Source organism: Cryptomeria japonica, chromosome 7, assembly GCF_030272615.1.
Source record: "Cryptomeria japonica chromosome 7, Sugi_1.0, whole genome shotgun sequence".
Classification (NCBI taxonomy): Eukaryota; Viridiplantae; Streptophyta; class Pinopsida; order Cupressales; family Cupressaceae; genus Cryptomeria; species Cryptomeria japonica.
This window is the reverse complement of record NC_081411.1, coordinates 333,567,764-333,711,942: the sequence shown is the minus strand read 5'-3', so window position 1 is coordinate 333,711,942 and position 144,179 is coordinate 333,567,764. Positions and strand designations below refer to the sequence as shown.

Here is a 144,179-nt window from a genome sequence, read left to right as displayed (position 1 = left end):
CCTCATCCACCAAGTAAAGGACATTGATCAAAGGTTTTGTCACCTAACGATATGTATGAAAATGAGATCCTAGCCCAAGAATGTAAAATAAGATCTTAAATCTCCATGACATATCATTGGAAACATAAATAAGTTTAGCTACATTTCTAATAGGAGAGTTGAACCCTATAGTTTATGGTTCCTTTATTTCAATGGAATTGATATTGTGAAGTGTGTGTGAATGAATTAGGTTAAACAATAGCAAAATGAAGACTTCAACAATAATAGTGAAATACAAAATTGAAAACCAACATAGTAAGCTAGATTTAGAATGAGATAGATGAAGGAACTTGTAGGTGAAATTTGAAGCCAAAAGTGTCAGACATGGTTGGAGGGCACCCTAGTCTTGAGGGTGTCCAAATAGACATAAAGGAGTATAAATGCAGTCAAGAGGTCCTCTAGGCTTGTTTCATGAAATTCTATCCAAAAATACCTGGACACGATTTGAGAACACCTTGGTCCAAAGGTTTTTGTCTATCTGAAATCTACAATGATCTATCTTAGTCTTCTCTGCACTTTTGTATCCTTCTTTGTTGTTGGATCTAAACTTGTACACAAAAAAATGAGGAAAAAAGGTTGTGTTATATAGGGTCTTATCTAAATCAAACCTCGTGTTGGTGTTCCCACCTCTACAACAACTATGATTAATGAAAAGAGAGCTTATCATCAAGGAGGGCAGAGGCTAAATCATAATTGAAATGTTGAGTTGACATGGTTATATCTTAGGATTTGAAATTGTGGTGATGCAATGCTCTTTAAACAAGTCCTTCGAGTATTAATGCAGTAGCATGATAAATATAACATAATCAATCCCCCAATCATAATTGAATGTATGTTACTATAGCTTGTTGCTCAATGTGCTTAGATCTAAAATGTTTGGATACTCTTAGAATAATTTATAATTGCAACTTGACCTTATGAATGATATAAGATGTGTTCTATATAGGGTTCACAAGGTATTTTTGAGTTTAAGTTGACATAAAATGGCCAATTACAAAAATAGAGACCAAACTTCAAATTGTGAAGGTCAACACTAGCAATAACTATAATTTTGAGGAATTTTGGTGGGACAAGTGTACTGGGTGTCATGGTCCCACCAAAATAGAGCCTCCAAAAGAGATTCATGAGTGTCAAGGTTTGTGATGTTAAATAAAGTCCTAATTTGAGTATTTGATGATAGTTAAATTGAGGGATTAATAATTAGATTATAGGGTAGGATAGGGCCCAAATATGATTACATTGATCCAAGAAAGAGCACGCTAAAGTAGGGGCCCAAATAGAGTCCAGAATCGTAAAGGGATATACTTTACTACACTACACCTAAAGAAGAAATAAATAAATAATTACAAAATCAACCAAAAATAGCAAATAGATAATTTTGTATAAAGTAAATATGTTTGTATTTGTTACAATTTACCTTAATTAACTATACATATTTTATGAATAAGTCATCAACAAAGAATCCTATAGTCTTATGACCTTTATTTTATTAGAATATGGAGACTCCGTCTAGACATTAAAAACAATCATTTATGTGAGAGAAACAATTATGGATAAAATATTTTACAAAGTGAGAAAGTGGCTTGTAGATCATGTCACTCCCGATTGCACAATCTCCTTTCCATTTGTGTGTTTTCTCATCAAATAAATAACCCAAGTATGGTTGTAGATGACTTTGGTAACTTTTTTATTATCTTCAACCATACTTTTGATCCATCAATCTTCTCAATATCCTCCAACATCAAGTATAGTTAGTGTGCAACATACAAAGTCTAGAAAAAAGTATGATGCCTTTCCATAATAAGTCTCCACATAGAAACATTATTATTTTTTTGTTTGGAATAATTTGGAAAACATTTTCAAAATCAACTCTTGGATAACCTCATTTAGTATATTACATAAAGTCAACATTTTCACTTCATGCTAGGCACCTATGAACTTCAAGAACACTAATGTGCTATTAGAAGCCACCTAAAAATTTAAGGAGAGCCTTATTCCACTCATTTGTCAATGTTAGGTCCCGGAGACAACTGAGAGGGGGGGGGGGGGGGGGTGAATCAATTGTCCAATAAATTAAACCAAAATTAACTTAACCAAAACTTAATGCTTAATGTTGGTAACCAAAAATTTATGTCGGTAGATAGTTTTATCAGTTAATTGCAATACCTGTAAAGATTAATGCATGAAACAGAAATACAATAACATCCACAACACATAACACAAATATTTGTACTTGGAAACCCTGTAAGGGGAAAAACCATGGTGGGAAACCTTACCCACAATTAGATGATACTACTGCAGATAATATGTGTGTACAATATGGAGTTTGCACATGCAGAAAGTCCAGCTACCTAGAGCTCACTGCTCAAACACAAAATGAGAGTCACACTAATTACAATTGGATGGTTAAATCCAATGATAATGTACTGCTCAATATAGCATCTTCATATGCTGGATTCAATACCGGTTAAGCTCTGATTATCTTCTCAAAACCTTCCTTCAATCTTCAAATGATGTATGCATGTATAGCTCTGCTTATTTTCGCATATACCTTGTTACAATCCGTTTTTCCAATCCTATATCGATCTCACAAATGAGATCTTACATTTATACCATAACCTAAGACCAATTGAGTAGGTCGGCTCAGTAAAGATATTATAATAAAATCAATTACAAATAAATCAATATGTGATGCATCATGTCGGCTCAATGCATTTACAATAATAACAAATCATCTCCATAACGTGTTGTGTTGATCTAGAATAGATATGCTTGCCGGTGCATAACCTGGACCTATTTGCCAGTAACAACAAATATGCAAACTTGAATAGATCAATAACCAAATCGCCAAAACCAAGTGATCAAATAATGTCTTTGACATAACCAAGTAGTCTCCAAGTCATTCCAAGTGCTGGTGAATAATATAACCTGCCGGTGAACCAAATACCGGTGACTGTGCATAAGTCACTGACATGCCATGGACAAAACCAAAGATCTCCAAGTGCTGATAAGTGTTGACAAGTGTTAATAAGTGTTGACATCAATGACAAAACCATATCAACATATCAAAATACCAACAATCTCCCCCTTTGGCATTGATGGCGACACAAGATGGAAAAGCCATCAAAGTGCCAAAACAGAAATACCAAAACCAAAAACCAACAATCTCCCAAAGAGATCATTAACCAGAAATCAAAATACATAATATCTCTCCCCTAGGAATAATCTCTCCCAAAAGATGATGTGTTTTTCCATAATATCTCTCCCCCTTTGACATCAAATGCCAAAGCAAAACAAAACCAAATACAAATACCAACATTACAAAATACCAACTACTCCCCCTGAGAAGTAGCTCTCCTCATCAAAGCTGAAATAAAAGATTTCTCTGTTAATTATGTCAGTTGATGACAAACATCAACTGTCTAAGTCTCTACCGATGGGGGTAGAACTCCAAGTTGCTTTCTGAGATATTAAAAAATCTTCTTAGGCAAAGGCTTAGTAAAAATATCCGCAATCTACTCTTTAGTATTCACTTAAACTAATTTCACTTCTTTTGCTTCAACATTCTCTTTCAGAAAATTAAATTTGATAGAAACATGTTTAGTCTTTGAGTGAAATACCAGATTCTTTGATATATCAATTGCTGCCATATTATCACAATAAATAGTTATAGGTTCCTTGCATTTTACCTTTATGTCCTTCAACATTTGTTTAATCCATAATACATGTGTGCAATTAGTTGTTGTTGCAACATATTTTGATTTCGTTGTTGATAGTGATGTACAACTCTGTTTCTTGCTCAACCAAGAGATTAGTCTGCTACCAAGAAAAAATGCTCCGTCGGTGGTGTTTTTTCTGTCATCTACATCTCCTGCCCAATTTGCATCTGGGTATGCACATAAATCAAAATTTTCATCTCTAAGATACCATAAACCAAGATTTGTAGTTCCTTGTAGGTACCGAAAAATCCTTTTTACTGTTGATTCATGATTTTCTTTAGGATTACTCTGAAATCTTGAAACAATACATACTACATTCATAATATCAGGTCTTGTTTGTGTCAAATACAGTAAACCTTCAATCATAGATTTGTATCTAGTCGGATTAACAGGTGTTGATTCATCCTTCAAAGATAGTTTATCAGTTGTAGTCATAGGTGTGCTTACTAGTTTAGAGTTTTCCATGCCAAATTTCTTTAGTAATTCCTTCAATTATTTAGATTGACATAGGAATATACCTTTATCAGTCTGTGAAATCTACAATCCTAAAAAGAATTTTATCTCCCCAATCATAGACATTTCAAATTCTTGTTGCATTTTATTAGAAAAATCTTTACACAATCCATATTCTCCTCCAAAGATTATATCATCAACAAAAACTTCAATAACCAAGATGTCATCATTAGTCACTTTGTAGTATAGATTGTTGTCTGCATTACCTTTAGTGTATCCAAGCTTCAAAAGATATTTGTCCAATCTAGCATACCAAGCTCTAGGAGCTTGCTTTAGTCCATATAAAGCTTTCCTTAACTTGCAAACCATATCTTTGTCATCTGTCAAAGAAAATCCATTAGGTTGTTCAATATAAACTTCTTCTTCAAGATCTCCATTCAGAAATGCACATTTAACATCCATTTGATATACTTTATAGTTCTTGTGTGCTGCAAAACCCAATAAAAGTCTGACTGCCTCAATTCTAGCTATCGGTGCAAAGGTTTCATTGTAATCAATTCCTTTTTTCTGTGAGTATCCCCTACACACTAATCTTGCTTTGTTTTTGATTGCGTTGCCATCTTCATTAAGTTTATTTCTGAATACCCATTTAGTTCCAATTACATTTTTGTCTTTAGGCCAGGGAACTAATGACCAAGTGTTATTCCTTTCAATTTATTCCAATTCATCTTCCATAGCTTTAATCCAATATTTATCTTCACATGCCTCATTAATAGTTGTAGGTTCAATTTGAGAAATAAGACATACCTCTTCATTTCTCAATCTTCATCTAGTCATAACTCCTTGAAATTTGTTTCCAATTATCGGATCTTTAGAGTGGTTCAATCTTACATACCGGAGTGTTTTTACTTGTTGTTCTTCAGTGTCTGTTGAATCCTCAGATGATGCTAGTGTAATTGGATCAACATTTTGTACCGGTGTACTCATAGTAGGTTCATTTGTGATTATCTCTATTGCCGGTTCAAAGTCCATGTACCTTGAGTTTCCTTTAAAATGTTCATCAATCTTCACATTTGCACTTTCAACAATTTTCTGCAATCTCTTGTTAAAACATCTATATGCCTTGTTTTTAGATGAATAACCAAGAAATATTCCTTCATCACTTCTAGGATCAAATTTGCCAATATACTCATCTCTTCTAATGTAGCATTTACTTCCAAATATTCTGAAATATTTAAGAGGAGTATTACCAAACCATAGTTCATGAGGGGTCTCACCAGTTTCACTTTTGATGTGAACTCTGTTGAATGTATAAACTGCTGTATTGACTGCTTCTCTCCAATATATATGAGGTAGATTTGCTTCTGATATCATACTTCTGGCTGCATCCAAAATAGTTATGTTTTTCCTTTCCACAACTCCATTCTGTTGCGGTGTCCGAGGTGCTGATAACTATCTTCTGATTCCATTCACTTCACAGAATGTATTAAATTCCTTAGATATGAATTCACCTCCTTGATTTGATCTCAAACATTTGATTTTCTTGCTGGTTTCATTCTCTACCATCACCTTGAATAGTTTGAATTTCCCAAAAGCTTCTTATTTCTCCCTGAGAAAAGTAACCCAACACATTCTAGAATAGTCATCAATGATTAGCATAGAATACCTATCTCCTTGTAAACTTCTAGTTCTTGCTGGACCACATAAATCAGTATGAATTAAATCAAGAACATTGTTAGATTTCTCTGGAATACTCTTGAAAGTTGCTCTAACTTTCTTTCCAAATTGGCGTTCCTTACATACTGGATTGTGAGGTTTAACAATCTTAGGTAAATCTCTTACTGGCTTAGTTGTACTGATTTTCACAATGCAATATAAATTTATATGACAAAGTCTCTTATGCCATAACCAACTTTCATCAATATGAGCAATCAAACATGATTTCTCATAGTTATTCAAGTGAAAGATATTACATCTAGTCTGATTACCAGTTGCAATTTCTAAACCAGTTCTGTTTAAGATTTTGCATTTACCATTCTTGAACTATAACTGAAATCCTTTCTCAACTGATTGACCAACACTCAAAAGATTATGCTTCAAACCTTCAACATAGTAAACATTATCAATATTGTGCTTACCTTCAAAAGATATGGTTCCTTTTCCTTTGATCAAACAAGCTTTATCATCTCCAAATCTCACTAGACCTCCATTGTAATCCTGAAAGGTTAAGAATTTACTCTTATCACTAGTCATGTGATGTGAACATCCAGAATCAATAATCTATTCATCCTTATCTTCAATTTTAGCTGCCAGGGCTTTCTCTATCGGTTGAACAATAGGTGTCGGTTGATCTTTTGTTATAGCAACAAAATCCCATCCATTGTTTGTCGGTTCCTCATCAGAATCATCAGTGACTCCTTCATCAGCATAATAACAAGATTTGTCTCTATTCTTCTTAAACTTGTATTTATGATAATCAGGGTTAGGCTTATATGTTCTTTTAGCTTCTTCTCTTAATCTTGCATGTCTATCAGGACACCTAGAAGCCATATGACCAATCTTATTGTAGTTGAAAGATTTAAAGGGTGCTTTACCTTCATACTTACTACCAACTGGACCTTTAGGCATTTTCCTTGCAAATAGTGCTTCAAGTTCTTCCAATTCTTCATTCTCCTTTCTGACTTCTTCAAGTTCTCTTGCATAAAAGGCTTTCCAATTAGATTTATCAGATGATGATGATGATGATGATGATGTTGCAGATGATGATGATGCCTTGAAAGCTAGATTTGCTTTAATAGTAGCAACAAGACCAAATTCCTCAAGTTCAAAAGTTGAAAGTTTTCCAACCAAAATGTCTTTAGATACTGATGCATTAGGCATTGTTCTCAATTCATTTATAGTAGTAACTTTCATTTTATATGCTGGTGGAAAAGCTCTTAAAACTTTAGAAACAATCTCATCTTCACTTAAGGTTCCTCCACAACATTGTATACCCAAAACAATTTCATTTACTCTTTCCATAAAAGCATAAATTATTTCATCTTCTTCCATTTTCAGATTTTCATACCTGACCCGGAAGCATTCAAGTTTTGCAATTTTAACTGTGGAATCTCCTTCATTCAATGTTTCCAATTTGTCCCAAATAGCTTTAGCAGTAGATCTGTCTGATAATCCCGTGATTTGCTGATCTGATAATGCGCTCGAAAGTGCTTCTCTTGCTTTGCAATCATTTTCCTCATCTTTAGCCAAGTTTGGTGGATTAGGTTGACGTTGAGTAGGAGCATTATAACCATTCTTTGTAACATCCCATATGTCCTTTCCAATGCAATTCAAATGTGTCTCCATCCTAGTCTTCCATATGCCATAGTTAGTTCCATCAAGTTTAGGATTGTCCTTCCTGAAATAGTTAGAAGACATTGGATCTCCTCAAGCTGTTAAACTTCTGCAAAAAGAGGACTAGGCTCTAATACCAATTGTTAGGTCCCGAAGACAACTAAGAGGGGGTGATGAATTAGTTGTCCAATAAATTCAAACCAAAATTAACTTAACCAAAACTTAATGCTTAATGCCGGTAAACCAAACTTTATGCCGGTAGACAGTTTTATCAGTTAATTGTAGTACCAGTAAAGATTAATGCATGAAATAGAAAGACAATAACATCCACAACACATAACACAAATATTTGTACGTGGAAACCCTATAAGGAGAAAAGCCATGGTGGGAAACCTATAGTACCCCTCCTCGATCAACCTCTTTTGTATGTTTTGAGTTACTTCGGCGACTGTTCTGTGGAACTATGCGATGTTATTTCATGCTTTATCTGGATTTATGGTGTATGATTTTATGCAGTATCTCAGTGCTTATGAATAATGTTATTTTATGGATCTTTATCATGGACTGACACTTTTCCCTTATATTGCGATGCGTTATTTATATGTTGCGTGTTTGCAAGTGTATTGGGATGCGAGGGGATGATTTTCCTTCACTCACTCTGGTGAGACAAGGAATGTCATGATTCTCTTTCATTGGTGTGCATGTCATGTTTGTATATGTATATATATTGGTCTATATGCACGTGTGGTTGTTTGGTGCAGGACATTGCAGGTACTAGTACCAGGTAGGTACAGGGTATTGATTACACCTAGTTTCGCAGGTCTAAGCATGCCTTATATATCCAATGGGAGTGGAGGAGATAGTTGTTGTACCCTATCTTGACTGTAGTTACACTCGTGTGAGTGTTGTCAGTTGGTTGTGTTTCCCCGTCTAGCTGTTATGCGAGTCATGGTGCCTTGGTTTGGTCATTTGGGAGTCGTCATTTGATCTTTCTTGGTTTTGTGTGTTTCCGTTTATTTAAATGGTTATTTAATTTAAATGGATGATGCTATCTTGTGTTGGCGTAATTAGTTGATTATTATGCTCTATGATTATTGATTTATTTAAATTAATGATTGCTAGATTAAATGGTTAAATGGCTTAATATATTGTGTAATGTGGCATTGATATTTTGTGAAATAAATAAATTGCCTAGCCATTTAAAAAGGTTAAATGCTTATGTTGAAGAAATTATTTATGGAAAAAGAAATAAATAAAAGTTTTCCTTTGTATCTTTCCATTTGGCCTTTTAATTTAATCATTTGAAAGAATTATTATTTTTGGGAAAGAAATAAATCTGATTGCCTTTTTAGTTTTAAAATATTTAAATCTGATTGGATGAAATAACTTTAACCTAGAAGCATAGGTTAAAAAGATATTTTGGGTATCCATTCGGGGGATTCACGACAAGGGAAGAAGAGAAATTTTGCAAGAAGAAAATATTTCTGGAAAACTTCTTGGAGGAGCTAGAGATTCGAACTGGTTGCAAGACTGGATTTTCTTCAGCTCTTGCTTGCTAATTGCTTCAAGGTTGGAGGTTCCCTTCTTGTTTTGAATTTTGTTTTTGAAATTTTCAGTTTGCTTCCTGTGTATGGGAATTTATACAATCTTCTTATAGATGCTTGTGGAATGGTTGGAATGGAAGAAATAGTGTTTATTATTGTTGGTTTTGTGAAATCTTCATCATATGTTTGCATTTAGGAAGGAAATGGTTCATACCTCTATCTGTTGTGTGTTTGATCTTGAAAATCAACTTCTTGATTTACCTCTTCTTTGGAAAGAAAGAATTTTAGATTGGGTTGCTGGTTGCATCCTTGTTTTCTTACTGTCAAGAATTTGCTAGTCATTCTTTCCAGTGTGTTTATTTCACCATTTACCTTGTTGGTAACTTTTCCTTGAAATTTTGGAAATTGGCACTGTATGTGTGTGCCCGTGAAATAATTGTGGAAATGGAATGTTAATTGTGGTTATTGATTTTGTGATCTTTTGGCTTTAGAATGCCTTGGAGGCATGTGCTTTTGGTTTGTTCGTGGACTTTACCTCTCCCATGATGGGTTTGTCTCATCATGTGAGTCGGTAGTGTCTGCTACCCACTGGTAGCAGAACTACCGGTCGACAGCACCGCTATGCAGTAGCAGCACTACCGATCGGTAGTGCTGTTACCAGTTGGTAGCAGCACTACCAGTCGGTAGTGGCCGTTACTAGCGGTAGCGGCACTACCGGTCGGTAGTGGCCATTACTAGCGGTAGTGGCACTACCGGTCAGTAGGGCTGTTACCAGTGGTAGTGGCACTACCGGTAGGTAGTGTCTGTTGCCACGACAACAGCACTACTGCGGGTTGGCTTTTGCACCACTTGACCATGTGCCTTACCGATGCAAACTGGTATCCTATGGAGGCGTATTTGGTACCTTTGAGCAAGAGATATATGTTGGCTTCGTTGTCTTAACCATGTAGTGTCTTTGCCTTATGGTTAGCCAAGAGTCAGTATGTCCTTGTTTGACCACTTGTTTCTGATAGTGGTGTTATGGTTGTCTGCTTCACCATAGGGTCCTCGGGGAGTGACCATGTTTGTGTAGTGTCCTTTGAGAGAGTGGCTTTCGCTTGGGGGTTGCACCCAAAGTGGTAGGCATTACGACACAACGAAAGTCAGATAATAACTTGTAATCTAATGAATTGATGAGGTGGGTAAAATCATAATATTAATAAAGATAATTGTACCTCGTGCATAGGTGAGTGCTAGTACAGGGCTCATAATGTTGCGAGAAGGCTTGGAATGACAAACCAACCACCTTGTCTTCACAAAAGGCTAGTAGGGTCCACATGAGACTTAGTTGGAACTGGAGGTTCAGGAGAGGTTACTAGGACAGTGAGCCGAGACCTATGGAGGCTGTACCATGGTATCGATCTTAAGCTATGCGATGACACTCTCTCATTTGGTGCACTTGTGTGTTTGTGATGTTGAGTCACCCGGATCTTTGTGGGGTCTTTTGTGGTATCATGGAGTCATATTGTTTTGTCGACTATGTCATGCTTATGCTTATTTGAGGGTCCTCAACTATCTCCTAGCACGGTGGGGTGATTCCATTTGGGAATTACATGGTCGGGTGGTAGTGCCACTTCCCATCAGATGTTTGGATTTGTGCCTTCATGCGAGGATTGGCTTCGCAGGTGTTCCTGTGGTTCGTGACTCATGCTTCATCTCTTGTTTGAAGATTATTGTTATTTGTAGACCCTTGGGGTCATTGTAATATTGATCTTATGTAACATTGTAACTGGATGAGATCTATCCTTATATGTTTATTGAGAAGCTATGTAATCCTATGTTGGGATGTTTTTATAATTTTTCTTGATGTTGTTAGTAAATGCTTATTGAAGTGGAAATTATATTGTATCCTTTCAATCTTTCTATGATGAATCTTTATTTGCTTATGGCTTCCTGTGATCATTGACTTAATGATGCATATGTGGATTTTTTATTTTGTGGAATTTATTTTTGAAGTTAATTCTTCGATGGTAACCCTTAAGGAATTCTGGTGTAAGTCTTCCGCTTGTGTTATCGTGCATGTTGTGTAAATGCACTTATGATGTTTATACTTTAAAAAAAAAATTGTTTCACCCTTGTTGTGGGTTTTCCCTTGGGGTTCTTGGTGGGGCATTACAAAACCTTACCCACAATCAGATGATACCACTGCAGATAGTATGTGTGTACAATATAGAGTCTGCACATGCAGAAAGGCCAGCTGCCTAGAGCTCACTGCTCAAACACAAAATGGGAGTCACACTGACTACAATTGGATGGTTAAATCCAATGATAATGTACTGCTCAATATAGCATCTTCATATGTTGGATTTAGTACTGGTTAAGCTCTGATTATCTTCTCAAAACCTTCCTTCAATCTTCAAATGATGTCTGCATGTATAGCTCTGCTTATTTTCGCATATACCTTGTTAGAATCCTATATCGATCTCACAAATGAGATCTTACATTTATACCATAACCTAAGACCAATTGAGTAGGTTAGCTCACTAAAGATATTACAATAAAATCAATTACAAATAAATCAATATGCGATGCATCATGTCGGCTCAATGCATTTATAATAATAACAAATCATCTCCATAACGTGTCGTGCTGATCTGGAATAGATATGCTTGCTAGTGCATAACCTGGACCTATTTGCCGATAACAAGAAATATGCAAACCCGAATAGATCAATAACCAAATCGCCAAAACCAAGTGATCAAATAATGTATTGGACATAACCAAGTAGTCTCCAAGTCATTCCAGGTGCTGGTGAACAATATAACCTGCCGGTGAACCAAATACCGGTGACTGTGCATAAGTCACTGACATGCTGATGGACAAAACCAAAGATCTCCAAGTGTTGAGAAGTGTTGACATCAATGACAAAACCATATCAACATATCAAAATACCAACAATCAATCCATCTAATATGTTGTTGCTACCCTTTTTTTGTCATACATTTTATTATTCATCAAAGGCAATTCATGTATTTTTCCCGACTTCCTCTAGCAATGGCCTACTCATATCTCTAGCCATTGGAGTCTTAAACCCATTATTGGAAATTGTTAATGCATTCACCAACCCTTCCAATAGAGTTTGTTTTCCATATTGAATGGTAACTTATTCTAGTACAAATTTTTTATCTTTACCATCTTAGCCTCATGGCATTTTACCTTATTCCAAGTGGTACCTTCAAGTGAAGGTTGTGCTCATAGAGCACTGTGTGGAATAAAAAAATTGGTGTTTATGAATAAGTAAGACTAGAATAATTAAAGCCTTTGGGAGTCTCTAAATAGATGGAATCAAATGATCAATTCTCAAGGTAAGAAAGGAACCTATAGATAAATTTGTATTGATATTCATCATTTCTTTCATTGTCTTCTACTTTTATTTTTATTTTTAACTAATTTTATAATTGACAAACTTGAGAAATACATTTCCCTCGTAATATTTTCAAGCACATTAGGGCACACCTTCACATAATGTTTAGGTATTTTAGCAAGGTGGTATTTTAATTTATTAATTTCCTTTATCTTAAGAAGTTGACATTTAATATAATGGACTTGGTCCTTGATAGCACTTGATGTTTCATACTCTCGTAGGGTCTTTCTTACTACTCATTTGTGTTCAACTTGAGATTTTAATATACAAGAAAATAGTAGGGGTTTGAAACAACAATAGACAAAGCAATAAAAAATTATAAGAAAAAATAAAATGTAAATACAATACAAAAATGTTAGGAAATGACGGTGGGAGGGGAAATGAACAATATTTTTCTAAATTTCTCAACTTTTCTAATTTCCAAATTAAAAAGTAAACAAATATATAGATAGATACCAGTTTAAATATTTGAAAGTGCCTTAAAATCTCCTTTCAACCCCGTCTCTTAGTGTATTTTTGTCATGTAGATGTTGAAGATGTCCTTGGTTGAGTGAGATAACAATAGAATGCCAAAAAAATTGAAATGCTAAAAATCACTTGGGTTTTATTATAACTTGTCACTGTGTGCATGTAAAATTCATCTTATTCAAATATCAATTAGAATCAAAGGGAAATCACAAATCCCTATCTAATCAAAGAATTCTAACAAAATAACAATGAAATAACACAATAACATCAAAATAGGGTTTAAAAATCAAATCAATTAAAAACTCCCTATTTTGTGGCTACGTATAACTTCCATTGCTCTTCTCTTCTCTGTGGTATGATGGCTCTCAAATATTGCGTTGGTAACCTGCAAGTGACACAAAGATTCAAAGTTCGTGATTCATAGAGTAATTTGTCCAAGATTGAGGAGGAGGAGGAGGAGGATTGAAAATGGAGATTGAATGCTCAATTTATAGTTTTTTGGATGAGATTGATTGAAAGGTGGAACATATTGATCAAGAGGTGGAGCTCAGGTAAGCTCACATGAAAATTGATAGTTGAAGTGCTGATTTAGAGGTGAAACATAATAGATTGAACAGATTAATTGAGTCAACTGATTGAGAAAAAGCTAACTAAAAGAAGAAAAAGAATGATTGGAAGAAATAAAGAAGATGACAAAGAGAAATTTATTTAGAAAAAACTAACTAGAAGATGGAAATAGAGATTGGAGAGATAATTGATTTAATTAATTAATTGATTGAATTAATTAATTTAGCATGTGCTTGCACTTTGACTTAGATTTTCAATTTAATCTTTGCATGAGATTTTAGTTCAAATATTGAATTTATTTTAAATTCAATTTAGTATTTGAATATATTTAGAACTTGACTTTGATTTTCAATTTGGTTTTTGAAATCATGCACATGTAATTGAATTTAGAAGAAATTAGAAGAAATAATTAAATGAAATTAGAATTTGGGGATTTGGAAATGGAAGAATTAATTAGTTAATTAAATAATTTAAAGAAACTATTTAATTATGTAGAAATGGAATTTAATTAAATAATAAAGATTATTTAAATTAAAAGAATTAAATCACAATTAATTAAATAATTATTTAATTAATATTTAGAAAAGGGTTGAATGATTAGATGATCAGAGATAGAAATTAAGAATAGAATTATTTAAATAATAAAGATTATTTAAATTGGAGAATTAACCATAATTAATTAAATAATAAATATTTAATTAATATTTAGAAAATGGTTAAAATGATCAAATGATGATAGAATAAGAAATAGAATAATTAGTAAGATGATAAGGAAATATGAAATTAGAAGAATATGGTTAATTAATTTAATTAAATAATTAAAGAATTATTTAACTAATTAGAGGAATAATTAGTACATGATCACTGATACATTTTTAGGTGTCTACAGTCACCAAGTGAGTATGTGAAAGAAACTCAATTTTTAGTAGAAAACTTAGCCTAGTCCTAACAAAATCTCACTGAGTACTTTTCTTGAACCACCCCTAACTTAGCTTGTGAGTCCAAGTCAACTTGATGTCACAAGTTTAAAAACTTGAGAGTCATGACAAGTTAGCTAAGTACGTGGAAATTTTCCTATTATGATATCCACTCTTTATTCCATTTTAACAAATCTACACTTGGTGGTCCTTCATTTCATGCAATATTTCCTCAATCTTCATGTATTTTTGACAAAATTCAAACAATCATTACATCTGTTTTAGTTTGATATTCTAATTACCCTTTGTTCTTGTTTAGTGATTATTTAGAACCTTTAGGTTCATATTTGTTTGAAGTGAAGGAAACTGCTACAATATGGAATATTAAATAAACTTACATATCTAAAAAATATATTATAGAACATCAATGGAGATTGAACTAATTATATGAAACATCAATAAAAAAATCAGAAATACTCAATACACATAACACACATATTTATGTGGAGAAAACCATTTAGGGTAAAAAATTCCACCAGAAAAAAGGACAAGTTTATATTATGTACAAAGAGATTACAATACATTCAACGTCCTCCAATCCTACATCTAATATGATAGCATCTATGTATTTGTTATTTTTTTATTATGTCTCCATCTTAATCCCTCAATATATAGACTCATGTAGGCCCAAATACAATCATGAAGCATCGCCATGAATCAAAACAAGGCTTCAAAATACCATGGTAAAAATTATATGACTTTTACATGGTAAACATAATCTCTTACGTGACTCTTACACCCTTGTACAATTTGTTACAAAAATACCTAAAAAGAGGAGATATTCTTACATGTGTCATAAAGTATCAATATCTTATGCAAAGATTCTCTTTTGTGTGTCATAAATAATCCATCAACATGACTCTCATGTCCAAGATGATCTCCCCTATTTTTAGCCTTTATAGTTGTCATAACATATGCCATAACATCCTTAAAAATAGGCTTTCCATGTTATGCCACTAAATGTAGATCTTTTACAGCTAATAAATTATATTTTTTAAGACATTAATGTGTAGCAAAAGTGCCAACTCAAAAATATAACGTCTCTATTTGATGAAGTACAAATATTTAATAATATCGATACAAAATATCTACAAGAAAATGCAAAATAATAATAATTATCTAACTTAGAAATTTCCAAGGTTGGGACACCCTAATTCACAACAATATCTTTTGTGGAATATAATCCAATAGTTGGTAATTACCTCGAGCCCTTGACTCTTAATTGAAACATGTTGAATATTCATGCAATTTTGATTCATGCTTTTAATATAAATGACGTGTAAAAATAATCATGTCATTATAAAAATTCTCAACAAAAAATTTAGAACCCAACCATTTAAGTATTGATAATAATAGTTATAATTTATATAACTTTAATGACTCTATTGGTATTATTAAGAAGGCCAAAATAATAATACTATTTTACAATCATAAAAAAATGTAATAATATTAATTTTGATAATGTCAATTTATTGGCATCGATCACCCTCTATTATCATTGACCAATTACTATTTATGTCATCCTCCCAATTTTAAATGATCTTTCCATACAACATATCATTATAATAATACTATTATCGTAATACTAACAACATTATTACATCATCATATCGGTCACTGCAGTTATTTGATAATATTTTTCTAGTTTCAAATACATATAAATATAATTATTTAATAGTCAAATACATATAAATATAATTATTTAATAGACAAAGTTTTGGGTTATGACATTGAAATAAAAAAAATTATTTCGTCTAAAACCAATTTATATACAAATCTTGCTTCATATCCAATACACATTGATTCAAAGTTACATAATGAGACTATTAATTACTTCTCAACTTGTCTTGCAAGATGGTCTATATATTTATATAATTATCAAACACTTATAAATAAATTACACAAAATGCAAGATCCCAGAACATATCTATATAGAATGCAACTATTTTATATGTATTAATGCAAATGACAAAGAGGTTGGGCTATGACAAGACACATTTTTGTATTTGTTGGCTATTCAAATGACTAGGCATACAAATATAAGTGTGGTCCTTGAAAAGAGGAAAAAGTGATTACATTTCAATTAGACATCAAATGGTCATTTTTACTCTATCTTGTTTCATGATTAAAATCCTATTCATGAACACTTTGATCTACTCTTCTACATGAGAAATAGTAATGAAATTGGCCTTTGCTTTTCCTTACAAAGAGAAAATATTCAAGAAAATAATAGCAAGGGATTTCTTCACAAAACCAAGCAAGATATACGTGTGCAGGAAAAATTGAACCTATAAAGGTTAAGAAAAAAACACTTTGGCTTAACCAATAGGGAAATATAAAAGAAAAATAAAAAAACATAATTTATAAGAATTTTAAAAGAAAAAACACTAACAAAAAAAAATAGAATATCCAAAAACTCAATTTGTCACATATGTAAAAAAATCATTGAAGAAATACAAATTACTTAAGTAAGAAATATAAAAGGAGGAATATCATTAGAAGCTTGACTCTTCATGATGGTGTTGTTCTTACTAAGGAAATTGATATCGTTGATGTTGTTGTCTCCTTATTTAAGGAAACCTTGGTTGATTCTAACCAAGATATGACTAGGCTGCAAGAAGTGATTGATGGGGTCCTTTAGGTGCTAAATGACCAAGGTATTGTAGATTTTGGGAAGTTTTATCTATCTGGAAGAAGTTAAAGCCACTGTTTTCTCTGTGGGTGCCTATAAAGCTCCAAGGCCAACTAGTTTTCTTTGCTCTTTTTTCTAAGATTTTTAGGTGATGATCTTTGATGGTATCTATATGGCTGCTAGGGATTTTTTTTCAAAATTGGTAAGCTCTTAGGCTATTTGAATTACATCCGTATTGTCTTTATCCATAAGAAGGTTGAAGCTTCTACTATGAAGGATTATATTCCTACTAGATTATATAATGCTATCTATAGGATATTTTCTAAGCTGATTGTTAACAAAATTAAACCTGTTTTCCATAGGCTAATCTCTTCTAATAAAAAAGGGTTTGTTCAAGGTGGACAAATATTGGATGTTGTTGAGTCCACTCATGAATATATCAAACCTCTGGAGAATAATAAAAAACTAAGAATGGTGCTTAATTTGGACATATATAAAGCTTATGGTAGGTTTCTTGGTCCCTTTTGATGTCTATTATGCAAAAGTTTACATTTAAAGGAATATTATTGTATCTTAAAAAGCTCGTGTTACTACTCCTAAAAGTTTTATTCTTGTTAATGGAGTTCCTATAGGATTCTTCTCTTGTGCTAGAGGCCTAAGACAAGGGGACCGCTTGTCTCCCTATTTATTTATAATTGTTGTTGAAGTTCTAGGCAAAAATCTTCAAAATTTATTAAATGTTAGAATTATAAAAGGTCTAATGCTTCTTCTTCTTCTTTTCTTCCATCCTATCATACTATCCTTTTTGGATCTACTTCTATGGTGCAAACTACTCATCAAAAATATATCCTAGATGATTATGCTAAGCTGTTAAGTTAGTATATGAATTACAACAAAAGTATGCTATACTTATTTAATATAGAAGACTCTCTTAAAGGGAGAATGATGAGGATCATTGGTTGTCAAATTCTTGTTCTTATTTCTACTTATTTGAGGCTTCCTTTATCTATTAAAAAAATTTCAAATAATTTCTAGAACAACATAGTGGAAAGGGTTAAAAAAAACTACTGCGCAATGGAAAGAGAGGTTGTTGAGTCAAGCAGGTAAACTTCAACTTTTAAAAGCCTTTTTACAAAACATCCTTGAATCTATTATATTTCTTTGTTAATAATCCTAGATTTCATGTCTACTATGATTGAATATCTATAAAAAATTCCTTTGGACTAGTTTAGAGGAAAAAACTAGGATTAGTTTGGAAAAGATTCATAAATCTAAGAAGCAAGAAGGCCTTGGTATTAGGAGACCTCAAATATAATTAATAAGTCCCTTTCAGAGAAAATTGGTTGGAACTTTTTAGAAAGTAATAAGAATTGGTATCTTATTCTTAAAGTTAAATATTTAAATAATAGAGATCAAGGCTGATTTTTATCCTCCTTTGATTTACCTCAAGGTTTGGTTGCTTAGAATAATTTGCTTAAAATTAGAAATGCACTAAGAAAAGGTACCTTTTGGAGAGTGGGAGATAGAAAAAAGGTCAATTTTTAGAATGATACCTAGATAGATGGACCCCCTTTGTCCTTGCTTCAAAATCTTAATTAATTTAAAGTGCTTCTCATAAGATTGAATGGGGAAAGCTATATTGATTGGAATGTAGAGAAGCCTAAGTGGAAGGATTTTTGGAGGTAGATTGGAGGAGGAACTGTTTTGAGGGGAGGAAGACATCAAGGACAATGTGATGGTATTCAACATATAATGTAGATAATTGGAGAATTTATGTTTTGTTTGTTGGAAAAAAATAATGAATGCATTTGGACCAAGCGTAGTGCAGGTTTATTCTCTATTAGTTCTAGTTATTCTATGGTGGCTTATCAAAATGACATTTCTTCTTTTGATTGGAGCCAAGTCTGCAATAATAGGTTGATGCCTAAGTTTAATTGCTTTTGGTGGGTAGTTGTTCATAATATGAACGTTTCCATTGACAATTTTAATAAAAGAGGCTTCTAGCTTAACAATTGGTGTACTTTGTGTTCTAATGATGAATAAACATTTGATCATCTATTTGTTTTATTGTGCCTATACTAGAGATGTTTGGTCTAGAGTTTTACAAAATCTTAAAATTGATTAGTTCCTCAAACTCTCAAATAATTTGTTGATAGTTGGAATAAGACTTCCCCCCTTCTTACCCTATGATATTGGAAAATTGGAAGCAAATCTCCCCCTTTTATGGCTCGGGGTTTATGGAAAGAAAGAAATAATATAATTCTTAGAAATCAAGCTAGAAGCAACAATGAGCTCTTCACAAGTATACAAAATAATATTCAAGATAATATTAATGTTAGGATCTTTGGTTTCACTAAGAAGCCTTCTTCATATATTGAACTAATAATAAAACAAATTTGGAGGGTAATTACTAAGGTTAACTAGGTTAAAAATCTTTTAAGAAAGAGTGTTAAATGGAATCCTCTAGATAGAAGATGGGTGAAGTTGAGTTTTGATGGTTTCTCCAAGGGTAACCTTGGTCTTGCTACAATGGTGGTTGTGATCAAGGATGATAAAAGGATATGCTAATAATTTAGAAAGGGGATCCAACAATGAAACTAAAGCTACATTTGTTTGGTGGGGTTTAAAAAGGTTGAAGGAGATGGAATTCCATTGATTTGAAGTTCCCTTAGAAGATAAGGAGCATGATGAAAGATTATAGATTGACGCTAAGGAGCTTTTACCAATTCAACATTGAGCATGTTTACCGAGAAGGTAATTCAAGAACTGATGTTATTTATAACCTTAGTCTTAAATGCTAGGTCTTGAATTATTAGTTTTTTTCAGATCTCCCATGAAATTTGAAGGATGTTTTTCAAATGAAATATTTAAATCTCATGTTCCTACATGGGATGGTGTTAATTAAGACCTTGCCATGGGAGCTGGGTGAGGTGGGACTTCTTATGGAGTGGTATTCAAATTGATAGGGATGATGTTGATAGTTTTCTAAAGATGGATTATAAGGCTTTCATTAGTTATCACAATAAGGTGGCCCATGTGATTTATGATGCTGAAAGATTTAAGAGAGTAAGATTTAATGAATTTAAAAGATATGATCTCCTTTCAAAGTTGTTATGGTTAGATCATGATAGATTTTTTCCCCTTTGTGTGAATTGCGTTATCAAGTTGCCTGACTATCAGTACTAAAAATACTTTAGGGAAATACATTTTTATGCATTGTGTTAAAAAGATTAATGGGGTGTGTAGTAATGATTTTCATGGTACCAAAAGGTGAGACGATAGTGCCAAGTGGGTAAAGATTGTTAGACTTGTGTGAATATTGCCATTGATGTCAAACCAATTATCTAGTTTGGTTTGGATGGTATATGCGGATGTTAGGATGTTAAATATATGCGCATAGTTGGTATGTGCGGATGATGTTATATGCAGTTTTGGTATTGTTGGGATACGATGCAGTAAGGTATAGATGATCTACTGGAGTCACTTCCGGAAGATCTTCATCTCTGGAATCTCGAGTTATGTTTACATTGGTCCCGGTACTAGTTGTGTGTTCCAGTATTAGTTATTTTAGTTATGCCAATTGTATCTTTTATGTCTCATAGTTTGGTATACGTGGTATGCATGGCATTCGTATTTTGGAGTTTGGTGTTGTTGTGCATGGAGTTTTTATGTTTATGGGTCAGTATCTATGAGTCTAATTGACCCATGTTCTATTCCGGTAATTATGGTATATGCATCGGTGAATGAATTGTGTAAAGGAAGTGTGTAGAGATCTTGTGGAGGCCAACTTGGTTATTATGCTTTTGATTAAGGCTTTATTGGATAACTTGTTGTGCTTGACTGATATATTATCCCGATGTGTAATATTTCTTGTATATATAAAAAGTATGGATAGAAGATGATAGATGTGTGCTATGAAATAGAGTGTGAAGTGTGAGGTGTGGACAACAAAGTGGTTGGAGCAGAATCATTGTGTAGAGCAGTGTTACAGTAATCCTTAACCAGATCTGCTACAGGCGTTTGTGGATAGTGGTATAGAGATCTTTCATTGGATCTGTTGTAGGTTTTGTGAGTTGTGATCTAAGCTTAATCTGTAACTAATTTCATGCATTTGGAGATGCAACTTTCTTTAGTTCATTTGTACTTGTTGCAGTGATCATTTTGGCTATAAGTCACTTTTGTAATCTTGTTGTGAGTATTCCAGCAGTGAGTTGTTTTTGTAACTTGGCAATGAGCCACCCATTTTGTAAACACCATATAACTAGTTATATTATCTTGAGAGCTAACACTCTTTGTGTTTTTTCCCATTTGGATTTTCCATGTATAAAATCCAGTGTTCCATTTGTGGTCATGTTTTCATGTTTATTTTGCATTTATTATTTCATGTTGATGTGCTTAATTGAGAAATTTGATATATCAATAAAAGGTTAAGAAGCTGAGAGAAAGTTTTAGAATATGTGGGAATGTTGATTCACCCCCCCCTCTCAGTATCTTGGTCCTTTCAACCAATCCAACAAAGACAAGAAATTATTGTATCAATTATTTTAATAGAAGGTGGTAGTATTTTAAAAGGGTTCCTGTTAGTTATATATCTACCAGTTTAAATTTGGTAATAGGGAAGGAGATAGCATAAGAAATCAATTGAGAATCTATTACTATTTTATATTAGGTAAAATTTTAGCAAGAATAAAAATATGGGAGGACCAAGGAAGTGTTTTGATCCCATCTCTTGTGAAGTTTTGTGATAGAATATGGAATTGTGGGATATTTTAGACAAAGCCAGTTGTAATTATTTCTTCATTTCTATGAAAGGTTTAAATTATTGGAATTGTGATCAAATTTTGACTCTTGGGAACATGGAGAAGTGATTATTGGGGGGGGTGTGAATTTGCATGCCACTTTTGAGTTGATTGCTCAAGTGAAGGGCTCAAATGTGAAGGTCTCAAAGTCTAGATGAGAAGTAATGGAAGATACTAGAGGTTTATTGAAGCTTTTTTGAAGGAGAGAGAGAAAAGAAGTTCCACAATGGTTACAATTAGGAATACCTACTTGCACCATGCGCCTTAGTAAGTCTTCATGTGATGAAATATTTTACACTAGAAGGAAGGTTTAAGACTATCTATATTAGACATGGTAATAATATAAATCTACCATGTCATTTGATCTTCTCTCATGAGAAATGCATCGATGATGAGGCCAGTCCCCCTCTCCATTAGGGTCTTATCATGACCCTATACAAATATAATCTCACATCAGCCCCTTAAACTAACCTTGTTCGTACGAAAATAAATGTTAATATTAAACTCATTGAAAGTAAAAATTCAACAAATAATTCTTATAAAATTCTCAAAGGGATCCCTGGTATGAAGGGTAAGTCTTTAGTTTTGGCTAAGAAAGTGAAAAAATTAAAGATGGGGGCCCTGGTATTAGAGATTGCAACCCTATCCTTTCAAAGGATCTTTTGGTCATTACCCATAGGAAAAGGAAATTCCATACTTTTGGTAACCTCAACAGTAGAAAAAAGAAGAAAATTGATGATAATTTTAGTCCTTTTACTTTAGGTATGGGGGAGAGGACCATTGACATTTTTTTATGCCAAAGGAGAGATAAAAGTTAAAAATAAGTTAGGTTGGAGCACTTCTAAGTTTGTTGAGGGTATAAGGTCCACCAAATTGGCTAATGCCTCTTTTGTTGTTAAAAAAAGTGATAAAAGGTAAGGACATTGTGATAGATGAGGGTGATGAAGACACCAGAGATGAGGGGTTTCTCCCTCAAAAAGATAAGGTGGTGCCTAGGAATTACTCCCAAGATGAAGGTGAGTGAGTTTGCAAGATGTTTTTTAGGAAGAACAAGGGATGAAAGGTGGTTGTTTTAGTAAAGAGAAAGAAGGTGAGAAACAAGAGAACAATAAAGATAACAAGGAGGAATATGGAGAGGAAGAAAGTGAGGAAGAGGATGAGGACGATCATGATAGGAGAGACGAGTATGATTTAGTGACTTTTTTACTAGTGAGGAAGCATATATTCAAGAAAAGGGTGAAAAAGAATAAATTATTGACACATTCAAGGACTCTCTCTGTGTTGCTCATGTTCAGTTGGTAGACTTACAGGTGAAATTGAAGGAAATGGAGACTAAGATGTTAATTTATAATTGTAATGGAAAAATGAAAAGAACGCAGTCAACTTTGGGAAGAATTATCTCTATGATTGAGGGCATAGTGCAAAAGGCGATTAGGGGAATTGTGTCTATTCACTCCAAAATAAAAATATATAAATAAATTGCAAGGGAGAGAAAAGGTCTCTTAGAGGATCAATGAAACAAAAAAGAATGGTAAGAAAGTGCAGGTTAATGAAGATTGGGAGGAGTCGCTTGACTCCCTGATCAATGAATTAAACCTCATTAATAGTTTCAGGCTCTTGGTGCTTCTTATTTTTGCTATTTTTGTTTGTTTTTTCTTTACTTTCTCTATTCTCATGGGCTTGTTTACTTGGTTTTGGTGTGTATGCCTCCTATGGAACTTATAATTTTGATGTTTAAGTTAGTTTTGTTTTGAACTCATGGGATCAAAGCACTTTCCCCATTTATCTAATTAAAAATTAGATCGCATCCAAATGATCACTTAACATTAAAATATACAACAATCCTCTCACACTATGAAGAAATACTTATTTCTCTCTAAATCTTATTTACATAGATTTAGTAATTGGGACATGAAAGATCACAAATATGCTTGTTTGACTCTATAATCAATTTGTATGTGATATTAACATTTTACAAACAATATTATCACACTTTATTAATGAGACATTAACAATTACTATTTCTCTTACGAGATAATTTGAGCATGCAAATATATGCAAGAAAGTGTATGGGAATATATTATTATTAAATATTTGAATAAATTATGCTATAAAAAGGTATAAGATGCAAAATATTCAATTAAATAAATGTTAACAACAAAGTCTTCAAATTGATTATGAATATGACACACATATTGATGAATACTAAGAGGGGGGGGGGGGGTTGTGTGAATTAGTATACCAAAAAATACTGTACTTAAACACTTTAACAGTCTAGCAATAAACCTGTAAAACAGTTTAACAAACAAATCGGTTAACACACATGCAAACCAAATAGGAAATAAGGCATTTACCCATAGAAGCACAATCACCATAACACAAGAGATTTAGACATGGAAACCCAAATGCGAAAAACCACGGTGAGATGAAACTCACAAGTAACTATCTGCAGAATAGTAACCAGACCGGTTAAGGTCAGATTGGTTAAGGTCATACAATGTTCTTTACCAGAACAGATCTTGTTAGGAATCTCAATCTCTATTAGGAGATAAGTCCGATTAAAGACTACCTTGTGAGAGGATTTCAGATCCACAGATGTGAACCACCTTGTTAGAGGATTTACAAAGGCTTTTCTGGGCCTACCTGGTTAAGGGTTTCTGACTTGTCAAAGATGTGAGTAATTAACAAGTGAATGATCTAGTAAATGGCACAGTCTACTTGATTAGATCCATTGTAGCTCATAGCTAACGCTCTTCAGCATTACTTTAGTCTTCAGTAAACCCACACTTTGTTGGAGTACACAGACTTGATCTTTTCAGTTAAGATCATACATACAAGAGCTTCAACGACCACCCAAAACCTAATAGCTACACTCATACATACACATGTAAAACCTAGACATGATGTCCTTAAAAGGAATATGATTTCATGTCGGTCCAATAGGATTACATTGCAAGTTCCTAGGTTCATTGTATCTAGACACATTTGGTAACATGACACAAAATCACTATTAAAGTGTCGGTGAATGGTAACTCATCACAAAGATATGCCGGTTGGTAACTCATCACAAAGTATTACTGGTTTATACAACTTTTCCGGTTACCGATTGGTAACTAAGAGTAATACCGGTTCAAACAGATTTCCGATTGACAAAAATTGAAGACTGGGAAAAAGATAAATGCCACTTCTGGCTCCTTTGCTCTGCTCCGCTTGAGATCCTTAAACCACTTGATCTCTCTATGCCACTTGGGTCTTTATACCGCTTGAGATCGGTAAACACTTTCTGCTTCTGCATAACATCAATAGTCTAAAGACTCCAACATGATACTAGTTTGGAACAATTACCAGTTGAGCATAATTCATAGCAAGTGTGTGTCCATCAATGACAATCACAACATAATCATCAAAATGCCAACAATCTCCCTCTTTGGCATTGATGGCAACACTTAGGAAAATTTTTGACATCTAAGTGTTTTACAACAAAATTACGCCATAATCAAGATTACTCCCCCTAAGCATTTACACTATCCCTTTTGCAGAAAATACAATATATACTACTTCCTTACTGAGATAAACATGAAAGTATACATAGCATGCATCAAAATACAGAGTACTACTCCCCATCAAAATTTTAAAAAATAGAATACTACTCCCCCTTTGCCAACAATGACAAAGTACAACTGAAAAACCCTTGTTCCATTAGCATTAATAACTGATTTAAAGAGTTTATGACAATAAAGAGTGAAACTTGTCAAAAATTGATTTAAAGTCCTAAATAAATGTCTTCATGGATAAAGACCATGATTCAAGCAATGAGGTAGCAACCTCATTCTCCGTTTGCATCTGATAGACTTGCTCTTCCATGACATCCAAGGTACTCATCTCTTGAGTGACTGTTAGGGCATCCAGATTTAGATAGCATTTCTGAAGAATTTGCAGTCTTGGTAGTAGGACCAGTTGTAGTTCCTGCAAATTACGTGTCTGGTTGCTTATCTCTGTCTATATTCTTGCAGACTGGAGTTGAATCCGGTGAGCGGTTTGTCCATATGTGGAGAAGGAATCATATGGCATCTTCAAGGTGCTTATAAATGACTGCATATCAGATTGTAGTTTAGCTTTCTGAGCAATCACATCATCACATAATAGATGAGGTTGACATATCTTACTTAGCAATAATTTACCCTCATCCATTGCATCTCTAATGTCCTTCTGTGCCTTCTGTAGATCAGACTGGAGCTCTGTTAACTTTTTCACTAAGGAAGTGTCCAGAGCCTTTTGATGCTCCTTCTTAGCATTTACTTCTACAACCTCTTCCAGGCTTTGCACTTGGTCTTCTACAACTGTGCATAGGAGCTTTAATTGTGCAAGAGAGGAATCGGTACTGGGGAGGTTGGTATCGGGTATCAAACCGGTAAGAGTGTCCACCGCAGCTTGGATCACATCTTGCTCTTTCTTTCTCCTTATTGCTTCTAGGCGTTCTTGGACGACCTTAATGCTCTACAACAACTCTGATTCGTTTGCAGACTGGAGGTCAATGGGACTGGTAATGTCAACCAGTTTGGCTTGACTACCGGTTGCCTTTGGGGTCTCCATCTGAGTGCTCTATGCCGCTCCCTCTTTCTCTTTAGCTCTTTTCTTGTCCTCTTTTGCCTTCTTTTTCTCCTCTTCTTTTCACTTCTCTTCTTCTTCATCATTCTTCTTTTTCTCCTCTTCCTGCTTCTTTTTCTCTTGCTCCTTTCTCTTCTCCTCTTCCTTTTTCTTCTCCTCTTCCTTTCTCTTCTCCTCTTCCTTTTTCTTTTCTTCCTCTTTTCTCTCCTCTTCCATTTTTTTCTTCTCTTCTTCCTTTTGCTTCTTTTCCATTTCTGCCTGTTTTCTATTTTCTTCCTCCTATTTCTTCTTCTCTTTCTCTGCCCGTTTTCTCTTGTCTTCCTCCTGTTTCTCTTGACTTTCTATTTCTGTTGGTGCATCCAGAGTAACATTTTCACCATTTAAGGCATCAACATCAATCATATCCAATTGAGTAGTGACCGGTTCTCCTTCACTGTCATAGACTTCATCTGGTTGAGTGATTTCCGGTTCTTGCTCAGCTTTCCTATTGGCTTCAGCCACTTGACGTAATCTTAAAGTTGATTGAGCAAGGGAGTGGGTATCTTTGACCACTTCCGAAACTTTTCCTTCCAACAACAGGAGTCTTCTTCTTCTCATGAAGAAGAGGCCCTTATATCTCTCTACCACTTCATATAGTTCTGTTTTGGGCACGTTAGGAAAGTATTGTGCAAATACTTCCTCTCTTATTTCTTGTTCCTTTTCTATGGCAATGTGCCACTTGTTATCTAAAGAATTATACAAAGAATCAGGTGTCTCAGATTTAATTTTTGATGGCCACCGGTCATTAATACATAAATAATTGATAACTTCCTGTTCAACTTCCTTCTTTTCATCATCATTAAAATCATCAAAGCACTCTTTCAAATCACCAAGTACTTTTCTTCTAATATTCTTAATTGTTCTTTGACAATGTGTCAAAGGTTTGTAAGAGGAAATATCAATATTTACCAGTGCAGATGTTGTCGGTTCACTCTTTGTCTTTTTCCTCGTTTGTCTGGTCTTCTTAGGCTGTTCTTCAGAGACAATGTCCTCTGAGTCTGGTGTATTTCTTTTTGTCTTCCGCTTCCTCTCAAAGACTTTGGCGGGTGCCGCTTCCGGTTTCTTCTTTGCTGGTGACCGCTTGGTCACTTTGGGACTTGCTATGATAATCGGTACCGATGATGAAGACACTGCCTTTCCCTTCTTTACTGAGGGTTCTTCAACCGATGTAACCCTTTCCAAGTAGGTGTCGGTTCTCTTTGCCTTTGGATCAAGGGGTGAGGCGATTAGGGTAGAGGCATACCCATCTAGCATGTCATACATTACCTCATATCCCATAGGTTCCACTTCTTCCTGTCTAGGCTCAACCGCCTCCATTATGCACTCATCAACTCCGATGGTGAAGCAGATGTCCTCCTCATACTTCTTGACAATATCACTGGATATTCTTACCCTTTGGTTCATTTTGCAACTGAACTCATCAAAGTATTTGTTCAGCACTTCCAGATAACCGGTTCCTACCACTTGTAGGCTTTCCTTGATTTGCTTTGTCATGGGTTGGTCAGCAGACCACTGAATATCACCTACTCCTGGAAAATAGCCTTGGAAGTATAAGAACAACCCAACCAATAGTTGTCCAAACTTAAATCTCAAGGCATTGTCCTGTTTGATTGACTTGAGGTTCAACATAAGTTGTCTTTGCATACAAGTGCATAGATCAAATGATGCATCTTCCTTGATCATCCTATGGGTGACATTTACTGCTGCAGCAGAGATAGTTGATTCTACTGGCATGGAACATTTGGTATCCTATCACCATACACGCATATTTGACCAGATCATCCTTGATGGAATTGACAGTCATTCCCTGTGAATCGCTCACTGAACCGGTGAGCTTAGTCATTTCTGTCTTGCTAATCTTCCTTAGGGCTGGCACTTCACCGACGTTGCAGAAACCAGTGATGGCATGAATTGCTTCTGGTGTAATATCATGCATCTACTCTAAGTACATTTTATCACCGTGTACTCTGCTTAGAATAATGCAGATGTGATCATTTGAAAAATTCTTCAAGGAAATAGACAACATTGTGAAGTTTCTTCTTTTCCAGAATGTTGAATTCTGGTTTAATCTTTTTGTCCTTCCCACAGAACAAACTCAACTGAGAATGGATCATCAAAGATCCTAGATCTTCAATCTTACAGTCAATGTAATCGGAAATGCCTTCCTCCACTATAACACCAGCGGGTATTTGAGATAGGGCATTGTATTTTGCCTTCCGTTGAATAAAGTCTACAGAATCATCAGGTGCACTAGAACTAGCATGTGATGCGGAAGCCATGATAAACAGAGAATTGTGAAAAATACCTTTGTAAGTCAAAATTTAGGGCACACAATTTAAACTTCGCTACACACTCCTTTGGTTGCTGAAATACCGCTTTGTGTTCTATACTTCACCAACAAATGTTTGCTTCTGATTCTTCTTCAGGATTTTGATAAATTCTTTGAATCACAATCCAAATCACTTTCCTTCACTCTGTGCTTGAAAACTTCTTCACTCGTGAACTGATAAGTGAAAAATGACTTTGAAAAAATTCTTTTAAATAAGTTCTTCACCTACCACAATAAATGCTCCACTATTAGGGCGTAAACCCTAATTTGCCTTTTACCGTTTTCGATCTTCTGCTAACAGACAAGTATCACATACTAGTTGATGTCTTTTACCGGTGTAAACCGGGGGTACGAGATATTTTACCGTTTGCTCCCCCTAAGCTTTTCTGATGCTTAGTTTGTCGGTTCAACGACTTCCACACTAGGTGCAGAAACTGATTCTTCTTGAATCACTTCTTCTGGCTTCTTCTTCCAAGTTTTCTTCATATCTGCTTGAACAATTTCAACATCAATCCTTCCTTCCATAGTGATCGGTATATCATCTGATATACTCTTTCTTGTTCTACAGAACCTTGCTGTATGATCCAATTTGTTGCAATGATAGCAAACCATTCCAGGTGCTCTCCAAGGTCCATTATTCATGTTTTCATTCTTCCTTCTGCATGTTGCAGCAGTGTGACCATGACCATGACAAATCACATAGATTGCTCTCCATCTGGTTGCCGCTTGATAGCCACCGCTGAAGAAGTTGAGGAAATACAACTTCAGAGATCCCAAGAACACCTGCATGCAAATACCTATCACAAGAGAAGAATGGAGGCACATAAAGCAAAAAAACATAAATGCTCTAAAGAAGAAAATTATCATTTAGAAAGGGAATCAATTGAATTAACAAGCACAATACAATCCTTATAAAAGGATAATAGCAACCCTAAAGAAACCCTAAAGGGATAATGTGTATTTAATAATTAGAATAATTATTAAATACCTACAATATTTATTAAATGCCAAAGTTTAGCTTAAGCATAGAGTTTAATAGACTAATTGTAGTCACATAAATCTGTCCACTTAATTAAATGAATACTTAGTATTTATTTGATTATTTAACCATCAATTAATAATTAATTAAATTAATATTTAATTAATTCATTTTAACCCTCTTCTCCTATTAATTAAATAAATTATTCAATTTATTTGATTTAATTCACTTAACCAAATTCAGACCATTAATTAAATAAATAAATCATATTTATTTAATTAAATATTTTCTCACATTTAAATAAATTAATATTTATTTAAATCCCCCAAAATCCCACCTCTCACATTTAAATAAATTAACATTTATTTAAATCACCTTTATCCTCTACCCACTTGCATTTTCCTACAAAAGCAAGTTGCACAATTATTTTAAATAAATAATTTATTTAAATCACCTTTATCCTCCACCCACTTGTATTTTCCTACAAAAGCAAGTTGCACAACTATTTTAAGTAAATTATTTATTTAAAATCCTATTTATCCTCACCCACTTGAAACCTTTAATGGTTTCCCTTAAAGTATTCAAACTTGATGGCTTTAAAGTCTTCAAACTTGATGGCTTCCTTCTATAGTCTTCTTAAGACTTTAATGGTTTTCCTTAAAGTCTTCAAGCCTTTAATGGTTTCCCTCAAAGTCTTCAAGCATTTTAATGCTTTATCTTCATTTTTCTCATTTAAATAAATTAATATTTATTTGAATATTTATCCAAATGCAAATTACACCATTTAATTGAAATAAATGATTTTATTTTAATTGAAAATACCAAAATTTCTCCCACTTGTATTTTCCTACAAAATCCACTTGCATGCCTAAACCCCTTCTAGAATTTTCTAATCACTTCTAAATAACCTAACCCCTTCTCTAAACTTTGTCACATTCCTAAGCAAAAGGGAAGTCACTTCTCAAACCCTCAAAGTCTTTGATAACCATTAAAGGCTTTCAACCTTCAACCACTAAATGGCTCAAAGTCTTTGATAACCATTGAAGGCTTTCAACCTTCAACCACTTAATCCCCAAAGTCTCCAATAACCATTAATGGTTACCTCAAACCCTCCCACATGGTTAAAACATTTGTTTTGACTCAACCTCTACCCAACCCAAAGGTCTCATCAGGCCATTAATGCTTTGACCATGATTATCTCTTAAACATTTGCACAAAGGTTTATCCTTGGATTAACTCTTAATCCAATGGGTAATCTTAATTTGGACTTGACCCTTAGCCTCTAGATAACCATGAGGTCTTCTCAGGCCTTTAATGCCTCCAACCTCTTCTCTCAACCCAATCCTATGTTGACACTTGTCACCATTTTATTGGTGCCAATTGTGCACATGGATCCCCAACTTTCAAACTTGGCCCTTGATTAAATCATTCAATTTAACCCTTCATTTCCCCATTTCTTCTATAAATAGAACCCTTCTCCTCAAGCAAAAGGAAGCATTTAGAGTATTGTTGTTATACTGGCATTAGCATAGAGCTTTTTCATAGCATCACTATCTACTCTTGCATAGTATTTGCTTATCATATTCAACCATCTTGAATCTCCATATGGCATCCATGGCTAGTGCTAAAAGCTGAGAGCTACACTCATTTGGGACTTGGAAAGGAGAGGAACAAGGGAGGAGAAACTATGAGCATCTTGATTAGCTATTTTATTCTATGTTTATATGCTTTCTATTTCATGCTTAATATCTCTCTTGATATGCCTGTTTAGGATAATCTTTTGTTGCTAACACTAACGTTTGTTTCTTGTGCTCTTGTGTGTGTTGCCATCAAACAGATTTTCTAATCCTTTTTGCAGAGCATCACTAATAATTAAATAAATAATTATTAGCTAATACAAGATAACTCTAACACCCCCCCTTAAGATGAACTTAGGGAGTGGCTAAAAAACTAAATGCATGAAGCAAAAAATGCAACTACATGATGAAGGCAAATTTGGGTCCCGACAACAAGGCCTGATGAGGTACCCAATCACAACCAAATCTCTATGAACTAGAGAAATAGAGAAAACCATGTGGGAAAAAACTCTACTCCAAAAAGAGATGGAAAAGCAAGAAGAACACCACTGAAGCAGGAAATAGCTGCAAACATTGTTGAAGAGTAACTGCTGATCTGAAGAACCTCCACTGAAATAGAACATGACTAGGTAAAGAAGACTGTAATTTGCAAGAGTGCCCTCAAATGACACTACTCGAATCAGATGGTAAACAAAGGCAAACAATTGAACTCGAAGATACAGATGGCATGAGACACCAAAGCCTGAAGAGCTGATCAATCGAACCAAGGAAGCATTAGAACTAACAAGACAAACCTCCCCATAATGCTGAAAAAGGAGAGGGACAGGTACACAGAAAAGAACGGCCAACAAGAACTACATGACGAAAAACCAGGAACATCGAAGGTGCAGAGAAAGTACATGGTGTCGTGGAAGGAACACTCACTTGACACACATCATGAGGCGAATATCATAGAAGGAACACTCACTAGACAACGGTAGATGGCAAACAAGGCAAACATCAACCCCCCCATAACACTTTATAAGTAGTGCATGTACAATAAGGCACAAGAGGTGCAAGATTCCATGTAAACAATGCATGATGACACTTTATCTCAATGCGTTTGCATAAATGCAAGCTACAATGATAAGAAGACTGGAAATAGAAATGAGAACCAAAATAGAGACATCCTACTCATGATGTGTGTCAAGTGAGTGTTCCTTCCACAACACCATGTACTTTCTCTGCACCTTCGATGTTCCTGGTTCTTCATCATGCAGTTCTTATTAGTCATTCTTTTCCATGTACTCGTCCCTCTCCCTTTTCAGCATTATGGGGAGGTTTGTCTTGTTGGTTCTAATGCTTCCTTGGTTCGATTGATCAACTCTTCAGGCTTTGGTGTCTCATGCCATTTGTATCTTCAAGTTCGGTTGTTTGCCTTTGTTTGCCATCTGATTCGAGTAGTGTCATTTGAGGGCACTCATGCAGATTACAATCTTCTTTACGTGGTCATGTTCTATTTCAGTGGAGGTTCTTCAGATTCGAGTAGTGTCATTTGAGGGCTCGAAACTAGCTTTCCAATGCCTATTTGTTTTCGAAAAAACGACTCCGTATGCCCAAGATATGACCAAAGGAAAAAACCCCTCTTTCAGGGCATAAAAAAGGTGTTAAATTTTTTTTATTTTATTTTTTATTTTTTGACGAAAATTTTCTGACGCATTTGGAGGTACAGCCGTATGGATTTTTGTGCCTTGTAAAGCGTGCTAAAGAAAAAATCATGGCCCAGATGCACTTGTGACCGAAATAAGTCAAATTATATATCAAAATGATTGGAAACACCCTTTGGAAGCCAACAGTGAGGTCTGTTTTGGCCCAAACTGCTTTGATTTTTTTTAATGATTTTTTTGATAAATTTCTCAAAATTCGTGCAAAAAAAAAGGCAAAAAACAAAGAAAAAATTTCAGAACCCAAATTTGTCAAAATTTGACAAATTTTATATGGAAATGGGAGTTTTGGGGCGTTCTAAGCTCAACAATGAGGTTCGTTTGAGCCCAAAATAATCAGAAACAAAACAACTTCCCCAGATCCAATAAAATTCTGAAAAAACTTGAAACCCTCCTCCAAAAAATCTTCTGAAAAATTAGAAACAAGCAGCAGTAGATGTAGGTTCTGATACCATGAAGAAGTTTAGGAAATACAACTTCAGAGATCCCAAGAACACCTACATGCAAATACCTGTCACAAGAGAAGAATGGAGGCACATAAAGCAAAAAAGAATTAATGCTCTGAAGAAGAAAATTATCATTCAGAAAGGGAATCAATTGAATTAACAAGTACAATACAATCCTTATAAAAGGATAATAGCAACCCTATAGAAACCCTAAAGGAATAATGTGTATTTAATAATTAGAATAATTATTAAATACCTACAATATTTATTAAATGCCCAAGTTTAGCTTAAGCGTAGAGTTTAATAGACTAATAATTAAATAAATAATTATTAGCTAATACAAGATAACTCTAATAACCGCTACCTGACTGATGACTATAGGTATTAAACCGGTTTGGGTTCCGTTTCTTAGAGGATTCAGAAAAAACTCCTTGACTCCTTTGAGGATACCTTTCGGTATTGTGCATGACAGACCTGCATTCAAATGCTCTATGCCCAAACTTGTTGCATGCATAACAATTTCCATTGAATCTATTGGGTCTAGGCTTATCGTTTAGAAAATAAGGAAAATTATTGTAAGCCTTACTTCTACATACATTAACAGCGTGTCCTTCCCTGAGACAATTAAAGCAAACAGGTTTGAACTTTTGCTTACCTTTATCCTTTGATGCCGATTGTTTCTTCAATGCTCCATCTTTTGTTCCAGAAGTCTCACCTTCCTCATAATTAGAGAAACCAAGTCCATTGGTATTCTGTACTAGTTTAGCCGATTCAAGATTCTATTCTAGCTTGACAGTGCTCTTATTGAATTTGGCAAGTATTTCCTTTGACTTAGTGAGTTCTTTGGAAATAACAGTATTGGATTCCTTCAAGGTTGCATTCTCAGAAATAGCCATGTTTAGTTAACCTTGGATTCCTTCCTTTTCCATTTTATTTTCAAGAAGATGAGCAGTAAGTGCACTGATTTCTTGCTTTAGCTTGGAGATCTCATAATCTTTGTCTTTTACCAGATCTTCAGCTTTCCTTCAGTTCTCAAGCTCTTGACACATTCTGATGTTTAGTCCTTCAAGTTCCCTTCTTAGGTTGGCATTGGACTCATTTAGTTTTTCAACTTCTTGAATTAGGGCTTCCATGTCTGCTTCATCAGAAGAACTGTTTTCAGTTAGCTCCATCAATTTTTCAGCATGCTCTCTTCTTTTTGCCTGAGAGGCCTTATATTTGACCTTAAGTTCATCACAGGCTTTCTCAGTCTGAGTGAGCTGATGAGTAAGTTCCCTCACAGTGTATTCCCCCATATCTCTTTCCAAGTGGTTAGACTTATAGAAAGGCTGGCTCTGATACCAATTGATGAATACTAAGAGGGGGGGTGAATTAGTATACCAAAAAATACTATACTTAAACACTTTAACAGTCTAGCGGTAAACCGGTAAAACAGTTTAACAAACAAACCGGTTAACACACATGCAAACCAAATAGAAAATAAGGCATTCACCCATAGAAGCACAACCACCATAACATAAGATATTTAGACGTGGAAACCCAAATGGGAAAAACCACGGTGAGATGAAACTCACAAGTAACTATCTGCAGAATAGTAACTAGACTAGTTAAGGTCAGATCGGTTAAGATCATACAATGTTCTTTACCAGAACAGATCCTGTTAGGAATCTCAATCTCTATTAGGAGATAAGTCCGATTAAAGACTACCTTGTGAGAGGATTTCAGATCCACAGATGTGAACCACCTTGTTAGAGGATTTACAAAGGCTTTTCTGGGCCTACCCAATTAAGGGTTTCTGACTTGTCAAAGATGTGAGTAATCAACAAGTGAATGATCTAGCAAATGGCACAGTCTACTTGATTAGATCCATTTTAGCTCATAGCTAATGCTCTTCAGCATTACTTTAGTCTTCAGTAAATCCACACTTTGTTGCAGTACACAGACTTGATCTTTTCAGTTAAGATCGTACATACAAGAGCTTCAACAACCATCCAAAACCTAACAGCTACACTCATACATACACATGCAAAACCCTAGACATGATGTCCTTAAAAAGAATCTGATTTCATGTCAGTCCAATAGGATTACATTGCAAGTTCCTAGGTTCATTGTATCTAGACACATTTGGTAACACGACACAAAATCATCATCAAAGTGTTGATGGATGGTAACTCATCACAAAGATATACCGGTTGGTAACTCATCACAAAGTATTACCAATTTATACAACTTTTCCGGTTACCGGTTGGTAACTAAGAGTAATACCAGTTCAAACAGATTTTCGATTGACAAAAATTGAAGATTGGGAAAAAGATAATTGCCGCTTTTGGCTCCTTTGCTCCGCTCCGCTTGAGATCCTTAAACTGCTTGATCTCTCTATGCCGCTTGGGTCTTTATACCGCTTGAGATCGGTAAACACTTTCTGCATAACATCAATAGTCTAAAGACTCCAACATGATACTGGTTTGGAACAACTACCGGTTGAGCATAATTCATAGCAAGTGTGTGTCCATCAATGACAATCACAACATAATCATAAAAATGCCAACACATATCGAATGAAGTGGATAGTGATGTAGGAAATGAAATTCCTAGTGAGAATTTGATACATGGCTTCATTGATATATACATAATAGGCTAGATCTAGTGACCTCATAACATTGTAAGAAAAGAAGTCCTCAAAGATAAATAGAAGGGGTTTTTTAAGTCCATGCTCTGATACCATGATGAAGTTTACAACACAAGCCTGCAAGACCAAACAATAAACAAATAACACCTTCCACAAACAAGAGTAGCAAGAATGAAATGCTATATTCCTCAAAAGAAATTATTACATAATGAATGCGACAATGCATAAAGAATGTCTATAAAAGCATAAAGATCTAACCCTAGATGCAAACTGTGAGGCCTCACCTCGACTCAGTTTGACTTTCAGTGGATTTTATATTTTAGACTACTATGGATACTTTGTTTTGATGCATTTTTGAGATTTAGAACTTTTATGTTTTCAGGATATTGGATAACATTGCTATGAATCGATGTTTTACTTACATGCTTTATGAGATAGAACACTACATGATTATTAGATAGAATGATATTGCAATGATAGATGTCGTTAATGAATTTGCAGGACCTTACTTTGAATATAGAACTATGATGTATGTTTAGTTTATGTGAATTGGGATGAAAATTGCTTATGTGAATTGGCTTGACAAAAGATGTATTCAATCTGTGCAGATGAAAATTGTATGCAAGTAATGATGTGCATTGTTATATTATTGAATTATATTTTATATGAATATTTGAGAGTACTAATGTGTACATTGAGATGCACAGGAAATTTACCATGTGACCATGGAAAATTACGGAGAATCAAACCTAGACTTATGTATGTTCGTAAAGCCAGGGTTTGTCTACTTGGAGAGACAACACCCCGTTTGTGTTGTATTTTATTCGTATCAGTATATGCTGCATGGGTGTTTTGTGTTATTTAAATTTATTGTGTAAAAACCTCAAGAGACAATTTCGTGTTTATTTTTGTAAAAGTATTTTTTTAGTGTCACTTGACACATGTGAGGTTTTAAATTTTAATATTTTATCTTGTCTCTTGATGGGAAAGTGTTAATTATTATTATTTTTAAATAAAATAATGTGTTGTCAAAAAGATATTTTGAGAATATAATATTTGGTGTGGTCAACTTATGTTTGACCCGAAAATAAACTTCAGAGGGGTTTAAAATGGGTTAAATGAACACCTAGGGGTAGTTTATTAGGGTTTCCTGAAGCCCATAAGGTATACCTAGGGGTTAGGGGTAATTTTAGGCAAGTTTCTACTTTATTATGATCTTTTTAACGCTTTAAAAATTGGCTTTTTTGAGTTGAGCGAAAATTGAAAATTGAAGTGAAATCAAATCCAGATTTTCCCTCTTGGAAGGAAAGTCTTTTTGCATTTTTGCTTTCTTTCTTCTTTTTTTGATTTTTTTTTAGAATCCTGTGAGAACTCAGAGAGTGAGCTTCTTAAGGAAGATTTTTGGGAATAGCTGGTTAATGACCCACTCTCCATATTTGGAGACAGAAGAAAACTTGGAAGAAAAATAATGTTATGGGTTAAAGAAATTGATTAAGGAAAATAAAGAATTGTGGATTGGGCAGCTCTTCTTCAGATATCATTATAACCTTTGGGCAGATTAAGGTTGGTTTCATTTTTACTTTTAATGACTTGATTTTGTTTATTTCTGGAAGTTGTTGAATAAGAAAGTCTGTATTCTTGAAAACGAATTTTTGAAAATCTTTTGGTTTTGTTTTATGAATGAATGTGTTTTGGGAGTTTTCTCAAGATCTCTCTTTCTCTTGGGAGAGAAGAGGATCTTGAGGGTGGTAGCAGTGACAGCCCTCGAGTGAGAGACTCTCTTTAGAGAGCGATCACAAGGGATCTTTGTGTGACCCTTGCTGCATGGCCTGTTTGTGCAATGGGGGTCATAAGGAGGGTTATAAGGCTAGAATGCCTTTGGGGGGCATAAGGAATTATGGGGTTGAGATTTTGATATGTTATTTGTGCCATGAGGTGGCTTCTTGTTATTACATACTTGCAGATTCTCCTCAGGGTATTTGGTCCACTACCACCCTTTGAAATTATTCACCACCAGAGTGTGGTGCTGTGAAAGCCAGGTTGGGAATGTGTCTGGAATATTTGTATGCTTTGTGTTTCTTTGTGTTTGTCTGTTTGTACCCGTCTAGGAATTGGTTCTCCGAGCTCGGGGGTGGCTACCAGTTAGCCTAGGCTGGGAGGTGAGCACTCCGTGGTCAGTTTTGTGTTTTCTATTATGCAGGAAATTCAGAAGAAAGAGGATAGGATTCATGAAAGATATTCAGAAGATTGTATTTGAAGATATTTGAATTCAGTTGCAGATGTATGTTTAAAGTTGTTGTAAATGAATGCCTCAAATTCAAGAGAAAGGAGAAGCAAGTTGAAATTTGTAATAGTAGACTTGAAATCTTTATGTTATGACTGTTCAGAGAAATCATTCTGTAAATTTGGTAGAACATTTTAGAGATGTATAAAAAGGAGAAAAGCTTGTTATTTCTACTTCTGGTTTATAAAGAAAAAGGGTTTAAAATTGTGTTGCATGCAAAAGCTTCTTGTATCATGGAAAGAAATAAAAGATTTGTTTTTTTTTATTTTGACTTTAATTATATTTCACTTGTGGCAAATAAAAGATTATTGTTGTTGAAAGATTTCTATGTATTTTTTTTTATAAAAAAAAAGAGTTGTTTTAAGTGAATATTCTATTTTAAAAAAAAAAGAATATATAAATGGATTTCTTTATTTCCAGAAAAAAGTAAAATGTAGCTTTATAAAATACTTTAAATCGTATTTGTTTTTGTTAAACATTGATTTTAGAAGCTTGTCTTATAGATGCATTTAAATTAATAAATATATATATATATATATATATATATATATATATATATATATATATATATATATATATATATAATAATTAAATTCTTGATTTAACTTAAGGTAATCTTTTCCTTTATTTTATTAGCTTAGAATTTTGCATGTAAATAATTCTCTTTTAAAATATATATAGATTTTATTTAGAATTTAAATTTATCTTTTATCTATGCTTTTTAATTTACGAATATACACATATATATATATACTTATATATAAATATATGTATATATATATATATTTATATATATATATATATAAATATAAATATATATATATACTTATATTATTAAATGTTATTGTAATTTTTAAAAAAAAAAAATTTAAAAAAAATAAGATGGGAACCCCGCGGGCTCCACTGTGTGTACACACAGTGGACGACCGCGCGGCGCCCACTGTGTGCACACACAGTGGAGCCGCTTGCGGCTCCCACTGTGTGGGCACACAGTGGACGGCCACGGCCGCCACTGTGTGGCCACACAGTGGTGCCGCCAGCGGCGCCCACTGTGTGGGCACACAGTGGTGCCGCGACGCCCACTGTGCGCTCACACAGTGGCGCGCGCGCGGCCCAGCATGCCAATAAACCCCCGCGACCTGCTAAAAAAAAGATGGATTCTTGGCCGCCTAGGGCTTCGGCCCAGCTAAGATGTGTAACAGTTAAAAGAAAAATATAATAATTTATAGGGTTTAAAACCCTAACCGAGTGGAGGTTAGGGCAGTTAATTAAAATCATTATTAAAATAATTACCAGTTTAGTAATATACATATATATATGTTTCCATAAATACATATGGAAATTATATATATATGTATGTAAATGTATGAATTTGAGCATTTTTGTATAAGTAATTAAATTTTAAATATATAAATATATGCATAATCAATTATGTATATATGTATATATTTAATTAATCCCGATTTTAACTTTGGTTATATTACAAAGAGAAATATAAAAGAATTAAAAAGACTATAAAGTCATATTGGAGGATAAATTAAAATATCTCTCCTAATACTTTTAGTATGAATAATTTAATAAAACTATTGATTAAATATCTTTTGGAGATAGAATTTAAACCAGTAGGTTTTTCCGCAATTAGATTGTAACAGATTGTCGATGCTTCGTTCGTTCTAGAATGAGCTCGAATTTATTAATGAAATTTTCGTTAACGCTTGTCGCAAGAGTGTGCTTGTTAATTAAATTAGTATCTTTTAAAAAAAAAAATTTGTTCCGTTTTTGCCCTAAATTTTGGGCATGACATTTTGGTATCAGAGCAAGGTTTCCACACTAGGAGCCTTACTCACTTACGTTTCGCCTTAAATATATTTAAAATTATTTTGTTAAATGGAATTTTGAAATTAAATAAATTTAATTCTAAAAGAAATAAATTTATTGTTTTGTCTTATTTCCTCTTAGGATGCCTCCGTTGACGCGACAAGCTCGCCAGCGCGGACGGGGTCCTAGACGTGAGCGCCTAGCTCGCGATGAGGAAGAGAGGGAGGCATCGGTTCCAGAGGAGAACCCAGGAGCACCTCCCGAACAGCCAAATGAACCTAACCGTGACCTTCTAGCAGCCATTCAGAATCTTATTGGCATTGTTCAGGAAAGGATTCCTGCAGAGAACCCTCCGGTTAGGAGTCATGACTCTGGGAGTCATAGATCTGTTGATAGAGAACGGAGCAGGAGCCCAGCTCCGATTCCTGTAGTGAGCCAGGGTGGTAATGAGCCAGAGTCAGTGCATATGCCAGGACCACTTCCTGCGGTGGAACCAGTCTATTTTGAGAGAGGTCGTCGAGATCCAGGGGATCTCATCAGGGAGGTCATGCGCCTCCAACCACCATCCTTCGGAGGTTCTACAGATGGAGTAGAGGCCGAGGCATGACTTCTGAGTCTTGAGAGGTGCTTTGCGTTGCGTTCTTATGAGAGCAACTTGAAAGCACGTGTTGCAGTTCATCTTCTGAGAGGGACAGCCTCCACCTGGTGGAGACAGGAAGAGTACAAATGCGGATTAGTACCCGATACACTCACTTGGGAGATATTCACCGAGAGGTTCCGTGAGAGGTACCTATCAGAGCACTTCAGGCAGCGTCATATAGACGAATTTCATGATCTCCAACAAAAAGGCTTGTCAGTAACCCAGTATGAGAGTAAATTCTTTGAGTTGTTGCCATATGTAGATTATCTAAAGGATGAGAAACTTCTTGTAAACCGCTTCATTAGGGGATTGAATGCCGGTATAGCCGGGCCTGTTAGGATGTCCGCTCCAGAGAGCCTTCGGGTTGCTGTAGAGAAGACACTGATTGCCGAGGAAATTCAGGTTAGACCACAGGATAATAGGGATCGGTATCAGAACCGAAATCCCGCACCACAGACTTATGGATTTCAAAAACCACATTGGAAGGGGAACAACCGAAATTCTCAGGGGTTCTCCAAACCCCCTCCTCCACAACAGACACCACAGAACCAGAGGCAGAAGCCTCCACAGTATCCGCAGGGCTCCAAGCCCAAGCAGTGGCAGACTCAGGGACAGAAACGTGATCAGAGAGCACAGGGGCAGTACACACAGCCGGCGGGGACTCAGCAGCCCTCCAAGGGTGGGTACAGCGGATCCAGTAGGACAGGAGGTCAGGGTTTTTCTAGGCCTCAGGGTGCCCAGTTCCAGGCACGGGGTGCTTGCTTTACTTGTGGAGCCATGGGGCACTTGGCGAGGGATTGCCCTCAGGGACAGGTAGCAAGGAGTCAGCGGATGGCCGCTTCAGAGCCGACAGTTGGTGATATGGGCAGGTCCCATAGAGTATTCGCAGCGGTTGACAACCGCCAGGCCGATCATCAGGCCACGGTTATCGAATCTTCAGGTATAATCAGAGGTAACAATGTATCTATTTTGTTTGATTCAGGAGCTACTGACTCCTTTATATCTCCATTGGTTGTGGAGCGTTGCGGGCTAGTGGCAACTAGGCAGGGTGTCAGTTGGGAAGTGGAATTAGCTTCGGGGGCTAGAGTGTCAGTGGAATCAGAAGTTAGGGCATGTCAGTTGCAGATTGGCAAGACCACCACTGTAGTAGACCTTAGAGTGACTCCACTTGGATCTTATGGAATCGTACTTGGCATGGATTGGCTTTATGCCCACAGAGCCAAGATGGATTGCCGTCTGAAAAAGATCGAGTGTGAGGATGATCATGGTTCGCCCATAGTTATCACCGAGATTCAGAGGCCCGTGTCTCTTCGGATGATCTCCGCAATGCAGCTCAAGCGGAGCATGCGGAAGGGATGTCAGCTTTTTGCTATCACTATCAGTGACAGAGGAGAAGAGGAGGAAAAGGAAACATCACTCGATGACCATCCTATCCTTCAGGGATACTCAGATGTATTTCCTTCAGAGTTACCGGGAATGCCTCCCCGCAGAGAGATTGATTTTCATATAGACCTAGTACCAGGAGCCGAGCCAGTTTCCAGAGCACCTTATAGAATGACCACAAATGAGCTTAATGAACTTAAAATTCAGCTTGAGGAACTTCTTGAGAAGGGTCATATCCGTCCTAGCGTATCCCCGTGGGGTGCACCAGTTATCTTCGTTAAGAAGAAGGATGGATCTCTCCGATTGTGTATGGATTATCGGCAGCTAAATAAAGTAACCATCAAGAACCGATATCCTTTGCCTAGAATTGATGATTTATTTGACCAGCTTCAGGGTGCCAAAGTCTTTTCCAAAATAGATCTGAAGTCAGGATACCATCAGTTGAGAATAGTGGAAAGTGATATCCACAAGACCGCTTTTCGCACTAGATATGGTCACTATGAGTTTACCGTAGTCCCCTTTGGACTTACGAATGCCCCAGCAGTTTTTATGAGTCTCATGAATGGGGTGTTCCGTACCTTTCTGGACCGTTTTGTTATTGTGTTCCTCGATGATATATTGATATATTCTCGGAATGAGAAGGAGCATGAGGAGCACCTGAAACAGGTATTGCAGTGTTTGCGAGATAACCAGTTGTTTGGCAGCCTATCGAAGTGTGCTTTCTTTCGATCTGAGGTCAGGTACCTTGGACATGTTATTTCCGGTGATGGGATCTCAGTGGACCCATCAAAGATTAGGGCTATTATGGATTGGCCAGCGCCTACCAGTGTGACAGAGGTCAGGAGTTTCATGGGTTTAGCAGGATATTACCGACGTTTTGTCGAAGGTTTCTCCAGAGTCGCACACCCTATTACCTCTCTTCAGCGTAAAGGGAAGAAATTTGAGTGGACAGAGAAGTGCGAGAAGGCCTTTCAGGAACTCAAGAAGGCACTTACTAGCGCTCCTATCCTTGTTGTACCAGATCCTTCAGCTGATTTCATGGTTTGTACCGATGCTTCCTTAGAGGGTTTAGGGGCAGTTCTTATGCAAGGTGGTAGGGCCATAGCTTTCGAGTCTAGGAAACTTAAGACTCATGAACTTAATTATCCCACTCACGACCTTGAGCTCGCAGCAGTAGTGCATGCACTTGTGAGGTGGAGACACTTCCTTTTAGGACATCACTTTGAGTTGCATTCAGATCACCAGAGTCTTCAGTATATCTTCACTCAGCCGAACCTTAATGCACGTCAGAGGAGATGGATGGAGTTTTTGTGCGAATATGATTTTGACGTTCACTACATCAAGGGTAAGGAAAATGTAGTTGCAGATGCCCTGAGTAGGAGACGTCATGAGGTTTGCACCATATCCATGGGCACAGACTTGAGGGACCGCATACTTCGGCATTTGTCAGAGGATGGATGGTGTGCAGAGGTTTGTCAAGTGTTACGTTCTCAGGTCACACTAGAAGGGAAATATGTGGATTATTCCTTGGAGTCCGATGGACTATTACGCCATAGAGGGCGCATTTATGTACCTTCCTCCGGAGGGTTGCGAGAGTTCATTGTCTCGGAAGCTCATAGAGCTCCTTATGCAGCGCATCCCGGGGTTAAGAAGTTGCATGCAGACTTGAGGCAATTGTATCATTGGCCGGGAATGCGGCAGCTCATTGCCGAGATAGTAGCTCGGTGTCTCGAGTGTCAGAGGGTAAAGACAGAGCACCGCCATCCAGGTGGGTTGCTTCAGTCTCATGCTATACCAGAGTGGAAGTGGGATACTATATCCATGGATTTCATCATTGGTCTCCCCATGTCTTCTCGTCGCCATGATGCTATCTTGGTGACAGTTGACAAGTTGACCAAAGTAGCTCACTTTTCACCAGTCCGTACTACATTCACAGCTCCTGCAGTAGCACAGGTGTTCTTGCGAGACATTGTTAGACTTCATGGCGTACCCCGCAAGATTATTTCTGACAGGGATTCTCTTTTCACTTCTACCTTTTGGAAGTCATTACAGGCAGCTATGGGCACAAAGCTCAATTTCAGTACAGCTTATCACCCGGAGACAGATGGTCAGACAGAGAGAGTCAATCAGGTGTTAGAGGATATGCTTCGTATGTACGTCATGGATCATCAGACCCGGTGGGAGGAGTATCTTCCCTTAGTGGAGTTTGCCTATAACAATGGGCATCACACTTCTTTGGGAATGCCACCCTACCAGGCATTATACGGCAGGCCTTGCAGGACACCCTTGAGTTGGGATCGCATAGAGGATAGAGTTGCCATTGGTCCTGAGTTAGTTCGAGATATGGAACAGCAGGTGGATTTGATTAGGCAGCGTCTCAGAGAGGCTCAGGATAGACAGAAGAAGTATGCCGATGCAAAGAGGATTGACCGTAGTTACTTGGTTGGAGACAGAGTTTTCTTGAGAGTGCGACCGCATAAGAGTCCGATCCGCTACGGAAAGGGTTCTAAGCTCGCACCTCGCTTTGTAGGACCTTTTGAGATTCTGGAGAGGATAGGCCCAGTTGCCTACCGTTTAGCTTTGCCACCTAGCCTGTCACGCATCCACGATGTGTTTCATGTTTCAGTTTTGAGAAAATATATCTATGATGAGTCTCATATTTTAGATTGGGATGCCTTGCAGGTGGAGTCGGACGGGCAGCTAGCTTTGGAGCCCATTCGCATTTTGGCACGCCGGACATTGGCCCTTCGAGGTCGAGAGCTGGACCAGGTTAGGGTCCAGTGGGATTGTTATGATGAGGTTACGGCTTCATGGGAGGACGCAACACGTATGAGATCAGAGTACCCTCACCTCTTTGATGAACTCCAGGAGGAAGTTCATGCCTAGAGGGGGAGGATGTGAGGCCTCACCTCGACTCAGTTTGACTTTCAGTGGATTTTATATTTTAGACTACTATGGATACTTTGTTTTGATGCATTTTTGAGATTTAGAACTTTTATGTTTTCAGGATATTGGATAACATTGCTATGAATCGATGTTTTACTTACATGCTTTATGAGATAGAACACTACATGATTATTAGATAGAATGATATTGCAATGATAGATGTCGTTAATGAATTTGCAGGACCTTACTTTGAATATAGAACTATGATGTATGTTTAGTTTATGTGAATTGGGATGAAAATTGCTTATGTGAATTGGCTTGACAAAAGATGTATTCAATCTGTGCAGATGAAAATTGTATGCAAGTAATGATGTGCATTGTTATATTATTGAATTATATTTTATATGAATATTTGAGAGTACTAATGTGTACATTGAGATGCGCAGGAAATTTACCATGTGACCATGGAAAATTACGGAGAATCAAACCTAGACTTATGTATGTTCGTAAAGCCAGGGTTTGTCTACTTGGAGAGACAACACCCCGTTTGTGTTGTATTTTATTCGTATCAGTATATGCTGCATGGGTGTTTTGTGTTATTTAAATTTATTGTGTAAAAACCTCAAGAGACAATTTCGTGTTTATTTTTGTAAAAGTATTTTTTTAGTGTCACTTGACACATGTGAGGTTTTAAATTTTAATATTTTATCTTGTCTCTTGATGGGAAAGTGTTAATTATTATTATTTTTAAATAAAATAATGTGTTGTCAAAAAGATATTTTGAGAATATAATATTTGGTGTGGTCAACTTATGTTTGACCCGAAAATAAACTTCAGAGGGGTTTAAAATGGGTTAAATGAACACCTAGGGGTAGTTTATTAGGGTTTCCTGAAGCCCATAAGGTATACCTAGGGGTTAGGGGTAATTTTAGGCAAGTTTCTACTTTATTATGATCTTTTTAACGCTTTAAAAATTGGCTTTTTTGAGTTGAGCGAAAATTGAAAATTGAAGTGAAATCAAATCCAGATTTTCCCTCTTGGAAGGAAAGTCTTTTTGCATTTTTGCTTTCTTTCTTCTTTTTTTGATTTTTTTTTAGAATCCTGTGAGAACTCAGAGAGTGAGCTTCTTAAGGAAGATTTTTGGGAATAGCTGGTTAATGACCCACTCTCCATATTTGGAGACAGAAGAAAACTTGGAAGAAAAATAATGTTATGGGTTAAAGAAATTGATTAAGGAAAATAAAGAATTGTGGATTGGGCAGCTCTTCTTCAGATATCATTATAACCTTTGGGCAGATTAAGGTTGGTTTCATTTTTACTTTTAATGACTTGATTTTGTTTATTTCTGGAAGTTGTTGAATAAGAAAGTCTGTATTCTTGAAAACGAATTTTTGAAAATCTTTTGGTTTTGTTTTATGAATGAATGTGTTTTGGGAGTTTTCTCAAGATCTCTCTTTCTCTTGGGAGAGAAGAGGATCTTGAGGGTGGTAGCAGTGACAGCCCTCGAGTGAGAGACTCTCTTTAGAGAGCGATCACAAGGGATCTTTGTGTGACCCTTGCTGCATGGCCTGTTTGTGCAATGGGGGTCATAAGGAGGGTTATAAGGCTAGAATGCCTTTGGGGGGCATAAGGAATTATGGGGTTGAGATTTTGATATGTTATTTGTGCCATGAGGTGGCTTCTTGTTATTACATACTTGCAGATTCTCCTCAGGGTATTTGGTCCACTACCACCCTTTGAAATTATTCACCACCAGAGTGTGGTGCTGTGAAAGCCAGGTTGGGAATGTGTCTGGAATATTTGTATGCTTTGTGTTTCTTTGTGTTTGCCTGTTTGTACCCGTCTAGGAATTGGTTCTCCGAGCTCGGGGGTGGCTACCAGTTAGCCTAGGCTGGGAGGTGAGCACTCCGTGGTCAGTTTTGTGTTTTCTATTATGCAGGAAATTCAGAAGAAAGAGGATAGGATTCATGAAAGATATTCAGAAGATTGTATTTGAAGATATTTGAATTCAGTTGCAGATGTATGTTTAAAGTTGTTGTAAATGAATGCCTCAAATTCAAGAGAAAGGAGAAGCAAGTTGAAATTTGTAATAGTAGACTTGAAATCTTTATGTTATGACTGTTCAGAGAAATCATTCTGTAAATTTGGTAGAACATTTTAGAGATGTATAAAAAGGAGAAAAGCTTGTTATTTCTACTTCTGGTTTATAAAGAAAAAGGGTTTAAAATTGTGTTGCATGCAAAAGCTTCTTGTATCATGGAAAGAAATAAAAGATTTGTTTTTTTTTTATTTTGACTTTAATTATATTTCACTTGTGGCAAATAAAAGATTATTGTTGTTGAAAGATTTCTATGTATTTTTTTTTATAAAAAAAAAGAGTTGTTTTAAGTGAATATTCTATTTTAAAAAAAAAAGAATATATAAATGGATTTCTTTATTTCCAGAAAAAAGTAAAATGTAGCTTTATAAAATACTTTAAATCGTATTTGTTTTTGTTAAACATTGATTTTAGAAGCTTGTCTTATAGATGCATTTAAATTAATAAAAATATATATATATATATATATATATATATATAATAATTAAATTCTTGATTTAACTTAAGGTAATCTTTTCCTTTATTTTATTAGCTTAGAATTTTGCATGTAAATAATTCTCTTTTAAAATATATATAGATTTTATTTAGAATTTAAATTTATCTTTTATCTATGCTTTTTAATTTACGAATATACACATATATATATATACTTATATATAAATATATGTATATATATATATATTTATATATATATATATATATATATATATATAAATATAAATATATATATATACTTATATTATTAAATGTTATTGTAATTTAAAAAAAAAAAAATTTTAAAAAAAATAAGATGGGAACCCCGCGGGCTCCACTGTGTGTACACACAGTGGACGACCGCGCGGCGCCCACTGTGTGCACACACAGTGGAGCCGCTTGCGGCTCCCACTGTGTGGGCACACAGTGGACGGCCACGGCCGCCACTGTGTGGGCACACAGTGGTGCCGCGACGCCCACTGTGCGCTCACACAGTGGCGCGCGCGCGGCCCAGCATGCCAATAAACCCCCGCGACCTGCTAAAAAAAAGATGGATTCTTGGCCGCCTAGGGCTTCGGCCCAGCTAAGATGTGTAACAGTTAAAAGAAAAATATAATAATTTATAGGGTTTAAAACCCTAACCGAGTGGAGGTTAGGGCAGTTAATTAAAATCATTATTAAAATAATTACCAGTTTAGTAATATACATATATATATGTTTCCATAAATACATATGGAAATTATATATATATGTATGTAAATGTATGAATTTGAGCATTTTTGTATAAGTAATTAAATTTTAAATATATAAATATATGCATAATCAATTATGTATATATGTATATATTTAATTAATCCCGATTTTAACTTTGGTTATATTACAAAGAGAAATATAAAAGAATTAAAAAGACTATAAAGTCATATTGGAGGATAAATTAAAATATCTCTCCTAATACTTTTAGTATGAATAATTTAATAAAACTATTGATTAAATATCTTTTGGAGATAGAATTTAAACCAGTAGGTTTTTCCGCAATTAGATTGTAACAGATTGTCGATGCTTCGTTCGTTCTAGAATGAGCTCGAATTTATTAATGAAATTTTCGTTAACGCTTGTCGCAAGAGTGTGCTTGTTAATTAAATTAGTATCTTTTAAAAAAAAAAATTTGTTCCGTTTTTGCCCTAAATTTTGGGCATGACACAAACCCTAAAAAAATATTAAATTAGCTAGCAACAAGTGTCACAATCATAATGAATGGGACAACTTAAAGTATTATTAGCCTAATCTAATAAAAGGTTAAAAGCACCTAAGTTTAGCTTAAGTTAATAATGTAATAAGGACCTAATTATAATTATTTAGATAATGTCCTTATTAGTCTAACATTAGATGAAATTGGTTTCTAGAAGTTAACTTGCAACAAAGGGAGAACCCTAGTTTGCTTAAGCATAGCCATGCTTGGGGTTCTTGGGTGAGTCAACAAGTTTTTGGGTTTAGGCTTACTTTAGAATATAATTAATCTCCCAGCATAGGTTTTTTTTCCAAAATATATAAGAAAATTCCAACCAATAATTATAGTTGTGGCCATCACAATAAGCTATACTAACATAATTATTAAAACATGTTATATTTCAATTTTTTAACCAAATACTAGAATGTAGTGGGACAAATATAGATGTTGACAATAAAATAGGTTATAACAATAAGAACAAAATATATATAAATTTTGAGAGAAGGAAATCCATATAAAAAAATGTATTTAAGAAATATAATTATTGATATAACAATAGGTTATAGCAATAGGAACATGGATTTTGTAAATTTTGAGAGAATGTGAAAATCAAGTGAGAAATGCATTGAGAGAAGTAGTGGAGAAAAAAATATTTCCTCTATATACTTGTCTTTTTAGATTCCAAGAGAATTTTGTCCTTAGGTAAATACAACTCCCATAATTTTGCGTTATTTTGACATGCATTGTATTTTAAAGTGCCATGGGGGGTTGTTTAGTGCCTTTTGTTTTGCCATCACACCTTTGTCTTGTGAGTGTCCTTCCACGACAACATTGAATACTAGTGATTCTTATCCCATTCTTGTCTACTTTGGTTGCCTACCCTTTTCCAGTTGCAAATACTTTCTAGTGAGCATTCAAATGCTTGTTCTCCTTCATGCATTACTTGGTGACACACAGTTTCAGTGGACCTATCATGCCTCTCCTTTGTCAATATTATGGGGGGTTTCTACCATTGTTGCTAATACTTTGTTGATTTCATGAGTTCCTATTTACTAGCTGGATGCAATGGCTATATTTTGGTGAGATGGAGCTTTTACTATTTAGACACTCTTGCATTCCAATTTCATAGAGGTGAATTATCCTCAATTGATAAGTTTTTTAAAGATTATTGTCTTTAGACTATTATCATGTATATCTTTGATTGTCAAATGTGTGCCTTTTGTTTACCATTTGATCATTGTTCATGTAGTGTCATTAGGGGCACTCATGTTGATTGTTGTCTTCTTGGTCCTGATCAACATTCTTCAGACTATTGTTACATGTATTTTCAACTAGTAGTTTACTTTTACATAGTCGAGTAGTGTCGTTGGGGTCACTCATGTAGATTCATGTGTTATTTGCATCTTCAACTTACAAATGTTTGCCTATGTTTGCCATGTGATTGTTCAAGTAGTGTCATTTGGAGCATTCATTCAGATTATTGTCTGTTGAGGAGGTTCTTCATTCAACACTACAACAATATTTTTTTTAATAGTTGTCTATAGCTTCTTCATGCTTGAGAGGATGTTATTCACATTCCTATTCCTTTTGGGACATTGATTTGGAGGTTGCTTAGTCCTTCATTTCTTTTTCTCTACTTTGGAGAGGATTCCTTTTCTTTTTTTGTGAGATATTTTTCATTTGTAATTGCACTTTTCCTTCAAATCACAACCTTATTCTTTGTCATTTCTCTCCCCCTTGTTGGCACTTTCTTCCTTGTCTCTTCACTTGTTGATCAACCTCTATTGGCTACTATTCTCCCCTTTCTTCCTTGTTTGATTATTCATGCACCTAAATTGGTGCCTCCTCTTAAACCTTCCTCTTTGCATGATACCTTAGATCTCACCCAAAATTTGGGCATTCAAACTTATCTACCTTGTGCCACACATGCCAGTTCTATATTTAATGTCAACTACATGCCCTTGTCATTTTGGATCACCTTAGAATCTCACAAGATCATACCTCTACCTATCATAATGCCCTATCTGCCTAAATCTCCCTTGAACCATGCATGCTCCTTCCACTACATTCAACCAAGATTATCATTAATACCAATGGGGTAATATCAACCCCTTGACAACTTCTTCCAACTTGTTTGATGCTTGCACACCATCCTTTCACAATAAATGCACACATTTAAGGATAGCGATGCTTATGTGTAGCATGCTATTATCAATAAAACCTCACCCAACAATTACTTATTGTCACTCATCTAGTTGTAGCTTGTTTTTGGTTGCTAAGAATCCGCTCTTCCATCCTTTGTCGTTGTGAATCCTTCCTTCCATGAATTCATGTCATCACAACTACAATCATTTTTCCACTAAATCATGGTTTCCAAATGTCCATTCAAATCTTCTTCCCAACCAATGAGCAATGTGGCTCTTTCTTTCATCACCTTTTGTTACTCAACCACCTCCACACGTCTTACCATGCTCTTCCTCAATCCCCTTTGTTGACCTCTACATCCATGCAACCAAAAACATTCTCTATAACACTTACATACTCCACTCTCATCCACACAATCAACTAATCACCTTGCTAGGCCTCTTCTCATTTGACAACTTTTCTACTTTGCTAGCAACCACCATATGTTCCACTAGTATGGTATGGACTTTCTTTTTTAGTATTGCAACTTGTCACTCACAACATAAGCATCCCTATCAATGCTCCTTTTGCTAAACTTACAATTGTAACATTACCACCTCATAACCTCATATTGCTAAAAGTGCACCTTTTCCCAAGCACCTCATTCTGTTTGCTACAAGTGGTCATCTTTCCAAGGGCAACCTTTAGTTGTGAGTATCTCTCCATTTGTAGCTCCCTATTGTTGCAAGTGAGGGAATGCTCACTCCCCTTTTGTTGCAAGTTCTATGACTACAATTAGCCATCTTTATTGCAAGTGTCTTTACAGTATGATCCCCCTTCGCTAGTGGTTGCATGTAAACAAACTCCTCTAATCAACCCATTCAACGCCTTCGATCCCAAAATGCATTTGCACCATATTCTAACAAAAATATATTTAAACACTCACCAATATTACATCCACTAACTCCACCCATTTATTTATTTTATAAAATAATATCTAAACATTACCTATTTCATCATAAAAAATAAAAAATAAAAGAATAATAAAAAAACAACTACTGTCCCTCCCCGGGCAGGCTTCATGCCCTCTTGGGCTGTAGTGCTCGCGACCTCCATTAAAAAAAAACAAAAAACAACAACTGTCCAAATAATTTCCTATTAATTCAGCCGTTCAAATTTTGACCCAATAAATTGCATTAGATTACACACCTCCTGGGTGATAAGCTACAAGCGGCTGATAATTTGCATTCCATTGAGGTGAGGCTTTGCACTTGGCAATCGTATGTGATGTACATGGAACATTGCAGGGCGTCTCTTCTTCAATTCCATCACAAACCAACGAGCAAAGCATATCCCAATGCGAATTCGTGTAGATTTGTTAGCAAGAACGAAATTAAACAAACTTCCAAAGTAATGAAGATGGGACTGGCTGTGGCCTTGGCGTGGCAATTGGGATGTGGAACTACTATTGCCTCTCAGCTTGAAAAAGACCCAGTTCAACCCTTTACTATATATGGCAGCATTTCGTAGGTACTCTTTACTGTTTCATATTATATATTCATGTCATGTATGATTTTATTGTTTCAGAGTTATTATATTAGCATTAACCCTTATGATGGCAGCAAAAAGTACTGTATAGAGCAGCTGGTTGACGGAAAGGTGATTGGCAGGAAGAAGGGTCTCACTGCCAATGTTTGGTATTTACACATTTCTCCAAGTTCTTTTACTGTTAATTGTTATGCTAAAGCTTCTGCCTAAATTTCGGACGAATTTGCATAAAGTTATTTTTCTCATCACATGATTTAACTCCTGTAAAGCTTTATAGAAAATGCATTGTTTTGGTAGATACGGAAAATTGTTTACCATTATAGGAATACAAAATTAACAGCAGAAAACAAAACAGGAAGAAACAGCTGAATGATTCGCTGCACACATTTATAAATTAACAGATAGATAAGTTCCTATAATCATGTTACCTACGTTGACAGCTAAGTGGAGCTGTTCAACAGTAACGGAGTCTTGTGACAGCAAAATAAGATTAACATGCAGGTTGACTGCTCTTTATTGACATGTAGACAAAACACAAATAATTCAGTTATGAGATATATTCCTTTAGCACTGCCCCTTAATGAAGAAGGGAATGGTAGAGTCCTAACAAATTTCTACATAGTACAAACTGGGAATTAAACTGATTAGCAACATAAAACAAAACAATATAAAACATATTATGGAGAAGCTCTTATTTGAAAATAGTTCTTAGACCAGTAAGACTTCTTCAAGCTGCTACCCAATTACAGATATAATCACCTAGCTATCATCTAAGTTTGCAACATCGTTGGATACCATTTGCACATGATCACCTAGCTATCATCTAAGTTTGCAACATCGTTGGATACCATTTGCACATGAAGTGTCTCATCACCCTTGTAAAGGTATAATGTTGAACTTCATTATTTCAGATCCCTATCTGAACTATTGGACACCAATCCTCACATGTATGCCTCATAACCACAATGAGGTATAGTTTCTTTGATCCACAGACACCTCAGACTATTGAGCATCTAACTATTCTATACTGCATCCTTCCTTGTCTTCAAAGTGTTGGGCTTTTCAAAATAGAACAAATGCCTCATCTTCAATGAAGCCGTCATGACTACCGATATCTGGTGGATCTTCAACAATAGCTATATTTACAATTATTCAACTTTTCTTTTGAGATTGCCATTAGAAAATAAAATAAAAACTTTTAACAGTCACTTGGCATTTTATGCTTACACTTGATGTAGCAAGCCTCACCCAAACTAGAATGCTGTTCACACAAGGCTTACAGAAACTGCAATCGTTGGGCAAATCGGCCAAACCCGGCAACTTAACAGATTCATAACACTTTAACAGTCACAACTCTTCTCTTTGATTCACAACTTCTCTTTGCAAGCGCTTTACCTTTACTTTCTTTTCTCGCTCTCAGGTCTGATCATCTTCAAAAGCTTCTATCTTCTACCATGTTAAATCTCTTCTTCCTCAATATTGTTTGCAACCTTCTGTGTTGCTATTATTTCCGACACAGCATCTGCCCAGTCAAATTTGAGATCTACAGCAGCTTCTTTGGCAGTGGCTCCTTCATTTGGTGACGACTCCCTATGATCCATATCATTGGCAAACAATCCTGCTTGGAGACTACTGATGACTCACTCTCACACTATTCAAACACAGAATACTGAAACAGAGGCGAAACATAATTGTTTAAATAGAAGAATGAAGGAGCATGATTTGGATTGGCTCTGATACCAAATAAAAAACTAAGAACAGAAAACAGCACAGGAAGAAACAACTGAATTATTTGCTGCACACATTTATTCATTAACAGATATACATATTTATAGATACAAAAACTTTAATTAATTCCCATAATCATGTTACTTGCGTTGACAACTAAGTGGAGTTGTTCAACAGTAATGGAGTCTTGTGACAGCAAACTAAGATTAACATACAGGTCTACTGCTCTATCTTGACATTTACACAACACACAAATAGTTCAGTTATGGAATATATTCTCTAACGGTAGGCTAGTGAAAAGAAAATGTTTAGAATGAATCTAATTGCAGAGAATAAATGATTTTGATTTTGATTTTGATGTAACATGTCCTGGAGCTCACACACTAACCCAAACTTACATGGACACAAATTTCGAAGCTCAGCTGCTGGGGAATTCTCTAGCAGGGGATATATGCACACGTTGCAAGAGGTCAGGAGATCCCATTAACTAGGGCATTACACCTCATTATAGGTTTAATTGTCTCAGCCTTGCAATAAGTACAAGTCCAAGTCCCCAAACTGTTTACAGGACAAGAGGGCTTGCCTACCTAATTGATGGTTGGCTCTAAACTAATCTTAGATGCTGTCATGCATTCGCTTGCAGCTAAGTACCTCTGAATACTGCATCCATTATACAACATTAAACATCTCTGGATAATCTTTAACTTCTTGGGAGAAGTTCCTCATCATCTTATATCAAGATGACTCTGTGATTATGAAAACAATTACTGCCCATCCAATAGCATATGGATCCAGCCTACACCATCATCAAATTTTCAGATAAATATTACAATAATATAGAGACAGCCAATGCTCCTGTGGGTGCATGCTCCTAATTTAAACAAAGAAGAGTAAGGCCCACTCTATTCTTCAACTGCAGAGATGTTTGGCTATGTTTAAATAGTGAGCTCTGCTTCATGCCTTACGTTCATGAAATTTTGGTTCATGCACATCTGTAGTGAGTTTTTATCAGCTCTTTTGGTGGGGGAGTCTTAATCAAGTTCAATACATCAACTGTAAGGGTCTGCTGGATGATGTAAGGCCATAGAGACCGCTGGATGTGGCCTCACCTTTGGCTTGTGGTTCTCTTATCAACACTGGTTAACAAGTAGGTTTATTAGTCCAATGGGCCATGCAAGATACTTTCGTTTTAACTAATATAAACAAATCTCTCTGTATAAACACTCTTCTTTTCCATTTCTTTCAGATATGTATTTCGAGTGTAATTATTAAATTCATTAAAGCTGGCATATACAATATCCATGCATAATAATGCTGATGAACATAAGAGAAATGTATGCATTCAATTTCATGACTAAAAGGACAAAACATTGACCTGCTCAGTCCATCAATCTCACAAGGATAGGAGATTGTAGAACAAAATAATGTCCACTTTAAAATATTGAAGAATTAGACCTCAAGTTTGAAACCTAATCCAGCTGCCCTCTTGATATTATTTCACATGCATTTTGGTTTTCACTCAAGCCAGATTTATTTGCAACAATTTTCGAACAATAATATCTCTTACTCTAAAGGTTTCAAAATGCATTCCTTAGAAATTTATCTCATTCCAAAGCTTGAAACCATAGTTGCATCATCAAATTTTAGAGGTTCTCTCTTACGTTAAGCTTAAGATAAAATCAAACACATGAAGATGTCTAATCATCCACAAAATCATTGCTCATTGTATTGAATTTTTAGCATTGAGCTCAAATAACTATATTGAATCACACATATACAAGACATGGCTATTGTCCGAAGAAACTGATTTAAGTCTTTGGTGTCCCCAAAGCACTATAAGGAAATCCTATAGAGTCTTCTTTGTCAATTGTGCATATTCATAGCCATATAAGACAATTATTTGATGCGGTCATTAAGCATAGGTTCTTCTATAGTCTTTACTGACATTTAACGCAGATGCTAGATTCAATCTAACACAAGCAAATAGAAATCTTGTATAATATGTATAACTTAAATTGGGATTGAGATCTATACATAATTCTTGAAAGGTTGACTGCTTGAAAATGCAATAGAAACTAAACAGTTGGTTGCATGCATGTGTGAAAATTATTGGCTTCTGGTTCTAATCTATACAATTTAATGTTATGGAGTCATCCAGAAAAGTTACTAATTTTGGAAAGCTACTTGAGGGATAGCAATATCTTTGAGAACCATATGTCTTCTTACATGACATCAATATTGAATTGTTTAATTAATTGTCATCTTGTTTTCTAGGAAAGAGAATTCAATACTATTCTATGATTGTACCCAGAATCAACATTTGCATAATATCATTTCTTCCCCATAGAGTAACATTAATGAAGCGTTGAAATGCTCATAACACTTTCCCATGACATTTGCTAAAGGTAAAAGGAAATTTCAAGCGATATGAAGAATTCTGCATTATAGACAAAATTGTAGAAACTAGAAAGCAATATTAATAAATTTATATAGAGAATTTATGTTTTTTTTCCAAAAATAACATAATGTGATGCTTGAAGCAAGCGCACATCTTTGAGAGAATGAAAGAAATCTTCTATCAATTACTCAGAAATAACATCACATTGAATCAAGGAGGAAGAAGCAATGGCAGTGTCAAGAACAAGGAGATCCTTGTGACATATGTGAAAGCTAGCTCAAACATTCACCCCAGAAGGTAAATATAAGGACTAGTCCATCTCTTCTGGATGCAAATATAAATGCATGTAGGATAAATGAACAGAACTCCTTATTAGATGGTCCAAAACTCAAGTTTACAAGCCAACTTCAAGAAGAAATTATCATGTATTTACAGGCACAAATATGATCCTTAGATAGCCATCTTTCAAAGAGAATTTGAAGGATTAGATCTTCTATAAATGGAAAACTTATTTGTTGCAGTTGAATGATCACATTTTCTCTTTTTAAAATCAAATTAATGGCAGATTTATAATAACGTAGCTGCATCTGTTCAGGGCACTGTTAGATATTTTTCATCGATATGCAGAATGATTCCTCTTTGTGAGATCCTTGGGAGTGTAACTAACACCTATGTCTAAATTTGGGTTTGACATTTTTTGTCAATAAGTTGTACTTATATATTTACTCTCAAACAGTGATGGCATTAGTTGGATGCTTCCCTTGAGAAGTTTTGTGATCGGATGAATTTTTTTATAATTTCATATATAATTAGGGATCAATGTTTGAGCTCCTATCTTGATGGCCTTTGATGAGCTCTTTTGTTTCTTCCTTGGCCCTTGTTACTTCCAATGATTTTACTTCTATATTGATGGCTTTCATTTGATATCCTCTAGCCGTACTCTTCTTGTTTAGTATGGTTTGTATGTTAGCAAAAAAGTTCATGTTGACATAGTTTTTGATCTTATGCTTGGCAAAAGTATGCCACTTTCAGTTTTAACATAGTTGAAAGAAATTATTTGAGATATACATAAGAGTGATGAATCTCAATCATAGATACAAGACTTACCTAGACTCATCTAGGCTTAGCAAGTCTAGGCATACTCAAACGAGCCCTACGGAGTCATGACCTAGTACTCAATAGGTTGACTTGGCGAGTCTTATTGGGAAGACTTGGCCTAGTTAGGATGGATTAGAAAAGAAAAGAACAACAATTGAAAATACAAAAGTGTGAAAGTCAAGCATTTTTTTAAGGGTTTGGAAGACTTTTGGAGGTTGGTTAAATACAATAATGAAAAATGGCATGTGCCATGAAGGTTTGTTGGTCTCAAAGGCTTTAATTCGGGCTTGTTGGTGGGGAGTCTACCCCACAACCTTGCCTTGTATCGTGGTATCTGTTGTGATGTTTTCACACATTGCCCCATTGCAAATGGGGATCCCTACTTTTTTTGCTCGTAGCATAGTTCTTTTGCTTAGTCATCTAGCTTGGTAGTAGTTTCGGTGTCTTTAACCTCTTTCTTGTGAGGGGATGCAATGCCTTGTCGTCAAGATGTGATCAAGTCAGGCAATCTAGTAGCAGTTAGGTCCTCCTCTAGACTAGTTTGGAGTCTTCTTAGCTCTAAGTGCTCAAGTGATAGGTGAGAGTCAAGGTAGTCTTTGGGTGATGCTTCACATTGCAACCTCTAGGTCAGGTCAGAGATGAGTCTTAAGTGTGATGAGCAGTCAAGTGAGCAAGTGGACATCCTTAGGTTGTGTTGGTTGAAAATTTTGTAAACTGGGGAAGTTCACAAAATTGTGGTTTCAGCCACAGTATGCGAGATTAAATCTCTCCTAATTATAGGGAAGGCTCCCCCTTTTGCTTATTGCTCTTTCTCTACTTGAACTAAATGCTAACTATGAATTCTAATTTAAACTTGGGTGGTACATCATCTTGTTCTTTCTTTTAGAACAAATGCTATTCTTTTCTCTTTTTTCAGAAAAGAAATTACAATTTGGACTGGTAACGATTAATACAACTTTGAAGTCACTACAAAATAACTTAAAGTAATGCTAATGAATAATACAAATAACAAGAAGCAAAGTTTCCATGAAAGAGAAAAGTCTTTCGTTGCTTCCCTAAGACGAGAAAATAGTACTTAAGCACAAAGTCTTCAAAATACTATAATCCTATCAACCTTTGATAAATAACTGTTGTAACCCAACGTACTTTTCAAGATAACAAGACAAAGCCCAAAGTCTTCGTATTGATATCTAATTACAATTTTTACATTCTTTTCTTGAAATAACAAGATGAAGCTCAAAGTCTTCAAATAACTATCTCTTATACTAATTACTAATTCTATTTCACAAATGCTGAAATGTAACACAATTTATAAGACAAAATTTGTTCTACTCTTTAATAATATTTCTCCACAATGCTTTTACTTGATCAAAACAAGTGTTTATAACAAGAATGATGTAAGAACACTCTCACCATACACCACAATGTATTCAACACAAATTCTAAATGCCAAAGATGTCTTCTTATTTGAACAAATTTGCAAAATAACAATAGGAACTCAAAGTTTCACTTTGCTCTTCACTTCAATAGAGTTTTGTTGCATAAGATTAAAGATTCAAATTACAATGAGCACCCTCATATATATAGGACAGGGGCAATGAGCTAATCTAGGAAAGCTACAACAAACTATGACCAATTAAAAAATGAGTCCTACTTGACTTAGAAATTGTGCATATTCTAGATGCAAAAACATGAATACAAAATGACACTTGAAGTGTCGAATTGTAATTGCAAAAATGCACCTACAACTTTAGAGATATAAAAACTAGTAAGTGTCACCAAACACTCCATTATGATCTTGCTTCATGAATTCCTCAAACTTTTGAAGAGCAAGCGTCATTTGTTCTTCATCAGGTCCTAGAGTATGGCTTGTGACAACTTTGTTTTTGATTTTCGTCAAGGAATGTGCAAGTGCGTGCTGATACCTTTTCAATGATTTCCTTTCCTTTGTCATTACATTCCTTTTGGGCCTTTCGCATATCTTTGATAAGAACTTCTAGAGTGTTCATTTGATGTTCTAATGCTTCCCTTCGTTCAATATACATGTCCCTTGAAGGGAGCACTCCATTATCAACCAAAACATCTAATTGAAAATCTTCTAACTTCAACCATGAGTCAAAGTCCTTCTCTTGTGTTTCCAATTCCTGAGAGTAGATCCAATGTTTTATCTACCTCAGACTTGACCCCCTCTAGGTTGATTAATGCAACTGTAGGACATAGAAGATGTGTTCCTTGGCTCAAAATCCTGTCCATCCATTCACCCATTGATCTTCCTCGTGAAGTGACTAGCTCAACCTGCTTGATGACTTGTTCATCAACTGATGAAGTAATTGGTTCAATTACCTCTAAGGACTTTGTTATCTTGATCAACACATTGGTGAGTTGTTCCACCCGTTTCTTCAATTTGTCTTTCTTGATCTTTTCCTCATTATACCTAGCCACAAGGTTATCAAAAGATGTTTGAGCATCTTCAATAGTTCCTTCATGAGTTTGCTTACCCAATTCAATCCTGTTGATAATATAATCTGTGGGCTGGATCTTGTCAATATCTGTATATGGAGGAGGCACTACCAGTTCTACATACTTGTTCTTTGATTTATCCACCTTCACCCTAGACAAGGTTCTAGCCTTCTTTGTAACCTTGGGTTTGATAGGAACTAACTGGCTGAAGTCAAAGTCATCTAGGGAGATGGCTTGCTTCTTTCTCTTGGGGGTATTGGAGACTAACCAGGGTGGTAAAGGTGTATCATCTTCTACTCCTTTGGTCAATGCTTGAGATGAAAGTTCTTGATTTTGTATATTTGTGGTCACGATAGGAGGAGTGGAAGTTATTATTGTAGGTGGGTTCTCAATAACCAAAACTTTAGGCGCAAGCTTAGTTTCTGAGATGAATTTATCAAAATCTTCTAACATAGAAGAGGAGACTTTAGACAAATTTGGAAGAAACACATTCTCAATATTGTCTTGTGGGTTATCTAAAGCTGACTCACTGGTTGTTGTGGAAGGAATGGTATGAATCACTACACCAGGAGCATCAAATGCATAGGAAATGGTAGAACCAAAAGGAATAGGATTAGAAACTGATACTAGAGGAGTAGTTGTACTTGGAGTATCATGAGATGTAGGAGGGATGATTTCTTGTGTCTTTTCACAATTGGGAAGTACTAGGAATTTCTGGTAACCCTTCCTCATCATACTCCTCTTCTTGTTCCTTTTCTAATTCTTCCTCATCTTCTTGTTGTATCTCCTCCTAGAACAATTCTTCTTTAGCTTCCACCTCCATCTAAGTATCTTGAGCCGATGAATCCTCTTGACTCTTATCCCTACCCTTTCCAATAGTGAATTTGAACTTAAGAGCCTTTGGAGTTGCTAAATCGTGCCTGTTCTTAGTTCTCAACTCATAAGTTTTTCCCACTGGTCTCGCAATATCATCCTGTTGGAACCAAAAATTTTGGTGGAATTAAAGTTTTTCCTTAGGACTTTCAAAATAGTCATTTTTCTTGACCCTTACCATCAATCAAATCCTTATATTCCAACAGCCTTAAAAACATTCCCTACATTGATGACAAATTTCTTGAATCCATGACACTTGTTTGAGAAGAATGGTTTATTTACTTGTTAGATGGAGTTATTATTAGTGCAAGTCCACCAATGAAAGACATAACAAATATGCTATATGTGGGGTAAAATGGGCTCCCACAAGGGTAGAGCCCAACATATAGCCATGAGGGGACTATGAACAACTAGAAAAATGAAGTAATTTCCCTGAGCAAAGATTATTGGCTTAGAATATCCACTATCATGCACTTTGGTTCCCATAGACCTTAGTAGTACTGCCTAGACATACCTAAAGTTGTCAAAATACAAGCAACTTGAATAGAATATCAGCTCAGCATTTCATTTTAGCAAAAAGCCTCAAAACAAGTAAATCGACAAGTCCCAACTAAGTCATGCCGATCAGATTAGTATTCTTCAAATTGGCATTATAGGCACCTATCGGGAAGACACTGTCTTGTTACACCGATAAGTGACCCTATTGTGAAAAGAAGACTTGCATTGTCATCGGAAGGAGACATACTGATAACAAATGGACAAACTGCATCGGTGTGATAACTATCATCGGAACAAGCATGAAATGATCAAACCGATGTCATATGTTACGCCGATACACATCCATGGACAAAAGACCATTGGGAAGAGTCTGGCTGATGAGTTTGACATCGACAAGAGTCATGAAGTCGGAATGAGATCCCAAAGGTCAGCCAGACGCTAGAGGTCATTCCGATGGTACTGCGTGAAGACATATCAGGTTGACTCACCTCGATATAAATAATTAGATGAGCTAAGTAGATCGGCGAGATCGATGCTATCGAGATGAAACCATGTAAGATAGATCTATTAAGTAGGTCACCTGACTGAGGAGGAAGTTAAATACATCGGCAAGAGGTCTGTTTGTCAGCCCGAAAAGGTAAAATGGAAGATTACGTTTGTCGGCCAGACTTATTCAAATCGGGAAGAAATATTTGGAGCCAGCTCGACTTGAGAAGTCATATCGATAAGAAAGAATAATGAAGGGCTTGATGATTATATCGGTAAGAAAATAGTCTTCAGCCAGAAGTTTCCTCATCGACGACATATAATTCAAAATCTTGGCGACACGCAAGCATATAATGTCTCACCGAAAAAGGAAATTGTCCCATCGAGTAGTTTGATTTTCAAAACTCACTAAGGCATTAATCGTTGTAGATGACATTAATGCTGCACGAAAGAAGAGCTTTGTAAAATTTATTGCGGACATCTCAACTTGAAGCATACTAGCAATCTATCACAGGCAGTCAAGGTGGAAGAGCGAGCTGGAACACGAGCCGGAACACTCGGGCAGTGACAAGTAAGCAATTGTGGTTTTTCTTTTGTGAATTCTGTGAAATCCGTTCCAATTTGCATTCTGTCATGGATAGCCCTACAAAATCCAAAGGGAAGAGACAAAAAGGGGAAACGAGTAAAACACAGAGTAAGAAGCAAAAAACACAGAAAAAAAGGCCTCCAAAACAGTCAGAGGTTGTTGAATTAGAGGATGTAGTTGAAAAATGAAAATTGTGCCAAGACTTAATTGACCAATTCCTGAGTTCAGGTTTAAAAGCTAGAAGGTCAGTCAAATTGGACCCTAGTGCTAGTAAGTTTGAAGATAAATGTTAGGATGTAGGGGATATATGGACAAACATTAGAGGTTATGAATTGTTTCTCTTCCACTACCAAAGGAGAACCAGATATAAACCCATATGTAACCCCTGGAGAATGAACTTAGGAAAAATAGTTGTTCCAAATGTATTTGTGAACGTGGATTTGGTCAAGCTTTTGGCTAAATACTATAACCCAGACCTCAAAGGAGTATGTGACTTACAAGGAAAACCATTTGTACATCTATCTAAGGAAGCTATAGAAAAGGTCTTTGGGTTTGAGGATGTATGTGATTCTTAAATTGTGTATGAGGATTTAAACAAAGAGTATTGGAGACTGTTGTGAGGTATTCACACATCGCCCCATTGCAAATAGGGACCCCCACTTTTCGCTTTTTAGGTTTAGCCCTTTTTGCTCAGTCCTAGGTTGTCTTAGGGTCTTAGCTATTCATCTTTGCATTAAAAGGATAAGATTTCTTGACTGGCCAAAGAATTCATCAACTCAGGTGGAAAGGAATTGAATGAGAAGTCTTCCCTAGGGTCACTTTTGAAAATTAATTTGACATGGACATTGAAATGACTCAAGAATTGGAAGTTTAGATGAATAAAGTATAGCCAGGGGTGAATGTCCTCCCAAAGGTCCTAGAGCAAACTTGAGTCCTGTCCTCCCTAGGGTCTTGGAGTAAAATTCATGCCTTGTCCTTCCAAGGGACATAGAGCGAAATCCTTTCAACAAGTCATGCAAAGGTCATTGAGTGAATTTTCTAGCTAATTCATGTCCTTGCTAAGGTCTTAGAACGGAAATTCCATTAAGGTGATGTACCTCATCAAGGTCCAAGAGTGAACTTTGTCTTTGAGTCTCGTCCTCCCAAAGGTCATAGAGCGAAGTGCACTTTGGGTCTTGTCCTTACAAAGGACATGGAGTGAAATCTTCATCAAGGGCTCGGGGCAAGCTTCTTCACTAAATCGTGAATCTTGCACTTGGAACGAATACCTCTTTAGACCTTGTCCTTGGAATGTGCCTTGAAGCGATCCGTTTTTAAGGCCTGTCCTTAGAAGGGACATAGATTGAATTATCTTTTGAACCCTGTCCTTCCAAAGGACATTGGGCAAAATTGTTTATGGTCTTGTCCTTGCTGAAGGTCTAGGGCGATTTGCATGCCTTTTCCTTAATGATGGTAGAGCGAACTTTATTTAGAATCATACCCTGTCGTTAGGCCGATCATTGAGCGAACTTGATCTTGTCCTTAGAGAGGACTTAGAGCTAATTCATATCTCGAACCCATCATTAGGCTGGTCAGCAAGCAAACTTGATCAATTATAGGGCTTGTCCTTGGAAAGGACATGGAGCGATCTGCTTGTCCTGACTTTGATTCCCCAAGTGACATGAAGCAAATTAATGAGCATGCATTACAAAGATCAGCAAATGAATTCTGATTTAGATCCTGTCCCTGGGAAGGACAGTGAGAAAATTTCCATTTTGATCCTATCCTTAGCAAGGACAAAGGGCGAATTTCATTTTAGGAGTCTTGTCCTCTCAAAGGACAGTGAGCGAACTTTGGTATAGGTCCTGTCCTTGGGAAGGACAAGGAGCGAGTTTTATCAAGGTATGTACCTCACACACCTTCTAGAGCGAATTCCATAATGCATGTACCTTGTAGCCTTCCCAGAGCGAATTGCTTCAATTACGTACCTTGCAAGAGTCTAAGAACGAATTTCAAAGGTGTACCTTGCAAGAGTTTTAGAGCGAATTCTGTATTATAGGAGTACCTTGTCCAAGTCCTAGAGCAAACCTTACTAAGGTATGTACCATGCTCAACGGCTATAGCGAATTTCATCAAATAGGGTACCTTGCTTAAGGATGAGAGCGAATTTCTCCAAGACATACACCTTGCCTCCCTCTCCCAAGCGAACTTCTCTAATACAAATGCTTGGCGCCAAAACCTATTCAAAATTTCAAATTCCAAGGAAGAGAAGTTCAAGGTAAGAAGTCGGCTATCATAGAGAAGCTATTTGTTATTTATTATTTTATTTTTACCAAGTCGGCCTATTACTTCAAAGACATGTCTCTTACTCTAAATCGCATATAAAGGGAAGGTCAAATCAATCATTCCAAGCATCAATTCAAACATTTTTCTCTCCATCAGTGGCAGGTCAGCGAATTACTCCAAGCAGGATAAAGAATTTCATCAGCATATAGGCGAGATTCATTATTGAGGATGCAGGTCTGATGTCTTGAGAAGGTGAATTTATTATTCGAGTATTGAAAAAAAGCGAATTTGCTCAGTTAGCCTATCAACCAGTGAATTCATCTTTAGACAACCTAGATTTGCTCAAGGACATTCAAATTACCCAGTGAACTTATTGATTGCATTTTGATAGAAATTGTGCAAAATCAGAGATTATGTCAAAATTAAGAGATTATATAAGCTATATATCATATGAGTTTGATACTATACTTGCTTTGTTTTGCAGATATAAAAGGGAAGATCATGCAACCACCATAAGGCAAGAGACACAAGCAAGGATGGAGGGACGACTTGACCATGACAAACACTTCCTATCATCACTATGCAGGACCAAGGACAAGATACAAGGAGACCGCTTCAAGAAGCTTCATCAACATCAAGAACACCTCAAGTTCATGAAGAAGACTCAAAGTGTTACTAAGTTGAAAAACTTCAAGTGTTCAACAACTGCAAGCAATAAGGCGGGTTATCTTCAAGTTTTCATTGTATCACATTGACATGGAGAGATCATAAGATGGCAAAGGAGAGATCATACAATCACTCCAAGGCAAGCAAGCAAGGATGGAAGAAAGACTTAGCTACATCAATACTTCCTATCACCACTACTTTGAGCGAGCTAGATAATGTTGAGTATCAAGAGATCTCTCTCAACATCTCTTCATGGTGACAAGTTAACTCTACAAGTGCAAGTTGAAGCGACATCCTAGTTGTCATCCCAGTCACTATCTCCACCAATCAGTGAGGTCCACATCGACGCGTCTTGATTCAATGAACCTAATTCATACATGGATGCACAAACTCCGAGGCACCTACCCCTGATATCTATTGGTCCACACTTTCTGAATGTAATTTTCTCATTGGCTAAGGAGAATTTGTTGTAACAAACCCTAATTAGGGTTTTCATTTAAAATCTTGGCCATTGATGAAGAATCAATCCTGGTCGTTCATTGTAAATGAGCTCTCTATATAAAGCTCAAGCTCTTCATTTGTAAAGGTTAATAGTTAATAGTTAATAGTTGGAGAATAGCTAATAGTTTGGAGAGAATAGAATAGCAATTAGAATAGAAGTAGATTAAGAGAGGGAAGAATTGTTGGCATGACTTGTAAATGAGATACTCTTTTCATTGAAGTTATGGTGAAATTTGTTATTTCAACAAGCCTCATGGTTCTACTTCTCAATTTATTTCATGTTGATTAGATTGAATGGAAGAAGTTGTTAAATGTATTCATGTGGAATCCGCTTAGTCCATACCACTAGCCTCTTACTGATTGTGAGCGTGCCTTGTGTGGTCAACTGGAATAACATGTACTTAACCTCGAATCGTCCTATACTCATTGTTTATGCATTAACTTAAATGGTGATCAATGTTTGGCGGTATTGGTTCGAACATCTTTGAAACGTCCTTAGAAGATTGCACTGGGCTTGTGTCGAATTGTTCAAGTTGATGGTGAGACCTAGCTTGGTAGGATTCCACCTATTCATTTATCTATCTTCTTACATTCTTAGGATTAGAATAGACTCTCTCAAACCCTACCTCTTGTGCCCTTTTTTATCTTCCAATTGAGTAGATAGGACCTAAGTTCCAACAAATCAAGCATTCAGTCATTCGAATGTAAGTCCCCTTGTGATTCCAGTATAATCACATCAAACCACTGAGCTTATCCACACGTAGTGACCCTACATATTTGAACCTTGGAATCTTTTTTGGGTGATCCTTAAGCCTAATCTTTAGCATCCAAAAGATTTTGTTCAAGAGAGGATAAGATACTTATGGTATTTTATTCTGTGTTCGCATGTGCTTAAAAAACACATCAGCAGAGACTAGATACCACTTACAAGGGGTGGAGATTGCCACTATACAAACTTAAGATAGATGAAAATCCAGTACCTCTAGAAGATGGTGATGGACCGCCATTTAATGTAAATTTGTTTGCAAATTATTTTCAGTATACATACTACTCTGTAGGACAAGTGCTAGGGGTTGAGGTCCTTGAGTTTATGACAATTGAGCCAATGGTGGTCGTTGCAGATGTCTAGAACCATAACCCAAGAAAATTTAATTATGCAGCTCTAGTTCACCGACTAATCGACCTAGCCCTCATGGAAACCAAAAAGACCCATTCCACACTGTATCTTAAGCATTATTCAATCCTTATGCACATGGTTTTGTACTATGGATATGAAAAGGGCATATGGCTAGATGAGCTTAAAATAATGCAGCTTGATCAGGGGGGTGAGTCTTTACCGGTCCAATTATGGACATCTATTTGGGACAGCAGGTTTGCTGGGCCAAACCATGCTTACTTTGAAGAATACTTTGTAAAAATTAGTTTCAAGATGTTTAATTACCCTCGTGACAATTCATTGTTAGAAGAGATTAAAAGGTTCTTGAGGACAAAGGATTTTGGTGGCCATGAGACAGTAGAGCATAATTGGGGAGATTGGTACTGCTACTCAGATGCCACCATTATCAAAGTCTACGGGTTTGAAGATACCCCTTTCATACTACCAAAAGCTGTTCCTGACAGAATTGCTTATCTTGAAATAGTAAGGCAATTAGATTTCTTCAATGTCATGCATTTAAGATCTTATGAGAAGCAATCTTTTATGCCAGCTACTTTATGTTTTGGTGACTTTTAGTACTTGCCAAGGAGGGATATGATCAGATCCTAGGCAAACTAATGCATTATGATATGAACAGAGCAACATCTAGAATAGGGTTTGATCCAGAGGGATTTATTGACTGTTTTAAGAGGATGCAAAAGCTCAATGGATATATCCACAAACCTTACCCTGAGGAAGATGTGATCAGGAACTTAGATGAGATGGATGCAATCTGGGCCATAGAAAGTTATAATATGGACATTGAGGAAAAACTAAAAGAACTACAGTGCACACAATTTCTCTCCTCTGCAAGTGAGGACTCATCTGATGAAGAGGATCCACATCCTTAGCCCAATAGAATTTCAATGACCAGAATTGAGGCTTATTAGCCCATGACAAGGGAACAAGGAGTTGAGGAACCTGCCAAGGAGGATGTTAGACGGCTGGCTTGTAATTTGTTTATTTTTGATGACCAGTTCATCAAGACCCCCGAATTTAAATCCTTCTTATGCAAAATGAAAGGAAAAGATTTAAGAGACACAGTTGATGCTGTTTCAAACAACAATGAGGGACAATTGCTTGGAATTTTTAAGATGGACATTGTGTGGGAGATGGAGATAATGACTCCTGAAAAGGGAAGAAAACTTTTAGAGGATACAGGCGTTCTAATCTTCCCCGGGTGGGACTTCAAATTAGCATTGGTTTTTGACAGTTTCCTTCATGATAGTAATGCTAAACATAAGTTAAGCCTTGGAGGTGTTACACAAGTTTTTATGGGATCAGGGTTCAATCCTAATGAAAATTTACTCTTACTTTGGGCACTCTATCTGCCCAACAAAAGGCCCATGATTGTTGATACAGACAAGGCATTTGGGCATGTTATGACCTTCAAGGTGGGTGAAGTAGACCATGTGATCACAACAGACTTGGGCAACAATGTGGCCAAACTAAATAAGGCTCAGATTTAGCTGCTGGTGAAGGAAAACAATGCATATAAACTCGTGAACAACAAACTTGTTAAGGAAACTGAATCTCTCAAGGATATAATAAACACTACTAGCCAAACACCCATGCTCATTCAAGGAGAGAGTTCCCAACCAAAAGATAAATCTCATAAGTTAAAAATGGAAAACCAGCAATTGCAGAACCGGTTGGCCAATATAAAGTTTGATGTTATGTCTATACTCATCTAGAAAAGGTTTACCACTATGATGACATGGATGGATAATTGCTGGACTACTTGTTCTAAGAACCAGTTTGCCATTATAGAGCATGAGAGGTTGGGAGGACGACTAAAGGAGAAGCTTGATGAGATTCAAAGAAGGAGCAACCCAGATGCCATTGCTATGCGAGACATTGAAGGCTTGATAAAAGATCATAATAAGTATGCACAAGATCTAGTTGATGAAGCGGGGTTTTTTATCTTTGACGAGGGGAAAGGTATACCGTCTTTGCTGACCGAGGACAAGAAATTAAAGGATCAAATCACATGGATCCAAGACTGCCAGAAGTACCTGCAAGATGCTTTGAAAGCAGCTAAAAAAGGAGATCCTGATGCAGTTAGCGGCCATATGGAGGCAATGATCCTTGCAGAAAACGTGGCAAAGAGTTCAGTGCAAGACTGTGATACCTATTTGAGCACAAAATATAGCGAGCATTTGACAAAAGTGCATTTGTGCTTAATTAGGTCTTAGGGATCTTTAGTTAGAAAGTTAGTTTCATGTTCTTCTAAAAAATCCAAGAGATTCTTTGAAGGGGTTTGACCCCTCACTTGTAATGTAATCATTTTCAAGAGGAGAGAGAGAATATATTTTTTCTCTGCAACTTTCGTTTTTCAATTCATGATCCAGTGTTTTTTCAATTCAATTGTACTAAAGAAGATCTTATGTTTTAGATATCAGTTCTCTTGAGATATTCATTTCCAGTAGGTGAATGCTATTTTAAACTTCCTTATGAAAAAATTATTCATTGTTATAGCAGTTTGACAAACAAGATTCATTTGAGACCTTCTTATCCTTATGAGTCTTGTCTTACTGGGCTTTTTAAGTAGAAGTTAAACTCGGTTAGACTGATTGCTGGAGTAGTATTGGAAGTTGGAATAGTTGACAGATCCATTCCAGTAGTGGATTTAAAAATTGTCTCACATGGTTTATACGTGAGATTCTAGAAAGTGGTCACTCTGTAGCCCAAAAAGTGGAAGGCGTTGATCATCTATCAAGTTACAATTAATCTTATTCAAAACTTTTACATTTTCAGTTTTCAGTTAGGAGATATAAGTAGGAGATAAGAGTAAGGGGTAGAATAGAGACAAGTAGAAGTAAACAATTAGTGATCAGATCATTCTATTTTAGAAATTTATGCTGTTCTAAGATAGAAGACATAACCGGATAGAAGTGATTAATCTGCTATAAAAGGCATCAACTTGAAGGTTCAGTTGGTGAGTAGGTACACCCGCCTGGGTCCTACAGCACCTGAAGTGTAGGGGAAGCTAACCATATTTTGGTTACTCCTGTTAGTTGGCCAAATCAATTGGGAAATTCGAAGATAGGATTTGGCATAACCTTAGAACTTTCCAATCTGTTGATTTCGGAACCAACACATCCATTGATCTAGTTTGGAAAGACTTCAATTGAATTCCTTTCTGTGTCAACCAGACATTGGTATTGGCAAGAGTATTTTGGAATTTGGTCCTTATTGAAGTATTTTCCTTCTGAGACCACTGGATGAGGGGTAAGGGTGAACCTGCAATCTTATTCTTTTCATACATTGGATCTAGAACACTTCTATCATCCTCAAGATCCTTAGGGATATCAGCTAGATTCAGGTTCTCAATTTTCTCCACAGTAAGACGACAATTGCCAACCTTTCTGATATCCTCTTCTGTCTTGGAATCAATCCAGATATCCTCTATACGGTGAACATGAGTATAGCTCTTCTTTAGCTTGTTCTTCATACCTCTGTAGTCAAAATGTTTACTAGCCTAGAAGAACCTCATGGTAACCCTTCTCATTTCTTCATCCATGGCTCTGACCTTGTAAATGGAATTGATTGAATATCTTCCAATGGTGAGGGAGAACTTGAACCCAGGCTTTTGTGAACCTGACTGACGTTCATGCACTACAACCATCTAATGAGCCAACTCCATGAGCACAATTTTATCTGATGGGTACCTAGGAAGCATGAAGGGTTCATCATCATAGCATCCTGTTCTAAGATAGGTGAAAGTGGGAAATTGTAGAAACATCCACCCATATTGGTTCACCATATTTTAGGCTTCATATGACACCCTCTTCTTTTGAAGTTCCTTATCAAACATGCACATGTAGTGACAAAAAAAAGCATCATTCACTCTCCTAAAATGATGTAAACTGTTCTTCAGAGTCAATTGAGAGTAGTATTGGTATACAAGAATTTGACTCCTGGGACCTTGGTAAGTTGCTCACACAAAGCATCACTTATTTGTTTACCCCAAAAGATCTTGTTTTGCTAGATGATATGGATATATTGATACATCCATTCATGATAAGTATCTGAAACAAGGAGCCCTTTCACCCTACTAAGAAGAGTAATCAAATCATTTACCTCTTGAATGAAGTCACTCCGATGAATAGTCTTAGGCCATCTTGCAATAGTAGGCCTTGGAGTCTTCAACCAATTATCATTGACATTTCTTTTGCACTTATCTGAATTGTTATCATAGTATGTTTGTGTTGTCTGCATGCCAATATTGGCATATTGATCAATGCTTGGACATTTGAAGATGGTGTCAAAGAAATCCTCATCCAACTTAATTAGATTTTTCTTCCCCTTTGCATCCTTGATAAATCTACTTACTAGATCATACCTGTTAGCTAATGTTAACACAAACTCATGATTCTATGTTGACATTGGGAAAGCCGCAACCAAGTGAATGCCACTGTTAATGGTTGCCTCCATTTTGTAGTACTCAGGGGGCTCTTTTACTCTCTTTAGGAATTCTTCAAGATCTATGTGTCCTATCTTTGTATCCCTAATATTGTCAATATTAGATGATATAGATGAAGACAGGAAGACTGAATAAGGGTCTTGTTTCTTGAACTTCATAACTCTTTTGCTTGGTGATGGCTTTGTCATTTGATTGTGATTGCGACTGCAACCTTTGAAAAAGATCACCACCATGTTCAACTCATCAAAATCACCTTATTAGGCTTTCAAAAACCCTAACTTATTGATAGAACCAAAATGCTTTAGAGTGTAAATCGGGTTTGAAACCCCGATTTACATGTGTGCACTAGGAACATATCGGGTTTACAAACCCGATTTACACCTAACATAGGTGTGGTTTAAAGAAGTGCATTTCAGACTTATAAGTATGATTTGCATTCTGAAAGAAATACAAGTCATATGTGTGTAAGTCGGGCTTGTAAACCCGATTTACATATATGAAGGATCATAGAAAACAAAGTGGTGAAGATCGGGTTTACAAACCCGATATGCACCACAAAGGAAATAACAAAACGGTTTAGGTTTTGGTGTATAATGGGGTCGTAAACCCGACCTACACCATTTTAGAAGGACTTGGTGCAGGTCGGGGTTATGACCCCAACATACACCAAATACAACAGTGAATGTGTATAGCCGCTGGTGTAGGGTGGGGTCGTAACCCCGCCACAGTGGAAGGACTTGGTGTAGGCTGGGGTCGTAGCCCCGCCTTGCACTAGGCAACAACGATTCTTTAAATGTTTTACCATATGTAGGAACCCTGACCCCGACATATACCATTTGGTAAGATTTGGGTGTATGTCGGGGTTACGGCCCCGACATCCACCAAATGATAAGATTTGTAGATTAATCTATGGAAAATGCATATATATGGTGTATGTTGGGGAAACAACCCCGCCATACAATATAACAAACACAATTCGTTGTATGACGGGATTGCATCCCCGAATTACACCAAAGAAGTGTTTCAAAATGAAAACAATGTTCGACCCTTTGAAGCCCGAACATTCGAGTAAGAAAATGGAGGAAAATAAACCCAAAAGAAAGCAAGGTATTAAGAAATCTTACCTGAATAGGAAGATCAAAGAACGACTTCAGCCCTTCAAGCTTTGACAAAAACTCCAGGCGCTTAGGAACAAAACAAAGATTAAAATAACCAAAAAGAAGATTAAAAGAAAGAAGTCAAAATGATTTCAAAGACTTCTACCATTAAATGATCTGAAATGTGCGACATAAATGCGTATTTCGGGTTTGTAAACCCAAAATACACCAAAATGTGTATTTCAGGTTTACAACCCCGAAATACATATTTTGGATGCATTTAAACCAGACAAGTGCAATATTGGACCTATACTTTGACTTTGTACCAAAAGACTAAGGGAAATGCAATATCAGACTTAAACTCCGATTTTGCACTATCTTAGAAAAAAGACTTAAAAAGACAACCTGAGTTAATTCTTTGAATTGACACCAAAAACTAGGATCAAGAAACAACTACATGATCCCAAAAGATTAACGAGGTGAACAATTGCCTCGAAAAATGAACTTAGAGAGTTGAAGTACAAATTCGAACAAAAATTCCTAGGGTTATCCAGTTTTTACTTCATAGTCAAAAACAGGGATAATAGGTTGGAGCATGGAAGCGAGGAATGATTAAGGTGAGATTTATCCTTTACTTGCTAAAATCCCCGACCAAGGAAGAATCTTTCCTTTACTTGCTAAAATCCCCGACCAAGGAAGATTTTTTCCCTTGCTAAAATCCCTGACCAAGAAAGAATTTCCCCTTACTTGCTAAAATCCCCGACCAAGGAAGAATCTTTCCCTTACTTTCCAAAATCCACGACCTTGAGCAAGATTTATCCCTCACTTGCTCAAATCTACGACCAAGGAGGAGTTTTTCCTTGGGTTTCTCAAATCCACGACCAAGGTGAGAAGTGAGTGCGACTAGCAAGGAGACCTAAAAACACATTAAGCAAATGTTGATGAACAAGTTGGCCTCCTTGAGATGTGAACCATCGAGGGTTAGGGTGCCTATAAAGAGGATGGATGATCATTATATTTGATCATCCCAAATGAGTTTGAATTCAGGAGCAGAGCAGTTGTAAGGTAATTTGATCAAGGACAGTGAATTCAATCAAAAAGTAAAGCGAATTCATCGAAGGCAAGGCGAATTTAAGGCAAGAGAGTTGCAGATCCAACACCAACCACAACGAATTTATCCAACATAGGTGAAGGCAGCAAACAAAGGCAAATTGTTATCAAAATCAGGCTCAGTCTTAAGGAAGGCGAGTTACAAGGTAGATCACAAATAAATTCACATCATTTTACAATCAGACTTGACCTGAAACTATGCATTTGCAAATCTGAAACTTCATTTTCCTAGCAAAAGTTGCATTTCCAGATTTGGAAAGGGGTTTGTAGACTTGTTTAATGTAGTATTAATGCTGTTTTCATTTTATATCACAAGTCTCTTGATTTGTAGTGTTGTGTTCTTTCTCAGGATTCACAAGCAATGATGGTAAATGAAGGAGCTTCACTACTTGAGGGAGAGGTCAGGCTGTCCTAGGAAAGCGGATGGATGATTCATCAACAACATGCAAAGGACTTGACAACCTCAATGTGGCCACTACAACATAAATAATCCTGGCAATAAGAAGAGTCCCAAGGATTAAAGATATTACAACCATGCAAGAGAGAATGCATCTCAAAATCAGGCCACACGAAGTCTCAACACCAACCTGAAGGTGGATATGAAGAAGACAACATGGTGGAGGTGGATTGCATTTATCCTTCAAAGAAGAAAGATCTGCTCATCATCAAGGCACTCAAGATATACAAGAGGTGGTCGCAAGAATCAAGTCATACAAGGAGGATCAAGCATTCACAATGAGGAGGAAGTTGGACAACCTTATTTTTCCTCAGGAAATCCAAGAATTATTGCTAGTACAATAGGAGAGTAATCCAAGACGAAGGTTTCAAGTGAAGGGATTCAAGATCAAGGATAGGTGAAGGTGATCAAATTGAATAAGATGATGCAATTTGGGAATATCTCCCACCATCATCACCTCAAGCACTTGGAAATGTTGAGTATCAGAAATGTTGAGTATCAAGTGATATTGCTTGAATCGCAAACTCTTCCTTGTGATGAGTTACAAGGAGTAAGTTGAGGTGGTGCCTAGTCATCTTCAACCCAATCGCATCATTCCAAGTGAAAGCGTCTCGATTCAATGCACTTGACTCATCCAACGAGGAGGATAACTACCACATATGGAGGCACAAAGCTCGATGTACCTAACCTCATCATTCATTGGTCAACATTCAAAGAAGGACATGTGTCCTAAAAGAAATGTAATTTTATCATTGGTCAAGCATTAAATGTTATGTAATGTTTGTAACAAACCCTAATTAGTGTTCTAACTTTCAATCTTGGCCATTGACTTGGATTTGATCTAGGCCATTCATTTGTAATGAGCTCTCTATATAAGGCTTTCTCTCCTCATTTGTAAAGGTTAATAGATATTAGATAGCAGCCAAATCATTAGAAGTTATTGTAGAGCAGGAGAAGGCAGAAATTGTTGCCAAGCATGTAAATTAACATACTTTTCATTGAATTTATGGTGAATGGTAGTGGTTCATACTATTTATGCTTGGATGATTTTTAATTACAGTGCATAGTTAGCCTAATCATTCAAATGTGCTAAGTTCAATTGTGGATATGTTTATTCAAGTTGCGCCAGTGTATTGGGTATTTGGATGAACTTTCATGATATGAAAGCCTTTCATTTCCCTTGGAAGATTTCATTGGTTTTGTGTAGTTGGTGGCAACATGCAAAACAAAGCTTAGTTTAAGGAATGTGTCCATCCAAACATGATCTATTGCTATCATTGATCTTAGGAGTAGATTCGATTTCTCTAAACCCTCAATCCCTTTTGTCTTTTTTTTTTCAAATCAATTGAATTTCCATGTTCCAATTGTATTCAAGCAAGAGTTCAAGTACAAACATAAGTCCCCCTTGTGATTTTAGCAATATCACATCAAACGATTGAGAACCTTGGAGTCACCTTAAATGATCACTTAGTTCAACATTTGAGGAGATTTTTGTTCAAGAGAGGATACAATACCTTGGTATTTTATTTAGTGTATGAAGTGCATAAAAAACACATCAATAGTAGGGAGCACACTAGGGGCACTAACCCTAGGACTTTCAAGGGGTTTTGCCCCTTGACCTCTCTGGAGCTGGGGACATTACCCCAAAACCCCTATTCTAGTTTTAAAATGCAAAGAATACAAATAATTTTGGGTCATGTTGGATGGAAAAACAGCATTTTTTTTTATTCTTTCAGCTTTTGCCTAGTTAAATCCCAAGTAATTGAATTACATTTATACATTTGGTTTGTTGAGTCAATCCTTATCCTAATCAATGCACCTATGGCTATAGCAACATTTGTAGACTTGTTTGAGTTACAAGTGCATGACTCTAGATAGAGATAGCAATGCTCTTGATGAATGACATATTGTGATTTTTTTGATACCATAGATAACATAATCCACAAGTTTTGTGCACCTAAAATACTTAAAAATATTTCTATAATTAAACACGTTTCCTTTAGCAAAAAATTGCTTTTATACACATATGGTTGATGTATACTTGTGTATGTGAACAAAGTAGTTTTTAATTGATTAGTTTATTGTGTCTTTAAAGTTAAATAATTGAAGGGTGCATAAGAAATGTTTCAAATATTTTAAAATGTCTATATTTTGTGATTAATTCAATTCACTGATTCTTGGCGGAGTTGAAGCATTGAATCCAACTCTAGGTAAAAAAAATAGTTAGCCATGTTTGAGTCTTGTAAAATTGATCTCAATAATTGAGTTTTTAAATGAAGTGAGAATTTGTTTTTGTTCATATTATGTCAGTTTTAGAGGTGTACATAAAGGTTTCAGTTTTGCATATTATACAAGGCTTAGTTTGCATTGGCCTTTTGAAGGATGCTTGAATCCTTTCTACTAGTGTCTATTGGAGTAAATAGTTCAATCACCTAGTAATTGATTAATCATCAATTAATTACTTAGGTCCCCTTTTTCTTTAAGGTTTCAGTTTTGCATATTATACAAGGCTTAGTTTGCATTGGCCTTTTGAAGGACGCCTGAATCTTTTCTGCTAGTGTCTATTGGAGTAAATAGGTCAATCACCTAGTAATTGACTAATCATCAATTAATTACTTAGGTCCCCTTTTTCTTTATATACTTAAGCTAAACTTAGGAGTTCTTTCCCTATTATTAGATTGAACTTATTATAAATCATGTTGTCTCATTGCATAAGATGAAGACACTTGTCATATTCTAATCTAATCCTCACCTAGGGTTTCATCTAGCATTTTCTTTTTGCTTTTATAGTCATTCGTTGATCATTATTGTAAACCAATCCATTCTCAATTCAATATAGAAAGAATACAAGATGCTTCATTGGATCAACTCAATTCTCATGGTTGTGTAGAAAATCAATTGCTTTGGTCTCTCTTTGTGATAGGTGTTTGGTTGTGTTGTTACCTAATTCACACATCGCCCCATCGTAGATGGGGACCCCCTGTTTTTGCTTTTTAGGTTTTTGTCTTAGCTTTGCATTTTCGTGAATCTTCATTTTGAGAGAGTTTAAGAGTTAGAGTTTTGAGGTCATCTCAAGTCAAATTGAGAAATCTTGCTCAAAATTGCATTTGAGTGTTGCCAAAGTGCTTAGAAGGTCTGAAGGATGAGGATCGCAATTGCTTTGGGTCATTTCTGACAACTTGCCATTTTTAGAAATTTCTGCTTTTTTGCTTTTTTCTTCTTTTTTGAAAGTGGCATATATGGGTTTTGTTCCTCGGGTTATTTTATTACTACCCATTTTGTCGAAATTTGAAAATCTTGTCTCTAGATATAAAATGCAAGGCTTTGAAATTTTTGCTTTTTTATGAGATTAGGGTTTTGTTCTTTAGGTCATTTTAATCTTGCCCATGTGTTCAGATTCGAGAAATTTTGCTTCTAAGTGTAAAAAGCAAGAGTTTTAATTTTTTTTTTGGAATTAGGGTTTTGATCTCCATGTCAACTTATTACTACCCATGTTCTCAGATTTCGAAAATGAGGTCTCCAAGTGCAAAAAGAAAAATGGAAATTCAAATTAGGGTTTCTTTTCCAGATGAACCAGCATGGTATCAACATGGCATGAACATTGTTGATCAAGTATGGAGAAAGAATTCGGATATGGTGCATTGAAAGTTTCGCCTAAGTTGGAGAAGTAAAAATGGTAGATGCTTAGACAAGTTCGGTCAAGCTCAAAGTCAGACAAGTGGAAAGGCAGATGGTCAATCAAATTTGCCCAAGAATGTCAAGTATGGAAGATGTTTGGGCATGCTCGAGGTTCACCTAGGAATAATGAAGTTGTCCAGCACTTGCTAAACTCCTACCTCCAGTTACCTAACTCATGGTGAGGGTCAAGCAAACTCCTACCTTTGGTTATGGTCAAGCAAATGAAGTTGGCATCATGTCTTCCAAGTCCACCCTACATTGGCACATGGAATGGAAAGTCTGCCCTACAAGTGTGTGGCATAAGCAAGCTAAACTCCGCCTAAGGCATGAGCAAAGATGGAAGGATACCTCCAAAGTTCGCCTTGGCATAGAAAGATCCAAGTCCGCCCATGAGCAAGTGGCAAAGGGTTAGCAAAGTCTGCCAAGGCTAAGAAAGAATGACTAAGGCAATGTAGGGTCCACCTAGGTAAAATTGAAGTTGTCATTAGCAAGTATTAAGTTTGCCTAGGAAGCCTTCCAAGTTGGCAATAATGTGTTGATGACATGGCACTTTAAAACTCACTTGACAAAGAGAAGGATGGCAAAGTTGACAAGTTGGCAATAAAGCAATGACATGGCATGGGGTCCGCTTGAAGTTTTGAAGTGGAAATATTACATGGCAATAAAATAAATAAAGATATTTCCCAAGTTCGCCTTCTAGAAGCAAGTGACATGTTTGAGAAACTTTCTAAATTTGCAAGGATTGAATGGATTTCTATTAAAACAAAGTAAAAGAGTTTGAAATTTCAAGAGAAAAGCAATAAAACAATAAAATAAATTAAGCTTTCCTTCACATTCTAGAAGCTCTTTAAGTTCGCACTCTATGAGAAGGCAAGGAGATAAAAGAAAGCAGATAAGGCTTTCTATAATTTGCATGATAGAAGCTTCTAAAAACCAACAAGAACTCTTCTAAGTTCGAATTCCTTAAGGATAGAATAAAACAATAAAACTTGCCCAAAATTAAAAGCTTCTAGAAACCTCCTAAGAAGCTATAAGACAAGGTTTTAATTCTTTATCTGCCAAGCAAAGAGTTCGAATTTCTCAAGGATGGAATAAAGCACAAAGCTTCTAGAAATTGCCCATCATCTGTAAAACCTGGTTGTGCTTCATTGAAACTTCTTTATTGCCAAGTAAAGTTCCTATGCTATGAGAAGAGCATAAGCCTATGTCTAAAATTCACTAAGGATGATCAAAGCAAGCAGCTTCAAGCATGAGAGAACTTGATTTCAGACAGAATCTGCCATGAAGATAAAAAGCAAAGCATTCCAAGGGTTTTGAAGGAGCAATTGAGAAGTTTGACATATCCAAAATCTTCCAAATTTGCCACTGGCAGCAGATTGAAGGTTTGCTGATAAAACAATAGAGCATCTTCATATCTTGAATTCACCTTGGAAAGGAGAAATTATTCAAATCTGCACATGTTTTGACAGTCTCCTAAATGATCTTCCAAAGCATGATATGAACTTATTCAAAAGCATGAAAATTTCATCCAAGACATGACACATTCTCATCCAAGTTCGCCCAGGGTTGGATAATAAAGCATCACATGAAGTTTAAGAAAACCTTGACAGAAGACATGACAGGAAGCAAGACGAATTGTCTGATCATCACTAGAATTCACTATGAACAGCAAGCACAATGACAAGGCAATTTCTCCTTTTCAAGTTCACCTTGGAAAGGAGTAATTATTCAACTTGGAAAGGAGAAATTATTCAAATCTGCACATGTTTTGACAGTCTCCTAAATGATCTTCCAAAGCATGATACAAACTTATCCAAAAGCATGAAAATTTCATCCAAGACATGACACATTCTCATCCAAGTTCACCTAGGGTTGGGTAATAAAGCATCACACAAAGATAAAGAAAACCTTGACATAAGACATGACAGGAAGCAAGATGAATTGTGTGATCATCACTAGAATTCACTAGGAACAGCAAGCACAATGACAAGGCAATTTAAAAAAAAAAAACATGCCCATCATGACCCAAAAGACATATGACTGTCCAAACCCTACTAAACTCCGATCTACAGTCAGTTAGATGGCATGAGTTAATCAAACTCCTGCCTAGGGTTTTAAAAGGATAACATATTGAAAGCATGAACTGAAATCTGTCCAAAGATGTGGAAAGTCCACCCTTCCATATCCAAGGAAGAAAATCATCCAAAATTTGCTGAGGAATAAAACATGTTCAAGGTCTTGTCCAATTGAATCAAGCACAAATTAAAAAATTGTCCAAGGAGATGTGAATTTTGCCTTGCCAAGAGGAAAGTCTTCAAGCACGCCAAACAATCCAAAACATGACACAAGAAGGAATTTGTCAAAGACATGTGACTGTTCGAACTTTCCACCAACATGAAACATGTCCATGATCAAAGGAATGCTTAAAACCCTTCCAAGAAAACAAGATCAATAACAGATGGGAAAACAAATTGTTTGATCATATATCCAAATTTGCCAAAGACAAGAAGACATGTAACTGTCCAAACTTTCCATTTGCCATGAAGCATGCCAAGACACCAAGACTGAAACAAATTTGTTCTAAAACTCAAACCCTAAGGCATGAAGAAATTGTCCAAACCCTTGCAAGATTGATCAAACCTTTGACACGAATTGATTGTTCAGGGCATAAATGGAATATATTAAGATGCCTAATCAGCCACCTAAATGTGATCCATTAAATGGGAAGACAATCAAGCTGGCACGCCATAAGGAAAGACAAAATTTATTCACATGAAATCAAGCACACAAGTTGGAAAATAAATGTCACAAGAAAAATTAAAATCAGTTTCCAAAATAAAAAGTTATTTTCATGAAATAATTATTAACACTTAGAAAATTGTTGAGAAATTCAAGATTTTTAGAAGGTTCTAGAAGATTCTTTAGCTAAGAAGGAATTTTGAAAGAAAATAAAACTTTCCATTTTGGAAAGACTTAAAACAAAAAAAAACACAAAAAAACAATAAAAGATTATAAAAAAAATAAAATAAAATAAATTCTAAGTTAAAGAATCTTAAACTCTATATATTCTCAATCAATTCATTTTCACTATTCAGATTGAGAATTCAGAGAGCAATTGAGAAGAAGTTTTCTCTCAAATCTTTGATTTCCAAGAAAATTTCAAGAAGTAAAAATTTCTAAGTGTTAGAAGCCAAGCAATCAAGTACTTTCTTTGATTTTAAGACCGATTTTCAGAATTAGAGGTAAATTTCAGTCATAAAGAGGATTCAAAAACTCAATTTGACTGAATTTCTTTCTCCTTCTGTCTTATTTTCCTCAATCTCTTGGCCAAACCTTCACTTTCAATCCACTTTTACCCAAAATCTTAACCATTTATCAAGCTGAAAGTGAAATTTTAGGAAAAAGGATTAAAAATCAGAATTAAAATCTGAAAATAATATTAAGTTTTCATGTGTTTCGCAGGAAACACTATTCTGGAAGCATCAATGAAGTTTGCCAGCAAAGGGAAGCAGATGGAATTCAAGATCAAGTCTAAATGGAAGAATGTCACAGATACTGACCTTGGACATGTTGACCTTGAAGAGTTCAAGAAGAGAATGTATGGTCTTGACAAACATCTACCAACACCCATAGCCTGGCGGATGATGAGGAATGACATCGTCCAGGAAACAGGATTTCCTCTGGCCAGGCAGTGCCCTGAACTTATGGTTGAGTGTGGTAGACACTACAATGCACAATCGAGAAATAATTGCACCTGATGGAAGGGTTTTAGCCAACCTTTCAGAGTTGTCCATCCAAGAAACATTTGGAATTCCAAAATATAATAAGACCACCTACAAGACAAAATATGATACTAAGAAGATCTATGATGCTCAGTCTGAGCTTTGTGCAACCAATGTAAACAAATCATGGTTGGAGAAAAAGAGAGCCCAAGGGAAAGTATCTAAGGTCCTACGCCCATACTTCAAGGAGGAGTATGGTGATATTATCCTGTTGCTGAATAGGCTAATGGGCAGCCCTAAAGGTGCACCATTCGAAACATGGATGTATTTCTTCATGGACGAGATCACATCAGGAGTTAGGATGTTTAATTGCTCCCACATAATCAGCAATAACCTCCATGAGCAGCTGATAAATTTGGAGAAGACCAAATCATTCTACATGAGTTCTTACATAGTTTATCTACTAGCTGCAACCTATAGATATTTGGGACTAATTTGTAGAGGCATAGTTGGCAATGGAGAGAATGCATTCAGATCCTATGATTGTTACCCACATCTGCAACTTAAGGAAAAGAGCTACCGAGTATATGATGCATTCCTGATGTACATTATAAGGACATTGCAAGGAGGGACTCACCAGAGGCTATCTCCCGAGGCTAAAAGTTTGATCAGCAGATATGGATCCTGGTTTATCCAGTATCCAAAGTTTACATACATAAGAGTCCAAGGCTTTGAAGGACGTCCTTATAAACTTCCAGTATACCCAACTAACAAGATAGTTCTGCTTGAAGTTCTCAGGCAACTTGAGACATATCAGAACTTCAAAAGAATAAGGCAGAAGGCAGCTATATCCTTCCCATTCTTCATCGGAAACATGGAAGAATCTTGTCCGACAGCTCAGGTAGTTGAAAGTGCTAGGCTAGAGATGCAGTGGTATCCTTTCACATTCTATCGGTCTCAAACAAATTATGATCCTCATAACAACATCAGATCAGAAAATGGAGAAAGATACAAACACAGGGTAGACACAGAAGATTTTTGGGCCAATGCAATAGATGAGTTTGATATTAGGAATGGGATGTGTTCTAGGTTGCCAGTAAGCCCAATCAGGATGACTGGACCATTCATTGTGCCATATCAGCTGGAAGATAATGGAGAGCATACTCAACTTGGTTTTGATGAACATGCACCCCTTCCTCCTATCAAGTGGTTAGAGCCGAAGCATGCAAACTTAACCACCCTAATGTGGCCAATTATGAAATATTCCAGGTGGTGGGTCGAACAACAGTGTCACAAATTGAAATGGAGAAATGTAGCCTTGACCTATGGTCTGATGGGAGAAGCAGAAGGATACTCCTCAAATGAAGAAGCAACTCAGAGTGTCAGTGCTAAAAGAAAAGGGAAAGCAACTATGAATGAAGAGCTTGCTTAAAAGAAGCAAAGGGTGGAACCATCTTGTTCTGCCACATCTAAGAATGAAAGATATATATTAACTATTAATGAGTCATTGGCAAAGATTGACATTCCTTCTTCAATTCATGAGGAGAATGCAGAATCAGTCCATGAGGAAAATGAACAGCCACCATCTCCTACTGGCACAAAGATTCTAGAATCATAAAAGGAAATGGAAGAGGGAGAATTTCAAGAAGGGATGATTTCTGCCCTTCGAGGTATTGGACGTGAAAAAGACAATCAGGAGCTGGAAGGCATTGACTAGCCCACTGTTCCTGATTGGTTGAAAGCAAGATTGAAACTAAAGACACCAACAATAGAGGATCCAGAAAAGGATGACATGACAGATTTCCTGGCCAGACTAGAAAAAGTTGCAGTGAAGAAACCAGCTAAAAGATTCTTTACCATCTAAAGCGATGAGACAGGCAACCGTATAGTGCAGATAGCCGTGCCTAAGGTGAACAAAGCAAAGGGAGACATTGCTCCTCATGAGTATGAAATTAATACCTTTGACTTAGGCCCAAGCACAAAGACCCAAGTAAAAGAGGACTTAGACAATTTAGTTGCTTCCATGAAGGCAAAGCCGGATGAAGAGACACAAAAGAAGAATGAATATAAGAGAGGAAGTTGAGCGCCTGAAAAAATATATTCGGCAGTTGACTACTAAGCCACTTGATCAAGCCAATCCAGAGGTTCTCCCAGTTTTGGATTCACAACATGTAGTCAAAAGTTTTGAGGAAGATGCAGTAACAGCCAAAGAAACTAGAAATTGGATAGAAAGTATAAGAGAAGAAGCAGTCAAGTTTATAGAAGAAATTTCATCAACATATGATCAAACTTCTTCTTTGCTTTCCGGGATTGAGAACATGGCAGAAATGTGAGCTGACTTCCTGGATGTCCAGGATAGAATCATTCCATGCCTTAGAGAACTGAAAGGAATCTCATCTCAAGAGTTGGTTGATCAGAAGATAATTGAAGCAGGGGCTGCCTATGACTTCAGCAGTTGGCACTGGACACTGGTTGCACATAATGAGGTCTTGGAAAAGGTGAAAGTTGATTCTGATAGAATAGAAGGACAGATAAGGGCAATTCAGGACAAAATCTTCCTTGTAGTTGTAGAAATGATTGGGAAGGAGATTATTAGGGAGAGCGATATGCAGTTGGAGAATTTGAGGATCGGAGTTCAGGACATCTTCTTTGCCATCACAGGACCAGTCTTGAAGAATAATTTGGCTAAGGCATCAAACCTCATATTCATCAAAGATGCCTTTCAAAAGCAAGAATTAGACCGGGAGATCACCTTTGCTCTGTGTGCAGATGACTTGGAAGGATTAGAGTTTAGGATCAACATGTTGCCACATGTCACCATGGAGGAAGTGGACCAAATTGTGTCCAAATTCATTGAATATCAGAAGAAGGGCATACAATCCTAAAAAATAGCATCTTGCGCCACTTGTCTCTTTTGAAGTTGATCTTTGATATTATTTTTGGAAACTCTATCTAGGGTTAGGTTGTCTAGATCTCAGCTATTGATCTTAGATTGATCTCGACCGTTTATTTTGCTTTCAAAAACTGCATATAAAATCGCTTTCTCATTTCATCTCAGTGTGGAGAGATTTATGAAATTGTTGCACAAAGCTATTTGAGTAATAAAAGTTCATTATCAGTATTGTCTTGAAATCTTTCTATTGCTAAATGGTTGCATGGTTGCATATTCCCTTCAACACTTGGATTAAATTTGTTTAAGTTATTTGCTTTGAAGTTATTAGATGAATGATAGATTTGATAGTATAGGTTGGTGAGATTTTGCTCATACTTTCTTTGAATGGATGATTTCCTTTCAATGTGTAAAGTTAGCTTGAGCTTTTAATGTGGATGTTTAACTTCTACTTGGAATAATATTGTTCAATTGCTGGTATTATTTTTAAGTGTGAAAATCATAAGCACAATCCTAGAAGATTGCACGTACTTTGTGTAGTTGTCCCAAGTGTGGCGAAACAGAGTATTGTTATTAGTTTCACCTAGTCTATACCGTCTCTTGAGTTCCTAGAATTAGGTAGAATTCCTAAACCCTATCCTCTTTTATTCTTTTTTTGAAATCCTAAATCAAAAAATTTGAAAACATAGAGCATAAATTGTTAAATCTGCCTAAGTTCAACTTGAGTGATATCAGTTATCAAGCATAAGTCCCCCTTGAGATTTTCAGCACACACTATTTTGAGAGGCTATCCCACTAAAGTCACTTGTTCACACATATAGACCTTGGAGTCGCCTTGTGATCTTTCTCGCAATCTTGGCACGAGTAGTGATTTTGTGTGATGTCCTCGAAAAATTAATGTCTTCTGGTGGAATAAAGTAAACTTTAATTATTTTATATTAGTTTTCCAATGAACTAATATATTATAATTATTAAGTTGAGCTATTTAGCTAATTTTACTTTTTCAATAAAGTTTATTATTTAAATACTAGTTTTCTAAATAAACTATTATTTAATAATTCATTGTGGGAGTTAGTTGGTTTTCCTATGGGAATATTTTTTGCGATGGCTTGGTTTTAAATAAGTCACCGCAAGCAGATATAGGCATGCTTGATTACAGAGGTTTCAGATGAATTGGTAATTAATTTATCCGCGTGAGAAATTGAAGTATCATTACTTGGCCTTTCGTCAAAATCAAAATTTGAACCATTGGTCTATAGCCGTTGAAGGAGAATATCACAATGTAGGTTCATTCCTATTTCAAATTCCGGAGCGATGGCTTGGTTTGAAGTATAATTTCTCTGGCATATGCGTAGAACCGGTTGCGTTGAATGTTATATTGACTTCTATTCCTTCGGAAGCAAAAGGCTCGCATGATTCTTAAGTCCTTACCGCATTTGACATTCTTTCCGTGTTGACACCGTATGATGCGAACGTGACCAAATAAGACCGCCGTGGAGTTTGTGAACAATGTGTTGTGCTAAAAAATGATAATATTCCAGACGTAGATATTATTGGTTCATTTCCGGCGTTTTCCATGCTGAGTTCGTGGACCAGTTCGCATTAATTAAACTGTACAATGTGAATTCGTATTCTATAGCAGCGTATGTCATTCCATTCCCTGGTGGAATAGTATTATATAGCGCACACTATTCTTTGGTATTTCTGTGACAACACAGTAGAAGGAAGAATCGTAATTGTTACTATTTCCCTGGCAATCCGATTGCAAGCACGGTGATGGAAATTCATTCAATGGTTCGAGACAAACAGATTACTTTCCAGGTGCATCGTTGTTCGTTCCCCTTTATTCTTAAGTTGCAAATGTAACACAGAATTTCATTCATACCTAGCATTTGAAAATAAAAAGCAGAGTATGTGTTCTTTGTGGATTCCTGTAGAGATGTTTCAGATATCCCTGAAAGTGTTGCATATAAATAGTTGAGAATTAATTAATGTCATTGAAGCATTGAACATTAGTAAGAATCTGGAGTTTCAACAAAGTTTCCGTTGTCATACTTTGAACTTGTCTATGGTTAAAAATTGCAAATAGACTGTAACTTGTGGACTTGGGCTTGAGATATTAGTATTACTCCAGAACTGTGTATTAATGTTTCCTGTTCAACAATATACCAACAATGATTGCGTGCATTAAACAATTCTTGATATGTTTCTGAGGCATTCAAACAAATATAAGTTGAAGAATTTTACATTTTGTTTAGGAGAGGATAGAGTATCCTAGTGGTATTTTATTCTAAGTGTTCGGTAGATGATAAAACGTCCACCAACAAGTTGTAGTTGATTCAGAGGAGTTGTGGGGTTCACTAACAACTCCATGGTATAAGAGGACCAAATCTGTGACCACCTATCCAAATTATGAGAGATCCATCCTTGAGGGAAAAATCAGCTCATCCTGGAGTGAAATGGGCATAACTTTTAGATCCAAAGTGGCCAAAAACCTTAGCAATCAACCCGTCCAAGTAAATAATTACTTTTCAATTCATCAAATTTGGAGTAGTTGCAATTTTTTTTAATGGAACATACTTCAAGATAGGGGAATCTATACGACTGTATAGATCCATACAAGCCGTACAACCTGTTGGAAATGTTGTCATTGATGTCAAAGGAATTTGCTGATTCATGGAGATTGATGAACATATCATGCAATGGAGATTGATGAACATATTGGATTACTATGCTTACATTATGCCTCAATACAGTGATGATGCAGTGATTATGAATACATATATTACAGCTAAAAGTATAATATACATCTACAGCAGATGGTAACATAGATGCTGATATATACATCTACAGTGTATATATATAGAGAGAGAGAGCCTGTATGACAGAGTATTAATCTTTATACATAAAGTCAGCATATATAGGTTACATTAATGATCCAGACATATATATATATATATATATATATATATATATATATATATATAGGTGTGTCATAGTAAAGACAGACTCAGATATATATATATATATATATATATATATATATATAGGTGTGTCATAGTAAAGACAGACTCAGATATACATACTCTTAAGGCAGCAGCATATATGCAGAGACAGCAAATATATATATATAGAGACAATAGTATAGTCTCAGAAAAGAGTACAGTCTCAAATAAGCATTGAATCGAATGAGTTATTGTAATCGCACAAATCAGAAAGCACATCATAAACTCATAAGTAGGATATAGTTGAGTGATTGCTTTACCAAAAGGCAGAGATATTATTTAGAAAGTCAAAAACAAGTCAGCAAACATGACCCAGTCAGCAATTAGTTTGGACAAAATGTGTAACATGCTAATTTTTTTGAAAGAGATAACCATTCAAATAATCTAACTGTTGCAAAAATAGCTGTTAACATAAGCAAAAGAAAGATGGATATATATATATTTTTTTTATAAATTCAAAACAGGAACATGAATAACGATAACTGAAGATTAAGTACATTGAACTAAAAATTAAGCATACATGAATATTTAAGAACTAATTAACTTGCATGAAATGAAAGAGAGATAGGGTTTAGAGAGTACTTTTCAACTAAAGCTAAATTCTGAACTTCAAACTCTGTCATGATACTGGTGGAGAGGGAAAGTATCATTTGGGCACTTTTCCGCCCAACCACGAACTATCTAGCCCCCTATGCCATATCCTTCTGGACTGGTCGGCCCTTTGCAAGGAGGTAAAGGAATACGAGAACTCAATGCCATCTGAGACTTGGTGTTAGGACCTACACACTTAGTCAGTCATACACTAAGGGTGACTCCCTACTAGTATGATGCTCTGACTAAGGGTGTATCTGGTGCTAAAGATCATACTAGTGCATGCATTACACAACACCACCTTGGCCAAGGTTTTACACTGTAAGCACAATTTTTCGCATTGTCAATGATCTCACCCTTCTCGGCAAAAGTCTGGGTTAAGGAGTTCAGCTGAACTCGAAAGTAAGTCTAAGGACCATCTTGGGGTTAGTGTTCAATAGTTATAGTATAAGTATTTCAAGTGTTATCAACCATTTCTTCCTCGCACCACTACTATGTTTTCAACATGTTTCAACTGAACCTCTGGCTTAGGAAATAGGGGCATAGGAGTCGCCAATTGTACGTTCAAATCCTAAGTATGGATTTTAACCTGCCGGACATGTCTCTGCTGTTCGGTCACTTGAGAGTAACCTCCCGATGACGATGCTACTGCATCATGTACAATCACGCTCTTCCACCCACTGCCTTCTTGGGATAGGGTACGGATAAATTTCCTAACATTAGAGGTTGATCTTAATAAAATAAGATTATCTAAGTGCTGACTTATCCTCTTAGTTTAGGAAATTCTGGAAGCTTGGTTAGAGGTCAAAATCTTCTTTATGTTGACTCAGAAAAGAACTCTCTTCCTTGGAATGATACAAATCTGCACCGTTATGTCGGTAAATACTTACTAGTGTATGCCAAGATACATATACACGGGCACGTGAGTACAATTACCTTTGCGTATATGACAAGTATTACCAGTTATTAACACACTGGTACAAACTTGCTAGTATATGCCCAAGTATGGTACATACGTGTACCTGTATCCGCACCTTTGCAAACACAATGAGTATTCTAGGTTTCTAAGGTTTAAGGCTAGTTTACTTTAGTCATAAATTAACAATGGCCTTATCCTTTGCGTTATACTGACTTAAAATTTCATGAAGAGTAGAGATTTTGCAGGTAAGATTTATTCCAGACTGTAGTTTAACTGTGATTTACAAGTGAGTCTATAAAATTTATTTACAGTTTGTTGTTTAGTTTCAGTTGTTCTATCGAGGTTGCTGAAAATTTAATTTCCTTGTTCTAGGAAGATAACAGCAGGATTATCGTAGTAGAGATATCTTGCCTTCTCAGAATAAATTGCTCTCTCAAGGTCATGCTTCTACTTACAACATATATAACAGTAATGACATTATTCCTTCCTTCCTTAATATTCCAAACAGTGAACAAATCTGTTTAATATAAAAGTTCAGCAGAGAATAGGCCTATATTTTCTTTTTATACAAGTTAAGCCCTCATCCAATAGAGGTATGAGTTTTTTAATTCTTTTCCTCTCTTTTCAAACATGTTTTAAAGGGCATAATAGTAAGTTCCAGACCTGCAGGCATCCTTACATACATATTTGTGTATATATTCCCATTTATATAAACAAATATGTATGCAAGAATACCTCCCTTCATATTTCATTTTCAGCTACCTGAAACCCCTTTCAAAATTTCATGGACTAATTTCAAACTGAAAATTATTTACTAAGAACTGAAGTAACAACATAATGTTTCATAACAATGCATAAGGGTTTCTAACTCGTAAGAATTCCATGAAATATTTTCGGACTTTCTGTACTTTACAACCACAAACACATATATGCATTTCTTCCTTCTAATTTCTATCTGAGAAACCAAATAACTGTAAGAGGAAGAGAGAATCGTAGGTCTGGGAGATAGAATGACCTGAGAAAAGATGTAACCCAGCCGAAGACCTTCAGAAGTGTGAAATAACAGTGCTGATAATGGCAGAAAAACGCACAACCCTTACCCTCTGCCGTTTTCCAAAAGCCAACCGTAAAATAAATATCTCCTCTCTTTTCCTTTTGGTTTTATATACCAACGAAGTCTCAATCCCATGCCCTAATACCAGGTAGGATTTTCCATATTGCCCAATGAGTCACGCAGGCCTGCTTGTGTTTCCCGTGACTGCATTTAGCTTTAATCAAAAGCTCTCAAAATAAAAATGCAACAATATCTTTCCATATCGATATATAATGATGTGTAATGTCCTTAACCTATTTGCTTCATTTCCTTCAATGCCCAATAACTCAAGAATGAAGGATGGCGATATACATGGTTTAACATTACATTATTTTTTTGCTCTTATTAACTTCCAACTAGCCCGATAAAATATTAAAGCTTGCTCATTAATAAAAATTATGTAATGGGCTAACATTAATAAGATTTTTAAAAAAGTTTTATTTAAGTCTTATTTCCTTCAACACTATGAAAGAAAATAAACACATTTACTTAATTATTGAGTTGCCAATTAAAGTTGGCAAATAAAAATAATTTATTTAATTAATATAACACCTTGCCAGTAAATTTTAATTAAATTTAATAATTCATATACATTTATATTTATATTTATATATATTTGAAGTTGGTCTGCTTTTCGTTTGAGCAAGTTTGGTGAAATCTAGGGCCTGTTTTGTCTTTTTAGGGTTTTTGCCTTTTGTCCTAGATTTTAGGGGTTTCTGTTAGGGTTTTGGAAAAATTGAACATACGACTGGAATCAGGACCCTTCAAGGAACCTCCCAGTAAAATTTGAGCCAAAACGGAGCAACTTTCTATTTTTAGAAAGTTCCTATTTTTTAGGGATTTTTTCTGAGTCCCGGAATGTCGTTATTTTGCCAAAAATCAAACTTACTAGTTTTAGTAATTTCTATTTTTAGTAAGTTTCTATTTATAGTAAGTCATTCCTGCACCCTGTCTAGGGGTCTAATGCTGACACTTGAAGGTTTCTATTTTTGGAAAGTCAGTGCTGACAGGACCATTCGGGCAAGGTGACAAAGATCAGACATTTGCAGCTATTTCTAATTCCGGAAAGTTAGAAAGTAGACGGAGAAAGCCAGAAAATGGTTAAGTGCTGGAAGCCCATGCTTGAAATAGAAAGCTTAGAAATTCACCCAAGTCTAGGAAGACACTTCAAAATCACAAGGAGATCAAAATGTTCTGAGTCTGAAAGCTTAAAAGTTGAATGAATCCATGCCAGATTGAAAATTCTGCCCAGGTATGCAGTTAGGTGCTAAATCCAGGTGTCCAGGGATAGCATGGAAATTTCAAGAATCCATGCCAAAGTGAAAATTCCGCCTAGGTATGCAGTTGGGTGCTAAATCCAGGTGTCCAGGGATAGCATGGAAATTTCAAGAATCCATGCCAAAGTCAAAATTCCGCCCAGGTATGCAGTTGGGCGCTAAATCCAAGTGTCCAGGGATAGCATGGAAATTTCAAGAATCCATTCTAGAGTGAAAATTCTGCCCAGGTATGCAGTTGAGCGCTAAACCCAAGTATCCAGGGATAGCATGGAAAGTGTGAGAATCCATGGCCAAGGCATTTTAGCGCCCAGGAGAGGTGAAAGGCACCAAGTTGGGAGATGGAAGAAATCCTTGGAAGTGAAGAAACTCCTTCCTTAGGTCAAAATTGTGCCCTAGTGCTAGGGAGGGCGCTAAACTTAGCATCCCATGGAGAGCAAGGAATAACGAGGAAATCCATCACTTATGCAAAATTCCGCCCCAGCCTTGTGGAGGGCGCCAGAATGGAGAATGCATGGAGGAACAGACAAATTCCAAGCATCCTCGACCAAGTATAAAATCCGCCCCAGCCTTGTGGAGGGTCCAAGAAATTTATGAAGGTGTTGGAATTCCCTTCCACAGTGACAAACATGCCCTAGCCTAATGGACTTTCCAAGGAGAGGTGGAAAGGGTATAAAATCCATGCCTCATGTGAAATTCCTAGTATAAAAGAAGAATGTTGAAATGGCTAAGTCAAGGAGAACCAAGGAAATGATGATAAAATTCCAAGACACAGTGAATTCCATACCTAAGCTTAAAAAATTGAAATTTTGCTTGAGGCATGGAAGCCAAGGGGTCAAGGAAGAATCAAAAAGCACAAATCCCCTCGAGATTTTTTTTTGAAATTTCTAGTTTTAGACACCAAATCTTATTAGAATCCGAAATTTTTTGCAGGTTTGGACTCGTGGGAGAATTCTCTCTCCTGGACCCGGGTCCTAAATTTTAGGAAATTTCCTAAAAACTAGGAGATGTGAAAATTGGTTGAAAAGCTCCCTGCAAACATGATGAATTCAAAGAGCACAAAAATTCCTTCCTTAGGGATGAATTGCGCCAAAGAAGAAGAAATTCCAAGAAAGTGAAAAAATTGACTAAGTGATGGAAATTCCTTCCTTCACAACAGAATATTTGGCTAAGTGTTGGAAATTCCTTCCTTCACGACAAAATTTGGCTAAGGCATGAAGAGTTTCCTTCCTTAGGGGTAAGGAACAAATTTCTTTCCAAAGGAGAATTCCTTCACAACATGAATTACACGCCAGGATGAATTGAAGGTAAAAAAAACAATTTCTAAGGCAAGGAAGGAATCAGGGATGAACTGAATAAGAAATTTCTCCTCGAGATTTTTTTTGAAAAAATCCATTCTCGGGCATCAAATCACATCCAAATTTCAAAATTTTCATAGATTTGGATTCGTAGGAGAGTTCTCTCCCTCCTGGACTTGAAACCCTAATTTGTGGAAAATTCCTAAAAAATAGGAGATGGTGGAAAATCATTAAAAATCTCCTCCAGAACAAGGAAAGTTCGAGAAACTTCAAGAAAATTCTTCATGGATCAAATTCTTCTTGGATCAAATTCTTCTCTCCAAGGTTTTCTCGCCAAGTGGCAGCTGAGTCAATGCACGTTGAATTAATGAAGCATCTCTTTGCATGCAGCCGTCCCATTTATGGCATTATGGCAGATTCCTTCTGCACGCAGCCGTCACGTTCAGGAGATGATGGTGCATTTATGGCATCATGGGCGATTTTTGCATGAGGGTACATTCATTGCATAGTGGGCACTTTTTGAATGTAATGGTTAATTAATGCTTTATGGGTGCCCTTTTTTTAAGGATTGTAATTAATTGTATATGGGCTTTATGGGGTATTTATTACTGATTCCCACCTTGTTGCATCTTGAGTGGGGAATCTTCTAGGGTGAAACCCTAATTAGGGTTGTGCATGTAATCATGGCCTGAGGCCTATATAAAGGGGTGACGGGAGACTTGTATGAAATTGTTGTGATAAGTTTTTGAGATAATAACAGTGAAACATTGTTCTCTGATGGTGTCCACTTAAGTTATTTTTCAAAACTTGCATGGTTTCTGTAATGTCCCCACTTTAGCAGTTGACCAAGTGTGTGTGCGTTAGCCTTGTTCTACATGGTCCTGAGGGCTAACAAAGGGTTTAAGGGGATCCTGGAGTGTTTTGGCCTAGTCATTTCCAGTTTGGGCCAAAACGAAGTTGATTTACTCAGTTTCAGGCATACTTACTATTTTTAGTAAGTTAGCAGGACATAGTGGAGGCCAGTTTTGGTGTTTGGATTTGATACTCCTCGGTGAGAGCTTTCCGACGAGCTATCACTCGCATTATTCGGAGTCCGATTGCTAATACATTTTAATGCCTGAAGTTTTATTAAAGTAACATTTAATTTAATTGTAAAATATTAAAGTGTTACTCTAATATTTATTTTATGGGGATCTGTACCCAAGGGAGACATAAGTGAATATTTTAATATATGTTTTATATTGCTCATCTTTTATCCCACATTGCCCATGAGAGTTGAGTGGACCCTTGGAAAAAGAATAAAAGAAAGCGTTTGTGACTTCATTAGATATGTTGAATATGAGAAGAATTGGTATGTGTGAGTTGCAGATCCGTTCTTGGCATTAGAGGACGTCTATCCTCTCTTGTGACATTCTAGACGTCATTCCCCTGAGGTTTGGCCTTTGGAATCCATTGCTATCAGCTTCATTATCAGGCAGATTGGGTGCATTTCCAGCTACAGGCAGATTTAATGTTTGTTCATATCTTCTTCCCTACTTGTCCGATGCTTATGCCATTTTGAGGAGATGATTTTATGAAGATATTGGACCTGTTGAAGACAAATTAATATTGCTGCAATACTATTCACGCGGTTACTATTCACGGGGGTACTATTCATGCGGTTACTATTCACGCAGGTACTATTCACGCAGTTACTATTCACGCGGGTACTATTCATGTCACTGTAGCAGCAAGATTGAAAATGATTGCTGGAGTATTATGTCAATAATGCTGGAATAATTAGTGAGTTGATAATCTGCCATGTATTTGATTTTATTAAAATCTGAAAATAACATCTTATCAGCAGTAGTTCAATTTTCAGTTTGCATATTATTGTAGTTTCATTCTTGTCCATATTCTGTGATTTCAATTCCATGTAAAACAAACCAACATTTCATTTCCGGAGCCATAAGGGATTTAAAACATTAAACGGAGAAATAAGGAGTTGGATGCAAACTGTTTGATAAAATTTCTAGCAGCAATTGGTATGGTTTTTTGGGCATTCCGGGGTGTCCATTACAGTTTCACCTTCCTCACTTAGAGTAGAAGTAGTATAGTGCTTTGATTTCAATGGAGAATGTAATGGTGTTTGATGAATTTCCATGGTTCATACTTTTTGCATCTTGCTGATTGTAAGTTGCAGTGTAAAGTTAGCTTGAACCCCCTAAATTTGTGCTAAGTTCAATTGTGGATGGTTGTTTGGATTGCGTCGTTTTTGGGTATTCAAACGTACTTTCTCGATTTGGAAATCCTCTAGCATCCCCAGAAGATTGCACCGGTTCTTGCGGAGTTGTAGTTGATCTTGGCGAAGCAGAGCTTGGTTTATTTGGAATTTGTCCACCAAAGCACTATTCATTGTTATCACTGCCCTTAGGAGTAGATTTAGATCCTTCTAAACCCTTTCCCTTTTCCTTTCTGTTCATTTTAGTCCGTTCGAAGCAGCAGCATCACAGAATTGCCATATCCGATGATGGAGTTCCAGCCACAACAAAGAAGTGAAAGAATGATGCAAACGTAAGGTCCCTTGGATTACCAGCAATCACATCAGTCAACTAAGTCATGTCCGTAGCATAAAGGAACCTTGGAGTCGATTGTTTGAACTTCTTGTAATCTTAGCATGCAATCTTAGAGAGTGAAGTGACCATTAGGCAACTTTATTCTGTGTTCGACGTAGTCATAAAAAACACGTCAACAAGACCCAATAGATAGACAGCCATCATGGGGGCTTGCTTTTAATACCTCCATATTTATTAATTGTTTGATGCCCTTAGTTTTTCTACTAGATTGGATGGATATGATTAGTTGGTTAGATCTATGAATAGATGATCCAAATTACCAATGTTTATGTTAATGATGAATTTCAAATAGTATGAATCTATGATAGATTTTCTTATGGACATTTGCTGATAATTCTCTTGAGAGTGTCATACTCTCTATATGTCCATATGCATTTTAGATTCAAGTAAATTGCATTATTGTTGTGCTAACAGCATACACTTGTGTATGTTTGCATTTTACCATCTGTTGTAAGGACAGGGATGCTATTTTGTGAAAGCAATAGAAAGGATTCTGATTTGTGAGATTTTTGTTCGAAAGTAACCAGCTCACAAAGTTAATTCACCCGAATTTGGTTTTAGGCATGTTCTATATTGTATGCGTGTGTTATTGTGTTGCTAGTTTTGAACATGGATGCATCTTATATTACATAATCAGACAAGGAATTACAATTGGAAAAAAAAGGTAAAAAACACCTCAACATGTGAGAACCAAGAAGGCTAACATTTTAGAATTTGCACCCCAAGGCAAGGTGTGCACATTGTTTTGAAATAAGTCCATCCAGGTTTTCAAATGCAAAAGATCTTTTTGAAAAACATCAAGTTCTCTTACTTGTAGACTATGATTCTCCCCTTGGGAAGCCCTCTTACATCTTCCAAAGAATGCAACTACTCCACCAGTCTTGCAATAGATTCTTACAATATGCTCTGGTCATCCACATAACAATGATAATAGCTTCCTACCAGGATAGACAACTGCCAAAGATGATAATAAAAGAGTTTGAATCAAAGACTAGAAGGCCTTTGCATTTTGGACTCTCTGAAAAACAGCGACTATAGGAAAAATATGGCAATGAAACAGGAATAACTATAGTGGATATCTTGATTTCGCTATTTTAACTATATTGGATATTTGAAGAATATAACTTGAGGGATTCACCATGAAATTATTATGAGGTATGCAAGTTTGTCACTATTATATTGTTAGAAAGTAATTTTTTATGAGTTAGTGCCAGTTGTAATTTTCAGGTATAACTATAATATTTCTTGTGTTGTGGCTTCTACATTCCTGGATTTATGCTAAACATATGCTTTTTTCAATAATTAACTGTTTTAGCCAACAAAGAAGTGGTTTTCAATATGTTCTACTAACAACTAATTGTTTTTTCCAATAAATCATTAGGTTCTCTATAAATATGAAATGCTTTGGAACTACTGCCCCATACCATTGGTTGAACTAAAGAAGATTGGTTGTCATAACACAACCATGTACCTTTTATTAATGATTAGCATTGCTATTTCATTATTGCTCTTCTGATAAAAAGTACAGATTTTCCGGCCATAGCGATGGTCTATCCATGCAACATGGGAAGACTAGAGTGTGAATTAGATTCAGGAAGACATGTCACAGCTGCATGGCACAGATAAATTCACAAACTGGATCAAGTATTTAGATATAGTAGAATTTGCCTGTAAACAATTTTTAGAGTTTTTATTGTGGATGTTTGTGTTCGAGGCATTGTATTGTATGAAATGCAATACACTATTGAGGTGAGACAACCTTGAATATTAGGCAGTGTTTTGAGTTTAATATGCTGAATGAAATGGAAGAATGGGTTGGTAAGATTAGGCACAAGATGAAAGTTGTGTGGGATGGGCAAAAAGGTTATGTACAATGTAAACTAGTGTTGAATTGCAAGAGAGTTTGAAACTTTGAGGTGGAGTGAGTACTTATCAAGGTAAGCTGGAGCGAAGCTTGATTAAGCTCCATCATGTGGCTACATAAGCATTTAGATTTTGGACACCATTTGAAAATCTGGAATGACTGAAAATTGGTCACACAAAGATTGTTTTTATGTCTTAATTTAGGCTAAAATATATAATGCATTTCTGCTAAATAAATATATGCTATCAATGCTGATGCCATTTATTGGTCTACTATATTTAGCTGGATCTAAAGGGCAACATTATTTTAGATCTTAAGATATGTCTGAAGTTGCAGAATTGAGTTGTCACACATGTAAAAGTTTGGTGGAGACACAATGGATTGTTTGAAGGTACACTTGAAATGCAAGCAGAATAACAGGACATTGACCTCACCTTTATGATCTAGCATGGGGGATGGTGATTCCTATAGTGAGGCAGGATGTAAACCTTACTTGGACAATTCTTCACTCATTTGAATTTGCATCTATTGCATCTAAGAGTGTCTGTGTTGCAACATAAGATTGGGATATTGTAGATTACAGGTTATGATGACCAAAGGAGACCATTGAATTGGACTTCCAAGGGATATGATCAATATGACTTATGTTTTGGGGGAAACTCGACTAGTTATGTGATTAGGATAGCTGTTCCTTTCAGAACCCAAGTCTTTTTGTAGTTTGTAAATAATGTGCTTTACAACCTTGAAAGTTGAAACATAGAGATGAATTGCTAGTAGGTGCTAGACAGTGGAAACAATGACAGCAGTTGTAGTCAAAAGTAAACAAGCAAGCAATGAATAACACCAATCACAAAAAGGAGAATGGCACAAATTTACCTCGGAGAACTCCAGCTACTTGGTGTTATTCCCCCTTTTTTCAACTGAAATCAGCTAGATTTACAAGTCATCTGTTCTAATGAAGTCTTCAAGAACACCATTAGATTGAATTACTGCTAGCACAATGCCCTCTCAAGATTTTGTTTCTCTGCAACTCACTCCAAAAACATATTATATGCTACACAGTTTCACAATTTTTGAGGTTGTTTACAAGCTTCCAATGGATGCATATTGGGTTGCCAAACAGAAGTAGAGAGACCTGACTGATGTTCCATGTCAACAGTGGGAACGATAAATGCTTCATCTTTGTGATTGTTCTTCACTTGTGCTGTGTTTGGAAAGATTTTGCATTTATTGGTTGTACCTAATTTTTATTTTGTATGGGTGACATATTTGGTGGAAGCCAAAACTGTTATTTAAATATGCACCCTCAAACATGCCAAATTTAGTCACCATAAAATTAATTGCATATCCCTGTTTTTCTGAATCATGGAACTATGAATAGATATCTGAAGGTCCAAACCATATGCAGAGCCTTTCTCGTCTTCCGTCTGGTTGTAGTCTGTACATGAACCTACAGCTGCCTTTTCCATGTCTTCCGAGTTTTCAATATCTTGGAATGTCTTAGTGTCATTGAGCACTAATGATCATATGAACCATTGCAATTGATTCTATTCATTTAAATTAAATTTTAATGAGTGATCCATTTTGGACCAAACCTCACATAAAAGGACTTTAGACCCCTAAAGCTTAAAGATTCATGACAGAGGAAACAATTGCTTCACTTTGCTTTGAAATAGCATTTGTCTTTAGTGGCAATTGCCCCTTCAAATTAATCTGCTAATATTATGTCTTCCCTCTTTATGTTGTCATCTCTCTCCTTTGTGATATGTCTTTTTCCAACTCCTCTTGGGCAACAGGTTCAAAATCTAGAATAGAAGGCCACAAAAGGAATTCTTTGCTCCAATCTATAAGTCCTCAACATTCATAACTGTCCCTAACTTGGAAATTGTGCTCAATTCTATATGCTAATCATCCGTTTCTATATACTTAGCTTAACACTATGATGCAGAGCAAGTCTGAGGTCCAATTAAGGACTCTTAAACCAAGTAGCTCAGCAATATTCCACTGACACATGCCAATGTATTTTCTGTGGTATCACTTCAGTGAGTTTACAACATTATTGAACAAGGCACTAAGCCCTCAAATATACATTTTGATATCACAGATTTTATGGAAGACACAACTTTTCAATCAAGTGAGAGATCATGCCTTATAAGAAGAAGGAATCCCCATTATATGCTGCTGGGACCCTGTACAAAATCCTCTCACATTGGGTCCCCTCCTTGACCCCCCTGCCTCTGATTTCCTTGGTTGAATACAACACTTTATATCCATTAAAGGTGGACCAAAAATTTCGTGGAGTCTTTGGGCACGCTAAACTTTATATTATGGGATGATCTTAGAATGGATTTTGTGTTAGGATAACCAACTCAAAGAGGATTTGATTCCATTTTGGTAGTTGTTTATAGGTTTTTGAAGATGGCTCATCTTATTGCTTGTGAGAAAACTAATGATGTTCTGCATATGTTGATCTATTTCACATAGAAGTTGTAATATTACATGGGTTACATAAGAGCATTGTATTAGATAGGGATGCAAACTTTGATGGTCATTTTTGGAGAACATTGTGAAGAAAATGAATACAAAATTGAATGTCACTTTAGCATATCATCTGCAAACTAATGGGCAAACAAATGTTGCAAATAGGAGTATGGGTAACATATTGAGATGTTTGACATGTTAAAAGGTTGGAATGGGGATTCATCATTACTATGAGGTGATTTCTCATGTAAAATCTATTAAATGGAAATACAACTAAAACACCATTTGAGATTGTGTATGGACAGAACACAATCAATGTTTAGAGTTGAGATAATTTATTGCAAGTCATAAGAAGAGAGCTACAATAGAAGATTATGCGAAACATATGAATAATTTACAGGAGGGAGTAAGGGTTCAGTTCAAAAGATGAACATGAAGTATAAAAAGCATGCAGATCTAAAGAGGAGACATAAGGAATATGAAGTAGAAGATGAAGTAATGGTATACTTGAGAAAGGGGAGTCTCCTTGTTGGAACATATAATAAATTAAAAATAAAAGTAGGAAGTTTGAATTGAGAAATGCATACAAAGTAAATTTATCAAAAGACCTTGGTATATTATTAGTGTTTACTATTACAGATCTACATGAATATCATGATGGAGATTGGAGACAACCAAGACCAATACTGCGGATAGAAGAAACTGAAGAAATAATATGTAAGAGATCTGAAATAAGCACTAAAAGTAAGAAGTATGAAAAATATTAAAGTGGAAGGAAGGCCTATTAAAGATTTCACATGGTTATCTTCAACTAAAGTGAAGCAATTTGGTTTCCCTCCATTTGTTCCAAAATGAGGGACTCACTTTTTAGTCATCTGGGGTGTTTGATGTAGGAGCATCCTTGGCCTAAAGCAATCCTTTATCAACGGTCAATGTTTTCTTTTAATGTTTGTTATTTTTGCAACTATTTTCATGTTTCCTAGTCGTTTTCCAATAAAATGTAGCAAGTTAGGCAACATTCGACAAGTTATGTGTCAACAAGTTTTGAATATCTTTGTTTGGACTTTGGAACATAAGCTCTACAATACATTCTTCACATTCCATCTAAATTTCATGAAGATATGGTTACTGCGTCTATGTTTATCATTTGGAGGACCTAAACCAAATTATGCATTGTTTAATAGAACCTTGTTTTGGACTTGTGGAAACCTTTTGTATTTTCAATCTTGTGCCAATTCCTAAGGTTCTTAATATGAACTTGAGTCCTAAGAGGGTTTATGTACAAAATCACATTGCATTTGAAGGCTCCTAGCTTGAGGTGTATTGTTGAAGATGACTTTCCACGTTACCATTGAGCATACACACTACAAAAGGTGATGCATCCAATTCCAAGGCTATTTAATGATGAAATCATTTAATATTGGGACCGTTAATCCTTTTTTCATTCCCCTAGGTCAATGTATTATGTTTTCGTGAGGCGCATATCATTCGACATCCACCTATATAAAAGAGATCCCCCTATCACTTTGGGAGGGCAATCTAGGAAGTAATGAATTGATAATGATATTAAAGGAAAAGTCTTGACAAGGACAAAATAAAGAATAGAAGATCAGGCACAAATTTAAGTTTTCTAAAATTTGAAGGATCTTATGTAATCTAGTTTGTAATCAATCGGCTGAGGTCTAGCATGTTGCAATGTCATTGAAGCTTCCTTGTAATCATTGTTTTCAAAACAATAAAGCAGTTCATTGTCTTCAATTCTGTTGTTCAGCTTTGTATTTGTGTGTGTTTTACTTTAGCTGCATGGTTGGTTAGTTCTTCATTAGACTTACCAAATTTGATTGCATCAAAGTGGTTGTGATCTTTTACTAATTTGATTCACTGAACTCAAAATAAGATAAACGTAAATCCAGTTTTTTAAATTTGAAGACAATTAAGTTAGTAGGCGGTGACCAACACGTAACTTTGAAAGGCTAATTTTGTGAAATATATTTCACTTCTTTTTCAATCTCTGCTTAAGCTTAATAAGAAATACATATGGTTTCAAAAAGGGTGAATATGCCCTTTTGATTCTTTATAATTGACGATTGCTATGAGAATAGTGTTGTACCTTCCTCAGCTCCTGCAAAACATTTACTATCTTCAAACTCAGCTATTTGCATTGTGAGCTCTCTGTTTTAAGTTGATTGTGAACAGGAGGTTATATTGTTCCCCCCGGAGAAGGATTTCTTTACTACAGGTAAATTATAGAAAGAAGAAAGAAGAGATATAAAAACAAAACTACTGTGAGGAGGTCAAAAATCCATTAAACAGTAAGAATTCGCCAAAAATTGAAGAATAAAGCATTGCATCAACACTCAACACAGGGAACATAAAACTAACAAAGTCTTTACAAGGCAGACATCCAAAAGGAGAATAAAAAATAAACTTGATTTCCAACATCACCCTCCTGCATATCAGGTCTTTCTAAGAGTTTCTTCATCCACAACATTTGGCCTAGGGCTTAATCACCATAATTTTTTTCTTAAATGGTTATTTCCTTATCAAATGCTCCCTTCTTAAGAACTGCTTCCTATGCATTTGCTGCCAGGGAATTGATAAGGCTTGAAGGAATGGTGCTGGAGAAGGAAACTGAATCATATCCAGAGATTCTGGACATCTTGATGAAATTTTTTCTTGGTATTGATATTTCCATTGAGAACACTGGAGAGATTTTTGGAGAGGACTGTTGGCTGTGACTGCCTGAGTTTTCGTGTGTGGATTTTGATCTCCCAGCATCTGTTGTCTGCTTCCATCGATTAAACTGGTCCTTATTTTTGTCAATGACATCAATTCTTGAAACTATCTGCCTCATGAAAAAAGGGCATCCAGGTGACGTCTATTTTGAATTGTAAGACTGGCTTGGACATGGCCATGGAAACATACTGGACTTTGCATCTTTGCAAGCCTCTGGAGCCAGCCTATAAGCATGTTAGGGTAAGGATATAGAAATTACTCTTATGATATGAAAATGGCTTGGGAAGTCCAGCTAGATAATACCCTAGTCAAGTCTTACATGTTATATATATGCAAAAACATTTAGGTTCATCTTTTACTTTAGTCATACTGAATTCTGGTTAGATAGATTATGGCGTAAATAGTCAAGTGTTTCAATACAGCATACCGAAAGGAAAAGGTAAATTAAAATTGGAAGACAAAGTAGAAAGGTAGGATGGCTAAAGGAACTGCTTAATAGAAAACATGGCAATATGACATTCTTTAAGGGATATTGTTTTCAGGAGAATGGGCAGTGCCGCAGTACAATGTGATAGCAGTTGGCATATTTTTGTTCATCTTGTACATGACTAAAATATAGAAAAAATGATGGATAGTTTTTACTTTAAAGATGCAACTTTGTAAGGAATTTAACCTTTATCATAATGTAAAGTTTGAATTACTAACATCTATGAGAAACACGCTGATATCATTTTAGATTACAACTTACCATTAATGAGAAATGCTCTGATATCATTTTAGATTACAACTTATGTGAAGGTAAATAAAAATAAGCCATCTAATTTAGCTTTCTTGTCCGGTTGTGCATGCAACTAATAAATGTATCATTCATGTTACCTTAGTTTGCACACAAAATGTTCATAGAATGATGGACAGATCCGCTAGTATCTTTTTTTTAACAGTCTTTAACGCTATGTTTTGTGTCATATTCATGCTGAAGTGTAAATGCATTGGAAACCAGCAGGGAGACTCTTGAACTTCAACGTTTACCAATTGATGTAAAGGTATTTTTAACTTGTTTTGGGCACTGGATATTCCATCTGTTCAGAAAGGTGTGAAACTTAACATTCATGCCCTCAGAGTTTGGAAGGCTCTATTTTCTTATTGAACAATGTCAAAGTATTCGATGAAATTATCATAAAGTGATAAAGTTATAAACATAACTTGGATGTGATTATAAGAGCAAGCTCACATAACAAATACATTGAGTTTTTTTCTTTAAAAGTTGCATCTGACATCAAAGAACTTGGAGTTACATCAGCTCCGCAATTGAGAGAATCTCATCCTACCAAAATAAAACTGAATTTGTATGCTTCAAATAATTGACAAAAGAAGATAGCGGAATGAGGAAATGACATTTTATGCTCATATCCAGCCTGCAATATTTCTTTTGTCTTCTTTACAGGTTGGGTATGAGCATAAAATATCATTTCCTCATTCTGTTGTCTTCTTTTGTCAATTATTTTGTAAGCACACATTCATTTTTTTTTTCTTTTGGTAGGATGAGATTCTTCCAATTGTGGAGCTGATGTAGCTCCAAGTTCTTTGATACAAGAAGCATTCTTTAAAGAAAAAAACTCAATGTATTTGTTATGTGAGCTTGTTCTTATAATCACATTCAAGTTACTATATGTTGCTTATTTTCTTTCAATCATGCAGATAAAGATAATAAGTTTGATGCTTTAGGTAAATATAATTGGCGACCCATCTTGTGAAAAGGGTGAAGGACAAACGAAGGAGGATTCTTGTATTGTTCCTTGTAAAAAGGCCTGCAATGTTGCTATTTCTCGCCATTTGGCAGGAGTTAAGAAAGAAACTGGCTACATTTTAGATGAAACAGATATGTCCAAAGTTGTTGACTCATGCTCCACCCGTTGTTTCAATGAATGTGAGATAGCTTCTTCTAACCACCTTCATGATTTCATATATTCCGCAAGATAAAAATTAACTTTACCTTAAAATTACAGATATTCTTAGAGATGCTTGATTGCTATTGTTTCCCTATGTTAGGATTGCCAATAGGGAATGCATTATACTCATTTTCTGCAAGTCTGGCCCATATTGATTGATCATATATTAATATAATCACATTCTTGCAAGTGGACAGGTTTAAAGTCAGGGAAGAGCATATCTTTTGTCTATATATATAGACCTCCTCGGTAAGCCTGGATGGGAGCATGCACACTTGATGGGCAGCCTCCCTTCTATCAATTTTGAATTTCTAATGGGGATAATGTTGAAGCAAGTTGCTCTGGACTTTAATGAAAGAAATACAATGTCTAAGCTGGCTACTAAAAGTATTTCAAGTGTTTTATGTACTGGTAACCACATTTGCGGTTGTGGTACAATCAACCTTATAGAGTAATCTATATTCCATCTTCTCTCTTGTGTAGTTTGGGTATAATTATGTACAATCTCTTCATCATATTGAAGTGATCACCATTATCTACTACAGATAAGAAAGAATCAATGAATGTAGTCAAGGGATAATGTCTCTCCGACTCTCTGTACATGAAATGTAAGTTCTTAAGAATGGATTTGTAGAATTACCTTGGATAGGGCCATTTAAAATATTATATGAAACAATGATTCGTATCTAGATCAACCTCTTTATGATTTATTGTTACATCAATGCAAGTTTGAAGTTTAACATTTATATTCTCACAAATTTACAACCTACTGTATCCAACATCTAAGTCCTTCCCACTATTCTTTTTATTATTTCATGCATCAAATCACTAATATAAATTTGTATCATTGTTTTTAATCTGTGCATCAATTCCTCACATGGGTTCAACACCACGTGATGAACCATGACTTTATTATTTGCCCCATCATTTATCTTTCCTCCTAGCAAACTCTAAAACTTCCAATCTTGAGCATGCAACTAGTTACCTGATAAAATCATAAAACACATCAAAATTCAGTTTTGATCATCATTTTCTAATTACACTTCAGTAGTTCTAACTGTGTTTTATGCAGAAGTTCATTACATCACAAAAAATAGAGAATAACAATTCATCACCAAGTTTTTTGGCAATAATTTTAAAAAACTCATTGGTGATACATAAGTGCAACCTCACACTAATGCAAATTCCATCAATTTACTTCCCAGCTGATGTGAACCAAGATAGCAATTGATTGTAGTTGTGGTGAGTTCAATAAAGTTATAAACTATTGGATGAGAATGGTTTTTGTTCAATCTGAGTCCCACAAAGGCATGATGGAGATTAGAAAGGATGTAACTAAGCAAAGGTTGATGGGAAATGTTGTTAATAGAGCAATTGTGAAGTTGAAAGTGGCAAAATAGAAATAATTTTACCAGATATTGGTAGATATCAAACAGACTAAAGTCTGTGCTGCGTGCTGATTTGCCCAAAGGTATGCCTTTGTTATCCTCTTTATAGCCTGGTAAATCTTGAGTTTTAGTTCACGTGTCTATCTTGATATAACAAGTCTTATAGGCCGTGGGTCAAAAGCTTTTGGCTCCAATCTTGGGCATTCTATTAGATCCTATACCATAGTGTTAAGCGCTAGGGTTTACAACCTTCCCTTTGTCTGGGACCTTCTCCTCTTTTCACAATCCCTTCACTGCAGCCACATTTTCATTGGATCTTTGTACATTTTCCTAACTAAATATGCACAAGGCATGGTTAAAAAATGCATTGTCAACTCCATGAAGTCATTATTTAGCTTAGAGAATGTAGGATATGCAGCAAAAGTGAACCGCATGCAATTTCATGCAACTCAAGTGTACTTATGCATTGGCTCAACATAAGCTCTTCTCATGTCACATAATTCCCTATCATGCACAACTTAGTGCCGAGAAGTATGTGTATGGATGAGAAACTTTGGCAAAATGGCTTCACACACATCTTTGCAAGCACCATTTCCAATAGCTTCATGTAACTTAGTGCAAGACAGCCATGTGCACACTCTTTTGTAACACCATGCAATAGGAGTTTGCACTCTAGGTTCAACAATATTGCCAACTCCTACATCAATGTTTCTACATTGTGCATGACTTGCATGCAGTCAACATATTCCTTTGCATCAATATGATCAATTCAACTCCATATGCATTTGACACTTGGTTGTGTCTACTCCACATGATTGTACTAGCTAACTGACACCATACGAATCCAACATTTGGCACAATCCTAGTGATGTGAGAAGCACACTATATGCACATGACACTTGTAAGCATATTGTGGAAGGGTTAGTTGACAACCCATTGTATAAATACATCTCATTGTACATCCTATAAGCTAGTCTTTTGACTAACAAGCCCATTCACATCATTTAGATTATTCTGGTTGTACTGTACGGTTTCTTTGGAAAACCTAATGGGTACATCTCCCTATCTAATCAAAAGAGCATACTTTCTTGCTAGATTCTCTATAATTATGTTTCACACCTTTGATGAATGTAGGACAATATTCCTCACCTATTTGTCATGTTGTCTTGCTTAAACTTGGCTACGGTATTATATAATAACACTTTTGCAACTTAAGCTTTCTTTTGGAAGTAAACCTACCTCCACTAGGTTAGTATAACTTTGTCTACATGTGAAGTTGTCATTTAATTCTTAGACTAAAATTGAATGGTATTAGAGCATAAAGTCGTGATCTCATGTTGCTTGTTGTCAGACACATTTGTCTAGGTTCTAGGCATTTCAATGCTCTTCTTTTCTTCACACGACTATCCATAAGTAGGATGTATATGGCAAAATAGCCCCCAAGAGTCGTGGCCTTTTGCCAACCTCTTTGGATGAAAATAATTGCATGTATGAGACTTAGCATCATCATCATTGATCCTAGTTGTTGCCACATATTTTAGAGTCCTAGGGGTTGACTTTTGACATCACCTTGACACAACTCCTTTGTGGCATAGAGCTACAATGTTCACCTTGACCATTGGCTACTCTTTTTTGAAGGAATCTTAATGCTAATCAACGACACACTTGCAAATGGTTAGTGACCATTGGTAGCATAATGTGCAAAAGGAACCTTTGGGAGTTCCAAGCTCCTTAGTTGAATAGTGGCATGCACAACAATCTAACACATACTTTCCAACTGTATGCTAGATAACACATAGTAAAGTATACTCATTGAGATCATTACACCCATGGCAATTCAACCATCAACTAATTGGTCACAAGATTGTTGAGAATTAAGGTGTCTTAACCTTTGCAAATACTCGATTTAATTATTTTGTTATTTGAAATTTTCTTCTAATTACACATCATTTTTAAATTGTACTTTATTTAATATTTGTGCTTTGCCTCAAATAGGGCATTAGATTTTGTGCGACATCTAATGCCACATGTTGGTACTTTATTAATTAGTTGTAAGTTGTCATAAGACAAGATTAGTAGATTTGGAGCACCCCTCTTTTGAAAGATTATATGAAAAATTATGACAATATCTTGTGGCAAATAAGAGCTAAAAATAGGGGGAATTACTTTGACAAATCTTGGTATTATGGCGTTCAGTGCTTATGTTGAATGGGTCAAATTGGAGATTCCAAGTGAACTAATGATTTACTATCTTAGTAGGTGCGAAGGAATCTTCATGGGTGACATTGGAAATAGTGTCCAAGGCAGATCCCACTTTTGGGGCTTTTTTGTAACATGGTTTTAAAAACTATATATATATGGTTTCCCAACTTGATCAATGGTCTATAAATTGGTATTTGAAGAAGGGGTTTGATAAGCAATTTGCAAATACAAAGAGTTGTTGGAATCTAACCAAAATTCTTTTAAGTTTATTATTGGTGAATACTTGAAGGAACACAAATAAACCACTGAGAGGGTGGGGGTGGGGGGTTGAAACAGTGGTAATTAAAATCTTATTTTCTAATCAATCAAACACAACTAACTAAGATGCAAAGAGATCAAAACACATACACAAGGAAAGCATACACATACAACACCAGGTATACAAGGGAAACCCATGGTGGGGAAAAACCTCGGTGATAAATGCTACTAGAGTCTATTGCTCTAATCCAGCCTCACTATAGAAACACTTTGGTTACAACTTTTATGAGCACCAATCCAAAGGAACACCAACCCTTGATCAGAGCACCCACTCAGATGAATTACAATTGAAGCACCTTGTTACAAATAAGATTTTGTTACTCTGATATATTTTGGACCTCTGCCTCTACCGCTTTCTCTCTGTTATGCTCTTCTTCTCTCTCTATTCTCTTCTTCTTCTCTCTTTGTTATGTTCTTCTCTTAGATATGCGTCCAAAACTCTGGGAAATCTCTATTCTCTATTCTTTGCACTTCTCTCCACTGCACTGCTACACAATAAACTGCCAAATCATATTTTGATAGTCTCTTCCTCTGGCACTTGAATCTTCTGCCATACTTGGATTAATTTCTCTTCTCGGGATGCACAAAAGATTTGATCTCTTTTACACCTACCTTGCAAACTGTTGGTTTTCTTCTTTTATTCAAGAAATCTCTTGTCATACATCTCAATTTACTTTTCTTGAGCCGTAAAAAGATTAGATCTTCCATCTACCTTGCATACAATTTGCCGCCAACATTAAATGCACTCTTTCCATCTTGAGATATTATTCTCTACGTTCAGATTACTATCTATAGCAGCTTCACCCGTTCATTATTTCTGATTACCTACCAACTAAAGATTACAAATCTCCTCAAGCCACTAACAAATTTGATAATGTCTCTGTTCTGTAGTCTGGCAGTCGTCAACATTAAATGCATCCTTTCTTTCATTTGTTTCCAAACTCTACGATAGGATTTGATCAGACATCCAACTAGTAATTTTAATATCTTTCACCTGTAACTGTGCCATGTTCATTCAATTCTACATCTCGCGAAAAAAGACATCTGACATATATATATATATATATATCTTTGATGTAGTACTAAACCACATACCAAAAGCTCAATAGATGAAAATAAATTCTTTTCAACAAGTAGCCTTCATGGTTAACACATCTGTGGGTCAACATGGTCAATGGTCCAATCAAACCATCATGAGAACTCCAACGCTTCTCCTTGGACACATGGAGTCGAGTCGCAACATCGCGACCTACTATCTGCTTACCTCAACAAACCTTGTGAGGCTACACTTTACTCATCTATTCTAGCTTCATGGGCCATGACATGACATGTGGCAGCCTCTCACCACATCGCAAGCTAAACTTCCACTGTTACCTCCAAGCCTTGAGGTTGTGACGTAACATCTTTTGTGATGGTCATGGTTAGATCACAACATCGCATCCTTTCTTGATAGCCTATGTTAACCGTTGCAAATCTGCGCCCAAGTACTTAATGTCATCTATAACAATCCATCGCAACTTCACAACCTTCCCTGGTTGTCTATCTTGATAGTTGTGATCTTGCACCTGAAGGTTTATGTTAAATTTGACATTTCCATCGCCACTTCACAACCTTCCCAGATGGTTTGACTTAATCGTTGCAATCTTGCACTGGACAAGTCATGTCATCTCGACGTGCGCTCCAAGTCGGACAACAAAAACATGTAAGCTATTGCTCACCTACAAACTATGTGTTAGGTTATATAAATAGCCGATAGCCAACCAATGTGGGATATATGGTATAGACCAATTCATGCACGCGATGGAGATCTACTTAATGCTTCTTTGTCTAAATGCAATCTGTAGGCTTTGTCCAATCTGCTTAAACCCCTCTCATCTGCTCAATGCCTTTTCTTGTCTGTGACAATCTGATCTGCACCAAGTTGACATCAATTGCAATCTAATGCCAACAATCTCCCCCTTTGACATTGATGTCAACAATGCTCATCTTCTCCCCCTTTGACAACAATGGCAAAGGGCACGCTTGCAAATTCAAACTTCCTTTCTCCCCCTGTGGAACACAAAATTTTGTTGTGTTGGCATACAAACCAATCTGCACCAAAGCTTACACATACAACAATAGATAATTTTGAATGGCATACAACCATGGCAAGTTACAAACTTGTATCTGGATCATCTCCCATGTTCATTACTTGTCTTCTCCGCTTACAATCTTTTTGTTGTCCACTTGAGCAACAATCTTCCCTTGAGGATCATATTCTCTATGCTCCATTTTCCTTGGAGTGCAATCCTGTTCAGGGATGTATGATTAAACAAAAACAATGAACTCCCCCTAACCAATACACTCTAACTATATCTTGTTCACTGATGCTTTGTCCTTTTGTGAAAGTGTTTGGAGACCATAATGTCTACATACCTGCCATCTTCTTTGTCTTAAAGCCATTTGACACTTTTTCATTCAATCCACAAAGTTGTATAGAGAGTTTTGAGCTTTATAAATGAGCTTTGTTGTAACACTTTTGTTTGCATTGAGTCATTTGCGACCATTTAACTTAGACAAAAACATTCTTTTTCTAGTGGACTTCTTGCAACCTCTTGTCAGCACATGCAACTGTACTCAAACCAATATATGCAACAATGCAACCACAACCAAATGCAATTTTAATGTAAGCCTAAGGATCAATCTATAACTGCACGCGTACACTGTCAAAACTTAATCACCACCAAAACTTGTGCAACTCAAACAACCATAACAAGCAGACAAAAATATTCTATTGACTCAACATCTACTATTATACATATAAACAATCACTATCCTCATCAAGGTTTTTGTCACTTAATGTCCTTACACTTATTCTTTTCAAAAAATGGGGTTAAAAGATATCTCCCCGCAAGGTTCTGCATCTCCTTAAGATCTAGGGGACATTGTTTGTGCATGGAGTGCACAGTGCATACTCATAATTTCACCCTTGTTCTGCTCATCATCTGAGTTATGTTTCCTTCTCTAGACTTGTTTGATTTCCTTCTTCTTCTCAATTGCAACTTCTTACACAAATTTGTTCAAGGGAGCAACATTTATCTTCGTTTTTTGTTTGACAACCTTTGTTCTACAATATTTTGTAATGTGACCAAAATTGTTGCAAGTCTGAAAAACTTATGACCATAAGCATTACACTTATAACAATAACTTGGAAAATGAGGAACATTCCAATTTCTGTGTTGAGAGTAGTTCCAAGTTGATCTTCTTGTAGCAGGAGGTTTTCTAGGTCTTCTTTCATGTCTTTGACTCTTGTAAAACCACTATCTTTGTGCTTGGTATTCTCTCTTGAGGCAGCCCTATCTTTTGATTCGTTCTTGTCTCTAGTCTTAGGAGCAGCAACATGATGATTTAAATCTATTTTCTTCTTGGGAGTTTCTTTTGCTGTAGAGATCTCTCCATGTTCATAACCTAGGCCATGATAGTCTTTATTTTTCTTTTGCCTGCTAAGTATATCATTTAATGCATTAGTGCTACTCTCACACTTCACCCTTAGTTTTAGATCTTCCTTGCATAACTCAAGATCTTTCCTTAGAGTTACCACTTCCTCTTCCAACTTTTGACACTTTTTTTTGTTTTGCATCTAACTTTGACTTCATTACTTCACAGATCCTCTTGGCTTCTTTCAGCTAAGTTGTTAACATCATGTTGTTTTGATTAGACACTTCAAGTTTATTGCTCAATATGTTTTGTTCTTTTGTGGCCAAATTCTTGTACTTGGTGTGCTCTTTCTTTAGTCTCTTGATTTCTTCAAGAGCACAAATTAACTCTCCTTCTAGATCAACTTGAGCATCATCTTCCTCTTCCTCATCATTGCCAAATGGGTCCAGACTTTCAGACTTGGTTTCTTGGTTGTTACTAAGGACCTCTTTAGCCATGAACAAGTTAATTTCTTTTCCATCTTCACTACAACTTTCATTTGCTCCAATTTCATTATTTGATACACCATTGTCAATGGTGTAGAGACTTCTATCCTCATGAAGATTCTCTCTTTTAGGATCATAAATATTTTTACCTTTAACCTTGTCACTTTTCTCATCACTATCTTCCTTCTCATAAGGACATTCAACATCAAAATGTCCTATTTTACCATAGTTAAAACACTTAAAGGGTAACTTACCTCTATATTTTCCGGATCCTTTCTTCAGCTTCTTCACAAAGTTTGCTTCAACAATGTTACGATCTTTTTCATCAACACTTGTAGTAACTTCCTTTCCTTTCCTTCTTTGTGTTGATGGCAACATTTCTCTTTGATGATTCAACACCTACCATCCTCATCTCATATGCTGATAACGAACCAAATAGTTCATCCATGGAGAATTTTTTCAAGTCATTCGCTTCTTCTATTATACAGACCTTTGTGTCATATTTTGTTGTGAGTGATCTCAACACTTTCTTGATTATAACCTCATTTGCAACATGTTCACCAAGTCCTCTTACAACATTTACTATTTCATCCACCCTCTATAGGTAATTAACAATCTTTTCATCTTCTTTCATCTTCAATCCTTCAAACTGTGCTCTGAGATTTTGTAGTTTGGCCTCCTTCACCTTCACATCTCCTCCATATATTCTTTGCAAATTGTCCCACATTTCCTTTGCAAACTTACCACACGGGTTTCACTTAGTGAACCTGGGTTATAGCACGTGCATTCATGGCATACTAAAGAATCCCCCTATTTTCAAAAAATATTGCCCTAGTCTTGTTTTTTGTCACCCCCTCCCAATATATAGCCCAAATTTAAAACCCCCCTATTTTCACCAAATAATGCATTTTTTCATAGTCCGAATTAAAAACCCCCCTATTTTTACCAGATAGGCAATATATTATTCTTAATTTTCAGGATATTAAACCCCCCAATATGATTGCATGTGATATAATATTGCCTAGCTAGTGAGGCCCGTGTGAAACTTACAGTGCATGACTTTAACAAATTCTGTATCAGTCAACATGTTTGGATTTTGTATTGTACTCATATTCCTTTTTAGCATCAAGGTCAGTAGGAGGAATTGGGGGAACGCTATGTCCATTTTTGACTAACATCCAAACATCACAACCTAAGGAGAACAAATAGTTTTCCATTCTTCTACTCCAAAAGGCATAGTTAGTGCCATCAAACATTGACACTTTAATAGATGAGGATTCATTCCTAGCCATTGTGTTCACAAACCAGAATCTACCCAAGTTGGAGAAAGCTTATCTAATAGGGAACCTAGTGCTCTGATACCAATTGAAGGAACACAAACCACTAACTATTAGCCTAGCTCTACATGGTCCCGAGGGCTAACGAAGGGTTTAAGGGGATCCTGGAGTGTTTTGGCCTAGTCATTTCCAGTTTGGGCCAAAACGGAGTTGATTTACTTAGTTTCAGGCATACTTACTATTTTTAGTAAGTCAACAGGACACAACGGAGGCTAGTTTTGGTGATTGGATTCGATACTCCTCAGGACCATGTAGAGCTAGAGATAAATCCTATATTTTGTATGGGGATGTGTGAAAATCAAAGGGGCACCCAAGGGAGACATAAGGTGATTGGATTTGATACTTTTATATTTTGTATGGGGATGTGTGAAAATCAAAGGGGTACCCAAGGGAGACATAAGCTGATTTGATAGCTTCCTTTTATTCTTTCTCCAAGGGTTGACCCAACTCACTTGAGCATCAATCAAACACAACTAACTAAAATGTAGAGAGATCAAAACACATACACAAGGAAATAATACACATATAACACCAGGTATATGAGGAAAACCCACAGTGGGAAAAATCCTCTATGAGAAATGCTGCTAGAGTCTACTGCTATAATCCAGCCTCATAATAGAAACACTTTGCTTACAAATTTTATGGGCACCAACCCAAAGGAGCACCAACCCCTGATTTGGGCACCCACTCAAATGAATTACAATAAATTTCAATTACAATTGAAGCACCTTGTTACAAATGAGATTTTGTAACTCTGATATATTCTGGACCTCTGCCTCTGCTTCTCTCTCTTTGTTCTACTCTTCTTTTCTCTCCGTTATTCTCTTCTTCTCTCTTTGTTATGCTCTTCTTCTCTCTCTATTTTGTTCTTCTTCTCTCTCTATTTTGTTCTTCTCTCAGATATGTGTCCAAAGCTCTGTGTAATCTCTACTCTCTATTCTCTGCACTTCTATCCACTACACTGCTACACAATAAACTGCCAAATCATGTTTTGATAGTCTCTTCCTCTAGCACTTGAATCTCCCGCCATACCTGGAATAATTTCTCTTCTTAGGATACATGAAAGATTTGATCTCTTTTACACCTACCTTGCAGACTGTTGGTTTTCTTCTTTGACTCAAGAAATCTCTTGTCATACATCTTAATTTAGTTTTCTTGAGCTGCAAAAAGATTAGGTCTTCCATCTACCTTGTAGACAATTTTCCACCAACATTAAATGCAGCCTTCCCATCTTGAGATATAATTCTCTACATTCAAATTACTAATTGTAGCAGCTTCTTCACCTATTCATTATTTCTGATTACCTGTTGACTGAAGATTACAAATCTCCTCACGCCACTAACATATTTGATCTTGTTTCTGTTTTGTAGTTTGGCAGTCGTTGACATTAAATACATCCATTCTTTCATTTGTTTCCAAACTTTGCGATAGGATTTGATTAGACATCCAACTACTAATTTTAGTAGTTTCACCTCCAAGTGTGCCATGTTCATTCAATTCTGCATCTTGTGGGAAAAGCTAATCGACCTAAATTTATCTAAAAAGCATCTCTTTAATGCAATACTAAGCCACATCACCAAAATATCGATAGATGAAAATAAATTCTTTTTGACAATTGGCCTTCATGGTTAACATGTCTCAACCGTCCAATCAGACTATCGTGAGGACTTCAACGCTTCTCCTTGGACATGTGGAGTCGAGTCACAACATCACGACCTACTATCTGCTTGCCTCACCAAACCTTGTGAGGTTATGCTTTAGTCATCTCTTCTAGCTCCGTGGGCCTTGACACGACACATGGCAGCCTCTCGTCACATCACAGGCTAAACTTCCATTGTTACCTCCAAGTCGTGAGGTTGCTACATAACTTCTGTGACGATCATGGTTAGATTGCAACATCGCATCCTTTCTTGACAGCCTATGTTAATTGTTGCAAACCTATGCCCAAGCACTTAATGTCATCCATAACAGTCCATCAGAACTTCACAGACTTCTTTGGTGGTCTATCTTGATAGTTGTGATCTTGCACCTAACAATTTATGTTAACTTTCACGGTTCCATCGCCACTTTGCAACCTTCCTTGATGGTTTGACTTAACCATTGCGATCTTGCACTGGACAAGTCATGTCACTTCGACACACGCTCCAAGTCGGGCAACAAAAACACGTGACCTATTGCTCACCTACAAACTGTGTCGAACTATATAAATAGTCGATGGCTCTGCCGCACAACCAATGTGGGATATATGGTATAGACCAATCCATGCACCTGATGGAGATCAACTTAATGCCTCTCTATCTAAATGCAATCTGCATGCTTTGTCCAATCTGCTCAATGGATTTTCTTCTTTGTGACAATCAGATCTGCACCAAGTTGACATCAATGACAATCCAATGCCAACAATACTCATATAAAGATTTGCATTACAAGTGTATTGTAATTCTCTTTAGAATTGAGAACATATTGTGCATATTTTGGAGTGTGGGATTTCTCTCCTAAAAGGATTTTCCCCACATAAATCATTCTATCATTGTATTATTTTTTTATCTATTTAAGATTCTATTTTTCCATTTTTTGTAATAATTTTGGATTATAATTATGTTTATTGTACATCATGCCCTTCAAGATTAGCATTGAAAGTTGTTTTTGCATACCATGTTTCCTTACAAGTCTTGACCTTCAACAATGTTGAAGTTAGACAATTGAACAAGCTACCAACTTTGTACTTTTTAACTACATGCCCACTTTTGTCCCTCACACACCAAATCCTCAACATTCACATTGGTAAGGATGACACATAAATATTTTTGATGGACGATTCACACAAGCCACAACATCCACAACAATGAGCAAGAACATTCAACAATTCTTTAGGTGCTTCTCCTTTGTCAATATCATGCTAACTTCACATCATCTGCACACTAGCCTTTTGACATTGGAATGAAGAAGGATACCTTCTACATCTCCACATTTGCAGTAGGGTTGTCCATGTCCACATCAAAAGCTTGCATTTCTTATTGAGACTAGAAGAATGTGGAGCCCTTGTAGCTTTACTTTAATGGCCAAGCTCTTAGTTTGAATACACTAGACTTGTGTTGTGATAGAAATTGACCATATTAAAGCACTTCTTAATAGTTTAGAATAGTGTAGAATGGAAATTTGCACAACACACTTTAGCAATGCATGCCAATGAGAAATTTATTCAGTGAGCAACATTTTTGTTGGATCACAAGAATTCTAACACTATGCACTACATTGCATTCTAGCTCTTGCATAAAAATATCAACTTCTCTCAACAAGGTTGTATGGGTTGAATGACATCTTGTCCTTTTTAGCATTAGAGCACACAAGAAAGCATGCATAATCAAGACTAAAATTCAAACAATAATTACACCATCACACTTTAGATCTTTAGTGGTTCTTGGATAGAAGTATGACAACTGTAGATCTTAATTAGTTCCTACATTTTGTTGAATCTTTATGGCTTCACATCTGCAAGTTATCAACTTAGGCATGCACATTACCAAGCCATGCTTTGCATGCAATTCCTCCCACTTTTTATGTTGGCACCTTTGTGTATCTTTCTAGTGCAATGAAGACACCTCTCTACAAGACATGGTGAATTGATTTGGACACAATAAAAATATAGTTCAATACAATAGTAGTTTTTTCATATTAACATCAACTAATTATTTTTACCATGCATCAAACATAATGGAGACCATTTCTCTAGAAGAAATGGTGAATGATCTATGTAATATTCCATGTAACTTGAGATCTTGTTCATTGGCTCAACATAAGTTTATCTCAAATTATAACCTTCCTTGATCAAAAAATATAATGCCAAGATACTCTATGCATGGATGACACTTTGGTAAAATGGGTTCATGGACATTTATTAAAGTAGCATTTCCAATAGCTTTATGCAACTCATTAGAAGACAACTATGTACACACTCCAGAAACACCACAAAATAGGAGTTTGTACTTTAGCTTCAACAATAACATTGCTAGCTCCCACATCAACTTTCCCTCATTAACATTGTTAGCTCCCACATCAACTTTCCCTCATTGTGCATGGCTTGCAAATGGGTAACACATGCATTGCACCCACACCAATATGATTAGATCGACTCTATTTGCATCTTACAGTCGAACATGTCTACTACACATGATTGTGCTAGCCAATTGGTACCATACAAATTATACAACATTTGGCAAGACCTTGGCCAAATGGGAAGTAAACTTTACATGCATGGCACTTGCTGGTATATTGTGGAAGGCTTTAGTTAACAATCCATTGTATACATACATCTCATTAGACATTTCTATAAACTAGTCATCCAACTTGCAAGCCAAATCACATCATTTGACCTAGTCTAGTTGTAATGTAGGGTTTCTATGGAAAATCAAATAGGTACATCTCCTTGTTCGATTGCAATAGCCCATTCTTCTACTAGATTCTCTATAATTATGTATCACATTGCTTTGATGAATACATGACACAAATTCTCACACATTTATCATTTCTTTGTATTACCCTAGCCATGGAATTGTATAATAATGCTTTCACAACTTAAGGTTTCCTATGGAAATAATTCTACCTCCATTGGCTTAGCTATAGTTTTGTCTACATGCAAATTTGACCATTGGCTCTTAGATTATAACTAGATTAAAAAAAAATAAACAAGTCTCCCTCATTAGTTATCCTAACATTTATTTACATTAGAGATTTCGACAATGCAATATTTTTAATTACTATATCATTGACTATTTTGTCTTAGTTGCCATTGTTGTAGAGTCCAAAGCCACTAGTCCTCACCTAGTCATTCTTCTAGTTGTCCTATCCAAGTGTTTTCATGGAAAATATATTTCATTTTGCATACAAAAAGATGTTAAGTTGCATGAGAAAACCATCCATAAATGTTGACATTTAGAATATAAAGATTTACAACAACAAAATAATTTTGTGGGTGTTGGTGTTTAAAATTGTAGGTTCTCGAATCCCTAAAGCTAGGCGTTTTTGAGGGATGGGTGTCAAACTTAGAATCTAGACTTATGATCAAGTAGGGACAACAATGGACCAATTTACTAAGGTGGATAATGCCTCCTTTGGCTCAAGGATTTGCTAGGACAAGAGGGTATTCCTTGAGGTGTTGTACTAAAAATAAAAATAGGTAATGAAAACTAACCTTGAAACAAACAATACTCATTACATAGAACAATCTAGTTTGACAACACAAGGGCTCTCCACCTCCATGAAGTAAATAAACAACATGTAAAGAGTTTTAAGATGTTACTTTGGTAACCCCTAATGATATTATATAAATTTATAAATGGAACTACTAGTAATAAGAACAACATAGTAATATAGAGAAGATTGATTTTATGTGTTCTACATGTGTTGGTGAGATGTGAGGTTGAGAAAAAAAAAACATAGGTACCTTTATCCACCCGGGGGTAGTAGAATCCTCGGTTTTATGATCCAAAGGGGAATACCTAATAAAACCAACTTTATAATACATTAATGGAGGCAACGAAAAGGACTATACCTCTAGATTCCATACATAAACTAGACTTTATGCATTGAAATAAGCAAGTAAATGAAATCACATGACATCTAGTTGAATCTATCTTAGCTATCCACAAATAAAACTACACATTCCTTGTGTTTCTTTCATAAGACGCCTTGCAAAAAATCTTTACAAGGGATTTTACAACTTTCTAGTTGACAAGCTAACCAAAATGACACTTGAATAAGAAGATATGGTTAAGATCAATAAGTTCATAAAAAATGCATACACTACTCATGAAGACATTAAAAAGATGTGAAATATATACATTTAAAATTTTACTTTTAGATTTGCAATATGACATTACACTCTTTGAGAAGAAAACTTTAAAAAATACAAAAACGATCTAAACTTGTTGCTGGAAAGAAACTATAATGTTCTATAACATCTCTTTTGTTTCAATTCTACAATTTTTCTCTCCTATTTACTTTGTTGAGAAACTTGGTATTAATATCTTTCCATAGCACCAAAAAATATTGGAGGGAGAACTAGGGTTGTTTGCAATTGCACATGCCACCCATGCCTTCTTACATCTTCTCCACATGACCATACACTTGTAAGAGAGGGATTTCAACACTAAAGAAAATATAACTTCAAATGGAAAAACCCTCAATTACCTCAAATGATACAAACTTAATTACCATTCTCAATATAAAGTAATTGAAAAGTATAATAGGATGCTTATTTATGCTAAAGATACAACTTTGTAACTAAATGCTAATAACAAGAAACAAAAAATGTTGAATTATGAATAAATGAGAATCCAAAGTCTATAAAATGCAAAAGTATCGATAAAGGAGAGACTGATACAAATGGAGAGTCTCTTAGCATAAAAAACTCATACAATACTACAACACCCCCACATTGTCTTCCTGACATAATTGGCTGAAAACTTCCTCTAATGTTTGCTTCTAGTTACTAGGATGTCTTAACATACAAATAGTGTAAGACAAGAAAAATGTTGGGGGGGAGGGGGTTGTTCAGGGGCTTGGCTCAATTAAACCCCAGTTTCAGTCTTTTGACCTCCATAGACAACTAGATTGGATTGGATAAAAAAATAAAATGAACGATTTCTTTTAAGTCCTAGTCATATAAGGAACTTAAAATAAAGATACAATATTAAACAAAGATATGGTACCAACCTTGATCTATAGGGAAAGCCACCATTAGAGTCAATAGATTTTGGTAAATGATAAAATATATAATAGAATTTTAGGATTAATATTCTACTTTTGTTGAAGAATAAACTAATGAAAGAGAGTGTAATTAATAGCCTTTGCCTTCCTCTCTTGAGATACACAATGGATTTTGCAATAAGAACTAGCTAAGGAATCTTGGGCTATTGCCAACACTAATAGATAGCAATAGCTTGAATATGTGTAGCGAGAAAACCTAGTTTAATTGATTTTGTTTTGATAGTTTCCTTATCCAAAGAATTCGAGTTTTTATTGCTTGCAAGAATGCAAATTTTTTGCATGGAATGGGAAAGAGAGGATTTTTTCTTCGCCAAGTGGGTGGGAAGAGCCATTAGTTTTTGTTCGAGCATTATGACACGTCATGAGAAAGCCACACAAAATATACATTTTTTAATCTAAAAAAAATTGAACATGCTAGCACATTGCATAGACATTTGTATGTAGCACCATCGTCCAGAGGAGTTCTATTGATTTTCAAATCACAACTGATAGCACTGCATTTTTATCTATTGTAGAATCGAAAACTTCAAAATCAAGATATAATATTTATCAAAAATATCAAAATCAAAGTAGAGGCAATGCATAAGTGTGAAATTTTAGTTGTATACAATTTTCAACACTACATTTTGTCCATGCTTTAGCAAGCTGATTACCCCAAAGGAATCAATAGTGCTAAAGTGGAAAATAAATTTTTACAAAATTATTTGTTTTAAAAAACTATATTGTAGATGACGTAGAAGTTGGGAAAGCGTATTGACGATGCCCCTCATATTTGAGTTTAGAAATAATCCACAACATTTGACATGAAATCTTGTAAGATTATGATTAATTAGGAAAATCATCCTACAAAAATTGAATATGCAATCATAAGAAACTACCATGGACAAAAGAATGTGAAATAATTTATTTCAAAAGATATTTGCCCCCTCATGTTTTGTCACCTTTGATGAGGGTGAAAACATGAAGGTTAATTCACCTATATTCAAAATTGCTTCACGATAGAGCACAAATTTACTTTTTATTATGCTTCAAGATAGAGCAAAAAATTGACTTTTTATTATTCACCAAGGATATTTTCATGGAGCCTAGAGCGAGTTTCCAACGAAAATGCCTTCCAAACATTATTTTTGGGAACCCAAGATCAATGAGCTCAACACAAGGGTCAAGGAGGGTGAGCTACCAAATGAAATATGCACAACGTTTTCCAAATTTAGTCAAATTTTGCTAGTTTTTAAGACGTGGGCCCCATGATGCATGTTGGTGTCTAAAATGCATGCTAGCATATGATCAATGCACATGTGACCGATATTTGCACAACCATCCAATCAAAATGCTAAGATTTGGGGGACATATTATCGTTCATGGAGAGCACTGACATCCAATAGGGGTGCTAGCATCATAGAAAATTTGAAAAATTTAATATTTTTGAGAATGCTAGCATTCTTTAAAGAATGTTCAATACAAGGATGTGTAACAACCGCCCCTTGCTTGCTACTAATTTTTTTTTAAGTACCAACTTAATCGACACAACTTCTCATTCCAACTAAGAAGTGTCGACTTCATAACTAATTCAATCACCATAGTGGTGACAACTCTATCCCACCACTTATGCTTGCACTCAAAGGTGGTAAGATGTTGAGGTTAGGATTCCCATTAGACCTAGACCTAAGCCTTGAGGGTTCATTCCCAATGACCTTGCCTACATATCCCTTCGAAGGAAGTTAGAGGCTTCGTAGTTCACCCTTGAAGTTTAGAGGGAGTTCATTCTCTCCTCTCATATGAGATCTTGACCTCTCTTCAAACAAGGACTATTTATTAAAAAGTAGCCCAACAATAATAAAGAAATATCTAATTGCAATCAAATAGTGCACATACATACACAATTAGACCAAGGGTCATACCCTTGCAAAATTCCCAATTCCATAAAGAGTTACTTGAACACACTTCCCATTAATACATGGTGACTATCTCATACACATCACACACACAATGTCTAGCTCTACCTTACGTCACATATACACAATGACTAGCTTTGGCAATATGTCACATATTCATAGGGACTTAAATTCAACTTACACCATTCATATAAAGTGACTAGCTTTAGTAGGCTTCACATACCTAGTGATTAGCATATACACAATGAGGGACTAACATACCCATAATGGCTATGTACCACTTTCCCATAGTGCATCCCAAATAAAAAGAATGTTGATGCACTACGCACTACACTGCGAGACACATTATTTTGCATGGTTTTCTACACCACAAGCAAGTGATTTTAGGATTCAATGTATCTCATACTACACCAAGTGAACGTCCTCATCCTAAAAAAGTCAAGTATAACACTTCCACATGAATATATACCCAAATTATATAAGGTTTGGTCCAATTATTACCTACCTATTATTCATTAGAAATTCTCTTCTTTGCAGTCCATCAGACGACTAAGAAACAAGAACATCCATCGCTGACATGAAACTGGCCCTAAGGCCTACATGTTCCTTTCATAATCTATCCAATATTCTAGATCAATGTGGGGTATCCCTCACTTGCATGCAATTGGTGGTATCCATTTGCTAACTAGGTGGTACAACCGATAGTCTACCAACATAGTACGCTCCTTGACTACTGCCAATCTTGAGTAGATAAGCTTATCTTAAGTGAGTCATAGGATTTATCCTTTGGTGATCACCTCTAATAGAGAGAACTATTCTACATGTTAGAGGAATATAATCCTTTACCTATTCCCTTGTAGGGTCTGAACTCCATTCGTTGTCATAAAAGTCAACACCTGTACTTAGTTTAGCATTGTAACTAGAAGAGAGGTTCCTAATTCAAAACAAGTAGATCATAATCAAGATGAGATCTAGGAGTATGTTCACAAATCTTATAGGTCTAGGATTAAATTTCACATGGATCCAACATAAGATGGCCTCTACTCAATAGATATGCAAACTGACCATAAGGTGGTCTGCCTTTTCACTTTATTGACTCGTCATTCAAAAGCACGATATATATTAAATATGAGATAAGGATTTCTTAACTCTTTCATAATCTATTAATGCTTTCTCGGCCTCATCTAAAGCCTACTATTGAGGAAAGGTCAACAAGTTAGGAACAACCTTGAACCTTGGAGTTATGCCCCGTAGACCCTACCCTTACGTTGAGGTCATAGGGGAATCCTTCACCCAAGGATCACCTACATTCTCACTTCCAAATGAGTCAAAGTCACACATAGTTATCCTAAAATTTTTCTCTCAAGGGATTCTTATGCACATGTCCCCGTAACCAAGGTTTTGCTATTTAATAACACATGACAATAGTTGGGGAATCATAACTAGTTCATACTTTACAACCCATACTATAAAACTTCCCTTTTAGGATATCAAGGATTTGACTCAAAGTCCTTCCATTATTATTCATAAACCAACTTGAATGTCCCGTGGTTTGTTTTATCAACCTAGGGGATAACCTCATCACTAAACCTAGAATTTCCTTGGTTCCCACAACTCATAGGAAAACAATTCCATTTTGTTGGTGTAATTAATTATTCATCTTGGATATAATTACACTTTACTTAAGTTTACTTAGGTACATGCACAACATTGTAGTTTGGGTATGAGACACTTGGGTGTTTGTGCCACATTGGGATAGTGTGTTGTAGGAGAAATTCCACCCTTTGTGGTCTTATCTTGCTGTTACATTCCACCTTCGATGGGTGATCCACCTCATGTGAAATATTATATTGTTTCTCCTACCTACCACACCTATTTCATACCTACCCTTGTTTCTTATTGAGCCACATGTCATGTTTGTGTGCTCACATATCCATATAGCCTTGCCTATATAAGCACACTCATATTCATTGTATGAAACGATTGATTGATTGATGATCCAGTTGATCAGTATTTTCATCTTGATAGAATATAGTTTATTCCTATCAACATTTTGTTCTCTCTTATTTGTGCTTTCCATTGCCTCTTGATCTTGGCAAAATCTCACATGGTATCAGAGCCATTGGAGTGCCATTGGTTTGCCAATTGAGAGAAATTTGGCGTTTTCCATTTTGGAGCTTTCTATTGCAAGTTATTATTGGATCTTATTGGGTCAAATATGAGGTCACCATTGGATTGAAGATGTTTGAGAAAGTTAGAATCGCCTTTTGTTTCGTCCAAATCTGACATCCAAGGCCAAATCTAGACTTGTTTGAAGGTGGAGAGTGGTGACTTGTCCCGACAGCGATATGCAATTTTGGAGCATATTATGCCAAATCTGTCATTGCTATTGTGCTCAGAACGCCCAAAAACCCCAAGATCGCCTGTCAATTCGTCCAAATCGGAGCTCATCATTTTGAGTTGGAAAATTCCCCCCCCTCCTGACCATACAAACGTTGCAAGTACGATTTAATTAAAAAATAAAAAAATAAAATATATTTTTATCTTTTTGCATTTTTTTCGCAATTTAATTTTTAATTAAAGTCATTTAAAAAAAAATCCGAATTAAATCCCGCAGGGACAACCTGCGGCCCACTGTGTACATGCGAGTGACGCAAGTCCTGCGGTCCCAGCAGTGTACCTATGGAGGGGCCCGCAGGCCCTATTTTTTTTTAATTAAAAAACTTTTTTTAATTTTATGTTTAAAAAAAAATTAAATAGTTTCTTTTTAATAAATTTTTATTAAAGTTTTTTTAATTTGAAAAAAAAATAAAAAAAAAATGATTGTATTTTTTCTTTATTTAATAAAGTTTTTTTTTTTCAAATATTCAAAAATTAAAAATTAAAAAAAAATCACTTACGCCTTTTTTTTCAATTTTTTCTTTATTAGTTTTTAATAAAGTTTTTTTTTGGGGCATTTTAATAAATTGTTTTATTAAACTTTTAATTAAGTTTTTAAAAACAAAAATATCATGGAATAAGTAAAAATGGGAACACTATTTTTTTCTTGTCTACCATACTTGTCTTGTAGCACTTCCAATCAGCAGCTAGGGGGGGCTATTGCTCCTATTTTTTTCTTGGCGACATCCCAATTAGAGGCATCTTCATTTGTAGTATTCTATAGGGCTTCTTTGGTGGCATCATCTTCATGTTTCCATATTTGCATGCTCTTGCATGAGCAATGTTGTACTCGCACTATCATAAAGTGTCACACCTCTTTGTATCTTGTATTTGATGTAATCCTCTTGTACACGTAGATTAGGAATATCCTTGTGAGACTTGGTGCATGACTCCAGTTGAGACGTAGATTGTACACATTTGTGCATGGCTATCGTGAGACTTTGATTGTACCAGTATTTCTACCATTTACGAGTATCCAGATGATGCTCAAAGCAAGTTGTCTCCATGCCTGATCTTCATTTTGTTGCAGCCAGTGATTCATCGTCATCGACATTGGTACCTAATTTGTCACACTTTGACATTATTGGTGCAACATTGGCTCTCTTTCTTCCTAATGGGAAGGTATTTTGGTCAACATCATTGGACCATCTTTGCAGGACATTTTACATTGGGGGGGGGGGGGGGCTTCATGGTCTCTTCTTCTCTCTTGTTCATCATTGAAAGCATTGTGTGCTTTCATCATCTCTCTTTTAGTGGGGAGTTTTTTCCCATGTGTTTTTTCTCTCTCTCCCCGCTTTATGGGACATTGCATTTGTGTTTGTACATGGGTACCTAACATGGCCTCGTAGCCGAGACTCATCTTGCATTGCTTAGTTGCATTGTAGACTTAAGTGCATTCCCCTAAGTTGCACTTAAGGGGGGGTGTTGGTGTAATTAATTATTCATCTTGGATATAATTACACTTTACTTAAGTTTACTTAGGTACATGCACAACATTTTAGTTTGGGTATGAGACACTTGGGTGTTTGTGCCACATTGGGATAGTGTGTTGTAGAAGAAATTCCACCTTTTGTGGTCTTATCTTGCTGTTACATTCCACCTTCAGTGGGTGATCCACCTCATGTGAAATATTATATTGTTTCTCCTACCTACCACACCTATTTCATACCTACCCTTGTTTCTTATTGAGCCACATGTCATGTTTGTGTGCTCACATATCCATATAGCCTTGCCTATATAAGCACACTCATATTCATTGTATGAAACGATTGATTGATTGATGATCCAGTTGATCAATATTTTCATCTTGATAGAATATAGTTTATTCCTATCAACATTTTGTTCTCTCTTATTTGTGCTTTCCATTGCCTCTTGATCTTGGCAAAATCTCACACATTTGAAGTACATATAATATGTTTTATATTAAGGCTATCATATATCCCATTATACAAGTACACAACTATTTAGAGTTTCCCACAAGGAATGTAATGCTACATTATTGATGCTAACACATATGATAATTATTTTATCACCCTACATTGATGCTACAATAATAGGGGCTATATATATCTAACTTAGCTTACTATACTCACTACCAAAGCAATCTTATCAAATAAAATTCAAGTTCATCATTGCTCAAATAGAATTCTTTCTTCTTCATTTTTATTTCAATTCTCAACTATTAATAATGCTCAACAATGAGTAGGGAACGCTGACCCTATTCCTAGTTTAGCGAGTATACTCAATGACACTACAATCCAAGGGTATTAAGATCTCAAATCAATCTCTCCACCATTCTTATTCCTAATTTAATATAAACATCCCAAATTATCCTATAGTTCATCTCCTTGACACAACAATTAGATTGATTACTTAACATTAATTTCTCTTTGTTTGGTCCAACCATGCTTATCATTGAATTAGGTAGCTACATTGTAGTGGATACATAATGTGAATACCCATTTTATAATCATAGTTGACACATACCAAAATTATATTGTAACACACAACCATGTGGGGTTTATGCAATATGATGGGGTTGGGTTCCCTTTTTGATCTAATTAATCATACTTAGGTATGAGATTGCTTAGGCAATCTTCATTCCATATAAGGATAGGAAATTAATAAATTATAGAAGTCCATATAAGGTAGTATTGATATATCGTTACCATCCTTTCATAATAGCAAAGCCTTTATAAATCTCCCAATTAGGTTCCACTATGGCATGTCATAATGATATTAGGTGCATATTATATTATAGAATTTCATAGGGTTGAATAGTTTTAGCACACTAAAAAGAATGATCCATTTATGTTAAAAAATGTATATAATGATAGATCCTCCTCTAATTTAGAAGTTTAGTTAAACATCTTTAAACAATTATTGTTTCATCCATATTTTACTGCAAGGCTCACATAATTAACTTAGAGAGCTACATTATTTATATTATAGGTCTTACAACATAGGTGTATCTTTGCCTTAGCCATGATTCCTACACAAACTTACCATCATCCAACACATCATAGTACCCTTTACATAGTTCCCTGATAGTTCCCCTATCAAGGTTATTGTACTTAAGAGGTCAATAAACATCATATAGTCAAGTAAAGCTATTATCCATTAGTTTTCTCACCAAACAATTAAGGGTATTGTCGACCCTTTTATGTCAACCCTCCCCCCAAAGATAACCAATTTGAGAAATCAGGATTTGCATAACCTGCGTGTTATGTGCACATGGTTGGAAAAGTGCAGTTGGGGACTTTTCATCTATTCAAGGCTCCAAGTTCTATTTTTGTGTTGATCATTTGCGGTGGTTAAATCATTTAAGGATCACCGGTTGAAGGGTCCAAGGTCCATGGCGGGACCAACCCTTTTCACCCGCTATTGGTTGGCGAAGTTCCTTGTTATCGATTTGTCGCATAAAACATGAACACTTCCACTTTTGTTCCCTGTTCCGATCTTCCATTTTCGCATGACAACGTGATAAGCGATGGTGAGGGGGGATGAGGTTTTTGGCGAGGGTTTCCTTATCGCTTATTGTGTAGTCGGGAATTTTCATTGTTCCACTTTTGCGCAACTGCGTGATCCTATCGGAAGAAACAACAATCAGTTTGTTATCTCGCAAGGCCAACAAAGACGAAAGAAGGATGTCGTGGGATAAGAAAATGACAACATGAAGGGTTTCCCTTCCCCTTATCCTGCAAGGTGAATAGAGGTATTCAGATGACCGTGCGAGGTAAGAATGTAACAGTGATATACGAGTGACCTTGGCCCACCACGTGGCATGCGTGCAACCATGAATTTTCACTTAAGAGGCTGATCAAGGGCCATGTTTTAATCTTCTTCTGAGCCTTTTGGAGGGCTATGTGGAGAGATCTCGCATGACCATCTTCGCGCGAATCTCTTAGATTGATGACCATTTTAAAAACCCACAGTGAACATTAGCATTTAAACCTTTGTGCAAGGTGGTTATCGAATCGATGGTTGAGGTCCTTTTTTTGCTCAGTTGGCGTTTGCTTTTGGATCAGATTTCGTCCAACCACCAAATTTATTTGCCATAACTCGAGACATGACTTCTGCAGGCCTTTTTAGATGCTACCCATGCCTCTTCAAGGCATTGTGAAGACTTTTGTGCCCTGCAGGTGCATTTTCACGAAGATTTTCCTCCTTCTGCGCAGGGATTTTGTTTCTTCCCAAGTGGGGAAGATATTTTCAAAGCTATCCTTGCACACAATTAGATCAGATTGTTCGATTTGATCTCCCTTTCCTATCTGATATTTTGTAACCTAACTCTGGCTAGGGTTAGGGTTTCTTAACCGTAACCATCTGAGTTATTCCTGAACTATAAAGGCAAATCTGTAACATTTGTACATGAACTTTTTCTTTTCTTCTACAAAAAACTTATGTTTCTCTGCACTTGTAAAAATATGCTTTGCCCTTGCATGGATAGATTTCACTTGTTTTGCCTTCATTCAGTTTTCTCAACTTGTGTAATTTTTTTAATCTTTTTGTCTAAATGCATTTTAATTTGTTTCCTTAGTATAGGTGAGTGTGTTGGTCCCTTTTGGATATCATCTGTGAACTGGATCAGTTCCTCCTGCTATCTTGCGAATTCCAACCTTCACTCTGCATTTTGGAAGCTAATTCGGATAGAATCTTGTGTATGTCTTGGGTGGTTTTATTTGTATTTTGTGCAATCATAGGTAGGGAGATCACATTTCAGTCTAGATGCAAACCTTTTTCCCCCTTTCAAGCATCCATTCTTTCTCCCTTTTCCCTGTCAGAATCAATAGATTAGGATTTATCAGTGTTGGGTTGGTCCAACACTCTGTACTCAGATTGAAGAGGAAGCCGACCTTCTTTGGAGAGTCAACCTCACTTTTGCAAGTCCCACACTTGGGAGGTTGTTTACATGTTGCATAGAGTTGATGATCAAAGTTTCTTGGGTCATCAAGCGGGTTCAAATTTTGCGTCAACAATTTTTGGCACGCTTGTTGGGACAGATTGAACCGGTGTTTGTTCAAGATTTATTATCATTTGATATAGTTGGTGTGTCTATCAGCAAAATCAACCTTTGGAGGCAACAATCCTACATACCTGGCAACTCTACAAAGAAGAAATCTACTGGTTAATACAATATAGAGCTCAAGCCAACTGAAGAATTGGTGTGTTCTTCAGTCTCAACCTTTGGAGGCAGCTTCTATCAAGTACCAGACCTCAACAAGTTTTGGAAAAACAATGGTATGATATCAATTCCTTATTTTGAATGATTTCATGATGGGTGCATACCATGGGTGTAATTTTTATTCACCCCCATTTTTTGAAAATACCAATCAACCTTCCCCATTTTACCAACATGATCAAAATAGGATTGCTCCTAGTTTTAATCCAAATACCTTTGCTCCAGTAGTAGGTGGGAATTTCCCTAATGCTTTCGACCCAGCCACCCCTTCTTTACCTCCTAATCAGCCTCAAAAGAGTGAGGCAACCCTTTTTGTAGAATCCACTATGGCCGAAATGACAAACATGATGCAGGATTATAGAAGGTAGCTTGATGAAATCAAGCAACAACTTTGAGAGAAACAACAAGAGGAGGCAACAACAACGACAATAAGATTTTGAGACACAACAACAACATGAAGCCTTCCTTGTAGAGAAACTTGCTTATGTTAGGAAAGAAGAGATCAAACAGTTGGTGGCCATGGAGTTGCAACATATGCAGGCAAAGGCATCCGTCCCCAGGTCCCCTAGATTTAAAGTTCCAAGCTTTAGGTAGGGGAGACCTCCTAGATCTATTGAGGAGCTTGTCCTTGAGAAAATCCACCCTTACACTGAGCCTATGCAAGAGAGCTCTAATTTCAATGTCTTAAGTTTCATGGGAATGCCAGCTATGGATGTGCAGGAGCCTATTTTCCAGGCTCTTCAGTGGTTAGGCCCTGTTGAGATCTGCCTTTGTAAAGATGGACCTGTTGTTTGGAGGGAAGATGGAGCACATCCTCCCCACGTATGTATCAGGCGGTCTGCTGCTGATGAAGATAACATTAAGGAGTTTGAGATGCTGCAGGAGGAGCCTAATGATGATAAATTGCAGCCACAAATCGCCACACCAAAATAAATATGTAGTGAGGAGGAAGTCTTGGTCATCTCTGATCACCTTCCCTCCATTGAGGATGAGGAGGAACTTTCTTAACCCAGACCAATGGTGGACACCCTGCAGAAGCCTGCATTAGAAGAGGAAAATCATGAGGACTATGGGACAATAGGAGATGTCAGTTCTTCCTCCATTCCCATATTTGCAGAGCTTCAATAGAGTTGCAACAATGCCCAAATCAGTCACATTTTCTTTAAAAGTGAAGAAGAACTGCAAGAAGATTCCTTTTGGGATTATTTGGAGGGCTTTTGTTCAGATTTCATTAGGCCAACCTCTCATAGTGAGCTGATTGTTGAGCAACAAATCATAGAGGTGCTTATTTTGCTACCGTGTCAAGTGCAAGTCCAAGAGTAGACAAGTGAGGACTCTTAAGTTTTAGAGAGTCAAGATGGTGACTTGCAAGAGATTGTTGTTCAAAGTGAACAAGAACATGGATCAGAGATGATTGATGAAGATAAAACTTCTGACATCTCTGATTTTCAGAACTATGAGGTTGAGGTAGAACATGTGAAGGTTGATCATGATTTTAATGATCACATGTTCTCACATATCATTGACTCTTTCTGTTCCAACCTCAATGATGAATTCATGCCCTTGGGATGGGAGCAATCTGGTCAACATGATCAAATTTTGGTGGAGGAGACAATTGAACCTGAGCAAGCCAACATGGAAGGTTCAAATTTTGGTATATCAAGAGGTTGCCCAATCAGATATCTCTCCATGATTGGGGCCAAGCATGAAGTTGCAGAGCCACATGCCCAAGCTACAAGTGAAGGACAATTTAGCAATATATCTGATCAAGCTTTTGGGGTATGTATGCTTATTTGTGAGTTGCAAGGCTTCTTGCAATTGGTCTTTGTTTCGCCCTTCATCTTCCAGCTCTGTATTTTTGTCAGAGCCATGAAAATCACCCCTCCTTATTTAGGGAGGGAAGCTACTTTAATCAATCTGTGAATGGTTTTGTTTAACAATTTCAATATTGGTTGGTTAGAGTAGGGTAGGTTAGGTTTTCTTGTTGGAAATTGACACTCATTCGATGATTTCAAGTGAATTTTGGTGGTTGATTAGTTGTTTAGAGTTGTCATTGATGTCAACTCTTCATGACGATTCGATCCAGTAGTCATGACTTGTCTTATCCGGAAGATGGAGGTAACAAATAGATAGTTAAGTGATAGAACATGGTAAAATAGGGTATTCTGGTAATGTGTTGATCCAAAATCATCTCCAGTGTTTTTGGTGTTTGTTGTGATTATTTTTCCGATCTCTGTGTTTGGGAAGACCTATTGGAAGCGTGTGGTTGCTATGGTGTGTTCAAGATTGGAGCCGACTTCATCTACACGTTACATCTCTTGAAGTCGACTTGAAGGAAATTATTTTTGTGGTGAGAGTGGATATATAAGATCATTATAGCGGTTGATCTTCATGATGTGATGTTGTGTTGAGTGTTTGGTGATTAGTTTTGGTGCGATTGAGCGCAGTTTCACATGCACATTTTTCTTTCAGATCAACCGGTAACCGACTGAGACCGGAACAGAGTAATCAGCAGAACAAAGACAGTCAGTGATACAGAGCCTAACTATAACTCAATTTTGCATTGTCAGATGCTTTCTAAGAGTTCATTTCATTGTAAACTCACTTTGTAACAAATTATAAGGAAATGAGCCTTCTGGACAATCGTAATTGAGCAGTGAGCTCTAGGCAGTGAGCTTGAATGCAAGTGTATTCCCCATCTATGTAATATTTATGTACTCCTAGCCATAGTATATGAATATTGTGGGTTCTAGCCCCACCGTGGTTTTTCCCTTTCCGGGGTTCCACGTAAAAATTCTGGTGTTGTGGATTTGTGCTTTTATTGTTGCATATTTATGTTCATATTTGTTATGCATTGTTAACCGATGGATAAAGAATAAGTTTGCATTTTTAATTTTTGGTAGATCACTGATTAACCCCCCCTCTCAGTGATCCCTGATTCCAACATTTATTTCCTCCAAGTGCCTTAGCACAATGTTTTTCCATTTCAGTTATTTTCCCTTTTGTTGTAATAAGGGCATGGGTACAATATGCTCTTTCAACATAGCAGATAAATTTTTGACATTTTGCAGATGTGGGGCAAAAAGTATCTATTTTTGTTTTAGGCCTTAACTCAGTGCCTAATGGATACCTTAAGGCTTCTAGTCTTGTTGCCAAGTAGGCTTGCCATTCCCTCTAAGTCACCAAAATTTTGACCCTTTTGTGTCAACCCTCTCCCTAAAGATAACCGATCCGAGAAATTAGGTTCTGCATAACCTGCGTGTTATGCACACCTAGTTGGCAAAGTGCAGTTGGGGACTTTTCATCTATTCGAGGTTCCAAGTTCTATTTTTTTGTTGACTGGTCATGGTGGTCAAATCATTTAAGGATCACCGGTTGAAAGATCCAAGGTCCATGGCAAGACCGACCCTTTTCACCCGCTATCGGTTGGTGGAGTTCCTTGTTATCGCTTTGTCACATTGAACATGAACACTTCCACTTTTGTTCCCTATTTCGATCTTCTATTTTTGCGTGACAATGTGATAAGTGATGGTGAAAGGGGATAGGTTGTTGGCGAGGGTTTCCTTATCACTTATTGCATAGTCGGGAACTTTCCACTTTTGTTCCCTTTTCCGATTGTTCCACTTTCATGCGAGTGCACGATAAGCGATGCTACCAAAAGAAACAATAGGCAGTTTGTTATCCTGCAAGGCCAACAAAGGCAAAAGAAGGATGATGCGGGATAAGAAAATGACAATGCGAAGGGTTGCCCTTCCCCTTATCCCGCAAGGTGAATAGAGGTAGTTGGATGGCCGTGCGAGTTAAGAATTTAACAATGATATACAAGTGAGCTCAGCCCACCAAGTGGCATGCGTGCGACTGTGGATTTTCACTTAAGAGGCTGACCAAGGGCCATGTTTTAATCTTCTTTAGAGCCTTTTGGCGGGCTATGTGGAGAGATCTCACGCATCCATCTTCGCGCGAATCTCTCAAATTGATGACCATTTTTCAAATCCACAGTGAACGTTAGCATTTAAACCTTTGTGCAGGGTGGTTATCAACTTGAGGGTTGAGGACCTTTTTCTACTTAGTTGATGCCCATTTTTGGATCAGATTTCGTCCAACCACCGAATTTCTCTACCATAACTCCAGACATGACTTTTGCAGGCCATTTCAGTCGCTACCCATGCCTCTTCAAGGCATTGTGAATACTTTTATGCCTTGTAGGTGCATTTGCACGGATATTTTCCTCCTTTTGCGTAGGGATTTTGTCTCTTCCCAAGTGGGGAAGATATTTTTTAGAGCTATCCTTGCACACAATCAAATCAGATTGTTTGATTTGATCTCCCTCCCCTCTTTGATATTTTGTAACCTAACCCTGGCTAGGGTTAGGGTTTCTTAACTATAACCATCTAAGTTATGGCTGAACTATAAAGGCAAATCTGTAACATTTGTACATGATCTTTTTTCTTTTCTTCTACATAAAACTTATGTTTCTTTGCACTTGTAAAAATCTGCTTTTCCCTTGCATGAATAGAATTCACTTGTTTTGCCTTCATTCAGTTCTCTCAACTTGTGTAATTTTTTTAAATTTTTGTCTGAATGCATTTTAATTTGTTCCTTAGTATAGATGAGTGTGTTGGTCCCTTGTGGATGTCATTTGTGATCTGGATCAATTCCTCCTGGTATCTTGCAAATTCCAGCCTTCACTTTGCATTTTGGAAGCTAATTAAGATAGAATCTTGTGTATGTCTTGGGTGGTTTTATTTATGTTTTGTGTAGTCATAGGCAGGGAGATCACATTGCAGTCTAGGTGCAAACCTTTTTCCCCCTTTCTAGCATCTCTTCTTTCTCCCTTTCCCCTATTAGAATCAATAGATTAGGATATCAATGTTGGGTTGGTCCAACACTCTGCACTCAGATTGAAGAGGAATCCAGCCTTCTCTAGAGACTCAACCTCAGTTTCGCAAGTCCCACACTTGGGAGGTTGTTTCCATGTTGCGCAGGGTTGATGATCAAGGTTTCATGGGTCATCGAGTGGGTTCAACTTTTACGTCAACAGGTTTCAATTGTAACCAAAAGATATGTTCAATAATAGGTTGTTTTAGTACCACCTAGTGAAGTCACTCTCCCTAATGTTATTATTCAATTGTAAGTCGAGCTTGTATTAATTTGTATTCTTTGTACACAATATAGGGAGGTCAATGCAAATTTAGATCTGACCAAAAAATCTATACCAATTTATTAATAAACACAAATTGTGATGTTCATGGTATTTCTTAATAAACTTAAGAGTCTTTTTATTTTACAACTCCAACATGCTCGCCCTCCCTTTATACATAAATGAATCATTCAGATGCATCCACTAATAATGCGATGAAATATTATTAAAAACATGCCAAGTAGGGTGAAACCCCTAATCAAGTGCTTTAAGAAAAATCCAATAGTCATTCGATCTAGAATAATTTTTGTAGCCATTCGGTATTATGAGTGAATAAACTATGAGATAATAGAACTTCCATGAAGCGCAAAGAGAATAACTTAGAAAATACTACTATTTTAGTAAAGTAATATTACAGAGGAATATACATAGCTCTTGAAATAATGTGGAATATATGTCTCTTGTAGTCATTGAAATCTAATTACCTTCTTTCCCTACATCCTCATATTTGTCAAGCTTTTTATTCCATGGCAATAAGTTTTTGCAATATCTTCCACCCTGACTGCATAACCCCCCTTGATTGTGCCTATCTAACTACACTACCTTGATGCACTTCATTTTCCTTCACAAATCTATGCGCTAAAAGAACAAATTTGTTGACAAGGCTTTAGAAACTTCCAAGCAACTGCTATTGCCAACTACAAGGCCTGAGTGCACAATCTTAAGAATGCATTATTTCTTTTTATGTGTCATTTTTGTATGAATAGCCCATCTTGCTAAGAACACAAGAGTTGCTGCAGTACCAAGATTGCCAAAGAATCATGCTCTCCTCCTACCAATGAGCATATAGATTGCCACTTTCTCTCTTTGCTCACATTTTGAAGATTATTCTCCAGTTCCAAACAATTAATTCTTTCCAATGTAGCAACAAACCCTTCTCTATCCATACTTTCTCTCTTTCTCTCCTATTTTCTTTCCATTTTGACTCGTATTATGGGATTGAACTTTTCACTTATTGACTACCTTTTTCTAAAAGTTTTTGAGCCCTCTTTAACAAGTGATTTGTGGATACCTTAAAATTACAACATTTCATAATACCACAATTGTTCACATTTTTTTCTTCCCTTTAGCATCCCTCTTGAAATAGACCTGAATATACCATTGTGGAGGGGTCATGGATATTTTAAAATCAACATCAAGCATGCATTTCCCATGCAACCTGCAAAAATCAATCCAACTTGGGACAGGGACACCATACTAGAAAAATAACATGTCCCTTTTTTTCATTTAGCGTTCAGGCTTGTTCATTTTTTTTTCTTTTCACACAAGAATTGAATGAAACGATAGGATGCTATCATCATGGGGTGCTGTTTAAAGGGCCCCATAGCTAGTTCCTGCAAGGCACTGGGGGCCCCCGCCAACATGCAAGCGGGCTACCGCGGGGTCCCCTTTAAAAACCAACATTGACCCGCAGCTGGAGGAACAAGAGAGGGGGACTGATAGTGGGAAAGAAAGTCCTGACAAAATTGCATGTTTTTCGAGAGGGCATGTTTTCTGTTGCAGACCGTATACAGAGGCATAGGGCCGTAGGGACGCTGTGGGGTGTTGTTTAAAGGGCCCCATAGCTAGTGCCTTGTAAAAGTCGCTCTAGTTTTTCTTCGCTAGTGTTAGTTACCGGGATTCAATCAATGATTTGCTTGGTCGTCAGAGGAGCAGACTTTGTAGACAGAATGTCAGGCACCTTCAACAAAATCACACTATCTTGAAATGTGATTATGATTGGTTTAAATCATTACACCTTCTTGAAATGTGATTCATCATTGGGATGATAATTAGAAAATTAGACTAGAGAAATAAAAAATCTGAAAATATAACAAAGAAAGATTGAATTACTCATTTATTCATCAAATATAATTAAATATTTATAACTGTTGAAGGCTCAAAGATCTTCCTATAAAACAACTAATTTATTTGACAATAAACTAGATATAATTGACAACAAACTAGAGACTAACTAAGAGATATTAACAACTAATTACTGGAGATTGACAACATACTCGAAAAGGAGAACAAATCTACAAGTAGTCATTGTTGTAAACTTAAACTCTTTGACACATATCTAATTTACTTTTAACTTATTCCAACACTTCCCCTTAAGTAAAAGCTGAATTTAGATGGATTTCTAACATATCTACATACTACAAACTTGGTATTAAATCGACTAGCAATATAAAATAAAACAATACATTTTATAGACTCTTTTTTAAAAATAGTTCATAGACCAGTAAGACTTCTTCAAGTTGCTCCCAATTGTTGGTATAGTCATGCAGGTATCATCCAAGTTCCCAACACCATTGGACACCATTTGCACATGAAGTGTCTCATCACCCTCATAAAGGTATGATGCTGAACTTCTAGATTTTTCGGATCTCCCTTGAACTATTGGACACCAATCCTCACATGCATGTATCATAACCTCAATGAGGTATATTTTATTTGATCTGTTAACACCTCAGACTATTGAACATCCATCTAGCCTCTACTGCATCCTTTCTTATCTTCAAAGAATTGGCCTCTTCAAAATAGTATAAGTTCTTCATTTTCAATGATGTCATCATCACTATCTTCATTTGATGGTTCCTCTACAATTACTGACATTCTTTCAGCTCTTATAGCTATAGTGCATAACTCACAGAATACTCAATTGTAAAATGGAGCACATGACTCTGACACCAAATTATAAAATTAGACTACAGAAATAAAACATCTGAAAATATAATAGAGAAAGACTGAATTACTCATTTATTCATCATACATTATTACATATTTATAGCTGTTGAAGGTTCAAAGATCTTCCTATAAAATAACTAATTTATTCGACAACACACTAGATATAATTGACAACAAACTAGAGAAGGAAAACAGATCTTCAAGTAGTCATTGTTGTAAACTGAAACTCTTTGACACATATCTAATTCAGTTTTGACTTATTCTAATAATGATAAAGTATTATATCAGAGTATATCCGATGACCAGCCTTAGACATCATACACTAAGCCACTTCCATTGCTTATCGCTTATGTAGAAAGAAACGTCTGTTTCCTTCCCCGTTCAACCTATACTCTTCGTTAATTTCAAATCTAAAATTCCTCCCCTCGAAAGGCCATCAGTTTCCGTTGCTGTTAAATATTTGAATCAAGCTATTCCCACGATGTGGTAGGTTGATGCCCGTAAGCATTTAATATTCATCTTTGTTGGAGCTCAACTTTATTTTGTATACATTTTTTTTATGCTTCTCAGCCATGGGAGAAAAATCCAGCCTCTCAAAACAGAAAAGCTAAAAGAAAATGAGCTAGTAATAAGTGACCAGATTTAAAACCAGATTTCACTACCTTTGCCAGCATCCTCCCAGCCCATGCAAAAAGGACAACTTCAGAATAGGGTATGGAAATCCACCATATTATAAACAAATAAACGAACTTTTTCAGATGTAGCTACAACTACCCTGGTAAACGTGTATACAAAAATTTGTATGCATAGAATAAATAATTCATAGACAAAGCACGTTCAAACTGTTTGACTGAATCTCTCCAAGAATTATTTGACAGAATGCCTTTTTAAGGCATGCAAGTTTATCAATGGTACATAAAAAAAATATAGATACATTTATGATTATATGTTACAAATCTTATTTGGCAATAATGCAAGCACTCAATTTAATGTTGTGATGATAAAATAAAGTTTTCATTGAGCCTTAATACTATCTTTTTAATTGTCAAAGGTGGAAATTAATTAATTGTAAAATCAAGTGAAATTTATGGAAAGTGAGATGAATGGCTCATGTAATCTTGATTTGACACAAAAGGAGCTTGCTCCTTAAGCATGCGACAATAATCAAACTATTTATCTCAATACAAGACATTTTTAGTCACAATTTTAAGAAATCACCTTTTCTTTGAGAAAACAATCTCATATGTCCCACTATGAAAGGATTTTGACCAACAAGACTAGAATAATGTAGGACATATACAATTATAATTAATTTTACTTTGTAGTGAATTATTAGATTAGCTGTTTTATAATGATCATATGAGATTAAACAAGTTATAGGATGTTCTAACATGTCTTTTAATTACATGATCAATATTATCCCAAAACATATGAGAGCTCTAACACCTTAATAGTTAGACATGTAACACAATATTTCAATGCAACCATACATGAAAATGCTCCACAATTTTTAGATATCATTATTATGCTATGCATTCTTAAGACCATTATGAAACTCAACAAAAACAATAGCAATTATTGATGCCACCAAATGCCTACAATCCTACATGAAAGGTGCCCACAAAAGCAGGCCATGGCAATGAACTAGCAAATGGTGCATCTATAAGAGCATAAAATCTTTGACAACTCTTATAGAATACAAGAGCTTATGACATTTTTTTTTATATCATCATATGTTAGGCATGCTAACTCACTAAGGCACAAGGTAGTTGATAAGTAATACTATCAATTTATAGAACAATATTATTTTGACAATCTTTATGAAGCCTCATGAGTACACATAATATTAGATCATGTTTTTAGAAAATGATTGGTGCATCATTTGGACAAAAAATCCCAAATAATCATCGTAGGGGCATAAAATATTCTAGCATGAGGTCAAACAAGAAAAGAAAAGATTATTAATCGATCTTAGAGTAGAATTAAAGGCTTAACAAAGATTTTTTTGAAATTTTGATAAATTGTCAAAGGGTTTAATTTATTCTAAAAAATAATCTCACGAAGAAGATCTTTAAGCCTAAACATGACATAGGCTTTGTCCCTAAACGATGAGGTTGTGATGGGTACCTAAACTTTTAATTTAAATATTAATGATTGATATCTTATCTTAGTCCTAATTTAGTAAACAATATGAAGGATTTAAGACATTCTTTAGCCATGTGACGTTACACACTACACACATGAACACAGTAGTATTCCTTTAGAATCTTAGAACACTAGTGATAAAGGTTCCCTTCACCAATCAACAACTAGCATTATATAATCTTAATAAAATATTTTTTTAACTATTAATCCCTTCAAGGGATGACACAATTTTAATCAAATTTCAAAATTTAATCTAAATTGATTGGTTTGGGCTCTTAAATTAAATTATGGTTCTTTCTAATCATGTTTTTAGTACGATTATCATAATTGTGTCTTCTTTTGCAATTGGGTTAGTCTAAAAATAATCATTCAAATTTATGCTAAGTAATTTTAGAATCAAAGCCTTAATCAAAATCATTCCTACTCTAAACTGCTTATGATATAAGATATCGTTATAAAATGTGATGCAATTAATGTGAGTTGATCATAATCATTTGGCCCTAAAACTAAAATCAATTTAGGTTATTCCATTTAGGATCATAATTCACAAGGCTCTATGATTTATATCCTTTAATACTAGCTTAGACAAAAAAATGGGAAAGATTAGGGAATTACATTTATGCTCCTCTTAGGGAGCTCCCCCTCAAAGATAAAATTTAGAAATAACAACGGGTATATAAATTGCGTTCCTTGGGTTTCTTCACATGTTTCCAAACTAGTCCTGTTTTTGTCCCATAGCACCCTAACTTGAGTAATCATATAGTTTAAAAGTGGAAATATGTGATGATGCAATATTTTGGTTAGTTTTACCTAAACCCTGATCTACATAAATATGCAATGTAATAACCCACATTAATTAACCCAACAAAATTGACCATTCTTTTTTTTTTGTTTAATTTAATCATTGTGTTTGATTCAATTGCATACTTTGGGCATCCATCCATTTGGATTAGGCATTCATCCATCCGGGATGAGCATCTAACCATATGGGTTAGGCATCGGTCCATACGGGACATAAGATTTCATCTATCCAATACGGGATAGGCATCTACCCATACGGGGTAGGCATGTATCCAATCGGGATAGGAGGTGCTTTGGCCAGAGACTTAGACTCATCAGGACCATTCGGGTCCTAAGCCACTCACTAAGTACTACACTCTTCTAACAGAAGTGCACCGAGGTCGCTGTCCTTAGGAGTAATTAAATAACATAATACAAGCTTGAATTCCACCTCGAAATTTGGCTTAAAGCCTCGGGAAGTCAAGCGAATCCATATGGGATTCCTTCCAAGTATGCATTGAATTAATTTTCCCATTTTAATTATCTTCAAATTAGGGTTCTACTCAATCCTTCCTTACGAAGCATAGACCCCACCCACGAACGCCTGAGTACTAGGGACAACTCCGTCCCAAGACTGCCTACATACCTGTTTCGGCACGGGATCAAGGCGTAAAATATGTAGTTCTATTTTCTACTCTATGGTTTGATGTAAACTGATTAGTGGGTATGCAACCCTTTCTAGGGTCAATGTCCCAGATAGTTTCTCTACGGTTGCTACCCATGATGGTAGCGCTTAAGAAAAGGCTCAAGATGGCCTATTGCTTGTGGCCTAAAACAACTAGATCCTAATTCTTATCATGAGTGTCACCCTTGATCAATTGCCAATCGACAATAATTATTTGAGATTAAATCAATTCCATAAAAGCATTTTACTCATCAACCCTATAGTAGTTTACTACGGTTTAACTCAGCAGATGAAAGATCATTTCAAAATTATCTTATTAAATTATCGATCCAAAGGGGATTACCCTCCCCTTGGATTTTAACTTGCAAGTGTCCCTTATTACTCCCCGACGATTTATAGGGATGATGCCACAAACGTCGTTGATGCAGCTTTATTAGGCATTAAGTGCAGTAGTTCAACATGACGACATTACCTGTAAGTGTGACCCAGAGGCACTGTATATACCGAACGCTGCTAGGTTTTGGTTTTCCAACTTCTTTTATTTAATTTTCTAATTTATGATAAACATCATGTTTGGAAATTAATTATGAATTGAACGCGTATGCAAAGCTCAATTAATTGAAATAACTACTTGATGAATTACAAGGAATAAAAACCATAACTAACATTATTTATTATTCAAAACTTGAAATATAACTTGCATAAAAATGATAATCATGAAAATTTCATATTAATAATTAAAAGTGTCACTTGCATGGAGATGAAAACGTCAATAAGTGAAATTAATGTGTAAGTAATTTGCATGATACGAGAATAGAGTAACTTGCGTGCAAGGTTTAAGAAATGCATGATTCCTATCATGGAATAATTAATTATGGTCATAGGTTCCAAAAATAGTGATTAGTTTAGACATTTGATTCAAATTAACATACGACAATTGCTTTTAATGAGTCCAAATACCAACTAAGTAACCCAACGAATTTTAAGTAGTTTTTATAAAATTCCAATTATAAAATTTAATACAATTTTAATTTACAATTTGAAAATTGCAAAAAGGAATTTTAATTATTATAAATTTTTTTAAAGGGCAATTATTTAATTTACAATTGGGAAAATTGCTAAAAATAAATGCTTTTCGAAATTTACCTAATTTTTAAATTTTTTATTAAACTAAAAAGTTTAACAATGTTCGAATTTATAGTGGCATTTGTTGAAAGTAAAGAAAGGGGAGTAAGTGGGAGTAGGACCCACGAGTCCCATCACCATTGCGGGTCTGCGAAAGCAGGCCCGCAGTGGTGAGGGGACCCCGTGGTCCCCTCAACTACCCTGCGGCCATTGTCGTGACAGTGACCGCAGGGGAAGTGGAGGGTACCACTTCCTCGGCGGTTACGATAACCGCCTCCACTACCCTGCACGCCGCCTGATACCCCAATTAAATTTCGAAGGACATAACTTGCATATTAACATTACTTCCAGTATTAAATATATTCATTTTGAATGAGATGAATTTTAATCCCCATATCAAGGGAAAAAAATAATACTCCTCGAATTGTCTACAAGAATGTCATTGGTTATGTTTGGAGAAACACATAAATGTGTATGATTGTCTCATTCTATATCCTTAATTATATCAAATTCTTCTATGCATATGTTATACTAATTGCCTAGATCAATGTGTATACATTCACGATTATTGACCATGAAGAAGAGCATGACCATAAACTGGACAATAAAATGAAATTATTGAAGGTACATAAATGGGTAATTCTATCCAATGGTTTGGTAAGTTTTGTAAATTCCTAGGCCCTTAATGTTTAAATGATATAAAATTAGATGTAGTAGATCTTTGATTGAAAATAGATTTTGATTCTCTCTTGTCATTTCTTTCTAAAAATGTATTGTTCTCTTGACATTTTGAAGGGTTGGAGGAAGTGAGGAGACCCTATAATTCCAATCATTAATTTCAAATATTTGAAGTTCAAGAGTTTTTATGTAATGCCCCGCTAGGAAACCCCGAAGGGATTAAGCCAAAACACAAGAATAGAGTGCAATTTTTTTTTTAAAAAGTTACAACACATAAGATGCAACAGGACATCAAAGATTCAGATTACATAGCGGAAGACATCAACTATCACCTAAAGAGTTTCCCAACGAGATTACTTAAATTTCACAATTCACTTAACTCACACAATTAATCCAATAAGCTAACTATCTTAATAACGAGATAATTCATAATCAGGATAATTTCTTTCAAAAGATGGAAATATAAATCACAAGCAAGGATTCATCCATTAAGATCCATTTATAATCTTCATTCAAGCTTTCATTTAAAATTACAAACCATACATCTAACATACTAATACACTAGGATTTCATCATAACAGAAGAGATCTTTCCAAGCATATTTAACTTTCTTACAACAACTGAGTATAATTCATTACTCTAAGATACATTCTTCCATATTCCAATTCATTGCATTAAAGAGATGATTACATAAAAGCATCTACGATGATTCTCATCTAAACTACTTATGCATTTGATCAACATGGCATACAAGAAAGAACTGCAAATAAGTATTTAAA

The 144,179-nt window shown here is 36.0% G+C and overlaps 1 protein-coding gene across 10 annotated transcripts; it reads left to right on the top strand.

The window, feature by feature from the left end:
* Nucleotides 1–52,308: 52,308 nt before the first annotated feature.
* Nucleotides 52,309–105,375, top strand: LOC131057764 (uncharacterized). 10 transcript variants are annotated; one of them, XM_057991930.2, is made up of 5 exons: nt 52,309–52,709; nt 52,802–52,876; nt 103,741–103,828; nt 104,463–104,664; nt 104,884–105,375. In XM_057991930.2, exons 1-5 carry the CDS (start codon nt 52,693–52,695, stop codon nt 104,937–104,939), a joined length of 438 nt encoding a protein of 145 aa, XP_057847913.2. In that variant the 5' UTR covers nt 52,309–52,692; the 3' UTR covers nt 104,940–105,375. The 10 variants fall into 10 exon arrangements, with proteins under 10 accessions (XP_057847913.2, XP_057847912.2, XP_057847911.2 ...); XM_057991929.2 differs by having other exon boundaries at nt 103,738–103,828; XM_057991928.2 differs by having other exon boundaries at nt 52,310–52,709; nt 103,717–103,828.
* Nucleotides 105,376–144,179: the final 38,804 nt, after the last annotated feature.

What these genes read in the sequence shown, in the direction of transcription:
- LOC131057764 (XM_057991921.2), top strand. Translation starts at nt 52,467, where the DNA reads ATGTACATGGAACATTGCAGGGCGTCTCTTCTTCAATTCCATCACAAA. An exon ending in GGTCTCACTGCCAATGTTTG is followed by an intron (nt 52,877 to 103,716) that starts GTATTTACACAT and finishes TTCATGCTGAAG; the next exon opens with TGTAAATGCATTGGAAACCA. An exon ending in TATTCCATCTGTTCAGAAAG is followed by an intron (nt 103,829 to 104,462) that starts GTGTGAAACTTA and finishes TTGATGCTTTAG; the next exon opens with GTAAATATAATTGGCGACCC.